The following is a 144179-nucleotide window of genomic DNA, read 5'->3' on the forward strand; positions in this document are numbered from 1 at the left end:
AACTGGGACTCAGTACCTACCTCTGCAACTGGCTACTGGACTTCCTCTGTCAGAGGCCCCAAGTAGTACGTGTTGGCAACAATACCTCAAGCAGCATCACACTGAGCACAGGGGCCCCCCAAGGCTGCGTGCTCAGTCCGCTGCTCTTCACCCTGCTGACGCATGACTGCACTGCAACCTACAGCAACAATCACATAGTGAAATTTGCTGACGACACAACTCTGGTGGGTCTCATCACCAAGGGCGACGAGACTCAATACAGGTTGGAGGTCGACCATCTGACCACGTGGTGCAGGGACAACAACCTCCTGCTGAACGTCAGCAAGACCAAAGAGATTGTTGTTGACTTCCGGAGAGGTCACACCCAACACCTGCCACTGACCATCGACGGTGCTGTGGTGGAGAGAGCGAGCAGCACCAAATTCCTGGGGGTGCACATCAGTGAAGACCTCTCCTGGACCACCAACACTGCATCACTGGCGAAGAGAGCTCAGCGCCGCCTGTACTTCCTGCGGAAACTCAGGCGAGCAAGTGCTCCACCAGCCATCATGACCACATTCTACCGAGGCACCATTGAGAGCATCCTCTCCAGCTGTATCGCTGTGTGGGGCGGAAGCTGCACTGAATACAACAGGAAAGCCCTGCAGCGCATAGTGAACACAGCTGGAAGGATCATTGGTGCTTCACTCCCCTCCCTGAAGGACATTTACACCACCCACCTCACCCGCAAGGCGACCAAAATTGTGAGTGATGCAAGTCACCCCGCTCACAATCTGTTTGATCTACTGCCCTCTGGGAAGAGGTACAGAAGCCTGCGCTCCCGCACTACCAGACTCACCAACAGCTTCATACACCAAGCTGTAAGGATGCTGAACTCTCTCCCTCCTCTCCCCCCTCCACCCTCAGCTACATAACATCCTGGACATTGGACCCACAATGGCCGCCTGCACTACTCCACTTGCACACTTGCACACTTGTACACTTTACAACTTGGTGTTGTTGTCCTGAAAACACAACACTTCTGCTGCTCTTACATAACTTGCACCACTATGCCACTTTCTTTATTACTTAGGTCAAACAGAACTACCCAAGCCTTTTATTGGCCTGACTTTGCACTAGTATTTTATTGACTGTCTATGCACAATTTCAACCAAATTTTGCTGCTCTTATTTTTTTCATTATTATATGTGCCCTCTTATTTACTTATTTACTTACTTTTTTGTTTACTTGAATGTTATGTTTGTCTGTGGACTTAAATTGGAAAAATATGTCTTGTCTTCACCGTGGGATAGTGAGAAACGTAATTTCGATCTCTTTGTATGTCTGGAACATGTGAAGAAATTGACAATAAAGCTGACATTGACTGACTTTGACTTTGACTTTGACTGTCTTAAAGCGACAGTGCACAATTTATACATTTGTTAAACAGCATAAAATTAGCAGTATTTTTAAGCAATTAATATTTTAAAACAAATACTTTTCATACTAAATTATAGGCTATAAAAAATGTATTTTTTTATGTGTGGGGGGGGGTTGTTGTGCGGTCCGCCGGCCAATTTTCGAAACCCAATGTGGCCCTTGAGCCAAAAAGTTTGCCCACCCCTGGGCTAGGTCAACAGGACATAGCCTGCCTCTGTCACGAACACTGTTAATTTCTGCAGAGTTAGCCTACTGCCTCCTCAAGTGTGTTGCCAAATCTTGTAAAAAATAAATAAAAGAAAGTCTAGCATTCCTTCAAGCCAGCTATCGTTTTAGGCATATCCCTTAAGCGTTTAGTCTGTGAACCCAATGCATGTATTGAGTATGATTAATGGTTGATTTATGTGAATCCATGTTGCAAAAAAGTCCAACGTAACTTCAAGCGGACTTGGCAACTAATTCCAGCATGGGACCCCCCGTCCGTTACACACCCATGCCACACCCCTCCCCCCACTACTGTACCTCTACGTACTGTACGTCAGGTTAGCAGCGGGAAATTTAAAATAAAACTAAAAACTAACTAAACTAATAAAAAATAAAAAAAAGTTAGTGTGTTTGCGTCTTTTGCAACTTTGCCATGTTCAAAAAGCATAAGTCGGGATCTCTTAAGCGTAAGGAGCAAGAGAAGAGAAAGAACTTGGTGGCTTCATGTGTTCCGCTGGGATGATGACGGATGATGATTGAGGATGATGACAATAATAATGGCATACCAGACTGTGAACTGATCGTCCAGGCACCCCCTCCCTCCTTCGACTCTCCCATAGTAGCGCTATCTGCTCAATGTCCGGAACCCTCGGTCTATGATGAGCCAACAGCTGGAAAGCCAACCGCTAGTTTATTCAGGCTTGACACTCAAGAGCAGTACTCTACAGATCCCTTCTTGTTTAAAGAGAAACCCCTCACAAATGAGATGATCAGAGCGTTGATAGAGTATGGTCCGTGCCAGCCAGGGCTAAAAGACAACTACAGCGCGTTCCCGTACGACGAGCACAAGAGGCGCTTCAGTCCCCAGTGGTATAAGCGCAGCATAGGCCAGTCATGCACGGTTGAGCGACAGTGGTTGATTTATTCCCCAAAATCGAATCCCTTACTTTGCTTTTGTTGCTGGATGTTCGGAAAATACGGAGAGAGCGCAGGACGTCAATGGGCAGACCCTAAACTCGGAGTCTCTAAGTTTAAAAAGGGGATAGAGAAAATTGAACAGCACGAAAAGTCCGCAGCGCATAGAGAGGCCGAGAAAACGTTTTTTATGACGAGGTTCCGTTTAGGCCAGGACAGCACTGTGGTCAACGAGCTCATGAGAGCTGAAAGAGAGAGGATTCAAAGAAACAGGAGGATTTTACATAGACTGATAGACACCACGCTGTTTTTGGCAAGACAGGGTTTGGCATTTCGTGGGCACCGGGAATATGCAGGGTTGGGTGCATCTTCTTCCAATGAGGGGAACTTCTTGGAGTTGTTAAAGCTACTGGCCCAATACGATTCTCTCCTTGAAGAACATATAAGAAACCCGACAGGGCGTGTGACCTATATGAGCCATCAGTCACAGAACGAGATAATCTCTGCCCTCGCCAGCGAGACACTGAGTTGCATTACAGCAGAAGTAAAAACAGCTAAGTTCTATTCTGTCATTGTCGATTCCACGATTGACATTACTAGAGTAGACCAATTCTCACTGTCCCTCAGATATGTTACAGAAAATGGCCACAGCATCGAACGTTTTATCCAATTCGAAAAGCTCCCGAGCAGTAACGCAGAGACATTTTACAATGTGCTTGTCAATGCTCTTAACGCATTAGGTCTGGATGTAGCACTGATCCGTGGCCAGGCATATGATGGGGCAAGAAACATGTCTGGCCACTTATCTGGCTTGCAGACAAGAGTGAAACAGCAGTGTTCTCAGAAAGCTTTCTACGTTCACTGCTGTGCGCACAACTTAAATCTCATCCTTCTAGATGCAGCATGCTCGTTGTGCAGCGCAAAACTTTTTTTTGGCACACTTTAAACGCTGTACTGCTTTCTGACCTCCAGCCTCCCGCGATTTAAGATTCTAGAGGAGGAACAGGCCAACATGCAACTGGAGGGAACTGTACTGACCCTAAAAAGTCTGTCAGACACCAGGTGGGCATCCAGGAAGCAGGCCACTGAAGCAGTGGTTCTAAGTCTACCTGCTATTATTGCAGCCTTGGAGAGGGTACGAGTACACAACCTCACGTCTCCAAAAGCAGCGTCTGAAGCGGACGGTCTTCTTCAGAAATTTGACTCGTTCGAATTCATATTAATGCTTTGTTTTTGGAACTCCATACTGCAGAAGACGTATGTGCTGTCAAACTATCTTCAAAAGGCGTCCCTGAATATATGCACCGCTGTCGAATTGATTGACTCCTGTGTAGCGCTGCTGAGGGAAATGCGCACCGATCAGTCTTTCGAGGACTTGGTCAAAACAGGGCAAGATATGGCAAAGAGATGCGGATCTGCCACTGACTTTGCTGGGGGGAGAGTTCGGAAACGAAAGCGCTTCCACGACGAAATGGCAGAGGATGAGTTGATAGACAACCCCAAAGTGCGATTCAGGGTGGAGTTATACTTCCACATATTGGACATTCTGCTCCAACAATTTGAGAGGCGTTTCGAGGATTTTCGCAAAATGGCAAAACTGTTCTCTGTGCTGAATCCCCAAAACTTCTACACAGATGAGGCATCAGACCATATCCTCAACCTAGCCAACTTTTATGCCGGAGACGTGTCCGCACCTGAAACGGTTTTGGATGAATTTATTTCATTTTGCGCTATGTGCAACGACCTGGACTTGCAATTTACCACCCCTGAGGCTGTTCTGCCGTTCATGGTCTGCAACGACATGGAGAGGGCATTCCCGAACATTGGCATTTTGTACCGAATATACAAAACACTCACTGTCAGCAGCGCAAATGCTGAACGCAGTGTCAGTCGCCTGAAGCTAATAAAAAGTTATCTCCGGGCATGCATGACGGAGGCCAGACTCTCAAGCCTCACCCTACTGTCAATTGAGAGGGATATTGACATAGATAAAGACAAAGTGGCTGACCGGTTTGCGCAAATGAGGGAGAGGAGAATGGACTTTTAAATTCTAGTCTTGAGTGATAATTTGGGCCGAGTTGCCAGTGTTGCTATTGTTGCCATTGCCAGTGTGCTATCTAGTTTACCTAATTCCCACAATTCGTTTGATGTTGTTTATCATCACGTTAATGATGTTTTATGTATATGTTTTTTTGTTTGAAAATTGCACACAACATGAATCATTCATTTACATTTTTACCGTCGTTGGTGTCCCGCTTGTTTTGTTTGCCTTTCTTTCTCTTTATCATCTATATGGTTTGAAGGAATTAAATGGGTAACAATTATGGGTAGGCTATTATTATTATTATTATTATTATTATTAGTATATAAAAATAGGGCCTACTTTAGGCCTGGAAGGTTCTGCCAAAATCAGCGCACTGTTTGTCAAACTGGCGCTGTCCATGGGAAGCTACAGCAGACTTGGTGGCATTGCGCACCGAGGCATATAATGCCGGAGTCATTATCAGAATAATGGGATTTAGTAGAATTGTGGGGTTTAGTAGGATTTAGACCCACGAGAGAACAAAAACAAACAAATAGCCTAAATAGGTAAAAGCGCAGCAGTGCCCTTTTGGGTGTGTTAATAGAGCTGTAGCATAGTTGCAGCAACTGACCAGGAGTGCGTTTCCCAAAAGCATCGTTGCTAACTACAGTAGCAACTAACATGGTTGCAACTATGTAAGTACGACACAACTGTTCCCCAAAACGATAGTGTGAACTATGGTGGTGGAACTTACATAGTACGATGCATCGTGACACTGCGTCAGTGTTTCCCAAAACCATAGTAGCAACTAACGTTCGCAACCACTATCGTAAAGTTGTGTAGTTACAGCTACACCTCTCGACCTGTAGTATGTAGTAAGAACCATAGTAGACGACGTAACCCTGATGACGGAACACGCAGAGGACAGATGGATGAGAGGTAGCCATTAAACGATCCCATAACATTGCTGTGGGATACCATACCATAGCATTGCTGGAAGCTACAATTGCACATTACTGGACAACGTTATGTGGTACAGTGGAAAGTGAAGTGTTGTGGAGTTAGCCCACAACAGAGCGGCCTGTGGTGAAGTGCTATGGTGACCGCAATCATCTGTGTTGTTATTATTCGTGAATTTACATGTAGCCTAATGCTAATGTGTCAGCACAGATTCTTTCGAACACCCGTTAAGTTAAGTTATCTGGTGATAAAGCTTTTGAATGCCAACGGTATTGTTATGTGAGGCTAGCATTGTAATTGTTATAAAAGGATAACGTTACATTGTAGTCGTATGTTAGTGTGTTTGGATGAAGCATCTGCTAATCATACACATAGCTAACGGTATATGGACTCTACAGCCCATTATGATGTGGTGAAGTGACTGTGCTGTGGCAGTGACTGTAGCGTGTGTGCTTTACATGAGAGAGGTCAGGGGTTCAAGACTGAGTCGATGGGTGTGAGGTGAGTATGCCTGTGGAGTGGGGTTTGTGTTGTATCTTATCTGATCACAAGCTATGTTTAGCGGGTGTATAAGTTAGGCTACTCTCAGTTATTATATGATCTTGATATTTGAACACATGAATTACGCTAAATTATGTTGGTACAATGACAGAATGCTGCTGTGAAGTTGAGTAGCCTCTCGCTTGGAGAACTTTAAGACCTCAGGCTCTGGGACTTAAGTGAGCATGCAGAGTGCTGTGGTCAGTGTCAAAATGTGACATGATTTTCACTGATTTAACTTGTCCTTCATGGCCCAGGTATGGGTAGGCCTGTCATGGGAGGCGGAAAAATGGTAAGTTGCCTTTGCTTTGTGACCTTTCAATCTGTGTATGTATTTTGATGTCATGGCTCATAGGGAACATGTGTGTGTGTGTGTGTGTGTGGGAGGGATCATGGGGAGAAAGTGATGGTGGGAAAGTGGCAGGGAATTGATTGTGGGGTTTGGGTGTTTAGGGGCCAAACATATGTGTAACTAATTCCCAGTGTGCTTCCAGGCCAGCAGGAAGGTGTGCAGCAGCCACTGGAATGACCTCTTCCACCTCCTCCACTAACAGCTCCTCATCAGCCGGCAGTGGGATGTGATCCTGAAGGGCCATGTTGCAGAAGCGCCGCCACTAAAACTACACTGCACGCCTTTGCAGGATGGAGCTTCAGGCCACCAGCGGATTTGCTCACACACCTTTCCACATGCCCAGGGCCCTCTCCAAAACAACGCGGGTCCGGCTATGGGCGTTGTTGTATCGCGCCTCTGCCTCGCTGTTGGGCTCCTAGATGGAGCAGTTGACATGCTTGTATTATCATAGGGGGTTGATGGAATAAAGTAGGTCTTGAAATGTCAGTGCACTCAGGGAATATAGACATGCATTTGAAAACAACAGTATAGACTTTGCTACTATCTCAGCAGCAGAAGGCAACAACATGAGCAGCACCTACAATAACACTGTGTGTGTGTGTTTGTGTGTGTGTGTTAGTACAGCTGGCGCAGATCCTTCAACCATTTGAGCATTGAAACATTTGTGCTATGTGAACTGTCATTTTGTGGTTGTGATTCAACACACAACTTCATAACTACAATGGATAAAAAGTAATGGTAAAAAAACTGTATCTGTGCATTTAAAATATCATGAAATACTTGTGTGTGGTAACAGTATTCAGTTTTCAGTGTCACAATGAAAACACATAACAAGGGCAACATTGGAAAAATGCTGCATAAAGGCATGACAAAATCGCATTGAAATGAAGGGCAATCATACAGTAAAGTATTCATTTATATAGCGCTTTTAGAGTGAAAGAGTGAAACCCAAAGTACTTACACAACAACATGTTGTTCAACATTGTTCATATTACATATCCATATTTATTCTGCTCTTACTGTAAGGTAACTGCTAAGATACTGCACATATTTATATTTCATTTATATTACTCTAAATCACCTTCTGCAAACCAACTGTATACTACTGTCTACACGGCACTATATGTCTTGTCCTGTCTATGCACCTGTCTATACTTTATATATCACATTGCACTTTTCTGCCTTTTTGGCACTTCTGGTTAGATGCAAACTGTATTTGGTTGTATTTGTACTTGTGCTCTGCACAATAACAATAAAGTTGAATCTAATCTAACCATGCCAATTTTCATACAACATAATATACATTTATCCTAAGCCTAGGCTAGTAAGCATATGGTCTCCAATCAGTAAAAGTTAAAAAACCTAGTTAAAACTAGGACTACAGGTTCTAAACGATCATAGGAATATTTAGTGATTGAGCCTATCCAAGATTCCAAAACCATTGTTATATGATCATTATCTAGGCTCGAACCTACGACTACAAGATCCGAAATGCAGAGGTCTATCCTTTCACGCCACCTCGTCACGCCACAACAAGCGAAAATCGGTGTGTTTCATTAAATGTGTAACTTATTTGTTCACATTTGCTCGGTTGGCGATTTATGCTTCACTGATTAGGCTAATTAGTAGGCTACGTTCAATAGACTGTGACGTTATTATTAAAATTATCATTATTATGTTATGCCTATTATTATTATTAATAGCCTAATATATATATTTTTTTAAAAGCATACATAGCCTATGGCCTATTGAAATTACTGCCTATTCTTGTAATAATTATTATTATTATTATTATTATTATTATTATTGATATTATAACTGCTGGGCCCAGGAAACGTCATGCAATGTCAAATTTCATTACTTTTACGTGACTTCATGCGTTCGGCTCTAACCGACAGAGCCCGACATTCTCCGAACACATCTGCAACCATTGTAGTCTGAACTATGTTGGTTGAAACCAACATGGTTCAAACTAACAAAGTACTATGTAAGTACGACGGTTTTGGGAAACAGTCGTAACTTACATGTTGGTTAGTTGAACGATGCATCGTACCACGTTAGTAAAAAGCTAACCTCCGTAGTTGTACGGGAAACGCACCCCAGGTTGCTTTTTCAAATCAAATGCGTTTGTTAGTATAGGCTAGCCGATTGTCAAAATAGGGAAATTAAACTGTGTGCCTATATATTTTTAACCAGTATAGCCTTGCCTACTTCAAAAAACAATCTTAAATTGACATGAAAGAAAACAATGCCTCAGCCTGATAAGCACAATATGTAGTGACTAAATATAAAAACATGATAGGATAAACACCGACAGTAGCTATATGGGGGTGGGGGTGGGGGGCCCACTACAGGTCGTCGCACCCCCTATAGTGAGCCATTAGCTCCGCCCCTGATCATGATGATTATCATTATCACAATTATTATTATGCTATATTGTTATACATGCACTTTCACTTCAAAGCAGTCAATGTTTAACCCTTAGAACCCGATTGACGCAAAGTGCGTCAAAAAACACACCCTTTCTTCTCTGTTACATTGCTCCGCGACTGTTCATCACAACGAGATAAAATCTTTATTTTATGACAGAAGAAGTGGGGCTTTCCAAAGAGACTACGCACTTGTCTGTACGACCAAGTATGAAAATTAAAAAAAATCATGAAATTAAATAAAATTGCATCATATTTACAGTCTATACTTCTCTGCTGCGCACCCATTACTTTCGTTTGAATTACTCGCGAAACCGTGATCACATAGATATGGCAAGCATATCAGATGAAAGAGGAGAAACAGGGCTATCCATTGGTATCATGGATATCGATCTTTCTGGCTTATAAAAACAGACGAAGTGACTGCAAAATATTAACGTCATGTACACAAACCAACGCTGCACACCCATTACTCTCGTTTGAATTACTCGCGGACCCGTGATCGGATAGATATGCCACGTATGTCAGATGAAAGAGGAGACACAGAGCTATCATTTGATGCCAAATACATCCTTCTGGGTTATAAAACAGACGAAGTGACAGCAAAATAATAACTTCATATAGCTGGACTTACCCCACGTTTTTGTCTGTTTTTGTGGCAAAGCATGTTTATAATCCAACGCTATCGTGCGTTTCTCTATGGCAAAACATGTTCATAATCCGGTTTTGAGATCCTAGCAAATTCCTGCATGGCATCCAATTCAAGGCTCACATTGCATCCCAATTTGTTCAACAAAGAAACACCTTTTTTGCCTTTACTTTGTTCATGGCAATGCAGTAAAAAGTTGAGAATCATCATGAGTGCATACACCATAGTCACACATGCTAACAGGCAAACTTGGGTCAAGTCAGGTCAGATCAGTTCGTGTCACAGATATGGAGCGCAGAATGGTCATTTTTCATCGCTAAATAAAAAATGGCATTTATTTCCGTAAATCACACACCACATATTTCTGTAAATTGCTCAGCCCCAGAGTATCCCTCCAACATGGCAATTATATTGCCCGTTTCAGGACAGTCTGCCCTACACACACATGAAATGCATGTAGAGCTATGAGCTTGCTGTGGTGAGATACAGGTCAAAATATAAGAATTTTTATAATATGATTTTTATATTTTAATTCTTTAAAAATCAAAATATAATCAATGCTAGTACTAATACATGAAATGATGGCAGATCTGGATAGCCTAGACTCTGCTGAAAAAAACTATATATAATATGTGTGTGGCACTTACAATGACCAGAATAAATCCTTATGAATAAAGGTAGTGAAAATGCCCTAAAAACAGCTTAGGGTTCTAAGGGTTAAAGTGCTAACATTGTTCACAAAACGTTTGTGAAAACATGCACATCAGAGGACTGCTAATGTAAGATATAATAATTATAATAGTTAAGTTAATTGCTTTTGCATGGTTGCATGATGCTAGCATGAGAAATACTTCTCAAAACAACAGCAACTATATGGGTGCTATTGTTTTGGAATGTTTTCCTCATGTAAGCAATGCATCATACACTGGTAGGCAAATAAAGAATATCTGGGTTCATTGAATTCAACATAGAATTTTAGAACCTTCAATGGTAAACGGCGGAGCAGATCTCTGGGGATCTTTAATAGGAAGACTAATAAGGCTACAATATCTTTTGGCCACGTCATATTCAAATTTGACTAGGCCTACTCAGTGCTAGACAGTGTATTATACAGTCTCTGCTCTGTTTATATGGAAATTGCAAGAATTGCAAGAATCCACTATTAATCCACTATTAAATGCCGGAAATTGCAAGAATCCACTATTAAATGCCGTTAAATAAATAAACAGCCTTCCGACAGGTTGAAGCGGAGCTTTGCTACCAACGTTATCGGGTAGTTTCGGTTTCTGTCGCGCGCACACATGCATTGAATGAACGCTCATACCAGTACTTAATTGTACGGCTCTATGTCTAATGACATCGAATTAGCAAGTATTTCCTCTTGAATGCAGAAACGTTTGTCTTCTTTTTCTGTTGGTCCGCGGTTCCTTGATCAATTGCGCAGCAAATTATCACACGAAGCACCGGGCCTAATTTCACGACTCTGCGGACCAGCTGTCTCCACGTTGCGGACCGGTGCCGGTCCGCGGCCCATAGTTTGAGAAACGCTGCTTTCAAGGTGGCGGATGGCTCCTCCAACCAGGCTCAGCTACCACGCCAGGTACAGCCCAGAGCAGCAGCAGTGGGGACCAGGCCATGCCACTGGACGAGATTGATGGACCAGACAACTCTGCCCAGACTACTCAGCAGCAGTGGGGGCTGGGCCATGTCATTGGACGAGACTGGACGAGACTCAGGATCCACAGGTCCAACGGAACCTGTGGCAGAACCAACTGCCATGACTCTGGAAGCAACAAAACTGGACTGACTGAAAGCAACGAAAGGGGGTGCCGAAAGCAGCCTCGCACTCCTGCATCATCAAAGACACTCATGGCACATTGTTCACTGCCCGCAATACATGTGGACATATTTGGACTGACACAAGGGTGCACGCCGCCTGCCATGCACACCCTTTGCACTCGCATACACTTACACTGAAACAATGCAGACACATTCAAGTTTCATAAGAGGACCCTTCTTCAACGGAAGAGAAATACAAGAATAGGTGTATGCTGAACGCTGCATTTTTTTCTTGTCACGCTATCCCTGCTCACGCACACACTTACATTGAGTATGGACTTTATAAAAAAAAAAATGTAAAATTGTTCAAGAATGCTCATGTTTATGGAATCTTATGTTAAAATTCAAGTCATTCAGACTTGAAAAGGGGGAATTGATAGCAATAATTAATAATAATTTAATTTCTAGACTATTTTCATTTGGCCATGTGGCCCTTCTTGGTTTAAAACAAAGACACCCTCCCCTCCCCCAATGAAATGCTAATGTACTGGTTGTAGGGGCTATCAGGTACACAGGACAAAGGATGTTACCTTGATATAATTTATCCATGTGTCATGAAATGTAAATGTATTCATGTTTGGTATCATTGTGATAGTCTCAGTACAAGGATTGTAATGATTTGCCCCACATCAAACAAATTAAAACATTTCTGAGGAAGGACCCCCAAACCCCCCTTCCACATGCGACAATTAGTGGGGGGCCCTTAATACATCTGGGCCCAGGGGCCCGAAAGTTCATAATCCGTCCATGCTCACCGCTAGGTGGAGGCCCAAGCAAAAGGATCCGAAGAGAGCCCTTACAGAGAATTAGCTTACAGAGGCCTTCAGTAGAAGCCGCGGGAGGAGACCAGCCGTCGCCTGGGCCTGGCTACGGGAGGAATGCTAAGCCTGAAGAGGATCTCCATGCAGTGGACACGGCGGAGAAGGGCTTCACGCGACCGGGAGAGCGGCCTTGGAAGATGAGGTGGTGACGCCGACCTGGGCGCTGACTTCACCGTGAGAAGACCTTGAGCCCCTGGCCCCACCAGGCAGCTTTAGGTCGGAGTTGGCGGTGGCCCTGTCTGCGGAGCAGAGCAGAGGTGGAGCGGCAAGGAGGATGGACGGTTAGCGGAGCCATTTGAGGCACGACGGTTGGGCAGCTCCGGCGGAAGGGCCCTCTGAAAAACGGAACTCTAAGCCTTTGGGTGCGTGTGGGAGGCACCATGCTGTGCGGGTGCCTGTTCTTGTTGGCCTGTTCGGCGGCGCTCTTTAGAAAAATAAGGGGAAAAAAAGTTTGTTGTGTGAAATCCGATGGCACGAGCCAGAGAGAAGGTCTAGGCCTTGGCGCAACCGTGGCAGAGTGGAGTGGCCGGGAGCAGCGGAGGACCGCTCTGCGACGAGGCAGCAGAGGAGGGACGCCAACTCCGGAAGCTGTAGCCCGATTGCGCAGCGTGGTCCGGCTACAATGGAGCTGGAGTCTGCTGCCTCGACTGGCGAGACGACGGAGCAGAGCGTTGGAGGTGCGGTGCCAGTTATGGTGTTCAGTGGTGGGGAGTCTGTGCCAGTGGAGGCTAGTGTCCAGGTGTTGGAGGAACGTTGTGGTGGTGCACACTGCGAAAGTGCGACCTGAGGGCGTTCTCTGAAGGGAGCTGGGGACGAGCGGCGACAGGCCAGGTGACTGCCAGCACTACCCGCATTGGGCTGCTGGTGGTTGTGGTTCCCCTGGGTGAGTAGGGCTCTTGCGGTGTGTGCACCCCACCTGCTGTGTGGCAGTGCCAGAGATTTTGCTGGACTGAATGTGCCGAGGACGGCAATGGCTTGTTGGGGGAGCTGTGTAACGTCAGCGTGCTGGACTGTGCTTGAGATTCCCACAATGTTTCGCGCTGGGGATTCTGGGAGAACTTTGGGGTTGTTATTATGTATGCTTGTGCCTGCGTCCAACCCTATGTGTGTAAGGTGCGAGTGTTCTTGACTTCCCTGGCGTGTGCTATGTTCTGTGCCGATGTCCCTGCTCCCGACCTTTAATAAAGCTTTTGATTAGACAACGCTGTCTCATCAATCATTACACTATAAAATCTGCTTAGCATCATTAGCATGCTGCACATATTTGTTAAAGCTCTTGCATTCAAGTTGAGTGATCATCTCAATACCAATGTTTCCCAAAAGGGCTTGTCCCTACGAGAAGAGTATTACCTTAAACACACATGAGAAAACTTAACAGTCCAATCAGTAGACTATGATAAGCTAGCCAACTATGCTTCTTTGTGTACAATATTTCCAGGCTTCAACCAGACAGCTGAATGTGGTAGAGTTGTAATAGAAATAGTAGGCCTAAGCTATAGGCTAATCTGCATAAAGTGTGCAGTCATAAATATCAGACATTCAGTATTCTCTCTTTTAATATCAGGATATAAAATAATACAGATATATTATATTGTAATCCTCTGGTGTTCTAAGGTAGGCTATTGAAATGTCTAGCCCGACCCCTCCAAAAAAATCGAGGTTCGTATCAAACCGTGGGTCAAAAATTGTGATACGAATCGAATTGTTAGGTTGGTGTATCGTTACAGCCCTACTGTATATCGCTACAGCCCTATCCTCCAAAAATCTGTCTAAATTGGACCAAAAAACTCAGCAAAATCAGCTTAATGAGAGTAAAAACGTGACCAAACCAAGTTAAAATAGTGATTTTGAATCTTGAAAATGTCAGATATGGACTCAGCATCTCCAGTAACCCCTAAAAACATACTAACATTGTCCATTTTGCCCAAGCAGCTCCTATAATATGATCAATATAGGTGATTATGCTAATTTATGCTAATTAGCTCAATTACACAAATTGCCCAACATATGCAAATTAGCATCCGACAGTTTCTGCATGCTGGGAACCCATACTGTATATTTCCATCATAAAACTTTGGTGTACTCAACATTTCCGGGTCCACAATGGGGCTCTATGGGCTGTCCACCGGACTATTACCAAGTCACTGAATGTTAATTAGCCTACCTTAAGTTAGAATCTTGGAAGTCACAATAAACATTGGATCTGGACATTTTTCGTTTCTATTCTGTTTATGTTATGTATTTCTGAGTGTAGCCTACACAATGCAGAGAAATAAAAGGGAGACCCAAATTTGTTTGAAGGACTGTCATTGCATTGTTATGATACATGCTGTAAAAACATGTTGGCAATGTGAATATGTTAACACAGTTGGTTATTCAAATATAATGAATCATTATTTGATGAATAATATCCAAATAACACTATCATATACAATATGGTAGGAGGGTTAAACCCGCTAGCCAAAGGATAGGCTACAAAATTAATGAACCACTTTGTATGCAGTAGGGCTGGGACAACGCGTCGACGCAATCGATGACGTCGACGCAAAATATGCGCGTCGATTCGTCAAGCATAACGTGTGCTGCTTAATATTTTTATCAAAACCGGCCAGCACACATTGATGTTGTACTATTTAAATTAAAGATAAGATAAAATAATTTCATTGAGCTGCACTTTTTACTCACACAGGCTTTCCTCGCCCCGCCCGCTCTCTCTCGTAACGAGCCCGCTGCTCCTCCTCTGCATGTGCATTTAACAAGATATTCACGATTGTTAAAGGATTGTTGTTGCCACATAGAAGCACTGCATAGAACACAGTGGGCTAAATTGCTATTAAATCCGCTTAGCATCGTGACCATGCAGCTCAAATTTGTTCAAAACTGCTGCATTAAAATTAAAGTAAACTCTGCTAAGGTCTTATCACAACATAGTACATTGAGGAGACTAAACTAAGTTAAGTTACAGTATGCAATCAAGCAGTATCAAAGCTAATGTTAGAATACTGTTTGGATGTCAAGTTTAGCATGCTTACTTACAGCTGCTTGTATTTCGTTACTCATGCAGGGCTCATTTTATTGACTCTGAATGTTTGCAAAATCCCGATGTAAATGGAAAGGTGTTTTCCAACACTCAAAAGTGCTTGGCCCAAGGAAGTACGAACCGTTATTTGAACTAACTAGGTTATGAATTGCATAAACACATCAGCAGCCTTTTAACTGTTAATGCTAATTGCAAGACGTCTTAAAGTGACAGGCACTCAATTAGACCTATACACTACTGAACTTTATTGAATGCTACCTCTTACTAAGAATGCATTACTTTGCACTTGTATAGTCTTTTATTTTGGAATCTTAAGAGCAATAAACATATATTGCAATGTTAAAGAATTCATGTTTAATTCATTCAGATATGTAAATAAACATGTATAAGTTGCTATTAGCCAATTAATGAGGAGATAATCGAATCGAATCGAAATCGAATCGGACTGAAAAAATGAATCGTTAGATTAATCGATGCATCGAAAAAATAATCGCTAGATTAATCGCTTAAAAAATAATCGTTTATCCCAGCCCTAGTATGCAGGAAAGACAGCATCAAACCACTACAGATGGATGGCAGGTTGAGGAAACAGCATCAGGTCTTCAGGTGAGGTTCTAATTATTAGCCTATGTCAAATTGTCAATTCAGTTGGAGTCAGCAGCATTGCTGTACAATATAATGAGATGGAGTAGATTCACTTCTGTATTGTGATATTCTGTATTGCCAACAGTCTGAAATAACAAAGGAAATCGCCATTAAGGCACTGGTATCTTACAGCAAAAGAATTCCAATTACAGTTAAGCATTAATAAAGAAATACAAATATAATTTAGAGTCGCATAAATTCATAGACATATTCAATCCTAAACTATGGTGCATTTCCATACTCAGTAACATAAATAAAGTACTATATAACTCTCTCTCTCTCTCTCTCTCTCTCTCTCTCTCTCTCTCTCTATATATATATATATATATATATATGTACAGTATACTGTATGTATATATAGAGAGAAGTATGAATACAGACATTGTATATATTATATGCATTATATTAATACTTATAATGATAATACATACAAAGAAGCTAGACGTCATTATGCTGCGTTCCTTTGTCTAAATACCACGCCAGTGAATTCATACAGAAATGAAGACGACATTTAGTTTAATAAACAAAAACATGTTATCTCTGGAAGCTCTATTGAAGCTAACTGTTGACTAGCAGGTAAGTTTGACTGTAATCCTTGAAGTAGCCACTTCATGAGTTTCAAGAGTAATGCCGTAAGTGCCGTAATAGCCTGCAGAATAAAATCTCAGTGTAAAAAGGCCTTGTGATTCATATACATAAGAATAGATTGTCTATTAGCCATTTGTGTAATGATGGGCCTACATGTATATCAATAGGCCAGAAGTCCAAATAGTTGCATGGAAGTTAATTGGTGAGATTGTGGAGCATTTTTGACAGTTATTTGTAAAGCTGCAACAAACAACAACTCAATAATAATATATGAAACAATATATTTTTTTGCTAATCAAGTAAGTGTAATACAAAGCATACAATTATTTGCTAGTGAAAAAAGTATTGGAACTTCTATGAGACATAAAATGTGCCTCTTGGAACAAATCCCAGATACACTCAGAGATAACGACTTAAGCCCTAACAGGTAGGCTATACCAGGCACATAACTGAAGCATTACATTCGCATAGCGTCTGCTGCGCTGCAACAATTAGCCTAAACTAGAATCAGTGGAATTATCGTGTCCCTGCCGAAGTGTACTGCTACTGCCTTGGTCAGGGCCATGCTGTAAAGACTCGTATAGACAGTTGTAATAAAATATCTTCAATTTTTAAACCGAGGGAAATGGTTTGGATGGAAATGGAAAATATCAGTTTCTGCTGCACCAACTGTCAGACCTGCCTCAATCTGAGAGGCATTCAACCAAGCAGATTTTCTAAATGCCTTGGGAGGGCATTTCATGTCTTGATATCTTTGTTTCAACAAACTTCATCTTTGAGTGCTTAACATTTGTATATCTGTTTTTGCATTTGCAACATTAGCAGTATTCCTCTGTGCGCTGTTCATTTTAATTTGTTTTCGACTTTTTTTTCGCCAGAATTTCCGGAAATTCTCTCCAACAAAAATGTACAGGAGTGGATCCAGACAGCTGTTTGCCGAGGCCAGACAGTGTGTGATGACTGCAGCTTTACGTGCTGCTACTATGTATCCACACGAGCCCCTGGTTCCATTTGTGCACAGATCCCGTTCTGCCTGCAAAAAGATGGACCGTGCCACATGGTAGGGCAGAAAACAGGCCAGGAAGATGACAAGCACAATGACGGCGAGGTAACATGACTTTTTGTATAGTTGCCTTTGAGTTTTCACAATGTTTTGCTTCAAGAGGCGTTGCACCACAAGTGTGTAACATACAAGGATGACCAAAAAGGGAATGAGGAAACCAAGCAACAATGCCCCATAGTTCATGATGATAATGGTGTTCAATAAGTCTACCACTGGTTCCACAAGCTCCAGGCATGTCACCTTCTCACCTTGATTTGTGCCACTAAAGAGGTTCGGAATGGATGCCAAGGACACCAACAGCCATATGGAGAGACACACTAGCCAGGTACAGCGATAATGCTGCTGGCGTACGTAGGTAAAGGGTTTGGTGATGGCAACATAGCGAATCACACTGAGAACCATGAGGAAGTAGATGCTTCCATACATGTTGACATAGAGGACATAGGACATGATGCGACAGGTGACATCACCAAAGACCCAGTTTGAGTCGTTGATGTAGTATGAGGCTCGAAAGGGCAGCGAGCAGATCAACATGAGGTCAGACACAGTGAGGTTCACCATGAACAGGTTGATCGATGAGAGAGTTTTCTCTGCTCTCCACATCTTAAGGAAGACACACAGTGATATTAAGTTAGCTATGAGTCCGATGATGAAGATGAGCAGGTATGCTGTTGGGTAAACATTGCGCTTGAAGTCGCTGATGGAACAGTTCTGTCCATCTCCAATGCAGGACTGGTTCATGGTTAACCTATTCAGAACAATGAGAAAAAAACATTACAACAAGGAAAACATACAGTAGAGGAAAGCATACTAAAGATCAAAATGAATCTGAATGCAGAGGGCTTGTGCATGGGTAAATTTGAGTCAGACGTCATATATTGTGAGATGTTTTGGAAATCATTTGAACTGCCAGTAATGCTGAGTAATGTCATGATATGATGCATCATTTATGACCGGTGTGTTGTTGTTGTAGTGTATAATTTGTCTTTGAAGAGATTTACAGAGGCTGATCCTTAGTACAGAACATTAAAAAATAGGTCAAGCACCTAACAGAAAAGACTGATCTTTTATTCTGAATATAACTAACATGTCCTCATACAGAGTGTTAGAGAGTTCAAAGATACAGCATGCACATCCAAAAAATACTGGGTGCTGGACAGATAAGCAGATGCAAAGATAAAAAATGCTAAGGAGCAGATTCTGGTGTGCGGACTCATCGTTCTTATCTCATACAGGGTGTTGAAAATCCCTTCACTCTGATCAGTAGGTTCACAGCAATCCAGAAATAATAGTTTCTTGCATTTCTTATCTTATCTCACCAGTTTGACAATGCACAACAAATTTCAGTTCTATTCTTCTCAGTCTAAATGTTAGCCTACTTAAAAGAGTCGCAGAAATGTGTCCAAACAACCCAAAGCCCAGCCCAAACAAGGTACGATTGAAAGTGAAATTCAGTAATCACAGGCTGTCACTGAGAAATCAACTCGACAACAGCATACAAAGCTATGAGCTATGCCAGGCATTTCAATGGAAATAGCTTTTGTTAAGTTAAGTCAAGTTTATCTGTATATGCATAAACAAAAGCAAACAGTAATAGCAAATAAAAGCATAGAAGGGCAACAGTCAAAAAGGTCAAAATACATGATCCACCTCACATTCAACATACAGCCAAGTCCCTATTTGACAATATCGAGGAAAGTGTACTCACCTTTAAAGAAGAGAAAACTGTGTAAATGTTATTGTCCAGTTCTTTTCAAAGGAAATCTCTTTTCAGAGTGTGAGAATGGGAACAAGAGTAAGAGTGTGTTCACCAGCGACAGACCAAATAGGAGGATGGTAGAATCATTGCTGTCTCGTGTGCTGAGGGGCGGACTTGATTGTTTTTATGGTGCTGTGTCCGTCCCACAGCCTGGCGGTTCCTCTTGTTACACAGCCTCATTCCTCTCATGTTAAATACGCATAAGCAACAACTAGACTTAAAACAGGTCAACACATGCCTTGATTTCATTGCGATGTCTTCCTAAACATTTAGAAGTGAAGGCTATAGCCAAATTGGCAGTTATCCCAGAAATTTCTAAATAAAGTCATGCCGCAACACATAAACAGCAAAAACAGACATAAACCACAACATAAACAGTCTGGCATGGTTAAGACCTCTAAACCTCTCCTAACTGGTATAAGGGTTCATTTGAGCATGTTGTACACAGCATCTGCTTAATATCTAGTGCTCAAATAAGCCATGCATATACAAACTAGGTTTGATTCTTAAGCATGCCAGACAGACCTACTGTAGGTAGGACGTGTACAGACACGTCTACTTCACTGGAATGAAACACAGAAGTGGGTTTGCCTACAGCAATGTAAGCGTAGCTTACCTTAAATGGACATTGTGATGTGTGTGGACAAACTCATGATAAGAGGGTCTAGATTTTCAGGTAGGACATGTACAACCCAAATTCTGAAAAAATTGGGACACTTTGTAAAATGTGAAAAAAAAGAATGCTATGATTTACAAATCATGTCAACCCTATATTTAAATGAGAATAGTTCAACACAACATATTACAAATTGGGACATGTGCATTTTTGCATCTGTTGCTTCACCTCTACATTATGACCGCTGCACAGGTTTAGTCAGAGTTTTTTTTTGTTCTGGATTTTTTTTCAGTACTTTTGTGTCAACGATTCCCGGGACACTGAAAGACCGGGATGCACGAAACTTGGTGGGCATGTAGCCCCACAAGGATGACACGTTGTTCCGTCGCCCCGAAAAGAGGGTAAGGCGGACACAGTTTTCTGTGAATGTCTCATGAACCGTAGGACCTAGGAGGACCACATGAACCGTAGGACCTAGGAGGGGCAGCCGTGGCCTACTGGTTAGCACTCTGGACTTGTAACCGGACGGGCAAGGCACCTAACCCCTCACTGCTCCCCGAGCGCCGCTGTTGTTGCAGGCAGCTCACTGCGCCGGGATTAGTGTGTGCTTCACCTCACTGTGTGTTCACTGTGTGCTGTGTGTGTTTCACTAATTCACGGATTGGGTTAAATGCAGAGACCAAATTTCCCTCACGGGACCAAAAGAGTATATATACTTATACTTACACATTTGTTTTGTATGTTAGTCTCAAGGGGCCATGTCAACCCATCCCATAACCACTCATTTGATGTATAGCGCCACCTAGTTAAAAATGAAAAAGCAGAAATGACGTGTTGTACTCGCAGGTATCTCTAGCTGCACGGTGGTGGTCAAAACTACACAGAATTGGAGGTGTAGGATCATTATGACACCCTCTGAATGCATGCCAAGTTTTGTGGAATTCAGTTCATGCAGGGCCACACAATAAATTCATTTATGTGTACATTTAGTTACACCAACTGGCCTGTAGATGGCCGGACACAGTTTTCTGTGAATATCTCGAGAACCGTAGGGCCTAGGATCATTTTTGTATGTTGGCCTGCAGTGGCCATGTCAACCCATCCCATATCCACTCATTTGATGTATAGCGCCACCTAGTTAAAAATTAAAAAGCTAAATCAAGGCATTGTAATCACAGGTATCTTTGGCTGACAAGTTCAAAACTGCACAGAATTTGAAGTGTAGGATCATTATGACAACCTCTGACTGCATGCCAAGTTTCATGGAATTCCATTCATGGGGGACCATAGAATTACAGTTTTTCTCCATTGGTTTGGCTCATTTCTTGAAACAGAAATTACATTCTCAAAATAACATGGACAAACCTCCAAACTACTTGGCAATTGTTCACAACAGAATTGAATTTCTCATTCATTTCATCAAATTGCAAATGTCTTGGTACATGTCTCAATGCCTCAGTATATCTTTGCAAATGATTAAGTACAGGTAGCCTCCATATAGCACAATTTCCAAGTGAATAGATCTTGTTGGTCTAAACTGATTGTTGATTCTCAGTCTAATGGTTGTTCTCTCCAAAACATGTCAGCATCATTTCATCACATGCACAGTCTGTTCAATTGTCAAAATTAGTCAAGAACATAATACCATGAATACCATATATACCTGTATATATTTCTTTTTTTACAGCACTGTAGGCTACATGTAATTTTCCTTGTTTTTTGTTTATGTGTTAATATTGCACTATATTTTCTTTTTACAGTTTTTCTCAGTCGCTTTGGTACATTTCTCAGATCAGAATTGAAATTCTCAAAACTACCTGTTCAATCTTGACATCATAGTGTCACTTGTGCACATCAAAAAAGCAGTTTCTCATTTCCCTACTCTTACCATAAAATCCTATTTTTTTCTTTTTCCGTTTTATACACAATTATATTCTGTTAGCTAGACAAAAAACAAGTACAGTAACAATTGTCATTGAAGGACTGGGCTAAGACTGAGAGGTGGACATGAGGGATATTTCAATGGTCCTCTGCCATAGTGACAAAACATCGAAACATTTTGACTTGCAGTGCTTACACAATGCCAAAGGGACGATGCATTTTGAGGGCAATGGCTATTTACAGTTTTTCTCAGTCGCTTTGGTGCTTTTCTCTATTCACTATCACTATTAACATTTGCACAGCAGTTAGTGCATTTCGCAAAACAATAAGTGCAAACTGCAAAACCTAGTGGATAACCTGCAAAAGCACGTCACTTGCTCAAAATGGATAGTACATTCCTCAAAAGCAAGTCTTCATGTCAATGAAACTGCCAGTGTCATCAAAATGAGAAGTCTTGACACCATCGTTTATGAACAAGATAGTCAAATGGCTTTGTCATGTTTTCATTATGACAGTTTATGCTCTCAGTGTTTTCCCATGCAAAAAAAGGTCAGAACTAGGTGACACTACCTGAAAATGCTCAAGACAGCACTATACAGTACTTGTACAGCCATTTGAAAACTACAGTAAAGTTACAAATTGCTGTAGTTAGGGGAGTAAGTGAGTACAAGACACTGAATATGTATGTTTCACATTTTTACTGTACTGTGTATGCTCTTTGCAATTCTACAGCATTGTGCAAAAGAAAAATACACCACAGTCACTTACATGTATTTAGAAGAAACACCCTTTTGGTAGAGCTGTGCACAAATGTGAATACAGTACAGTACAGTAATATGCTGTAACAGTACATATTGTAACTGAACATGTAAATCATTCTGGCACATCCAGACGTTCCTGTCTCTCTGGCCACATATTTTCATCTATATCACAACGGATATCATCCCTTGCAATGCAGCGAGGAAAGTATCTCCTGGAGTGGCGAATCCACCCTCTGCATGAATCTGCTGTGATGTCGTCACATGCTGCATCCATGGCTGCTATCAGGGCCATTTGCACATGTGGACGCCGGTCATAAACCTTCCACCTCCAGGCAGAGAAAAACTCCTCTATTGGATTGAGGAAGGGGGAGTAGGGAGGGAGATATTCGATCCTGTCATGTGCTGCAAACCACTGTCTGACCAGATGTGAGTGGTGAAAACGGACGTTGTCCCACACATACATGTTGAGTTGGCCTCCACCCCTCTAATTCTCAGGGATTATGTCCCTGTAAAGAGTGTCCAAAAAAGTCAGCAGATGTTGTGTATTATATGGACCAAGAAGGGGGATATGGGTGAGGACGCTGTGACGCCCCTCTGCTCCCCCCTACGGGCCATCTGCCTTTTTCCGTGGTGGCCACACGGGCAGGTTGCCGGCTTGCAGTGGGGAGACTTAATTAAGGGAGATTGGTCCTACCTGGCGCCGGTGTAGGCCTATATATATATATCATCGCCATCCCTTGTCTCTCTCTCTCCCATTGTTCAGACACATTTTTGACACACGCACTGCAAACCACTGCTACTCACTTACATATGAGTAACACGCATCCATACACTTAATTTTTCACCCCCTAGACATATCCATTCATTCTAGATCACTTTAAATAAATATAATTTATTAATTAATTGGAATCTGTTGTCAGCCTCTTTTGTGTTGTGCTATGAGCCTGGCGTAACACAAATTGGGAGCTCTCCGGAATATTTTTCTCACGTGCGTGGCTTCATTCATATATTTTTTTCTTTTTCTCGGCAACGTCAACCGCTGTGCACTCCAGGTAAGAAGCAGTTGCTCAGCTTGGTCAAGAGGCCTTTCCTTCGAGCACTGTTTTGTTGTTTTCCGGGTTTATTTATTTTCGTGTTTGCTTGTTTACTAGTTATCGTCGGAAACAATCCCGGGAGGGAGTTTGTTAAAACTCCTCTAAGGGGCACGTGAGAACGGCTGCACTCATTGGAGGGCAGTGAGCCTCAAGCCTGGCACGCTTCAGAAGCGACAGGTGTAGGACAGTAGTATTAACGACAGGTCTGGAGTGCACGATGGTCCATGCTGGGGTGAGTAGTTTTTTTCCCTCATACACTGACTTTTTTTGAACGAGAGAGAGAGCCAAGTGCGTGTGTGTGTTACTGGTTTCGTTCGTCAGATGGTTGATTGTAGCCCAAATAGCTATTTCGTAACGTTATTGCCAAACACTTAGAGGCCTGTAGCTGCTGGATTTCAGTTACGATTGGTGGTGGTAGCCTATGTAACGTTAATGTGAAATCGTTGTGAACAGCAGTAGTTTAGAGGGTAAGTTTGTCTTGCTTACCTTTGTTGTCGAGTAGCTTCTCAGTAAACAAAATAACGTCCCCTAAAGGTCCCCTGGCGAACGTCACCTCCTCGACATTGTGTAGGGTTCCCTTTACGTCCCGCGGACCTCTGTTCGGGAGGTCTAAAAGACGTCCACGAGACTTTGAGAGGACGTCCTGTAATGGTCACCGCGACGTTATGCGCGCGACAATTATATTTCTGCGATGGTAAAAAAAAACACGAACACGAAGCGATATGGTATTACATCCTGTAAGTCTCAGCGTTGCTAGGAGAGAGGTAGACAGAACATGAACAGCATTAATGACTTGTTCTACAACTGCACAATCAACTTCACTCACCTCCGAATGCATTACACTAATGATGAGTAGACATGGACATTTATACCGGGCTAGGATGTGCTGCTTTCACATCTACGGTGTAATTTTCTTAATAAACTAATACGACGTTTTAATGGGCATATCCCGTAGCGTATTGTTCAAAACATCATCAGAGTAGGCCTAGGCTAGCCTAAGATAAATTGTTCAAACCATATTGTTTCAAAACATTAAAAACTAATAGCCAAAAATACTAAATGAATCGCAATGCATGCTGGGAAGCAAAACTCAACATGAAATAAAGTACATGAAACATAACTAGAATGCATTGACGTTATATCCACTCGTTTTCTTGGACCTGTGATCAAACAGGGACAGCCTATAAATGTAAGCCTATCTTCCTGGAACATTGCAGATAAAGAAAAATTTAGGCTATCGTTTTCTCTAGGCTATGAATGCTCTTTGTAGCCAACTTTAAGATGAAATAAATAGATTCCAGATGTTTCTATTCTATATCATTGTTTTATTAATAAACGGTAAGGCTCTAGTGAGGCAGAGAGCTTCTGCTCCTTGTTAGAAATCTCATCGGATACCATAAAACTTCAAATAATCGCTGAGTCCCTAAGAGACGCCTGTCTCTTTTAAACGCCTGGCGTGGCTACAGGTTTGGGTTAAAGGCCGGTCTCCAGTAGAGGCCTGGTCTGTTTTTTAGTTTCGGGTTGTATTTAATCTTCTAAAACCCGTCAGATCGTCTGTTTAAAGATTCGCAATGACACGAAACCGTTACAGAAAGGAGGTTACAGCAGTGTGAATTAGATGTTGCACGTCGTTACAAGCCGTCGCAAAGCATTCACATGTCTAGTCACAGTTGCAAGGTTTTAGAATGTTGCATGAAGTTGCTGCTCATCTCGTTGCGAATCTTGGGTGTGATTTGGGCTTAAGTATGGCGCAGACTGCGCACGTTATGATTAGATGGCGTTAGAAATGCGGTGGGGAAAAGCTAGAGTTCCAAATTGTATAACTTTTTTTCCAATATGAACTATGCCTATATGTCCGACTTCATCATCGTTCAATTCATCCCTTGTGTTTAAAATTTACGGATAGGCCGATGGTAAGCTTGTTTTTATGCTGGCAACAAAACCAGAACGGTTCGCAAACGTTATTCTTTATTCTAAATGCCATGGCGATAAAGAAAAAGAAGTCAGAAAAGGAATTTACCTTAGACTAGGCTATATCAGAGCCCGTCTACGGACATTCTCTGGCTATATAACCTACTGAAATAGGTTAATGATGTAAAGTCAAGTGCGCTTCTATGGGACTGCTGTGTGCGCGCAGTTTTTATTGATGAGTTGGAGTGGCAAGTGCTGCGCATAGTTGCAGTGTAATGTGGCTGCCCAGGGCATTATAAAACTTCTCACTCTTAGACCTACTCATACGCGGCGGTGAAATGGCGTATTTAGCTGTCTAAATTCGAATCATATGCTGGGGGAGAAATCGTCGGACATCCATGATTATTTTGTTATTCAGCACCCCTGGTCAAAAATATGTTCCCGCGAGCCTGGAAGTAGGCTATGATTTGAATGTAGACTGTTGTCAAATTTGGCAAATACAAAACGGGAGAAACAATATGGTTCATGCTGTTTCATTCCTGCCGAAAAGGAGGGAGAATGAAACATTAAGCACGTTCCACTTTTGCATAAATAATTCCTGAACAGTTTTGGTCAGGGCTGATAATGCAACTGTATTTGACAAAGGACCGATATAGGCTATTTGCTAGTGACAACATATGAGCTTTCAGTGTGATACGATCTCTTTGTAGATTACGTTTAATTAAAACATCTGTTCTGGCTATCCCCGCTATTTGGGTCTTACTGTATCTCACTCAATGAACAACATCTCAACACTAAATGAATGATGATCCGTAATTGTCATCAGATAGCCTAGTCATATAGGTAGACATTCAGTGTGTTTGAAATAATTAATTAGATAATATTTTCCATCTTTGCAGAGGAAGAGTTTTGTGTAAAGGGAATTAAAGGCCTGTCTCATATAGATGCCTGTCTCTAATACTAGCCGGTGCAGTTTGGCGATTTGGGAAAATAAGAGCCCGGGCTATTATTTGGAGTTTTACGGTAGTTTACATTGAGGATTGACTATACAAGGTTGAAGCCATTTGTAATTTTTCCATCCCTTGTAATCGGCGTGAGTTGCGGCGATTCCTTGGGATGGTAGGGTACTATAGAGGGTTCTGCCAAAACTTTGCTACAGTTGTCACACTGTTGACGAACCTCCTGTGTGCCAAAGTTCCTTTCCTGTGGATTGAGGCCTCTCGGCAGGCCTTTGAGGCTGCTAAGGCTCTCCTCTCTAGCGCACTGATTCTGGCTGCTCCCAGATTTGGCGAGCCTTTTCAATTGGGTGTCAATGCCAGTGATTATGGGGTTGGTGCCGTCCTATTACAGACCAGCCCGAGTGGTGTTGAGCATCCAGCATGCTATTTTTCTAAAAAGTTCTTGCGCCACCAAATGGCTTATGCTACGGTGGAAGAGGAGGCACTTACACTCATCCTTGCTGTCCAGTTCTTCAAGGTTTATTTGAGCTCCGCTCCCAGTCCTATAATTGTTCACACTGACCATAACCCTTTGGTATTTATAGACAGGATGCAAAACTCAAATCAGCGGATTATGCGGTGGAGCTTAATCCTCTAGCCGTACCCCTTGCAGATCCAGCACATTAAGGGTGTTGAAAATGTAATTGCGGATGCTCTTTCTCGAGCATAAGCATGTTTGTTGCTTGTGACCTGTTCTCTTTTGTCTTCCTAGTGTCCAAGGGCCCGAGTGTTGGGACGACCCAGAGATGGAATGGGGTCACAGAGGGTTCTTTTTTTTTGTTTGTTTATTAATGTTGTTTGGTTATTGATATTGTGTCTTGATGTTTCCCTAGGTTTCCTGGGTGGAAACCTTTTTGGGAAAGGAGGTGTGACGCCCCTCTGCTCCCCCCTACGGGCCGTCTGCAGTTTTCCGTGGTGGCCACACGGGCAGGTTGCCGGCTTGCAGTGGGGAGACTTAATTAAGGGAGATTGGCCTCACCTGGCACTGGTGTAGGCCTATATATATATATATCATCGCCATCCCTTGTCTCTCTCTCTCTCTCTCTCCCATCGTTCATTTGACACACGCACTGCAAACCACTGCTACTCACTTACATATGACTAACACGCATCCATACACTTAATTTTTCACCCCCTAGACATATCCATTCATTCTAGATCACTTTGAATAAATATAATTTATTTATAATTGGAATCTGTTGTCAGCCTCTTTTGTGTTGTGCCATGAGCCGGGCGTAACAACGCCATTGTCTGAGATGGTTGCACACATTGTAATATTCTCTCCACGTTGGCCTGGAACATCAGTGGTTGCTCTCTGTCCAATGCGATTTCTTCCACGTCTTCTACCTTTGGCCAGATTGAAACCCGCCTCATCAACATATATGAATGTGTGCAGTGGTTCCCTGGCTTCCAGCTCCAGTACACGCTTTATGGAGAGCGAGAGAGAGAGGGAGAAATGTAACAACTTTTCCTGTGTAACATACTGTAATGCATTTTGGAAAACATATTGTACAGTATGTTCTGTGAATACATATACAGAATTGCTAGTGTACTGCATGAAACTAAGTTTACAGTGCTGAACATTACAGTATACATAGAAGACATGTTTTACCTGTACATACTGGTGACGGATCTCTTTCACTCTTTCACTGTTCCGTTCAAATGGCACCTTGTAAATTTGTTTCATGCGCATTTCATTTCTCTTGAGCACTCTGTCAATTGTTCCAATTGACACAGATTCAATATTGCGAAATACATTGTTATCCTCTATGACAGCGCTTTGAATTTCTCTCAACCTTATTGCATTGTTTGCAATCACCATTGCACAAATGGCTTCCTCTTGCTGTGGGGTAAAAAGGGACCCTCTTCCACCTCTGCGAGGTTGTCTTTCAATCCTATGTGGTGCAGAGTAAAATTACAGTAATGTACAGTAAACATGAGATACAGTATTACAGTATGAGATGTTGGATTACTGTCCAATACTATACATACCTATTCTCCCTACGAAATGTTTGGATGATTGAACTCACAGTGGTTCTTCCAACATTTGGTTGCACCCTCCGACCAGCCTCAGCCATTGTGAGGCCGTGATTGACAACATGGTCCACAAGAGTAGCCCTAATTTCATTAGGAATATGCCATTGTATTTGGCCTCTTCTCCCTCTTCCCCTGTTTTGTCCCCTTCCTCTCCCCCCCGCCCCCGCATTCTCACCCCTCTTCCACGATGCTGACCTTCCATATCTGTGTCACAGAATTGTAGGAATGGTACACACTATGTCCTGCTCAGTTCATACGTATATGCTTGCCAAGTGAGGGTTCATGGGATTCATCCCTGAGAGGTTATTGGTTACAACTAATACTTCACACACCTCCTTGTGAGTGGAAGCTGAGAGCAATTGTTCAATTTAGGAGATATTTCCAGGAAAAAATGATAAAGAAAGGTATACAATTTGCTTGGCAGATTTTGATAACTAGTTCACCAATTTTGTATGTAATGACTCAAGCTTTATTGTCAATAACTATTCAGCATCCATAAGTAAAGTTCATTTTCACTGACATGACAGAAGCAAATGATAATGTTATAAAACAGCAGAGAATTGTATGAAAGCAACAAATGCATGTCCAAAAGCATTTGCAATCTGTTCAGAGGAAGGAGAAATTGCTACTATGATGTGCACAAATGACTAAATGTTGTGGAGGTTGAACTAATAGTTATGAGAATTTTAATTCTGATCTGAGAAAAGCACCAAAGCAACTGAGAAAAACTGTATATGAGAAAGACATTTAGTGAACCATGACCTTGCGCTGAACCATCCAGGTTATTTTGGCTAAAGCACCAAGACAACATCCGGTCTGTTTCAAGAAATGAGCCAAAGCAATTGAGAAGGATCTTTGCAATTTCGTGGCACTGAGAAGCATGAGTGAAAGGTTTTGGGAGAGATATGAGATTTTGGAAGTGATCAGCTATGGTGTTGTGCTGAACTGTAAGACTGTTTTGCCAAATGATCTTAGTGTTTTGAGAATGTAATTTCTGTTCCAAAAAATGAGCCAAACCAATGGAGAAAAACTGTAATATATGTGTACATTTAGTGACTGTACACTACGCATGCGCACACACACACATACTCATGAATGGGATGGGCAGGAGGACAGGAGCCTGGTGGAGGACTTTGTGCCATGGTGCATACTCAACCACCTACAACTCAACACTTCTAAGACCAAGGAGATGGTGGTGGACTTCCGTAGGTCTAAGCGCGCTCTGCTGCCATGCTGTCTCCGTTGAGAGGGTCAATGTGGAGGTGGCAAACACTAACAAGTATTTGGAGATACACCTGGACAATAAACTGAACTGGTCAGCCAACACTGAAGCACTCTACAAGAAAGGGCAGAGCCGGCTGTACTTCCTGAGGAGGTTGCGGTCCTTTAATCACTGTAAAAAAAGAAATGGTTAGGACAACTCAAATTTTCTAGGCAACATGATGCAAGAGATTTTTGAGTTTTCTCAACTCAAGTTTACTACTGTTGACCTTACACAGGTTTTTGAGTTTAGCCAACTTAGTTTTTTTGTTGACCTTACAAAGGTTTTTGAGTTTATCCAACTTTAAGTTTTTTGTTGACCAAACCAGGTTATTCTTTTTACACTAACAAAGAAAGGTTTGTTTTATTAGCATGTAGTTCTACCTTCAACAGTTTATCTTTCTCAAGTTACCTGTACCCTAAAATTATGCAATGCTAGATATAATTGAAGTTAATTATACATTTAGGTACATCATAAATCTCAATACAAATTTCAAGTTATTGGCTGAAATTGCACTGTGCCTATTTACAAGGGCATTGTCCCCCCCTCTTTTGGGCCCCACCTGTTTAAAACAGTCAAAATAACTGTATGATGTACACACAGAGTTAGAGGCTAGAATATAGTTTTTTCTTTCTGCCAGATTACAAGCATCTCTGAACTGACCACATTTTAGCCCTCTAGTCTCTATTTTTGCATTTACTTTATTGGTTCAATGAGTGTGTATAGACCCTTTCAAGAGAGTTCCATTATCAGCATCATAGTTGGCCCCACAAGACTTCCTTTTTAACATTCCATATGTTATCTTAATGCAGAGGAAGTAGATTGGGACCCAAATAGAATGTTCAAGCATTGTTTTTGTTTTTATTGTTGAAAGGGTCTATAAGATAAACTATACATCTGTACAACTAATATTGGATAATAAAACATGAAGATTCAATTTCTATGGATTCTTGTGAATATTTCAGCACCCAATATGTTGCATCTATGGTGCTGCAGCTACACTGCAGCCAGAAGACAGGGTAGCACCAAAAGCGGAGGGGGGCATTTTGGATCAAATTTAATTGAGACATAATAAAATTAATCTGAAAATGTAAAGCACTATACAGATTGTACATGAAAAAAGTTGTCATTTTTGGATTCCCAAGAGCCAAAGCTTTGAAATGGTGTATAACATTACTATGCTACATAGCAATATGGTGCATACAATTGATTTAGAATGTTGGGGGGAGGTGGGTAACTGTCCCACCGGCGGGATATGAGGATTAAAGTGAGAATTATCACAAGTCTGTGTGTGCATGCTGTTATGTAAGTTGGTGCATAGAAGAACACGGCAACACAAGGGTATAAAGCTATCCACTTTACTGAACTCTTAACTCTCCAGTCTTACATTGTTCTCCGTAACTCTCCTGCGTCACACTTGACCCCCTGACCCTTTGCGTCAGTCACAAACTAATCCACACAACACATGCCATGTTTATTTCTCAGGAAACACGTAAAAACATTTGGCACTGAGCATATTTGCAATTCTTAAACTGGGAACTGCCTAAACAGACAAATGGAACTTCACTGGTATTGACCAGAGGGTAAAAGAGAAATGACTCAGTCTACAAACATTTACTGCAAAAGCTTTGTTTTGATAGACCTGATGCGCTGTGAGCATCGGGACCCAAGCTCAAAAAAGATGGTCTGAATTGCTTCAAAGGTATACTTCAGCAATTTTGGATATTCAATGTTTATGGCATACAAAAGGCCAAAGAGGTATGCAAAGGCAGTCTGGAGGTCAGATAAGTCATGCAGTATGATGCGTCCTTCCAACACAACAGCTACATCTCGCACAGTTGGTGATGTGGTGGCATCATCATCTTCATAGTCAGAATGCCAACAGACACACTTTGGCCCACAGCATCCACAGGGTCAGTATCCTAAGGAAATCAGAAACAATATTAAATACAAAGCAAAACAGTTACACTGATATCTACCATCATTATGCTACAGACTTTTCCATTCAACTCCAACTCCAAAAGCAACCCAGTAGAGTGTGGGAATTAAAGGTATTATCCGGAGTGAATCAACCCGTGGGCCTGTTGTTTCTGTTGCCGAGTGCTGCCGATAGGTATGAGAACGACAGAATTTCATGCAGGGTAGACCAAATAGCGAAACGGCAGCCAACTCTAACCGATGAGGGCATGCAAGTTTCGTGTCCTTATGCCCCCAACTTTTAGCGTTAGCTGGCAGTTCTCAAATTCGGTCAACGTTGTACTCATTGCTGTCGTTATGATAACCATCAACAGCATGGACTGACTGACTGACTCCCGAGTGTTCCTTTAATGTCACTGAAATTGGCATTGTGATATGTGTTTGGATAACATTCATGCAGAAAGCAAACACAGGGATGTGGGAATGGTGTAGAACTTTGTGCTTTAAGGACATGCAACCCTATGATAGATTTTGCTCTGTCACAATCTAAAAGGGACAGATGCTAGAGCATAAATACCATCACCCATTAGTATACCAGTTACCAGAAGTAGTTTAACATCAATCCTTGCAACACACATCTGGACTGATGAACCGCTCATGGAATGACAGAAAGTGCGTTTGAGCATCTGGGGATATGTTCCAAAGTTTATCATGTTCAAAATTATCAGAATACGCTTAGAAATCATATCATCAGTGGTAACACTACAGATACATTTTTAAAGTCTATTAAACAAAGAAATCACTTACCAAACACTTCAAGAAAAACGTTGACGTGTCCTCACGGATGAAGATGGGTAGTCCTCTCAGAGCTGTTGTCTTTCGTTGAGATGCAATGTCACTTGTCTAAAGATAATAACAACACACAAATACAAACACCATTCACATAGTGCAAAACTGAAGATAAACAGTGTAAATGAAATACAAATTAAACTGTAGATATTAAATGTAAAACTTGTTTGTTTAGCTGTTAACATTTCTACTGGGGAAGTATACTGTAAATTCACAATGCCAGTAAAAAAGCAATTAAAATGCTCTTCAGAAAATGAAAATTTGCCAGAGCACCTTGCTACAGGGAGAATGTTTTGTGGAATGGTAACAATGATCAATATGGCACTGAAAAATCAAACAAACAATCTGCTCCCTTTGTATGTGCAGTTGGTGGATCATGACTTATTTGATGCCTCACAGACAACCTCCATCAATAATAATTCCCAGGTTTATCAACATTTCAATAGTCTAATGACCTTAACCAGTTGTTACATTATCATTCTCAACACATCCTGGAAACATGGAAATAGTGTCATGGGAAAGATACCTCTTGTATACTGGGCAGGTTTGATTTAGTTATCAGTAGCCCAGGCTTGAGTGTAGGTTCAAACAGGATTAGTTCAAAAAGTTCACTTTTGCCACCAACATTATGTAAAGTATCAACATACTGAGTTTGGGATTTAGGTCACATGAGTGAGGCAGTGGCCATATTTGGGGACACCGAACATCACCGAATATAACATAAAGTGATTACTAATAGGAACATAATTGCTCACATGACTGTCCATTAGTTTTGTTCACCTCTGTGACAATTAATGCTACCATTAGTAATCGCTGTATATTGTTTTTGGCAATGTTCAGGGTCCCTAAATATGGCTGCCGCCACACTCATGTGATGTAAATCCCGAACTCAAGTGTGTTTATCTACACTAGTGACTTGGATGAGGCTCAAAACCAATAAATTCAGAAAACTAGGCAATTGCAAAGGAAAGAGTTCACATCCATAATCAGCTTCAGACACTTACTCACCTCTTCATGAAGCTTATCCAGGAAGTCTTCCATCTCTGGACCAAATGTTCCCTTCTTTGCCCGGTAAAGTTTTAATAGGCGAGGCACATATTTGTCAAGTGATGCACGGAAAGTGACCAGGAGGTTCTTGCTTGTGATCGGATAAAACTCTTCAGAAATCTAAAAACATTGATTGAACAAAACCATGTATTTGATGCCATACATCAATATAACAATGTCTAAAAGGATCTGTAGCATAAACCATCATGTTGCAGTTCATCTGTGGCCTAAACCTTGATTAAGTCAAACTTGTCATAAAACGCATGTGAAGAATAAGATCTAAAATTAAATTAAAATAATAAAAAACCCTTACCTTCTCCAGAGAAAACAGCGCAGGCCATCTCTCCTTGACCTCGAACACCATAGGCTGCATCTCTACAATTTCCCTACGTCTGAGGGAAAAGGTCAGCTCCATCTTCTGCCTTATCTCTGCCATGTTTCTTCTTCTTTTTTTGAATTTATCAACTAGAGCGACCCGCTCCTCTTCAAGTGTATTATCGTCATGGTGGTCTGGGTAGTCTGGGACATGGTTGACTTCTCCTCGTTTGGGCTTTTTGAGAGTGAATGGCACATCTTCCCCATCTTCCTCATCGTTTCCTGTTCACATCTACCTCATTGCAGCCTGCATCACGCAGTTTTGCCCGGAAGTTTCCAATCCTGTATCTGAGACTAGTTAGCCACGAATCACAGCCTGTTATGCTGTCTGTGTCCCTTAGGCATGGATACTTGGAACTAGAGCAGATGCAACTGATGCCACCTCATCTTTTGCAGGGTAGCCTCCTCTGAGATCAAAAATGGCCTGTGCAAGTTTATCCAAAATTGCTGTTTTTATATCTCTAGACACATCCAGAGTCTTCTTTGTCTTTGCATAAACATCGTTTCCCTTGCGCAATTTTAGCTCAACGTCATAAGCGAGCTTTGGGATGGGAAATGGAGAGGGCCACTTTATGTCCCATCTTAATGAGCTCTTGCCAGAATCACTAGAACTGCCCTGTTCTAGAGTCTGGAGAGAACTGCTAGGCCTGAAATCTTTAGAATGAACACTGGCTGTGTCCAAGGAGGAGATTGATACATTGATAGAATGGTCAGATAGGTTGCAAGGGGAAGAAGGGGTAGAGTGCCACATGAGGTGTAGGACAGCACGTCCTTCTGGCAATTCAGACATTGTAGTCAACTGGCACAAAGAATTTCCAAAATCAGGATCTTCAAATTGAAGTGTAAAATCTCTCGAGTTGGAGTCTTTCTTTAAGTACCTCGATTAGCTGGTCCACAGATTCTGGTTGTTCTTCCAGTTGGAGTCTTCTGGCTTCATTGGGGGAAATGACAATGCGAAGTCAAAAATGCTAGAAAGAGGGCAAAAGGCAAAAAGGATTTAGTATCACTACAACATTACAATGACAGTGACAATGACACTATAGGTATCGTGGTAACATACCATTTTCAGTTGCTTTAATGCTTTAATCCGTCAGCACATCTGGAACCAGGGCTACAATTTCAGAACAGTGGTGCTCAACAAGTTCATATGATCTGAAATGTTCAATGTACCACAAAGAGAGCCTTTTACAAATGAATGTCACTTCCTCTGTGTGGACAAGAAACAATCTTTTGGAATTCTGCCCTCTGCATACTGTGTACCATACAGGTGAACAGTTTTAGACAGAGACACAGTGTGAAGATTTGGGTACACCTCCTCAATTAGGCCCCTAAGTGATGCATCAAATTCTGAAACCCTGACCACTTTCACTTTTTCCACATATAGCTTTGCCTTGAAAAGGTTTTCACGTTCCAAATGGTGGGCAAACATCTGCTGGTGTTTAGAGGAAAGTGTGAGCAGCACATTTTTCCAGTTTCTTGTGTCATGGACCACCTGTTTAAAAAAAATGTTTAGCCTCAAATCTCATTGTCCAAAAATCCACCAAAGGTCCATAACATCGGATTAGAAGGGGGTAATGGTCAATAAAGTGTAGAGATGCACCGATTGCAATTTTCTGGGCCGATACCGATTTCCGATTTTTCATAGAGTTTGACCTGCCGATACTGATTTTAGCCGATTCCGATTTCATTTCTTCTAACCATTTTACAGCACACACACAAATAGTTATTTTCTATCTTTTCTTTGATAGAACATGTTAATATAGACGTTATCAATGATGAAATGGCTGTTAAAAAAAAATGGAACCGGTGAGCAGACAGATTATTTTTCAAGTCTAACTTCAGATGCAGTATCAAATGATGGATTAAGTTAAATTATGGAACACCCATTTTATGCTTCTCACATCCAATATCCAACTAAAGATTTAAGACCAATTTCCATGATACATTTGAACATACTACCATGTAACATATTTTCATATGCATTGATGAATTTATGGGAGGGCGAGGGAAAAGTGGTAGCAGCCTAGGCTATCACGCAAACACAGGGGAGAAGTGCTAATAGCGATTAGGTGCTCCACCATATGAAAACAGTGCACGTCTGTTTTGCGGTGAAAGATTTAAATCCAAATTCCGATTAAATGCATCAATTAGGCTATAGAAACTTTCAGAGACGACTGATTCAGTATTCAGAGCATCCGTTTTCTTCATTGTAGGCTACTATGTCAAAAGCAACTTTAACGTTTGTTTGCCTTTCTAATAGGCTATCGTTTGTTCACTTTCACGACATCCACTTCTCAATCTGCTAGACAGGGTATTTTAAGACATAGCCCTAGTCTACGTGCAGTAAATAGTTAGAGTATTTTTTTTTCAGGTGGAGTAGAACTACTAGGGCTACTGTATGTCGCTGCTTGTTGACATCTTTGATTATTTTTTAATGTCGCAGTCGTTTATCTCCGTTCAGCAGGCTTGTGGTTCAGTTGTGGGCACGCAATTAGCGGCAGTGACGGGCGGTGATGAGCGATGTTTACGTAGCCTAATGAAGTGACAGCTTAGTAAATTCCACGCAGTAGGCCAATGGTAAAGCACAGCGTTTGCTGCATAGAAAAACTCAGTAGCCTATTAGCGCTTTCTTTGTAGCCCTACATCCAGCCCTGAGTGTTGGCCTGGTTGCTAGCTTCTTCAAACTTTGCAAACTCAGCTGGGTGTTGTTACAATTGCGGCGCACGAGTGTATTTGACCGGCATAAAATCGGCATGTCTCAGACTGACCGGCCGGTCGCCAGTCATGGCCGATCACGTGAAAATCGGCCGATTCCGGTCACCAGCCGATCTATCGGTGCATCTCTAATAAAGTGGTGTTTTGGCTTAAGTCGGAACTCTGGGAAGGTACTGGTCAGCAAGTTGCGGTGATCCAGAAGTTTAGAGGACAAATAGCATAATGCTTCCTCTGAAAGTGTGTGTGAATTTCAACAATTTCAACAATTTCCTTAAGGTCCATTAAAATCTCCCAGGCAGGCTCATGTTGTGGTATCTTGAATCCAATAATAAAAGGAAGCAAGTGTAACAATGTCCAATTCTCATGTCCATTACCACTAACAGTTCCTTTTTCAAAGCTTGCTTTTGGAATTTTGTGTGGTTTGTTAACTTTGTCTGTGTAACTGTAGGGAAATGCCTTTATGGAGTCATTTAGTGAATCAAATGTAATTACTTAGACGCTTTCCTATGAGATTTTTCAAACACACACACAATTCCACAGGAATGACACCCTCAAAAAAATCATGCAAAATATCTGGAGGATATCCATTAACAGGATGAAAAAACATAAGATGCTTCCCCAGTACACACTCCCTTTTTACACCATTAATGCTTTGGAGGTTCTCATTCTGCCTAAGCTGCTCCAATAACTTGTTGTGTCCATCAATATCTCTCAGTTTAAAGTCTTGCACATTAGCTGTGGCAATTTGGTCTTTACTTAATAAACAAAATCGACAGAACTTCTCAACAATAAAACTTTCACTAAACCCTGCAAGACCATGCGCTCTAAGGTTAACAGCACACACACAGAATATAGTAGACTTAACAAATTTATCTAGTACTTCAACATATAATCCCTCTTGCTCTCAGCTTTATATCTTTAATTAATGGCTCAAGAAACTTTTCATTACCATATTGCTTTACATGAACACTTTTACCAAGGAGTGCAAGTTGAATTGAAGACAGACTGGACCGGAACTTGGCGGGTAAATTTAACACAATCCAATAAACTGCTGTCATCTTATGAAGCTTTCTAGATGTGCCAAGTCGATTACACACTTCAAACTCATCTGTATAAAAGTACCTTATTGACCGATACATAAACAAAAGCATCTTTATCAGCTGGGTTATAAAGATATTCTGTGGGTTGTATTACAGAAAAATGTTCATTGAAGTACAAATTCCTACGGTGACCTGTAGATAGACAACCTTTCTTAGATGTTGTTGATAAGAGTGTATTATTTTTAACTAAAACATCAGAAATGTCTTGCAAAAGCAAATCATTTACTTCAACTTTATGTTTTAAAAGGACCTCTTTAACACTTTTCACATCCTTAGCACTAGAAAAAGACTGAATATTATGCAAATCCTCTACAACAACCTGAGTTGAACTTCTAGGAACATGCAACACTGTTTGCATAGAAAGAAACAGAGCAGCCAATTTGTGTTTAAGTATCTCATTGTCCACATTTTCATCAAACTCTTGTACTTCATCTGCGCTAACATTATCCTGTGATCCTCCTACTTCAAAATTAACTTGTATTAACTCATCATCATCATTTGCATCATCTAAAGTGCTGCTTCTTTCTACAGTTCAATAGTCTTGAATTGAACCATTTCTATGATTTCGACTTTTATGGGGAGTAAAAGTGGGACGAATGTTTGTTTTAAAAGTACATCTACGTATGGGACATTGCACAGTTTCCTGATTCTGTAAGTGGTGTCCAAGATGCTTCCAAAAAATCTTTTCACTACAGGTCTCTCTAAAGTCACATAGTTCACACTGAAATATTGAACTTGGTGTATTTGCAGTCTCTCTGTGTGATCTCGAAAGGTGTGATCTAAGTGCACCGGGTGTTTTGAACACACAAACACACTCTGTGAAAATGCACGGCCAGTGATCACCTTTGTGACGGAGGCGACAATGTTTCAGTAGCAACTCTTCAGAAGAAGTCTCAAACTTACAGAATTTGCAATGCATGCAATCCACTTCTATAACACAGAAACATATGGAGTCAAAATAGGGTCTTTAATATTGAGAGCTTGTGAAAAGATGTTCACATGTGTAATAAAGTTTTGCAGCTGTGCAAAAGGAGTTCTGCATGTGAAAAGAAATTTCATACCTGTAGAAATATTTTGTACATGTGTGAAAAAATTATGTACCTGTAGAAATATTACGTACTTGTGTGAAAGAAATGTGTATCTGTAGAAATGTTTTGTACATATGCGGGGGGAAAATGCGGATCTGTAAAAATATTTTGTACACGTGTGGAAAAAATATGTACCTGCACAAATACTTTGTACGTGTGTGAATCTCCTACGCGATGCTTTCCTGTGCAACACTGAAAGTATGAGTGTGAAACTGAGATACAATGCTTACGGACTTTTGACCCTAATTTTACTGCCTTTCTGAAGAGCCAATCAACACATTGCTTACTGCCAACCAATCAGCGTTTCCCACCGACCACCGTTGTCAAAGTCCCACTACTAGCGGTAAAGTTACTGCACACTGGTAACGTTACTGCATGCAGACATTGCCAGTCACCCTAGCTAACTAACGTTACTATCATTTCTTCCACTTAGAAGATCGGTCTCCCCAATACCTTACTCCCCCATTAAAACGCATTTAACGGTTGTGCATAATTTAGAGTAGTCCTATGTAGCGTAATTGGGGGCGAAGCAGCAAAGCTGCGAGGACCTCATTGTGTTACTACGTTTTCCTATTATTATTATTATTATATGCAATGGGAGTCTATGGCAGCCCATAGAACCGTATGGTAAAAAGTTAGGAAATTTGGCACACTGATTGGGGACGGTCCCATGATTCATGTCACCAAATTTCATGTCAGCAACTCGAACCCTCTACCCCCAAATTTGACACAGATCATCTTCAGACCGAGCCTCACAAAAGTTATCACTTTTTGTCTTCGGAAGTATTACCGTTCGCCCGTAAAAGCCAATCAAAATTTGCGGCGAAGCCGCCAAACAAGAAGTGAGCTCATATCTCAGCAACCCTTGCATGTATCAAAACCAAACTTGGTACATTGACTCATGACCCCATCAGGAGGACCCTCAAGAAATGTGGTGACCTGTGACCTCTAGGGGGCGCTGTAATTCACAAACATGCCTTTTGGCCTGTAGCTGCTGCTGTGCTTAGAATTAAATTGCACTAGTGGTGTCTGGTAATACTGTGAAAGGTCCTTAGGTCAACTGAGGGCAACTTGTCACATCAATATAATTTATTCGGCCGCCATATTTGATTTGATCAAAAACACCAACAATTTTGCACAGGTCACAAATTTCATCTGAAAAAATTGGCACAGACCATCTTCAGACCATGCCTTGTCACTTCATTTATTTCTGTAACAATTGATAGAAGCGTTCGCCCATCACATCCAATCGAAATTTGTGGCGAAGCCGCCAAACAGGAAGTGAGCTCATATCTCAGCAATCGTTGCATGTATCAAAACCAAACTCATGACCCCATCAGGTGAATGCCGAAGAAATTTTGTGACCTTTGACCTCTAGGGTCACTGCAATTAGCAAAAATGCATTTTGCCTTGTAACTTTTGACGTGCTAGACGTGAAACTTGCTTTGACAGCTTATGGCCATACGTCTGATTGCAGCATTAAGCTAACAGCATTTCGTTGCCATGGTTACTCCGGCCTATCTGCTTGGCCCCCTCATTGCTGCTTGCAGCTATATTTATTTTAGAAATTCTACAAAGATGGCCAATGCATAAAACCCCATCTATAAATTCATCTTAACGTGATAAATCGCCGTTGTTAGGTAACGTGGCAAACGTGTCTAGCGAAGCTAAGGTTAACGTGTCTAGCGAAGCTAGGTTCTTGAATTTCCCCTGGGGATCAATAAAGTATCTATCTATCTATCTATCTATCCATCTATCTAACAACAACATTGACAATGCCAACTTTTCTAACATTCATCTGAGATGATAAACGTGCAAACTAAATGAATCTTTCACGCATTCAAGTACACAATGGTATTAACACGTCTTATATCAATATAAACACCACTTACCAAAAAAGACAAGGCTAAGTCCACCACAAGGTAATCAGCAAAATCCACAGGCATGAAAGGGCATGTCCACAGTTGAACTTGTCATAAGTAGGCCCCTGCTCAGAGGTACGGAAACCCCATTGAGTACTGCAACGCGCATGCCCGTGAAGCTGAAGTACTTGGGCAATTCCACGGAAAATGGACTTTTTGTCACATCCATAACGCCAGTGAAATGCCTTGGCATTTGTATGATGTGAATGTTACTATTCATTTTTTGTGCATTTTTTCTCATGTACATTCTTCAGCCAAAAATAGCAAATGCTCAAATTTCATGTAATCATTCACATCATACCATACCATCACATTTTATTGGCGTTATGGATGTTACAAAAAACATAATTTTCCATGGAATTGCCCACTTACAACTCAGAAATCTTTGATACTTTGATTTTAAAATTCTAGTGAGGTCATTTTGGAGACAAGTGTGTTGGGTAGACTTGGTTTTGTTCATTGTAAGTGGAAGCTATTGTTTCTAAGTCAAATAAATTCTAAAATCTATTTAAGAGCAACAATTGCCAGTATTTTTTATTACAGTGTGCAGCACAATCTCCTCGGGATGTTCTACCAGTCTGTTGTTGCCAGTGGCCTCTTCTATGCTGGGGAGGAAGCACTAAGAAGAGGGATGCTGGGCGACTGGACAGGCTGGTAAGAAGAGCTGACTCTGTCGGGGGAGCTGAACTGGAGTGCATCACTTCAATATCAGATAAAAGGACCCTGAACAAACTGATCAACATTTTGGACAATGACTGTCATCGACTCAACAGCGCTATCACAAAGCAGAGAGTCTGTCCATGCCTGATATAGAGCTCCTGGCCATGTCACTCTGTCCTTTTTATCTACCAAGAGAGTTTCCCCAACTATTTTTTATTCTTGTTTATATTCACCCCAAAGCCAATGCGAACACAACCTCTGATGCCATCATGAACACTGTGAATAGACTGGAGCTGATTTCACCTGACTCACCCAAATTTATTTTGGGAGATTTTAACCACTGCCCTATAGACAAATCATTGAAACAATTCCAGCAATACATCAGTTCTTGATAAGTGCTATGGTTCTATATCAGGGGCTTATAAATCTCTACCCCTCCCTCCTCTGGGAACTGCTGATCATAACTCTATCCTCCTTGCACCTGAATACCAGTCGTCAAGAGAAGAGAGAAAGTGGTTAAATCTATAAAACAGTGGACTGAGCAAAGTATTGATGAACTAAGAGCATGTTTTGAGTGTACATCTTGGGACATATTTTTACAACCTGATCTCACCCTAAATGAGCAGGCTGACAGTGTTTCATCATATATATATTTTTGTGTAGATAATATCATCCCCAACGAAAGAAATCACCATCTTTCCCAATAATAAACCCTGGGTCACTAAAGAACTTAAAGCTATCCTGAACAAAAAGAAACGACTGTTCTACACTGGAACTATGTTGGAGAAAAAAAAAGTCAACAGAGAGGTGAAGCAGGCCATCAAAAAAGCTAAAGCAGCGTATAAAAGCAAGATCGAAGAGAAATTCACTAAAGGTAATCTCCACGAGGCCTGGCAGGGTATTAAGACAATGGCAGCAGTCAACACTGTGCCTGACTTCAGACCTGTGTGTGTGGCTGGCAACAGTGATGAATCCCTCCCCAATGAGCTTAACTCTTTTTACACCAGGTTTGAGAAAGATCACCAGTCTCAGTTGGCGGATATCAGTAGCTTGACCCCGAGTGACCCCATCACCATCACTGTTGAGTCTGTGGTGGAATGTCTGAAGAGGACACAGATCAAGAAAGCTCCTGGTCCAGATCACATCTGCGGTTACACACTGAAATACTGTGCTGAGCAACTTGGAGGAGTTTTCCAGCAGATATTCCAGAGGTATCCATCTACTGCCAATGTCCCACAGTCATGGAAACACTCCACAATCATTCCCATTCCCAAGAAGAGCAGCCTTAAAGTCCTGAATGACCTAAGACCCATAGCCCTCACTTCCCTTGTTATGAAGGCCTTTAAGAGGATTGTGAAAGCTCACATTATCAGCGCCACAGCTTCAACGATGGATCCTCTTCAGTTTGCATATCGTGCCAAAAGAGGGGTGGATGATGCCAAAATCTACATGAATGCCATCCATGAACATACAAGCCCAAATTATTTTGCCCGGCTCCTATTTGCAGATTTCTCATCTGCCTTTAACACCATTCAACCTCACATGCTGGCTAAAAAACTTATGGACTATTTCAACCTGGATCATCAGCTAATTCTGTGGATTACAGACTTTCTGACCCAAAGAACACAGACGGTGCTGGTCAACAAGAGGTTCTCTGACATCAGATACACGTCCACTGGCTCACCCCAGGGTTGTGTCCTCTCACCACTACTTTTCATCTTGTACACAGATGACTGTAGAAGCCGCCATGCTGATCGTCACCTAGTAAAGTTTGCTGACGATACTGTTCTCCTTTCCCTGCTACATGGTTCTGTCCAAGATCACGGGCCTGTCCTCAGTGAGTTTGTGGAATGGTGTGATAGCTCATTTTTGGAGCTAAATGTTACAAAGACCAATTGACTTCACTAAGCGTGGAGGAAGCAGGACTGCAACTACAATTCATGGGGAACCAGTGGAAGTTGTACATGAATATAAATACCTGGGCACTGTAATTGATGACAAACTGCGTTTTGACTCTAATACAGAGGTGATTATGAAAAAATGTCAACAGAGGCAGTATTTCTTGAGGAAGCTTTACTCCTTTGGAGTGAACAGGAAGATTCTCAGCATTTTTTACACTTCCTTTATTGAAAGTATACTGACCTTTTCATCCATGTGCTGGTTTCACTTCCTCTCAGTCAAAAACAATAAACACCTCCAGAGCATTGTGAACACATGTTCTAAAATCATTGGCCACCCTCTTCAGTCTCTGACATCATTGCACGAGAAGGCAACATTAAGGAAAGCCAACTGCATCCTAGAAGACTCTACCAGCTCCTCAACTTTACCGATTAAAATCTAGTGGCCGTGCTGTCAACTAAAGCAGACATCCATAGACCGGACATAAGGCCATTCAATTTGTACTGTATGTAGATCGTTTCGATTGTAGATGCAATCTTTACAGTTAATAGCAACCTCCTCTCATTCTTATTTCTGATTTAAAATGCACAACAGTGCATTATATTAGGCTACAATTTAAATGGACATTTTGAACACTATTCCTCTCGTTTTCTACCTTTCTAACTCCCAAGTAAAGGCGCATTATTCAAGCCTCTTGTTCTGATATAACGACTACTGTATACAATATAATATACAACAATACAATATAACGACTTGAGTTATTTGCTATTTACATCGGAATTGACGTCCACAGTGTTATGGACCCATTTGCAACGTAGCCTACAACATTTTAATTTCCCCAAACTCTCGGACGCGCATTAAAACTTCTTTTCAGTAGTCATTTCCAACTTTTCACGCTGATGGTGCTCAAAATGCAGCACAACTGTGTTCAAAGCATGGTTGGGGAAGGCGTAGAAAAGTTGGAGAACCTGTGGCCTAAAACAATATTGGTGGTTGCAGGGTAGATTTGAAGTAAAATGGGTCGCGATGGTCTGTCATTTTTAAAAAGTGGGTCCCCAGAAAAAAAGTTTGGGAAACACTGGTTTACACTGTTTTCTGGCTATTAGCCCATATGCACAACCCTTCCCTTCTTCCCCCAGCCTGGACTGAGGCCTACCAGGGATGGATTACTGCACGGGCCTACCAGGCCCAGGGGCCCAAGGGGTCAGGGGGCCCTGAAGCCCAAGCCTTTGCATGGAATCATTGCCTCAATATCAACAAATCAGGATGTAGGCTATGAATCTGATTGAATTTAGTATTGGCCATCCCCAAAATGCACCAGAATACAGGAAATCACATCAAACAAATTAAAAATTGTCTGGGGGAGGACCCCCCCCCCCCCCCTCCCACATATACGACAATAAGTGGGGGGCCCTTAATACATCTGGGCCCAGGGGCCCGAAATTTCATAATCCGCCCATGAGGCCTACTTAATACTTAATACTTGATCAATGGCTGTAACCCTATTACTTCAAACCTATCCTTGCACTGCTATAGTTTTTATACTATGTCTACATTATTCTCTTATATTGTCCATATTTAATGCTGGTCTCTATCCTTGCACTGTTGGAGTTATTTGCAGTACGACAATGACACACAATCTCATAGAGCACCTTACCATGCATACTGAATATTAGATTTGTTATTTTATCATGCTGTTTATGTTGTAAGTGTATGTTGTGTGTGATGTCTTTAAGCTAATGGGACCTTGAATTTCTCCTTGAGGATTAATAAAGTATCTATCTATCTATCTATCTATCTATCTATCTATCTATCTGATGCATGCATGGACATGCACACACACACAGGCACACACGCACAGACTCACACACACACACACACACACAGGCATACACACAACCACACGCACGCATACACACACATAAACACAAACATGTACACGAACGCATGTACGTACATACCCACACGCAAACACACACCCCATTACCCCCACACACCCACTCACAAGCGAACACACACACACATGGAGGCAAGCAGACACACACACACACTCACAAGAAAAACACTCACACAGAGAAGCACACATATACAAAAGCAAATGCACACACTCATTTACATATACAAAAGTTGCAAGAGTAGGGGATGGAGTAGGAGATGTAGACAAATTGACAAGTGTGATTAATTTTTGCAGAGAGAATGTGCAGGACCGAGCAGTGGTAATATTGTGTACCGCTTTGCGGTACATCTAGTTTAACAACATTCTGTAAATGTTTAGGAACTGAGAAGACCAGTGGCTAGTTTTGAGAATAAAATGTGGTCCCATTCCTGCCCAATATGAAGATTTCAGCTGCTCAACAGTCTGGGGACTTCTTAATCGTATTTTTTATTCCATGATGCACCCACAGGTCTGAACTGCAGACAGGCCATTTTAGCACCAGGTCTTTTCCTCTATGGAGGAATGCAGTTTAAATATGTGCATTTTGCCATTGTTTTGCTGAAATATTAGAGGTCTTACCTGAAAAGACATTGTCTGTTGCTCAAATCCACATGCATAGGCACTAATGCACCTCCACAATGCTGGGTTTTGAACTGAGCGAATAACAAGTTGGATACGTTGGATAATTGAATAGTCCCTCTCTTTAGCGAAGAGGATTCCATAATTTCCAAAAAGAATTTCAAATTTTGATTGGTCTAACCACAGGACCTTTTTCCACTTAACATTAATCAATTTTAAATGAGCTCACACCCAAGACGGGGTACGATGGTAGCATTTCTGTATCATGTCTACATAACATTTCTGCTTTGCCTGGTGGAGTTTACACTGTAGTGAATGGAGCATTAAACTGTGCTGATAGACAATAGTTATCAGAAGTTTTCAGGAGGCCATACAATGATTTTCTTTACAGAAAAAGGTCTGGTTTTAATACGTTGCCAACTGAGGTCCAAAAGTTTTTTAGCCCTGTCCCTTGTTTTACTAACTAGTGAGTAAGTACATCCTCAACAGCATCTGCCCTAGTTGCGTAAATGCATCATTAGGTTATTTGTTACATTTCAGTTAGCGCAGATACTTTATTATGAGGACTCCTAGGAAGACTTTGGATAGACCTGTAGGTTGAATGAACACTAGGCCAATGCTTTAACCGTTGTGGGCATGCGCGCGACAGTGAAGTAAACATTTTTTTTCCACCACTAGCACTACCGGGGCGAAGTCGTACACAAACATTGTATCATTGATAACTTAATTCAGTTTCAGTCTCGAACCGTGGAGCTGATCGAGAGATTCGCCTGTCGTTTGTAAAATAACTGTAGTGTAAGGTAATTTTGCCTCACCACAGTAGTGCTACCCGCTAGTAATCAAGGATCTTTGCTAGTAGCAAACATTATCTGTCACAACTTACTCTGGTTAGGCTAGCTACTACTTTAGCGCTAGAAGCTAGCTGTTTAGCTGGCTAACTTCACGTTACCATGTCAGGACAGTGAAGTTATCTGTGGAAAGTAAAATGTTGCAAAGTCAAAGGAATCGCCGGCGAAAAGACTGGATGATGAAAGACAACAGCTCTAATTTTTAACACGGGTGAGTTTTGCTATTCGTTTTAGATGTCCTTTCACGCAAGAGCAATAGCAAACACAATTCAACTGCATCATTTAGGAAAACTCGTGCTTACGTTAATGTTAGCCAACGTTAAACCCAAGACTAGCACTAGCGTTGGTAACGTTACAGCCATCTGGCTAGCTATCATACGATGGATGGCGAAGGATAACCTTACGTTTAGTTTAAAATAACTGAAGTTATTAAACTTAAGGCAGTTCAAATCTACGCCCAGCTCTAATCAAGTTGATCATAATGTTAACTGACGTTAGTATCGATACAACTCGTTGAGTTATGTTACGTTGACTTTATCCTTTAGTATCTAGTTTTTCTGGTTAACGTTAACCTTAAGAGTGAATTTTGTAGAGAAAATGTATAACGTTATGCTTGCATATCTGATTTTAGCAGGTGTTAGCCTCGGCCAAGATATTTGTCACATTGCACTTTAGCATTAACTAACGTTAACTGTTAATGATGAAGATGTTGGTAGCTTGCTAAGTAACGTTAACGTTACTGACACCACTATTAACAAACACAAAACCAATTCAGACAGAGCCAGGTGGATAAGAAGCTAGCCAACTCTGATCTCACCTATTGCAATTCCCCTTGTGGGGAAGCCATCAGCAATATCATTAACGTTAACAGTTAACGTTGTTTGAAATAAGTCGTTCAGCTATCTATCTTAGCTACCGCTAGCTCAGCCGGACAGGTTTGGAATCATTATCCTGCTTAATTCTGACTGATTTTAATGGACAATTACAATTCACTGGGTATTAAATATCTTTATTGCATTTGTTTACAGCTGGTTAGTATGCTGGACGTGGGGAAGTGGCCGGTGTTTGCACTCTTGCCTCCCGAAGAACTACGGCTCATTCGCCAGGCGTGTGTCTTTGGTAGTGCGGCTAACGAGGCCCTTTATGTCACTGTCAACGATGAGGTAAGCTGCCAGCAGACAACCGCGACTGAAGTCAGTGTAGTCTAGTAAACATGGATAGAAAACGAAGTCGCCCGAGATGTGATATTAACGTATGCGCAGGAGTCAAGACACTGCCTGCTAGTGTTAATGTCCAGCCTCAGCGGCTCTGTCAGGCAGCAAGTGACAGATAGTTCCAGATATACGCTAAGCAGATAGAGTGAAGCTATATTTAGGTTTATAATGCTACTGCAAGCCTTGTTTTGATCCACTGGAGAGCTTTAGTTAATGTCTACGCCACAGCCTTTACCCTCTTTGCCTTGTTGTTTGTGCTGGGGCATAACAGTTTTCAATAGTTGACTAATAACTAGTCTTAAAGCCCTTAGTTATTGTACATTGCAAAATACAAATACCACATTCAACATCTTGCTCCCTCTCCCTTTCTGCTCAAACCACTGACGCAGCATTTGCCGTAGTGCACACATTCTGAGGAAATGTGGCTCTGTCCCTTTTCATCAGCAGTTTTAATTATGACTGAATGCCAAATCCTTGCTCATTTTTTCCTACTAGTCCAACCCCCCCCCCCCCCCCCCCCTGTTGAAATGGGATGCCCTTTTTCTTGTACAGGTGTTTGCCCTCGGCACCAACTGCAGTGGCTGCCTGGGTCTTGGGGACGTGCAAAGCACCATTGAGGCCCGGAGGATAGATGTCTTGTGCGGGAAGAAAATTGTGTCTCTCAGTTATGGCACAGGCCCACACGTGGTAATTGCTACAGCAGGTGAGTGATGATGTTGACTTACCCAAATGTTGCATAAGACTTGATTGTCCCCAACACCAGGGTCAGTGGCCCACTGTGAGGTATCTTCATCTTCCATGGTTGATGGTGGTTTGGTCTGCTACACACACAGTATGCAACACCGTATGAGCAGCGGTTCCCAAACTCCCCCCCCCCCCCCCCCCCCGAGTAGCACCACCTACCAGCAGACCCGAATACCACCACCACCACCAGACTCAGCTTGTGTACCACCACCATCTGACACATAAAAACGTAACGCATTTTATTGATGCATTCCAGGCATCATATTTAATTAGCCGTCCTACATGATAACAAATAACAAAATCACAATGTGCAACTAGTCTATGAGCTCACACTAACAGTGTGGAGAACAACATTATGAAACACAAAGAACAAAGAGAACATATTCATCTCACGTACCCCCTAGTGGAAGCTCGCGTACCACCGGTGGTACACGTACCACAGTTTTGGAATCCCTGCTGTAGAGCAAGGGTCGCCAACCCGTCGATCGTGATCAACCTGTAGATCTTTGGGACTTTCCCAGTAGATCCCGAGAATAACAGGAAAAATAAAAACAGTCACTAAATTCCTGCATGTTCACCAACATTTACAGGGCCTAAATTTCAGTGCGGGATTGCGGGTATAGTGCAGGATTTATTCAAGTCCCACAACTCTAACCATCATTATGCGAGAAATTCCCGCACACATTTTACAGCCCTTTCTGGTAACGCTAATCTAATAATGGAGCAGCATGAATGCGGGACTGGATGGACCAACTTCTGACTTGAATCGAACGGAACCCCATGCAGAGACACATGCGCGCACAGATCTACTTTGCAGGTGCTCTCTTTCTCTCCCCCTCTCTCTCTCTCTCTGTGTCTCGCAGCGGGACTTGTCACAAATTATGTCAGGTGTTTCTACATCAACTGCTAACTGACAAGAAAGGAAAACGAAAGTTTAGCGATCAGGAACTGTCAGGAATTAGTTCTCCATTTGAAGGGCGTAATCGATTGCGGACGTACACAGACAGCTACAGACACGGAGCGCATTGTGGACCTCGGTTACTTTCACTTTCTAGAGTGCACATTTATTACGTGAAATATGCTTCATACCAAAACAGCGATCAAATATCATAAAATGTATCATGACATTTGTTGTCATAAACACTTACTCCAATTAGAAATTCAAAACCAAAATAGTACAGAGACTGACCGGTCTGGTGGTAGGTGTTATGAGAGTAGCCTAGAGACTATTAAATACAGGATATGTTACGGGAAAATATTAAAACGGGAAGACAGAGGGGAAAAGGTTCAAATATGCGAGAAACCTGGAAGAAACGGAAGGGTTGAACGCTATGGTTTCCATCTCCATCCTCCTGTCACACAGGTAGCCTAATGTGGCAAGTTCATGCGATTGAAGTCATTTAACCAATGATGTGTTTGAAAAATAATTATTAATTAAATGTTCATTGAGCCTTCTCATGATATTTAAATTTTTTATTTTACATTTATTTTAACTGACCCGCCTGCAAAATATTTTTTTCTGACTTGTGACCACAGGTGTCCGAGAGCACCCACTCAATTTGGATCAGCCCACGCACCACTGTTGCTCATACAATTAACGCCAAACAGTTTGTGAATAGTCAGCGTTCTGCTCAAAGCAAAAGGTTGTATACAATTCTCATGTGCTCGTTAAGACTGGTATATGACTTTAACAGAAGACGCATCATGGGACATGCTCTGGGGATTGTCCTAGGTCTTTAGTGGAAATGGGCCATATCAGGCTGGTCAAGGGTTCTGAGAATTGATAGTATATTTTTACTACCATATTTCTCTTAAGACTCAATCAGGACGATGCAAGATCAGGATCCAGGCTTTATTCTTTTCAATGAGGGGCCAGTGGCCCTCAAGGGAGAGAAGTACGTGTTTGTTTCACCCCATCATGGATTACACCAGATTCTCAGTATTCTCTGACTTCTCTGAAACAGTGTACTAACTTTATGTTACAAACAAAAGAAGGAGTGACCACTAGGTCCAACCCAGTTTGAATATGCAATAGAAATGGAGGATGAGGATTAGGCCTTCATCAGGTCTGGTCAGCTTCTATTGTCTTTTAATTAAAACTACCCCCTTTCCTGGGAAGTTCCTCAGAGGCCTGGACACAAGCTGTTCTACAAACATTAACATTTCACACTTGGTGATAGGCAAAATTCTATAGACAGGCAAAAGAAAGGCTTTCATTGAATTCAAGGATAAACAAAGCATGCTTGCATACAGACCAAAGACACACACAGGGTACACATGGGTACAAAAATCACAGTACGCAGTATGTACATTTACAGAAATGAGGCTGATTCACAACACTTTCAGAATCCAAAGCACTGTTGACCTTCTGTATAGTTTTGTCAGAAAAAACATTGGGCACTGTATCATTTCTTGACATTTCAGGGTAAGATCAATCAACAGCGCACTGGATTCCTAGCATGCTTGACTATTTTTAACTCATACCTCCTGCCAACGGCCAAATTCACATCCCTGCTTTTTTGTTGATTTGGAACCTAAGCTTTTCAATGATATTAGCGGCTAAGTGGTGTGATAAACGGTTTGTGAGAAAATTAACGTTGAACTTACGTGAAATTTAATCATATTTACATTCTGCACTGGCTATACATACACATTACTCACGGTGAAATATCTCACAAACTACTCAACACATGGCAAACTGTACATCAAAATAATCAGCAGACTTTACAGAATATGAGGATATAAAGTATCTGTAACTTGTGAATGTGTCTCTTAAATCAGCAAACCAGACACTTCTAGCTAAGATGCATTGAAATCATTCAACAAGGGTATTTTGTCAGGTAATTATGACATTTAACCAAAATTTGAGATGTGAAACACTATTTGACTGAAATGGTAATCATAAATAATTTGTGTTCGTTTTATGTTTACTAGTTTTGTGTTCCCAGTCAAAAATGACCACTGGATTATAACTTGTTATAAATCCATAGTAACACACACATCATCTAATGTGATAGACCTTTGTATCAACTTTTGTTCTATTGAATATAACCAGTTGTACTTTTTTTTGTGCTATTTATGGCCTGCAGGCCTCACTGACCTGAGCTCATGCAAGTCAGAAAGGGAAAGATTCTATTGGGGAAAGGTTCCAGTGTTATTCCTCCTGTTATCTTAGCACCTATAATGGAATTGGGAAATATTTAACCATATCATCTGATATGTGTGTGTGTGTTTTAATGTACAGAAGCACATATACAGACCATCTGATCAATATGTATGTGCCTGGACTCAATTTTAAACACTGACCATTTTCTCACCCATTCATTTTTAATGACGGTCATTTTTGACCGGAAATACACATGGGTGTTCTAAAGTTAAATAAAACACTCAATTTTTTTTAAGAGAAAAGAATTGTCAATCGGTCACATTTGACCACAAATACAACAGGAGGGTTAAAAAAAGATTGAAATGTATTGAATAAAACTTGACTAAGACTAGACTTAAATGACAACTTTTAATCGACTAAAACTTGACTAATAAAGATGATATGTGAATGACTAAATATGACAAATGAATAAGCACATTTGACACAAGGCTAAGACTAAATAAATAAAAATAGGTGACAAAATTAACACTAGGTGGTAGGGGGTATAAATTCTGTATTGAGACACCTATGAAGTACATTTGGTAAAAAAAATATAAATGCGCTTTTGAATGGTAACAACAAGGTAAACGATGGTTGAACTAGGAAGCCGGCTTTGCAACAATGGAATCAACAATAACCAAGCTAACACCCCACTGTTATCACTGTCAGTAACCAAAGAAATTACAACAAACTGGACACGTTTCCTTGTGTGTTATAAATGCATGACTGTTGACTATATTCATGAGTGGCAACCAGGGATAAGTTGAATGACTGCCTTCAAGGTGTCCCAATATACGGAATGGTGGAGTTTTTGGCCTTTTTATTGTCCATTAATTCCATATATAAGGACACCTTAGTGGCCATTATCCCCCAATTGATGGCATCCTAGTGTGGGATATTCTGGTCTTTTTAATATATGCCTGTCGATTTCTGATATGGGATTATAAATCGAACTAAATCATCCAGGGTTCCCACTGGTCATCGAATTTCTGGAATATCATGCATTTTGAAAAGTTTATTCCAGGCATGGAAAGTCAAGGAATTTCATAATTTTGGGGGCAAAGTTATGGAATTTTGGAAAGTATATTCCAGACATGGAAAGTCAGGGAATTTTATTATTTTTGTGGCAAAGTCCTGGAATATCAGGGAAGTTTGTTGTAGCAGTTTAAAATTTACTTGCAAATATTTCCAGTCAGAACTGGTGTAGGCTATATCTGGTTATTAGATTTACTGCTTGCTTGAGTAGCCCACCTTGGTTTAATCAATGCCCATTTATTCATCTCCCACTCTAAAAAAGTACCATAAATTGTATCATTCATTATATTGTCATGTAAATTCAGTTTTTTTTTGTCAGGGATAAGTCATGGAATTTTGCATTTGACTTAGAGTGGAAACCCTGTTAAGCTTGCTTCAAAATGTGGATATTTATTTTGTTTTTCACAACCATTGACTCCTCTTTCTCCTTCAGATGGTGAGGTGTACGCCTGGGGTCACAACGGCTACAGCCAGCTGGGCAACGGCACAACCAACCACGGCCTGACTCCGGCTCTTGTCTCTACCAACCTACTCAACAAGACAGTGACCGAGGTGGCCTGTGGCTCCCACCACACCATCGCACTCACCACAGATGGAGAGGTACAAGCTCTTTAGCACCCAGCAGGAAAGGTCTGTTCTCATAGTGAAGGATTTCCTTCATTAAATAAGTACAACATGTGAATGTATCACTTCCAGAAAGTACAGGAATGCCACTTGCGCCAAATTTATAGGAGTCATTGCAGATGAAAAGACGTCTTAAAATTGCGAACAATGCGTACAAGGCCTTCGCGAACGACAGAGATACAGATATCGCCGAAAAAAGAGTGCATCATTGACCGCAGTTACATGCAGGGAGTAACCCGTTTTTCAACAGCAATATTCGTTTTGCTCTCGCGAGTTGTGTAAACTCATTCTGATGGCATCAATCAATTCAATCCGGTATTTGGCGCAAACCGAATATCGCTGCAACATTTAAAGCCCGAATATTCCCTGCATGTATAACTGTGGTCATTGTGTACAGTGAATTGAATGGACACATTTAGATCGAGCATGGCAAGTCATTGCAATAGCCTATAATAATAGGCCTACCATTTCGTTACTGCATTAACCATAGTGATGTTCTTATTGAAAATGTAAAAATACTAAAATTAAAAAGTAAATTGCATTGTGGGACTGTCAAATGATTATTATGACCGCCACGCAGCGAAGCGGCGGTCATATAGGTTTAGTCAGATTTTTTTTTTTTTTTTTTTTTTCCGCATGTCCAAATTTCCGTCAAGGATTCCCGGGATACTGAAAGACCGGGGTAGACGAAACTTGGTGGGCATGTAACCCCATATGGATAGCATGGAACCATCGTTTTTCGTTTTGATCTGTAGCCCCCCCGCTGAATTGGACCCCCCGAAAGGAGGGTAGGGCAGACACAGTTTTCTGTGAATATCTCGAAAACCGTAAGGTTTAGGAGGACCTTTTTTTTTTGTATGTTGATCTCAAGGGGCCATGTCAACCCATTCCATAACCATTTCATGTATAGCGCCACCTAGTTAAACACAAAAAAGTAAAAACGAGGTGTTGTAATCGCAGGTATCTGTGACCTAACATAGTCAAAACTGCACAAAATTGGAAGTGTAGGATCATTATGACACCCTCTGAATGCACTCCAAGTTTCGTGGAATTCTGTTCATGGGGGGCCACACAATAAATTAATTTATGTTACTATACACCAACTGGCCGGTAGGTGGCCGGAGACAGTTTTCTGTAAATATCTCGAGAACCGTAGGGCCTAGGAGGTCCACCTTTTTTTTGTATGTTGGTCTTAAGGGGGCATGTCAACCCATCCCATTACCCCTTATTTCATGTATAGCGCCACCTAGTTAAAAATTAAAAAGCAAAAAATTAGGTGTTTTCATCACAATATCTCTGGCTGACATGGTCAAAACTGCACGAAATTGAAAGTGTAGGATCATTATGACACCCTCCGAATGCATGCCAAGTTTTGTGAACTTTCGTTCATGGGGGGCCTTACAATAAAATAATTTATGTGTACATTTAGTGACCGTACACCAACAAGGATTCCCGGGACACTGAAAGACCGGGGTACACGAAACTTGGTGGGCATGTAACCCCACATGGATAGCATGGAACCATCGTTTTTCGTTTTGATCTGTAGCCCCCCCGAAAGGAGGGTAGGGCAGACACAGTTTTCTGTGAATATCTTGAGAACCGTAGGGCCTAGGATGACCAATTTTTTCCGTATGTTTGCCTCCAGGGGTCATGTTAACCCATTTCATGTGCACACATGTGCATAAACAGATACACACGCACACACATACATTCACAGTAATCATACGTATGACACATACTCACACAGTAGACATATGTACGCATGCATGCACATGCACAAACACACATACGCAGGCAAACACACAAGCACGCACACCCACACACATAAACATAAATGTGTACACGCACACATGCACACAATTCAAGAATTTCTCAGAATTATGAACAGGCAAGATGGGGGTGGGGTTGTATAAAATGAATTTTACATGTGAAATCTATGAACTAATAATGTTTTGGTACTTGTTGTCTAGCAGACACCAGTGAGAATTGAGTGTGGATAATGCAATTTAGTGAGACAGTTAGAATCATATAGGCCTTTCAGCGTGATTTATTTTTGTGGAAAAAATGTGCTGGACTGGGCGGCGGTCATATTTTGTACCGCTCTGCGGTACATCTAGTTGCAATCATCATTGTAAAATCACATACAAATCCCCCAGACTACTTGGAACATCTCTTTGTTTTGTGCTCAAATATATTTATATGGAAGACGCTAGCATGGCGAGCTGGTTTAGCCAAGGCCTAAAGATCATGAAGGATAGTATGTAAGACATTGAGCCATGAGATGTGCAGTTTGAAGCCCTTAAGATACTCAGTTAATTTACTCAGTTATTTTTATTTAGTTCATCTTGAGATGTTTTAAGTTTAAATTTCAGCTCAGTAAAGCACTTAAAGCACCAACACTTCATTAAGTTACTTTTCTTGTAGAATTGTAAATCATAAGTCATAGGACAACCTATATAGGACAGTAATTAAGGAAAAAAGGTGAACCTGCTGCGGTGTTAAATGTGATGTGGTTGAAAATTTGGGTGCACCTAACTTTTGTGCTGGTGCACCTAAGAAAAAAAAGTTAGGCGCACCAGTGCAACCAGTGCAAAAAGTTTGTCTGGAGCCCTGTGACCTATCGCAAGCCCCGCCCATCAAACGCGGATGAGCCAATGGCAGTCCAGCAGCTCCGCACATGTAGACAAAGTCCGACAGCTTCACCTTACGGCTCTATAGAAATGCATGGGAGTCGTGATTTTTTTCCGGTTTTATGGGATTGTATAGTGATGTATAGTGATGTAAATGGAAAAAGGGCGGCCAAACGACATGTGTGGGATTAACGCAACACCGATACACAGAATAATGGCTTTCAATCTTGATTATGCTTTTTTGTAATTATGTTAAATTAGATTAAATTCTCTCCTCCCAGCTCTCCCCTATTTTAAGCAAGGGGTTACTCCTTAGCAAACCACAATGAAACGGTGCTCCACTACATCTATTGATTAAGCCAAACAGTTTTTCTCAGTCGCTTTGGTGCTTTTCTCAGATCAGAATGAACATTTTCATAACTATTAGTTCAACCTCCACAACAAGTCATTTGTGCACATCATAGTAGCAATTTCTCCTTCCTGTGAACAAATTGCAAATGCTTTTGAACATGTATCAGTTGCTTTGTCATGTCAGTCAAAATAAACTATACTATGGCTGCTGAATAGTCGTTCCCAATTAAACGAATAGTCTTTATTTCATTGCTTGAGTCATTACATACAAAATTGGTGAACTAGTTATCAAATTCTGTCACAATGCTGTAGAATTGCTAAGAGCATATACAGTAAAACTGTGAAATGTACATATTCAGTGTCTTGTACTCACTTACTCCCCTAACTACAGCAATGTGTAACTTTACTGTAGTTTTCAAATGGCTGTACAAGTAGTGTATTAGTACTGTCTTGAGCATGTTCAGGTAGTGTCACCGAGTTCTGACCTCTTTTTTTGCATTGGAAAACACTGAGAGAATAAACTGTCATAATGAAAACATGACAAAGCCATTTGACTATCTTGTTCATAAACGATGGTGTGAAGACTTCTCATTTTGATGACACTGGCAGTTTCATTGACATAAATACTTGCTTTTGAGGAATGGACTATCCATTTTGACGTGCTTTTGCAGGTTATCCACTAGGTTTTGCAGTTTGCACTAATTGTTTTGAGAAATGCACTGCTGTGCAAATGTTAATAGTGATGTGAGAAAAGCAATAAAGCGACTGAGAAAAACTGTAACTCAATGTAAGTAAGATAAACAAGGTTGTTTATTGTTCTCAGCACTGCCAGCATTGTGTATGATATGATTGTCACTTAGAGGAGACTCGTAGACAACATAGTTAGCTAACCGCTGGTAACGTTCTAGCATTGCCTCGTCAGAAAAGCATGGTGCTGTGCACAGTAGTGTAACATTTATTCACCATAAATTAATAAAGTTGAAGTCGCTCTGCAATGTAGAGTATGTTTCAGTTTGTTTGCAGTACCATGTTCCCTTGCCCTTGTAATATGCATGCAAGATCTAGCACAGCTAGCTAGTAATATCAGTGAATTCCCCTCGCCCCCCGTCTAAGTTTGTCACCCAACAAACCAAGATATTAATTTTTATACATGCGTCTCCATGGCATACTGGAGTTGTTCAACGGATTCCAAATGAAATCAGGTCCGTGGCTCTGTAAAAGAGCCTCTTGAAGTTCTAGTCAACTCCGGTCTGAGCTGTCGGACTTAGCAACAGTAACTAAGGGGGGCGGGACTTAGCGAAAGGTCAATTATGCTGGAAAGATAAACATTCTGTTTACCCTGTGTGTCAGTGGTTTCGACATGGAGAATAGGCTGGTTTTCCATATACAATGTACACAAGGCCTTTACATTTAGACACCTGCTTATCCTTCCCCGGCTCATTATAAACCCATTGTCCGTGTCCAGGTGTACGCTTGGGGCTACAACAACTCTGGACAGGTGGGTTCCGGGTCCACGGCCAATCAGCCTACACCGAGACGGGTCAGCAGCTGCTTGCAGAACAAGGTTGTGGTGAACATCGCCTGCGGACAGCTCTGCTCCATGGCTGTGCTGGATAACGGGGAGGTAAGCCAGTGCCTCACAGATACATGGCCGTAACAGAGATTTGAACTCAGGGGGGTAAGAGCTCAACTCTGAGAGGTGTAAGAGAAGAAGAGTCTCCGGTACTGTGTAAAAGCTGATATAGGCTGAGAATTTGATGCCTTCAGCATTCTAAGCCTAAGTAGGAAGAATGTCTGAACTACACCCAGGGTTTCCTCTAGGCCCGCCGAGCATTTATTAGCTATCATAGATCCGCCCCCACCACACACTTTAATCCGGGCCTGCCGAGCATTTAATTAGGTTATCATAGGCCGCTCGCTATTTTTATCTAGCCATAGACGACGTTGTGAGTAACTTTAGGCTACTGCAAACTGCTTTACACTCTTCTTAGAGAGCGATTGCAGTGTCAATGTCAAAACAACTTGTTACATCAAGATACATAGTATATCCTTTGCAGCAGATCTAACTACGTTATGCTACTCAATTTAATTGGGAACGCATTTGAGCGTGCATGCAGGAGAGGGAGAGAGCGCGGCAGGTTCCAGCTGGCTTGTCATTGTTGATAATTGATATCTACTTTTTAAATAAGAAACTTTTAAGAGGAAATTTAAAAGGAAATCGCGATTGGCAACAGTAGTTCCCACTACTGACCACTTATAAACTGTGAGAGGGCACGAGCCATAGGCACAGCACTAGCCATAGGCTATTGAGTGGAGCTGGCAAAAGAGTCTTAAAGTGGCAGTGCACCATTTATAAATGAATTAAACAACATCAAATGAACATTTCTTAAGAAATTAATTTTCTACAACAAAATTACTTTGTCATTTAAATGATATAATATATATATATATATATATATATATATATATATATATATATATATATATATATATATATATATATACTTAAAAATATATATACACGCATTAAACACACATTATTTTCTGTTGTGTGTCCCGCCGGCCAATTTTCAAAACCCAATGTGGCCCTTAAGTCCAAAAGTTTGGACACCCCTGGACTAAACTGTCAATATCTAATCAGCATGCCAGCTATTTGAACACACACGGCATAACACCAGAGTTTAAAAGACATATTTCGAAAAAGCTAAAAAACTGCATGTTTTCCTTAAATGTCAATGAAGCCACCAACACGAACATGGACAAAGTCCTCAATGTCCTCGTTCGTTTTTTTGATGAGAGATGAGAATACAGTAAAAACGCCTGGCGAGCAGGAAAATGAATATAGCCAATGCCTCAGCACTTATGCTAGAATTAAAAGATGTCCTGCATTCCTATGGTTTGGGGCTGCCACAGGATGACCCACCACCCACGTACATAAAAAAAAAGTTTAGGCTCAGGATTTTTTTTTACTTTAATCCCTGTGCTAATCACACCATGTTTAACATGGTTAGAGAAGGACAGGATTTAGGAATAGGCTACTAAAGACAGGCCCATCTTCTGTCTGACTTTTGTCACGTTTCCCTATGCATTATTATGACCGCCGCGCAGCGAAGCGGCGGTCATATAGGTTTAGTCAGATTTTTATTTATTTTTTTCCTTTTTTTTATTTTTCGCATGCCCAAATTTCCGTCAATGATTCCCGGGACACTGAAAGACCGGGGTACACGAAACTTGGTGGGCATGTAACCCCACATGGATAGCATGGAACCATCGTTTTTCGTTTTGATCTGTAGCCCCCCTGCTGGACTGGACCCCCCGAAAGGAGGGTAGGGCAGACACAGTTTTCTGTGAATATCTCGAAAACCGTAGGGTTTAGGAGGACCATATTTTTTTGTATGTTGATCTCAAGGGGCCATGTCAACCCATTCCATAACCACTCATTTCATGTATAGCGCCACCTAGTTAAACACAAAAAAGTAAAAATGAGGTGTTGTAATTGAAGGTATCTGTGACCTAACATAGGCAAAACTGCACGAAATTGGAAGTGTAGGATCATTATGACACCCTCTGTATTTACGCCAAGTTTTGTGGAATTCCGTTCATGGGGGGCCACACAATAAATTAATTTGTTACTATACACCAACTGGCCTGTAGGTGGCCGGAGACAGTTTTCTGTGAATATCTCGAGAACCGTAGGGCCTAGGAGGTCCACCTTTTTTATGTATGTTGGTCTTAAGGGGGCATGTTAACCCATCCCATTACCACTTATTTCATGTATAGCGCCACCTAGTTAAAAATTAAAAAGCAAAAAATTAGGTGTTTTCATCACAATATCTCTGGCTGACAAGGTCAAAACTGCACGAAATTAAAAGTGTAGGATCATTATGACACCCTCCGAATGCATGCCAAGTTTTGTGTACTTTCGTTCATTGGGGGCCTTACAATAAAATAATTTATGTGTACATTTAGTGACGTACACCAACAAGGATTCCCGGGACACTGAAAGACCGGGGTACACAAAACTTGGTGGGCATGTACCCCCACATGGATAGCATGGAACCGTCATTTTTCGTTTTGATCTGTAGCCCCCCTGCTGGACTGGACCCCCCGAAAGGAGGGTAGGGCAGACACAGTTCTCTGTGAATATCTTGAGAACTGTAGGGCCTAGGATGACCAATTTTTTCCGTATGTTTGCCTCCAGGGGTCATGTTAACCCATTCCATGTGCACACATGTGCATAAACAGATACACACGCATACACATACATTTACAGTAATCATACGTATGACACATACTCACACAGTAGACATATGTACGCATGCATGCACATGCACAAACACACATACGCAGGCAAACACACAAGCACGCACATACACACACACACCCACACACCCACACACATAAACATAAACTTGTACACGCACACAATTCAAGAATTTTTCCCGTCATCTACTTCCTGAATTTTTGGTCATTGATACCCGGGACACCGAACCACCGGGGTATGTAGCCCCACTAGACTTTTACGCAAAAAATTCATTTCGTCCCCATCCCCCCGGTAAAAAATGAAAATGCAATATTATTCTGCTTTAATCGCCCCTAAGATGTTCAGAACTGCACCAAATTGTATGTGTATGATTGACCTGGCATTCTCTGGGGGTATGCCAAGTTTCGTAGAATTTCATCCATGGGGGGGTCTAAAAAATTAGGTTATGTGTACATTTAGTGACTGTACACTCATTGGCCTGTAAATGGCGGTGCGCACATATACACATGCACACACACAGGCACCCACATACTATCGGTATTAGAACGGCCGATACATAATTACAAATTCCGTAGGATTAAAAGAAAGCCAAAATAAATATTCATCATCATCATCATGGCTGCATTTTCAGTATTGGCGATAAGTAGTCGTTTGTCCACTAGATGGCGCATCGTTGCAGTGAGACGTAATTTTGTTGGAAGTTAAAAGTGGGTTGGAAAAACAATGGACGCTTCCTACAAGGACTGTAATTTACCGCAGCGAACATCTAATAAGGATAGGACAATGTTCACATGAAGTGTAATTCCCATTTCTTCTTGAAGCCGAAATAAATCTGAGGATGTTTATCGGACATGCTTGGTTTTTACTGCAGGTACGTTAATCTTGTAATATCAGTAAGGACCTAGGTAATGTTACTGTTAGCGTTGGTTGAGTGATGGAGGCCCATTTGATTGATTGCATTTGTAGAAAACTATAAATGCGGTTATACCAAGCAATTTGATAGCAGCACTGTTTGTATCTTTCGACTGTTATTTATTGCACGTGCTACAAAATCATTCTGTGCAATGGAAGATTTACCAACGTTACATCTGTCTGATACAGTTTTGCCTATACATGCGTGAGACTGAGACGCCTGTTTATTTTGTTTTAAGTGCGTGCAGGGTGTGAGAGGGGAATCGATGTGCTTTGATTCCAGCTTGGCAGTTGTAGTCTGTGAAATTAAAAAGCACGTGTGTGTGAAGTATCCAAACAATGACACCTTCATTTCATTATGGCTGCTTTAGCAACACACCTTAAGCTACTGTGTAGTGGGTCCCATTTAGAAGTGGCTACTTCATTCGCGCTTTCCTTGACTCATGGAGCTGCGTGAATGTTACAACATTCGCCACGATATGGCAGTTTAAGTCCGCTTGATACTGTAAGGCGTAAGCCATTGGTTTCCAAAGGAGATTTTATTTGTGTCGCCAGCATAGCCTATTGACAATTTATGTTGTAAATAGGCCTACCTTATAATCCTACCTGTAGCTTAGGGAAGCTAACAGCTTTCTATTAGGATCTAGTTTGTTAGTTACCGTTTTGTCATAACTCCCTGATGCATTTTTGCATTTAGAATAGCCAGAGCGTGTATATCTCAATCGGAAAATTAAACAATATCAGGTGCCTATGGACTAGGCTGGGTGAACCCAGCCTGATCTGCCCGCTATTTATTTTTTGATTTCTTAAAAGATTGAGCTTGGTCTGATGAAAGCCAGACTAGCCATGGACCTCAGTTACACAATGCAAGGGAACATGAATCAGCCTATATTTGCACAAACAATAACGGACAATAGCTCTTCAACTTTGGCCCGTTAAAATGTGTATGAACAGTTTAGCGACGCATTTCATCAAGGCCCATTTGGACATGTCAGTTATTTGCACCACTGGTTAGATGTAAAACAGCATTTCGTTTCAGACTACTGTTACTTAATTTGTGCATTGACAATAAAGTATTACATGAACTAAAGATGACTAAAATCTTATGTAGAAGAAGAAACATCCATCCATCCAAAAATGACCTTTGTTTTTGATAGCTGTTGAAAACGGCATGGAACTGACAGAGATGTTTTTGTTTATAAATACATAAAAAATAAATAAATAAATAACATTATGCTGATACCTTTTGCTTTTCCCAAATACAATGTAGCCTACAGGTGTAAGTGACCTTTCATCAATCCAGTTGCAATGGATGAACTGTGATGAACTGCCCTACTTGTGATTGTTTAGAGATTTTAAAGGTTTTATAACAATGCTACATCTTCTTTGGCTATTCTACAATCTATTCACCTTTTCAGCACCAGTAGGCTACTTTCTGTGCAGTCGCACACACACACTCAGTCATGCCAAACAAGCATACACAAAAGTTTCAAGAGTGGGGGATGAAGTAAAATATGGAGACAAATTGAAGTGTGATTTATTTTCGCGGAACGGATGTCCAGGACTGAGCGGCGGTCATATTTTGTACCGCTATGCGGTACATCTAGTTAAACTACATGTCACTGCTTGAGTAAATGAAAAACATTCATTCTGGTCTGACGAGGACAGCGGCGGGTGGGGGGGGGGGGGGGGTTTGTGAGAAATACTACAGACTCTGTACTACATTTAACAATTGTTTATAAAATTATTCATAACATAATTTAGCAAAATAACAGTTGCAATGTGCAATTTTAACAAACACCATACAACACTATACAAACATTTACAAATATTTGTGTTAAAAACATAACTGAAACAAGAACAGTGAATTAATGTGTGCAATTTTAACAAACACTATACAAACTATACAGTACAGGGGCCGTATTCACAAATCCTTTTATCTTACCACTAGGAGTACTCCTAAATTGCACTAAAAGATTTTAGCTAGGAGTTTTCTCTTAAAAGTTATTCACAAAGCCTTTCAGACCTACTCTTAGTAAGGAAAAATGACAACTCCTAAACTAAGAGTGAGTCTTTGTTGCTATGGATGACGTCATTACTCATGCACGAGCTTGACTGAAGTGACCACCTTGATTGGCTGATGATTGTAACGCGGGAATCCTTACGATGATGAGTGAAAGGTTACAGGTCTGGGAAATGCATGCGCTACACAAGTAGTGCGAAGGACGGAAGATGATGAATAAACTGAACTGAATAAAAAGGCCTAGGTGAATAAAGAGTAAGGCAAAACAAATAGCCTAGTAGCCTAATGAAACATACGGATTGATGCAGTATCTTTGCAACATTATTAAATGAATCACCATATGCCTATGCCTATGTTTGCAAAGAGGAGAACATTTTAATTTGATTCACAATGAGACATTACATTTAATTAACATGTTGACAATGAGCAGTTTTGGTTGTTGGTGGTGTTATTGCATCCCTTAGTTATGCCTACAATGCAAAATTGTTCCCTCGCGATTGGAAGCTCTTGTAGCCGCATAGGATTTCAAAACATTGCGACGCGAAATGCCACAAAAAGCGGTTTGTGAATAGGTCTTAGTGAGTTAGGAGTCCTTTCGACTTTTAAGCGGTCCCAGACTTAGGTGCTACTTTTAGGTCTAAAATGCTTCATGAATTACTTTTAGTGAAAAAAATTAGAGGTCCTAAAGTTAGGAGTGACATGCCCATTATTTTTAGGAGTTGCTCCTAAATTCGCTAGTTAGGAGCTACTTTTAGCCTTTCTTTGTGTTCTTTTCTTTGTGAATACGGCCCCTGAAGTGCAAAAGAAAGTGCAAACAACATTTTCAAAATGTGCAAAGGTGATCAGTCACTGCTTATGGCAGAGCTGACCTCTTGCATCGCTACAGGCTATCCTCCTTGGTTTTAAAAAGAACAATTCAAGGGCCCTTTGGTCCACTCTTTTACAAGTGCGGAACATTTATGCTTATTTTCATGCAGGCTGTGACCTTCAACCACCAGATGCCGCTGTTCGGACGTATCACACGATTCGGAGGCATATCACATATACCCATAAATCCTCAAATTATAGCCGGAATTTCTATTTAGCATATAGCCGGGCCTCAGATAATAGCCGGGAGTGTGGTCGATTCGGACAGGCTGGCCTCAAAATACAAGTCGGGGTAATAATTGCCGCAATTACTTGTGTTTCCATTGTACCGAGCATAAAATAGTATGGTACCTAAAGGGTGGAGCTAGACCAGGCTAGATCCACTGCAGTCCGTTGATGTTAGCTTTGTGTTCTGTTAGTAAAGTAATTGTCTCATTAGTATCTAAAAATGGTTGTTAAATAGTAACTTGGCAACACCTAGTTGTGAAATCAGTATCCAAAGCTCTCAGAAACCCATTGTTTACTAGCTGAGGCAACTATCGGTATTCGTTGATTAAGTAAGAATACCGTTGGCAGTCGAAACTCAAGCCAGGTCAGGGTTTACCATTCCGTACTATACTGTACCAAACTGAACCGTACCACTCAATGGAAACAAACCATTACTGTGAGGAAATGATGACCATGAATCTGTATATGTTGACCCTGGCTTTTTACCCAGTATAACTCCTTTGCAAATCTTTGTATGTGAGCTTTCATTGCTCCAGTGGGCATACTTGACTTTATGTCAGTATCTGATGCACTGTGTTTTTATATGCTGGTTGCATAAGTGAAACAGTTGGATTGATTTTTGCATGCCCCACAATGCCTGAAGAGCTTGTCACTGTTCACATCATGGACCAACCAAATGGATTCTGAGATGATACCATCTTATATAATTGGTTGTTGTGATTTGTGCTGGCCATAAAGACTCTCACAAATGTTTTTACGCTTGAAACTGTGAAGGCTTGTCTAGTCTTGTCAAGCATTGTGAAACTAAACAATCAAGTCTATTTTTTTTAATGTGCTTTACATAAGCAAAAGTAAAGAACAATGGTAAGTATAAGCATACAAGTACAAGAGTTATTAAAAAAATACATAAAATAATTTAAAAATAATAAAAAAAAAGGCATAAATAAAATAGAAATAAAAGACAGATTCAAAATGTCTTACTCAGTGTTAACAGGATGTGAAGTTGATCAAATTTTTCATCAATGTTTGTCTCCTGCTATCTCTGCTTATTGTGTAATGAGATGAAACAATACTGCTGGAATCCCTGTATCAAGCCGAGTTCAATGCAGCCTATTCCACTGCCTGCTCCCGTCGGTGAACCGCACCTGAGCTAGCACGCTGTGCAGTTCCTCTCAATACATACTAGTTATGTAATGAGATGAAACAACCGATCGCTATCAACAAGGTCCTTATAATAACATTTATTCAAGAGTCATTGGTCCCTGCTGAAAATATCACAGTTCTTCTAAATGTTGTTATCCTGTGATGGGGTTATGGTAGATTTCTAGTGCTTGTGTAGCTTTAAACCCTTTTTTCATAACTTGCCAAAGTCATATAGTTTACTCACTGTAAATGGCCTTTTTTAAATTCAGTTCACTGATCAGTTGGATCAGCGTAATATGAGTGATTCCATAGTCATGTATAGCTCAGGCTAATTATTTTTATTTCTGTGTTACTCTGTGCAGGTCTATGGCTGGGGCTACAACTGCAATGGGCAGCTTGGCCTGGGCAACAATGGCAATCAGCAGACACCGTGTAGAATTGCTGCCCTTCAAGGCATAACCATTGTGCAGGTAAGAGTTTGCAGGATGGGAAAACTACCTCTGTTTCCCCTATGGGTTTTGTTCAAGTCAACATGCAGGAACACAGGTATTCAGTCTTTAGACAACATGAGAAATGTCTTTTGATTCATCTCATTGCTCTTTCATGGTTTGTGTCTTGTGTCGACTTGATATATTCCTTCTGGTGAAAAGGGGTATTCCTAACGTTGTTGTTCTTCCTGCTCAGGTGGCTTGCGGTTATGCTCATACCTTGGCACTCACAGATGAAGGATTTATTTATGCTTGGGGTGCCAACTCCTATGGGCAACTTGGCACAGGAAACAAGAGCAACCAAGCAGTGCCCACACTTATCAACATGGATAAGGAGAGGTGAGTGCCACATTCAATGAGCAAAGTGTGATTTTTATTCATATGTCCATTTTATCATATGTTCATTCACGCTAACAGAAATTGTATCAGCCATCTATCTATTAATTCCAGGAACCATAAATTGTATTACCCATCTATCTGTTAATTCAAGATCCTGTGTGTGTGTGTGTCTAGTCTTTACATATCTTTACATATTGACTAGCCTCTCGACAGGTGTCTTGCTAAGGGAACAAATGAGTGCAGTGTCTAGTTTGATATATGTTCTTTTGGGCCGCTAACGTCGACTTCAAGGCAGCGCTGCCTGGAAGGCGCTAGCGTTACACTATGTCCTAACAGGATCCGGGCGACCTACTATATGCCCTACTATTGTGTCATATTTCTGATTCAAAATGGCAGAGCAACGAGAGCGACAGAAAAAGCATAGAAACGCGGCGTCCGACAAGCGTTCTCTCAAAACGTTGCGTTGCATCGCACTGCTCATGTTGTCGGGACACTCCAATTGAAAACAATGGAATTAAACAGATTTAATCGCTAATGTTCGCTCACATCGCATCCTGTTAGGACATGGTGTTGGGGTCAGAATTAGGCAAGGTAGCGTTACCTTGAAGTCGCCGGTGGCAGCACTGCCTTGAAGACGGTGGGTGCTCAAAACGCCATCAAGCTTCTAGATTGACGTTGTTTGGATAAGAAATGCAAAAATATTTTGAAAAGAACTGTTTATGTACCTGCCACTCCCCTCCCACGCTCCATTACCCCCTTCACATAGCACTAAATGCACACCTGCAGAAAGTAGCACAGGTGAGTGCATCAAGCGGCCTCACTGATCATGCGGGGGATACTCTGACACCCCGAATTGAAGAGCGGTTTCAGGTCGTCATCTTTCTGCAGACATTCATAGGCTACTATGGGCACTGAAGCTGAAGAGACAGAGTGGCCGTGTGTGACATCACTTGGTGTTATGGCACAGCAACATTCCATTTCAGCTCCGCAGCTGACATGGCATTGCGCTATGGGCTTGCTACAGGAATAGGCATGGTTTGATACAGGCACAACACTAGTGTTTATGATTTCTACAGTGACTGGGCTCTAGTGCCAGATGGATGGCTCTGGTTTTGATTATAGGGTTCTGTTCCATTATCTCCTACAAAACAGGGTCCCTGCAGATCCTTAAAGCATCATCATTTTTTTTTTTTTGGCCTACAAATGGAATTGTAGGATGCCATTAAATTTGATCTGGAGCAGAGTGACGGATGTTTTGATCAGATTATGGTTTTATTTTACCTGCTCGTCCTAAAACAATGACCATTTATGCGCTGGCACAGCTGCTGTTATCAGTCATCAGACTGCAATCAGCTCACACCACACATCCTGATCCAACATGTTCATGCTAGTAAAGAACTAAATGCTCATGATGGCACATTGATTGGGATATCATGCTTTTTTCACATAATGGCAGTCGGCCTCAATGACCAATCTGATTGGTGGAGTGCTAGCCCTTGACTAAACATTAGCCCTATCTCGGATTAGTATGACCATTAGCCCTACATTTAAGCGATCTAAGTAAGTGAACCCATTTAGATAAATTGTCCTAACATATTTTTGCTAGAACTAGTAGACTACCACAAAGTTGCTGAACGTATGTTATTTCAAGTAAGTTTGCAACAATATACGGTACAAGTTTAACCAAAATCATTACCCCTGTCATGACTACCAGATCACAGTAGCAATGACCGGGGAACACCACACTGTTTGTACAGTTAAATCAAGATAATTTATTAAATCATAAATATACGATAAAAACATCATTTAAATCAATAAGTAGATTTCAAGTCAGTAAATGGGAAGCAAGAAAAGGCTAATCAAATGTGTAGTGCAGATCAGTGAAGTGTAGGCTATGTCTAATAGCCTGACGAGCCAGACCCACATTAAAATGTAGGGTCTGGGCACTCACCGTTCACAGTGCTCAGTCCGAGGGGCGGGATAATCAGTTGTCTTTCAAATTCCCTCTGCACGCAATAGGACAGCGGCAGCGCGATGAGTCCCATGCGTTTCCCACCAGCGGAGCTAGTTGGCTAGTTCAAACGTTTGCCAACTTAATAAAAGCTTAACTCGTGTCACACTGTTCGCCAACAGCAACATCCATCTTATTTGTTTTCAAGTAGCAGGGAATTCAAGCCAAACCGTTGCAACTCTTCTATCAATCATTATGTTAAGCCCACCTAACGACTCTATACACGATTTCATTGGCCTGATTGAGTTTCGATTTCTGGAGCTCACAAGCCAACGGAGAGTTGCTAGACTAGCCCTGGCAGCAAATGTAATTTGCTGCCACTAGGGGCGCGTCTAGATTTCTAGGCTACATGTCTAATGCAAAAAGGCCAAAAGGAGAAAGATGGTGCTGCCGCCAGTAAAGAGGCCAGAGCAGAGCCGAGCATGGCAGAGAGAGAACAACTGGCACGAGATGTTTTTAAACAGTCCCGTCAATCAGCTGCTGTTTAGCCCAGATGGACCAAAAACAGACAGCTCCCCCTCCAGACTGGGGGTAGAGAGACTGCCCAAACGTATTCTGTTGAAGGTGGAATGAGCCTCGCCTAGCATGGCAAAGCCGGACGTGACAACCCCCAACTTAACTTTGGGACTGTGCCCCAGTGCATAATGCTAAATCAGTGTTATGGAACCAAACCATTTTTTTTTGCAGGAGATTCTCATAGCTTTAACAAAAAAGGGCATAATTAATTGACCGCAGATATGTCTCATTTCAAAGTTTTGGCAGCTAACCATGGTTGCTGTTAGAACATGCTGCTGCCTGACAGTAACTTGCCATTGTAAGTATATGGCGGGTATCAGAATGATGTCCCAGCATGCTGTTTTCCCAGTTGAAAACGGCAAAACATGAGAATATTACTGTGGGAAAAGACATTAGCTACAGTATGTTTAAAACAGTGTTGACTATTTATTCTTCCACTATTAGAGCTACTTGACATTTAAGAAAGAGAATTAGTTTATAAAGAGGTCACAAAGATTGTACTAAATTGTACTAAATCTATACATATAATTCAAGTTAAATTATAGGGCTGTATTATCACCTCCACAATAATTGTCAGTATTTCATTTCATTTGGTAATGGCCTGCATTCAATTTATTTGACAGTTAAAGTAAGTTTACTTAAGCCAAGTTAAAGTAAAACTGTAGCTCTCATTTTCTTTTTTTTTGGAATCCTGAGCATTTTAATAACCTCAAGGCAAGCTACGGTGAAACTCCTTTTTAGTATTGGAGCAGTGCCGAGATGCTGATGCAGATTCCACCTCCACACCCTCCATTGTAACCCTGTACGTTATCCCCTCCTCACTTTCCTTGGTGCTCCGTCCGTGCTCTGTGCTCAGGATGGTGGAGGTGGCCGCCTGTCACACCAGCCACACGTCTGCTGCCAAGACGCAGAGCGGCCAGGTGTACATGTGGGGCCAGTGCCGTGTCCAGGCCGTGGCATGCCCGCATCTCGCCCACTTCTCCACCACCGACGACGTGTTTGCCTGCTTCGCTACGCCTGCCGTAACGTGGCGCCTCCTCACCGTGGGTAAGCATCGTGTGTGGGGGCGATGGCCATCTAACATGATGACTCATTAAAATCACTTATTTTAGATTCATGACTGAAATATGGTGCTGATCCTATTTTAGAACAGAATGCCTCCGGAATGTTGAATTACTGCCCTCTGCTTTATAGTAGTGATATGCTTACTGATACTGACTGGTAATGAAAGAATAGCAAGGAAAATATTCCTATTTATATATGACTTTGCACATGGAAAAAAAATACATTCGCACCCATGTATTTAAATTGTAGTTACTCTCAACAACAGACAAACAACCTTAACAGCATCCTTGGTCTCCTAGATGGGGATGACTACTTGACGGTTGCTCAGTCACTCAAGAGGGAGTTTGACAGCCCGGAGATCTCAGACCTCAAGTTCCTGGTGGATGGGAAGTTTATCCACGTCCACAAGGCCCTTCTGAAAATAAGGTAAATGTGTGTGTGTGACCCCTGCCTAAACCAGGCTTAGGCTCTACATTTTACATAATTTTAAGTGTATCAAAATAAACTACAAAATACGGAAGTCACGCCATGTATCAAAATAAAATACTCTAATTTTGTATTTGGAATATACTAAAAATGCTCTTTTAAGGGAGCATGAAATCACTTTGCTTCGATATCTGTCTATTTTAATCTATGCCTTCATCACTACACTGATTGTGTAGATTAAGTAGACAGTGTTTGAGAGCAACAGCTTTTCTCTGCCTATCTATGGAAATCTCATAGATCTATCAACAGATCAACTATGTCAACAGTTAACAGATCAACTATGTTGACCTGCCTGTTACACCTCATAACATAAATACTGTATCAGAGATGTATTCAAAAAGTCACAACTGAACTTATCAAATGGTACAAACTAACCACCGAACCTATTGAGAGCCACATAATGGGGGCTTAAAATAACCCAAGGCAGTTCTATTACCCGAAAGGTTGTATCAGCGATTGCAGGCCCAAAAAAGACCCAAACATAAATGGTCACATTCATCTAATCTTTCCTAACGATCCACTAGCTGCCCGCCCCATAAGTAGGCCATCAAATAAACACGTCTCTGTAGGCAGCCTAGGCTCTGAGGTCTGCACACAAAAACAATTGCTACCAACAAGTGTTGCCAACCACTCAAAGGCAAAATGAAGTGTTCCAACCAATAACAGACGAGATGCACGTTCAGGAGAATTTCAATTGCACAGGAGGGAGGGGGAGGGAGTGGCGAGCTAGCTCTCTGTTTTGTTTGATAGGCAACAGAAGTGATGTTACCCCGCCATCGCTGATACAACCTTTAAAATAACAGCTTCAAACTGATGGTACACTGACATATAATATGGAGAATGAAGTCTCTGACATTGTCAATACATACCCAGAATGCTTGATATTGCACTGTTTATCAGGTACGATCATGACCCTTTTAGTTGTTTTTTAACACACTGGGTACAATCTAAGCACTAAATGGTGTTCTATTGACCATAACGGGCATAAAATCATTACCGCGGTGGTCAGTTTTTTTTTCTTCAGGATATTTTTCTTTTCTTTTTTGTTCTTCAATAATTTTGTGTCAACGATTCCCGGAACACTGAAAGACCGGGGTGCAAGAAACTTGGTGGGCTTGTAGCCCCTCAAGGATGACAACCATTGTTTTTCGTTTTGATCCGTCGTTCCCCCGGCGGACTGGACCCCCCCGAAAGGAGGGTAGGGCGGACACAGTTTTGTGTAAATATCTCGAGAACCGTAGGGCCTAGGAGGACCATTTTTTTTGTTGTTGTATGTTTGCTTCTAGGGGCCATGTCAACCCATCCCACATCCACTCATTTGATGTATAGCGCCACCTAGTTAAAATTTCGTGGAGTTCTGTTCATGGGGGACCAAACAATAAATTATACGTGTACATTTAGTGACTCTACACTATGCATGCGCACACACGCACTCATGAACACATTCAAACAGACACATAAAGATACATGCACGCGCAGGCACACACACACACTCATAAACACATGCACACATAAACGTGCTCTCACACACACACGCACACACACACACACACACACACACACACATAAACGCGCGCACACACACACAAGCACCCACACGCATAAACACACACATAAAGACACATACACACAAAGTAGACATGCAGGCATATGCACGCACAGGCAAGCACACACAGACCCACACGCGCGCACACACACACATAAACACAATCACGTACAAGCACAAACACACTCCCACACGCGCGCGCACACACACACACACACACACACACACACACACGCACGGACACATAAAACACACACACAGACCAGAGTAAACCAGAGACGTTGCAAACCACATGTGTTTAGATCCCGCTATTGCCAATGACCCATTCATTAGAACTCTCATGATCTGGGATGCATTAGATTAGATTAGATTAAATGAACTTTATTGTCCCAGAAGGGAAATTTGTCTTGGGCATACAGTGCTACATACAGCTGCTTACAATACAAAACACACACAAGTTCAACGCCCCATACCACATAAAAGATAACAGGAATAAAATAGAGTAAGCACAGCAGACATAGGAACCTCAATCTCTAAGCAGAAAAACACACCCTTAATATTTCGCATAGCCTGCAACTACAGTAAAATAGTATTGCACATTTCCTAATTGTGTTTTCCACTTACACCAGTGAATATCACTGTTGTTAGAACACAATAAGCGTTTACACCAGGGTTTCTCAAACATTTTGGTTCCTTGGACCTCTCGTAGGGGAAAGAATTTTCCCAGGACCGCTCATAATTGTAGCAATTAAGCATATGCCATCTGTATTCTCTGAAGTTGTGGCCAGGTTCATTATCCCATGTTTTCTGGCAGCGGTTTACCACTGGTTTAACTCATTAAATGCCAAGCTGTTTTCGGAAGCTTTGTCCTAGAGTGCCAGCAATCTAGACCATTGTTGATGATTTTTGTACAGCCACAGCATATTCTGTGTTATAGCTATGAACACACACAATGGCTCGTTTGAAAGGTGAGACTTTAAGCTCTCAGTGGGTGCAAACCGTGTATTTCTACACACTTCTGTTCCTGAGAAATCGCAAGCTAAACAGTGGCTAGTTTTCATCAAAATCGCTGTTTTTTTTTTTTTTCTTTCTAGAAATGGAGATATAACGCCTTTTAATGAAATATGAAGTGTTGCCTGTAAAGTTCCGGGAAGTGACCTAGCGAGACTGCCACCTAGTTATAGACCCACGAAAATGGCCTGGTTTTGAGCTGACGTGCATGCGTCACTGATTGACCCAAAGCGGCAACCGAGTTATGATAAAATGTCCAGATTTTTCATGAGTTTTCGATCGTCATATATTTCATTTCCATTCATCACAGAGTTCCCAAAATCACATATAAGGTGTGTTAGAGTGTCTAGTTTCGTAATTTAAAAAAAAAAGCTAAAAACGTAATATTACGTTTTTGGCACTCAACGCATGGGAAGGAAAAACGTAATATTACGTTTTTGGCACTCAATGAGTTAATAGAGGGGAACTGCTTTGATAAAATTAGAGTTGCCAAGACTCTGGGATCCTTCAGTGGATGGTCTTTTGTGTACCTTCCCTCTATATAGAACTGTCTCAGTCCCCCTATTCAGTGCGTCAGCTCATGTGTGGGGGCCATACTGTGCCATCCTGTTTACATGAGGAGGAAGCCACCACAGGAAAACATTTCACAGGGTTCCCCCTTCCGTTGTTTTCCAGGAACACACACACACAACAACAACGATAACAACCACCTCAATCTACACAGGATGGGATGCATGTGTAATGCTGCAGATATGGGAATCATTATGTCTTCAGATAGAGAACCAAGCAAGGCCATACTTACCCTGGGCAGATGGAGTGTTATGAGATTCGGACGGGATGCTGAAGCGTTACTCTTGGTGTTTTACAGGGAATTTTCTGTAACAGGCATCTCATCGGTCTAACCAAAGTGCAGTACTGCAGAATTCGTTCACTCAGACATGATACTCTTGTGATTTGTAGCTTCCTTCAATGGAATGTCCCTTATGCAGGTTTGGAAGCATGAAGGGATTTTTTTTCTTTTCATCCTCCATTACTTCTCTTCTGGCAGGTGTGAGCATTTCCGGGCTCTGCTGAACGAGACCGACGAGGATTCCATCGAGGTCCATCAGTTCTCCTACCTGGTATACCGCGCCTTTCTGGAGTACCTGTACACAGATACCATCAACCTGCCACCTGAAGATGCCATAGGTATCCATGCCTTTCTTCTCAAGAATACACGTCAGTGCCGGGCAAAACGATGACAACATGGTTGCCTTAATTAGCATTTAATAAGTTCTGTTTAAGCGAGCAGGGTTTCCTTGTTGATGTATTGCATGTACGGTATGAGACACTAGCTATGTTTCCTCAAAGCAATCCTCAGGTTGTCATCACCTAACTGTTTTGCGATATTAATAGAAGTTCCCAATGGAATGATGCGTCAGACATTCAGATCATGTATCGAGAGGTTGGTTTTATCAATTTAAGTTGAGAGAATTGTTGATATTTTGAGAGAATTGAGAATTGTCGTGGGTCTGAGCTCATCGCAGTAATCACCGCAAAAAAAAAAAGTGAAATATTGGCCTGCACATAGTATGTAATGTCATGATTTTTAATGTGAGGAACCATCTTATGACATGGATTCAAGATGAAGCAAAGCAGACCTTTCGCGTTTGTGTTGGGGAGCGCAATGTTCCAACATTCCATTTGTTTGCTATACGAGAGTAGGGGAGAACTGGCACAATCCTAACACTTTTCTATCCTCTCCTTTCAAACACGATTTACACTAAGGTGTTAGACTAGAAAGCTGTGAAATTTGGCCAGAAAGGACATGCATGCATACATACATGTTTACTCTCCATGGAAGTTGAAACAGAATTAAAAAAATATGTTCTAGTTTGTTAAGAATTTAACTAAACAGGGACATGTAGCGTACTTTTTTTACAACTTGACGCAGCCATTAAAAAGTACGGTAACCTACCGTTGTAACAGCATAAGCATCATGAATGTCACAGTTCTAAAACCTTTAGAACCCCCTCTGCTCACAATCTAAGAATAAGAAATACTTTATTCATCCCAAAGGAATTTTGACTGTCACAGCTAATAAGTACATGTTGCCTGTGGCAACAGTCTGATAATTCTATTCAGCTACTATTCATCAAGTGCACCACAGAGCCGTGTGATAAATGTCTGTTAAACCATTGTTGTTAAGCAATACCTCAGAGCCAACATCTTTGCTTCATTCTTCCCTTACAAAGTAGCTGCTACAGTATCAGTCTGAACCGTACAGTCACAACCTGGTTACAACACAACCCGGCTAAGGGCGCAACAAGAAACCTAACATGCGGGGGGCGCTGTGGCGCAACAGGCTACAGTGCCCATACCATGTACGGATCCAAGTGCCCACGGGGACCCAGGTTCGAGTCCGGCCTGCGGTCATGTCCCGATCCTACCCCATCTCTCTCCCATTCCTTCCTGTTTATCTTCACTGTCCTGTCCGAATAAAGGCAAAAAGTCCAAAAAATATACTTTAAAAAAAAAAAAAACCTAACATGCATTGCATATACTCAGTCTTGCCTGGTTTATGTTTGTGTTATATTTATAGCTCTAAAGCAACTTAACATCAATAAACATTACATTAACATTAAAATCGGAAGTTTAAAGTATTTAGCCTAAAAAGTTATAACAATAGTCAGTTATAACAATAACCTAAACATACAAACCGCGACTCTGTAAGGAGAATCAAATATAACAGATGAGTCTTTTGACACTTTTATTATTAATTATTTGTTAATCTTTCCTATGAACAGAGATCCAGTTCAGACCAGATTAGATATATAATAATTCAAAGACTTTTGATCATTTTATTTTAGCATTCAGACTGTCGTGGTGCATCGTGCTCATATAATTTTTGTCAGCAATCACAGGGACCAAAATTACAACCCTTCATGTGATTTTGTTCTGTGTGGTCTTGCTCATCCTAGTTAACCAAATGTCTGCCCAGATCTCCCAAATTATAACTTGAAAAATAGAGCTTAGAGACTATAGGTTTGTTTTTCTGGACATACAGCCATATAAAGTATTCTGTCTTTATCCTTAAACATTGAAGGTAATAAAATGTTGCGTGAATAGGTTTTGTCAGCAGTTGGCACTTGGCAAACACCAAAGTGCACCTATGGATAATTTTATTTAACATAAAGACTAGCCATTAAATGAATATGATGATCGTAGTTAGTAGGACTCCAAAGCACAACAAAAAGTCGGCCGATTAAGACTAAAGGGCTCAACATGCTTCTGCGTCAACTCCACGGCATGGCTACGCCGGCACTCCTACGGCGTTGTGACTATTTTATGGTTCTGCGTCAGGTTGCTTTGCATCGTGGTGCATTTTACCACCATAACGCTCGGTGTCGCCTGTGTCTGCGTCGCTCACCGCCGAAACAAGACTGTATGACCGAAACGGTACTCAGAATGGCAAACACCATAGACTGTCGTGCCAAAATATTGATCTTATTTGTTTGGCCTTTTCTTGCTTCGATTTTGTACAACGTATCGAGAAATAGACACAGTAAACCAGCAAATAAGTCTGAGGTTATTTGCGAGGTGTCTGCCAGCCAGTTTAAGTTATGTTAACAGGCAAACTTTAGCACAACTGCCCACAAAGTACTGCCTGCTGGCGAGGTGCTAATTTCAAAACGTTAGTGACATATAAACACTTTACAAAAAGATAACCCCGTCATTGTAACCTAAATATGTTAGTTGCAAAGCTTATGCCAGTGAACTAGCATGTTGCTAATCCCCACAGTAGGCTGCTTGAAACAGACTATCTTGACACAGGACAAGTTGACCAATCACAGTCCTTGCGGTCTACGTCGTACTTGACGCGAAGGTGCACATCGAGCTATGGCGGAGGGGTCATTGAGGGGTTCGCGGCGACACAGAGGTGTCTGCGGGGGTACGCCGTCGATTCGACGCAGAAGCATAAAATAGGCTAAAGCTGGATACTTCTCCTCAAGACAGATTTTTACCATGACGAGAAATATTATGACATTTTTCTATCGCCAGATCTCGTGGCACAAGATCTCGTCACACCCCTATTCACTGGATTCTGGTACTTTTCCAGACTTTATTGCCTGGTCTCACTCCTCCCATTTCTTTCTAAGGCTATCGAAAGGGTGGCTTCCAAACACGTCACAGAATTCTTCTCACAGAATGACCTTGATCCTAATCAGACTGGCGTTAAAAGTGGCTACTCCAGTCAGACCGCTCTGTTTTCTATGACTGAAGCCTCTTGAGGCTCTGGTAGCCTCGGCCAGAGCAACAGCTCGGTCCTCGGTGCTCATCTTGCTCGACTTATCAGCTGCTTTTCACCCAGTTAAACCACCACATCCTACTATCTATACTCTCAAGCGTCATGGAGAGCAGTGTTTCGGTATGCATGTATGGTATGAGACACTAGCTACGTTTCCTCAAAGCAATCCTCAAGTTGTCATCACCTGACTGCTTTGTGATATTAATAAAAGTACCCAATGGAATTATACGTGAGACGGTCAGATGATGGACAATGGTTCAGTGTGTCATGGCTAGGTCAAACGTCCACATCTCATGTCCACGTCTCACCACAGGGGTGCTCCTGCCCCATAGCTAGATGCTGCTACCTGGGTCCGATTATCCACTCATGTGGCTTCTCGTATCACTGCTACGCAGACGATACTCACCTATATCTGTTTTTCCCGCCTAATGAAACCACAGACTGGGATCTTGGTCTTCTTTGTCTTCTCTGGTCTCAGTGTCAATCTCAGTCTTAGGAAATACTATGCATCTACAGAACATGGGTGTGCAAACAGCCGCATGTTTTAGTTTAAATAATGTTCATTTCCTCATGTGTTATCAGCCTTGCCTTAATAACCTGGTGATGTTTAATCCTTTGTGTGTGTGTTGTGTTTTTGTTTGTTTGCGGTCAGGACTGCTGGATCTGGCCACCTACTACAGAGAGACTCGGCTGAAGCGGCTTTGCCAGGAGACAATAAAGAGGGGCATCTCCGAGGACAACGCCATCACACTGCTGTCGGCCGCCGTCAAGTATGAGGCCCGGGTAAGATTGCATGTTTGACCCTCACCGCATAAGCATGGACATGCGCGCGCATGTACACACCACACCACATTCAAGCACCTTACACGTTACCTTCATGCTATGCCTCGATGCTGTACACAAATCCGTTTCGCATGCACATGCATATATCTCTCTCTCACACACACACACACACACACACACACACACACACACACACACACACACACACACACACACACTTTTCTGATTACAATTATGGGAATGCTCATACAAACACACAGACACTGTTGCCTAGTCAGGACGTGAGTGTCATCATGGCTTCCTGTCCCCTTCCCTTGGTTTTATACCTTCTCCAGCTCTGACCTTTTGGGTTTGCAGGACCTGGAGGAGTTCTGCTTCAAGTTCTGCGTCAATCACCTGACGGCCGTCACTCAAACCCAGGCCTTCAACGACATGGACCACGACCTGCTCAAGAACTTCATCAGCAAAGCCAGCCGCTACGGGGCCTTCAAAAACTAGAAACCCTTCCGGAGCCTGAGAGACCATGGAGAACGGGGACAGACTGGGGGGAGAGGGAGAAAATGGAAGCCTGGAGGGGTAGATGGCTGGTGAGGCTGGTGGCTGGAGCCCCAGTGGTCGGATGCCAGCCAGGCATGACTGCACTTTCTGCTGCAGGCCTGTGAGCACATGGAAAGCCAAGGCAGGAGAGGAGGGCCAACGCCAAAACCACTGATGGCCCAGTCAGCGCAGCCTTAGGGGAAAGGGTTCACCACACCAAACCTGCTCACACCGATCATTCGAAAGGGACATGGATATGGATTGACTATTATATATGTATATTTTTTAACTGTAGTCGAAGCACCAGTGTAGCTGTTCAAAAGCTGAAACGGCTCATTAAAGGGAGTTCTCGAGAGGAAATGTCCTCAGAAACACACACACTCACTCACTCGCTCTCTCTCTCTCTAATTCTGTCACTCACACACACACACACTCCCCCCCTCATTCCTCCTTTTTTTGTGATTTATATAATTGGACAAAATTGGAGTACTATATATAGCGTCTATACATGTAAGTCGCAAGACTTACTAATGCATAAATTGCATTAGACTGGGTTCCTGGTCGCTTTGCCTCTCTCACTAGTGCCCCCTGGATTCTCTCTGAGAACATGCTTCCAAAAAAAACCTTCATTTTGTTGGTGGTAGATTTAAAAAAGGCAATTCTCCCATGTGAACCATGTGCATAGAACGAGGTGTGCTGTGTTTGGGGTGTTTTCTGTGACACATTGTTGATGATTGTTTTCTGTTTTTGAGAAAACAAGCCTTTCCACTGAGAGGTCAACAGCAAAATGAGTGCTTAGGCTAGGTCTTCAAAAAACGCGTTTGGATCCTCCCAAAATGTGGCTGTACAAGAAAGCACAGCTCTTTGTTAATAAATATATATTTTTGTTTTATTAAACCACAATTTATTAAAAAACAGAAAATCCAACAAATATATGAAATAATTCACTTCTGTTACCTGTGGCAAAGTATCCATATTTGTGCTTTTTGTTCCATGTTATTGTTTTGCACATCAAAAACATCCAATTACTGATTCATGTCCAATTTATGACCTGCAAGGCGATGTGACACATGTCATAGTATTATTGTATTACATATTTGTGCTTTATTGAAATATTCATTGAATGTACTACTTTGTCTTTAGCAAAGGTTTAGCAGTGGTGGTGTTGACACCGAGTGGGGGGGCTAAGACCTTAAACAACCTTGCTCTGTCAAACATTAACTTTCTGTGCCCAGCTGAAAGCACTGTCCTGACTCCAGTTGACCATGTTGTAGACGTTTTAGCAGGATGTCCAGGCAGTTGAGCTTTATAACCAACATGCCAATGAATCTCAGCTTTTCCCAACACCTTAGTCTCTCCAAATCACAGCTAGCCATCGTAGGTTTACTTTAGCCATTAAATTCATAAGCTGCTGATTTCTTTTATAACTGGGAAATGACAATGGGAGAAACTGCTAATTTGCTTGCTTATTGTTTACAAATGTATGTTGTTTTTGTTTGTTTGTTTGTGGTTTTTTAAGTAAGGGGATGAGGGTTTTTTTTGCAAATTTGCGCATTCATCCCCCCCCATCCCTTATAGACCAATGGCAAGTAGCTGCAATGGTTTGCTTTGTCTGGTGGCCAGTCCAGTGTAATGCTGCCTATGCACCAAAACGGCTTCGGAGGGAGCCCTCACTTTTTTCCCTCTTCTTGATTTTGTTCAACTGAGAATTTGCAATGTTCCAGTGGTGTTGCCACACCACTCAAATAAATGGACTTCTAAAAGAGGTGACAAAACTACTTGGCAATGTGCAACCAGGTCTAATGTATTTTCAGTGTGTAAATAAATGTCAGTGAGAACACGGCCTCCAGGCAGTGCTGATTTATGTGTCTGTGGAAGAGGAAACCGTAAAGACACTTGCATTTTCTGTGTTGACAGGGCCGGGGTAGTGTGTTTGTCTTTGTGTGGTGTTTGGAGAATATTTACACAGCCACCTCCGCAGTACTTGCATCCATCACTGTGAAGAAAACATTAAGCAGTAATCGAATATTGAGTCAACACGGCTGTGTTTACATTGATATATTACCCTTGTTTCCAGTTGGATGGAGGTTATTGAAATCAAACCCATCTATCTGTGTGTGTTCCTGTTTGTCTGTCCGCTGACATAAGAATTACCGACTTTGGTACTGGTACGATGTACTTCAACTTCTGATACAAAGGAGTGGCCATATCTCGCTCCCCTCTATGTGATCAGGATGCAGTAATTTTGATTTCACTTGTATTACTGACAGAACAGGGCAAGGGCTTGCAGTCACCTGGCGGCTCTTGTATTCTGAATAGCTTTTCCATCTATTTAAAAATGCTCTTGGCTGGCACACCTTCGGATCCCGTGAAGTGTGTGATACGTCATTTGGCCTGAAGAGGGCAGTGTCTAATTTGATCACAGCTCTGTAGCAGTAAGGCCTGTCTCATTGCTAAGAAGCAGACTGGTGGTAGGGGGACGATCAGTCCGCTCTCTGAATAGCCTCTCCCTGAAGTAAGTTGAGAGAGGCTCTCCTCCACACTTCCACATTTCTTCTTGTGAGCGTAGTGATTCTGTGCTGCTTAAATAACTTTAATCAGTGTTTGGTTGCAAAAATACTGCATGATCAGACAAGGAAGGTTCGTTTGCTTTCCCAAATCACATCTTGAAAATGTCTTGTTAATGCCTCTGGCTACTGTAAGTGTGCTGTATGTGAGTGAAACCCCTTGCAAATGTACTTTGGAATTTTAAATCCATTTTAAAGGAGGGGAATTTGCTGGGGCTCAGTATAAAACAAGCATTCCTCACTTTAATTTGATCACAGCTCTAGCAATAAGCTTGAATGCTCTGTGTAGCTTTGTGAGCTGCACTTTGAAGTCTACAGAGACTTCACCCGTGTCATATAGAACACTTCACACTTGCGTTCTCCCTTTAGGCATATTCGTCTTCACTGCAGAAGTTCACATAAGATGGCAAACATTGCATGAATATTGCAACAGCCAGTTCTGGCCTGTGTGGTGTGAAACCATTTCCTGATCATTCAGCATTTGATCATAAGCCCTATAAAGTGGTTTGCTTTGGAAAGCAACCGAGCTTGTCTTTTCCCTTTCTTAATCCACTTTCCCTGGCAGACAAACGTCCATTTTTATTTTCACAGCAAGTGACGTTACCAGTAACGGTCAAGCTGTAGAAATAGTTTCAAAACACCCTGTAGCAATAAGAAAAAAAAATTAAATCCTGCATAATCCTATAAACTGTCACCAATCTGCTTTGCCTGGTGTTGTGGAATTAAAGCAGGAGGGCAGTGGCCGGTCAGTCTTGATGAGATTGACAGAAGTGGTCACCTAAGAAAGTGATTAAAAAAATAGAAGACCATCGTTTACCATTATTTACACATAGGTTGTACTGTTTGTACTATTACAAGTGGCACTGAAGAAACTGGCCTTTAATGTTATCTTGCTGAAGATTATTTGATGTCAGTTGTGTATGTAGCCTTATTAACTAAAACATTTAAAGTTTCATGGTTGTATAGTGAATGTGTTGCAAGTTCAAAGTTAAAACCTCTTTGGGTAAAATAAATTCTCAGTGACCTCCAGACACCCCAGGCCCTAAGAGACACACAAAAAAATTATGTTAGATAAACAAGGACCACAATAATCTTTTCACACCAACTTCCTCTCCCTGGACGACTTCATGGATGTGCACTCTTTCAGCACAGTTGGCCCCCAAAATAGCGTTTTGGCAGTCCCATTGTGAGTTGGCATGAGGAAGCCTTTGACATGAAAGACAGCGGTGGCGCCAAACCAGGAATCTCGATGGCCACTGCGAAACGACATCCCTCAAAAGAACACAAAGGACACTTGGAACACACACACAGTCCCTCTTGGTTTGTGTGATGCTTCCTAGCTTTCCTCTTTGCCAGGAATGGATGTCATTTCTGTTTGTTCCTCGCCTTGAGTGGTTTCTCCCAAGGCCACAACCCCTGTTGTACAATAACTCCACCACCAAGCACTTCAAGGCTAAAAACATTAGATAGCAATACAAGGCAACTGACACCGAGAATACTTTATGCAGCAATGAATAACCAGCAATGTCAGCAATGAATAACCCAAGAATGCCATATATAGGCCTATTGTGTTGTCTTACCATCTTATTGGGGGCCTAGCAGCGAAGCTGCATTGAGTTACTAGTTTTTCCTATTATTATTATTATTATTATTATAAAACTTCTGCCATTGGAGTCTATGGCAGCCCATAGAAAGCCTGGCTAAAAAGTTCAGATTTTTTGGCAGAAAGTTTCTGGACACTCCACTCACCACTCACACTCATTTACAGACCTCTAAACCCAGCCATCTAGCGCCACCAACAGGTCAAAATCTGGCCGAAAATTGAACCGCTGGGTCTAAAGTTATGAAATGGTGCAGTGGTATGCTGGGGAGGAAGCACAAAGAAGAAGGATGCTGGGCGACTTGACAGGTTGGTAAGGAAGGCTGGCTCTGTAGTGGGAGCTGAACTGGATTGCATCACTTCAATATCTGACAAAAGGTCCCTGAACAAACTGATCAACATCTTGGACAATGAATGTCATCCACTCTACAGCACTATTAAAGGGACACCAGGCAAGCCTGATGCTTTTTCTATACGAAACTCCTCCTCGCTCGGTCTGAAGCTCTTTTCCTTTTCTTTGCGTCTTCCGTCAAGGGTTTTCTATGCTTCTTCGCTGGCTCTGCCATTATACACACGTTTGCAACAATCTCTAGCGTTTCGTTAGCCTGCCTCTGTGCTGTAAACTGATCCTGCTTCGGTCGGCGGGTAGGATACACCGAACTTGCAAGTGGGATATTCTTCCTACAGGCAGTAGGGGCGGGCGAGAGAGCCTTCATTCGCCCTGTAATGAGTCATTTAACCATATACCGACTTACGAAGATGATTAATTAACACGAAAACGTTGCCTGGTGTCCCTTTAAAAAGCAAAAGAGCTTGATCAGCTGGAGACTTTGCTCACTGCCATGCAGAACTGAAAGGCTGAGGAAGTCATTTGTCCCCAGGGCCATTGAATTGTTCAATACCTCACTAAAGGGAAGAGGAGAGATATACTTCTCTGCTTAGTCTGTCTGCCTCTCCATGTTTGAGTACTGACTGCCCACTACTGCTTTACTACTGTTTTACTAATGTCCACAGCCTAATGTTTTCACTACTGTTTTACTGCTACACTGTTTTTCATGCTATATTAGCACACATGATCAATGGCTGCAGTCAGGCTTCTGCTACAATACTGAATGGCTTTAACCCTATTACCTCAACCTGTTCTTGCACTGACATCGTTTTTTATATCACCTTGTCTACATTATACTTTACTCTCCTATTTGTCCATATTATTTATGCTGGTCTCTAGACCTTATTAATGCACTGTTGGACTAATGTTGGACTACTTTTTGCACCTTCACCATGACACTCACTCTCTTGAGCACCTTACCATGTACACATAACTAAAGGACTATGGTTGGACTACTTTTTGCACCTTCACTATGACACTCACTTTCTTGAGCACCTTACCAGTCCCAGCCCTGTCACTACAAGCGTCTTATGCTTGATCACCCTCAAGCACATTGGACTTTTTTTAATTTAATTTATATAGTATATTTAGTATATATATTAGCGCTCTGCTAGGCCCCCCCATTGCTGCTTGCAGCTATATTTACTATTGTGATACATCCCAGTGCATCAAAATTACTGTAACAGTTTGATCACAGCCATGTAAAAGTTGTCTTTGCACCATAACCGTAAAATGCCATTGGTGTTTGTTTGATGCGGTGTCTCAATTTTCTCTTTTTTCTTACACACTGAGTAGCACAGGAGCTCGGTGGTTTCCCCATGTTACCCAACCTGTCATCACAACAGCGTTGCTCACAGCTGAGCTCTCTGGACAGCGCTGAGCCGAGTGCACCCACTGCTGTCTCTCATCAAGATGGAATGAGCTGAGGGGGGGGGGCTGCTGCTGCTCCATTGCCCCAGTGGAAGAGCCTTCGCCTGGAGGAGAGAGGCCACCCCATGTGCTTGTGTCCTCCAGGGCCTCTGTGATCTAACAACACACTGTCCATCAGCATGCTGGTTAGCAAGAATGAGATGCAGCGAAGGGAACTTTTTGATAACACCACAGCTGCAGCTTCATACTGAACACCTCAGAGTTTTGTTTTCCTTTTCTACAATGCACAAAAACTAGACTTTCACCATCTGCACAAAGACTATCACCATCAGCTATAATATGAAACATATTGCAATAATTTTTCAAATTCGTCTAGTTATTTGCTGAACCGATCAATCCAGTCCAAATGCCACAGAAGAAAAGTATTAATCATGAGAGGTTGGTGATTATGTTGGCTGAAGACAGGATGATGACTGTAAGTGCACCAGAGGAAATGTAAATCATGCAAACACAGAAATGTGAGAGGAGGAAGGAAACACTCTCAACACCTGCAACGGTTTAAAGGAAGGCATAAAAAAGTGACAGATCAATCTACAGATGATGGGGAAAGAATCTATTTTTATCTCTCTCTCTCTTTGTAAATTGCTGCATCATTCGTTACTCCAGTCAACATCATTCATGTGGATTTGAGAGAAAAACAAGGCCCTCATATTGCCCAACTTACCTCTGAAGTCAATGAAGTACAAATTTGTCACAGGAAACCTATCGTGAAGAAACATGAAATGATTGGAGTTGTGAAACCTTTACCTACATGTGTTCCTTCATTCCCAGTTTAGTTTTCATTGTGAAAATCCTTTGGCAACTTTAGCTATGGCAATCACACTGCTAGCAGTGTTAGCAGTAGAAATAAAACATTGTGTTATTGTGACTCATTATTAGATGAACACTTTAGCACTGGGAGACATCTGGGCACATGTGGAGTCTAAAAGCGGTGTGTAGGAGTGTCTGTCACTGTGGAGGGAACAGTTGAGGAACCACACCTGTTGTTTCCTTGCAGCTGTCACTGTATTCTTGCAGGTTTCCTTTTTACAAGCGTGCTGGAATCAAACAGCATACACATACTCAGCCTCCATTAGCCATCTCTGTTTCACATCAGTGTTATCCAAGAGCTGTGTGTTCTCCCCCACTATTTCTCCCTCTGCTGAACACACTCTCTCACACACATTCAAAAACAACACAAACAGGAATATGCTTGAAAACTCCCTTTTGGGTAATAGTGTTTTTTCCTTAAAAAAAAAAAAAAGAATAGTGCCAGAGGAAGGCAGAGGGGCTGTAAAAAATGGTGCCTTTAAAATTCCTCACATTCTATGTTTGTCGGCGGTACCAGTGGACTGCCTGACCCTGGATGTTCCGGCCTTGATGAGAAACGTAAACAGATCCTTAAAAACTTGAGTGAAGCAACTCGGTCTGGAGACGATGGCGCGGGTGGTGCCGACACACGTCAGGAAGTGTTGATCTCATCCCTCCTGCCCCTGCACATCCCACCCCCTGCCCCTGTTGCACTGCATACACTTTGAAGATGGTTAAGAGGGGACAGAGTCAGCAGAGAATTCTCCCTCCCCTCAGTGCCGATGTCTCATATTTTCCCTTTGGTGGTTGAGTAAAGGTGTGGTCAGACTGTGTTGAAGCCAAGTGTGTTACCAAGGTGATGTGTTCCTTCGTTAAGGATAATGTGCTATCACAGTTGTACTTCCCGAAGTACCTGTCAGATAGGTATTCCTATGGGTGCTTTCCTCTGAAAAACCCACGGATGACAATAGATGAACCACATTATTTTAAGCCAACGGGTTGAGTGTAACTGTCATCATCAGTCATCACCAGCCATTAAGCATTCAGTCTACAAAATGGGCTAAGTGCTTGACTTTCTGCTTTTGGAATACACTTAAAAGGTAACCTTTTGCACCGAAACGCTGTTGTGATAAGGAGAATGCCCTAGCAGTGTGTGGTTTCTAACTGTGTCATGTAACAGGGAGAGATGTGTGTTGGCCTACTCGGCTGGAGAGCAACTGTCTTGGCCTTGGTGTTTTGACAGCTTCCTGGAATTGTAGGAAACTTCAGCAGTCCTGGGACATGAAAACCACATGTTTTTATTTAGTGGCCTATGTGAGACGCCTTTTTTCATGTGTTCAGTGGAACATTTGCACTTGCTCGCGTGCAGAGGACAATGCTATACACTTTTTGGTGTTTTTGTGCGACAGACAATAAAAAAAGTTTTTTCCTTGACCTTGATGCTGTTTATCTTAAGGGAAAATGAACAAGAGGAGAAACAATGGGAGAGGAGAAGCTGGCCTGGGGCTTTGACCGTGTCTGTTGGATCACGTGAGCTGACCTTAGCCTTTGACTGTGTCTGTTTGATCACGTGATGTATTTGTTCATCAACGGACTCACTCCTGTGGTTTTTACGTCAAGGTATTAAAAAAGGAAAAAGGTAACACCCAGTGATGACAAATGACAATTAGTCATGAAAACAAGACACCAAAAAACAACCAAAGACCACAGCTATTTTCACCCAGCCTGAATACGCTAATCTGGAACTGTTTAGACTAAGTTTAGCCTATAGGTTTTGGTGTGAGTCCTCAGTCCTTCAATTACGTAGTGGTGTCCACTGTTTATAGTTTACAAACATTTCAGCAACAAAACATTGCAAAGCGGGCATGCAAAATGTGAAAGGAATGGTGTTTGCATGACTGTAGGCTAGCCCTTGGTGAAACAGGAACAATGCATTTTGAACAAATTAAGAGATATTGGAAGTGAACTCAAATTAAAGTATCAATCTCATCACGCTGGTATCGATACGATACCAATACCAATGTTGGTATCGATACTATCGATATTTGGATCAATGTGCCGACCCCTATCAGTTACCACTGTTTGCAACAGACAATTCTGTAGAGATGTGTCATGGTGTCAAACAGCCCTGGGGCAAATCAAGAGCCATACCCGTTAAACTCACTACAGTCACTTGGTTAGAGAGGGTTAGTCACTGATGAAACATTACAGATGACTCAGTAAAGGCTGAGGCGATGTTGCCACCCTATCCAACAAAATTTTGCGTGACAGTGTTGTGCAGGAAACCCATTGTGCAAATTCTAAAGATTATGTGAAGAGTTCCTCTTTTTTTTATTTGCAGAGAATTAAAGTGTGTGTGTGCGCATGTGTGCCAAAAGAGAGATAGAGGTAAAAGTTGTTGAAAGTAATGTTAGAATGGCAACAGTGGGAGAACAGAAAGAAATCAACAAAGGCATGCTGTGACTTGTAGTCTCCAACTAGTGTGCCTCACTTCCTGTAGGTTCTTTGCATCTTCAAGCTAGGCTGGGTGGGGATTCAGGGTGGAGACCGAGGTGGGAATCCAAGCGGGGAGGAGGATTGTCTGGGTGGCTCTTTGTACTTTGCTTTCATTTAGGCAGAAACAACACCGATGGAGCCTCCACTTGTTACATGCCATTAATCCCCAAGCCAGGGCGACTCCACTTGAAAGCTGGAGGATTATCCATCAGAGTGAAGCCCTCTATTTTCACAGCTAACCCTGCCAAATATCTCAAACGTCTGCTGGATCCATTTAAAGAGAGATTTTCTATCCTTGTCTCTCTCTCTCTGTGTATGTGTGTGAGGAGAATGTGTCAAGAGTGCTGGAGAGAGGTAATGATGTGTTACCCTGTATCCCTGCTTTCCCTGGCTAAGCTCATTCATAACAATTGGCCTAATGTCTTTAAGAGCCTTTACACCAGTGTGGGTTCCTTAGGATGAGGGTGCTGGCTATAAAGATGAGGAGCTGGCTGTAACACGTTTTTTTTAGGCGTGTGTGCCAGCTCACAGGGCAATTTGAACAACTCCCCATTAGGTGGTGTTTATGGGCTTATGGTGTAAAATACTGTTTTTGTTGACTTTACTGGTTGAGTCAGACCTAGGGTTGCCACCTGTGTCTTACAAAAATCCTGGACATTTTGACCATCCAATCGACCTTTTTGTTTGTAGCCACATAGCGTACTTCTCCTGTTTAACCCAATCACTGTTAAAACTCTTTTGTTTTTTCTTAACTGGCCTACATCACCTCCTGTTGCACCCTCGTCGTCATCCATCTCTCCACCCATTACTCACAATGTAACTTCACTGTTTTTCACTGGATACTTTCCTTTCTCGGTCTCTCCTTGTCCCACACACTCTCCGTCTCCATCTTACCATTTCTAATGAACCTCCATGGTGCGTGCCCCCACCACCACCACCCATGTTATGCTACGTCATTTTTGTAGAGCCAATAAGGCTGTGCATACGTTTATGGACGTAGGCACGCTTCAATTAAACTGAAATACACATTTTGCGCATCATGTACAAAAATCCGGGACATTCAGTGTCCAGGATTTTTATTTTTATCTTCTGGACAGACCATGAAAATCTGGGACAATCAGGAAAATCCTGGACAGGTGGCAACCCTAGTCAGACCTACAGCAGATAGCATGCACACACGCACACACAAATAGAGAGAGAGAGAGAACAGAATATAACTTGTAATGTTCTCATACTTTACCAGGCTGAAGGAGGAGACTCTTTAAGGGGGTAGAAAGACTCACTCCTTGCAATGCTGACCACATGTTCCTTAACATTCAGTGTGTGCAAACAAAAAAGAGAGGAGGGCATATAAAGCTTTGGGGAGGGGCTAGGCCGGCTTTTGAAAACACTAGCAGTTCTTAAACACTCTTCTGACCAAAGGCAAAGCCTAGGATGTGAGGCAGTCCTCCCGTTCTCTTACCACTTGGCGTCTCTTAAAATGTGCGAACACACACAATGCCCCTGAGGCTTCGGAGACAGGCGGAGAACGAGAGACAGAGCAGGGCGACGGAACGAGAGAGGGGAGGGCGACCAGGAAGCGGACTGAAGAGAAAGCAGAACGCGAGGGAGAGAGACGCTCACTCAAGACTGTCACGCTCGGGACGGCGTAGGAGAGGTTTTGTCTCTCTCGATCGCAAGTGCACTAGCACAACGGTGCTTTTAAACAAAGAATCGTTTAAACCGCAGGTGCTACCAGCCACCAACGGATTTCCCATGCAACAACGGGATTTTTTTCACAAACAAAAGGACACATCTGTGACACTTGGATAAGTAGCCTACAGAAAACGTCAGACAAAGAGCGCCCGCGAAGGTAAAGAAACTTACTGGAAAAAGTTTGTAGGCTATTTTTTCTGTTCACCGTTACAGGCGATATTTTTAAAGTGGAGTTTTAATTTGTATAACTTACGCTTAAACGCTTTACTGTCTTGTGGATATATCCATCGGGAAGACCGCATTGCCTGGCGCTGGCGTGATTTCCTCTGGCTCTTAAGTCTCAGGAGCGAGTAGAGCTTTGATTTCTTTAGGCTCAGGGGCGTCTGGTGGGGAGTCTGACTGCCGGCTAAAGCAGAGGAGGATAGAAGTTGAAGAAGCTGGAGACAGAGGCTGCAAACTCTTGGGAGGAGTTTTTTCACCATGACTTAAAGCAACTCCCCGCAAGATGCATACATACACAACCCTGTGAAGCTTTGGCTGAACAGCAAAGAATGTACCATCCAGCATTTTGATTGTAGGCTATGTAATCAGCTTATAGACCCCACCCCACCTCAAGACATCAAAAAGAACTAATCAAAGACACTTCACAGGAGATATTTTGTAAATAAGTCGTTTGAAGGAGCCACTTCTGTTTGTTGACTTTTTTTTATACTTAACTGACCATTCATGGTGGACCAGGGGTTGAGAGACCAGGGGTTCATTGAGTAGCTGTTACATAACGGTCAACCCTCATCGCTGGTCCTCCTGTTTCTTTGAGACATGTACAACAGCACCCAGCTGATAGATAACATCACCCAGTCATGGGCCTACGGCAACGGCAGCACCATGCCACCGGCATTGGACACGCCGTGCCCCAAGAACGACAGCTTCAAGTACCCACTGTACAGCACAGTGTTCAGCATTGTGTTCGTGGTGGGCCTCATCACCAACGTGGTGGCCATGTACATCTTCCTGTGCTCACTGAAGCTGCGCAACGAGACCACGACGTACATGATGAACCTGGTGGTGTCGGACCTGCTGTTCGTGCTCACACTCCCGCTGCGGGTTTTCTACTTCATCCAGAGGGACTGGCCGTTTGGCGGGACACTCTGCCAGCTGTCCGTCTCGCTCTTCTATACCAACATGTACGGCAGCATTTTCTTTCTCACCTGCATTAGCGTTGACCGCTTCCTGGCTATCGTGTACCCGTTCCGCTCACGGGCGCTGCGCACCAAGCGCAACGCCCGGATTGTGTGCGCGGGCGTGTGGGTGTCAGTGCTGGCCGCAAGCCTGCCGACGGGATTCCTGCTGGATCCCACGACCCGAAAGAACAACACAAGCAGCGGTGGCGGCGGTGGCCAGTTCTGCTTCGAGAACTTCTCGTCCACGCAGTGGAAGTCGCACCTGTCCAAGGTGGTCATCTTCATCGAGACAGTGGGCTTCCTCATCCCACTGCTGCTGAACGTCTTCTGCTCGGTCATAGTTCTCCGGACGCTCCGGAAGCCCCAGGCACTGGGCCGCGGCGGCAAGCTCAACAAGACCAAGATTTTGCGCATGATCTTTGTGCACCTCTGCATCTTCTGCTTCTGCTTCATCCCCTACAACGTCAACCTGGTCTTTTACTCACTGGTGCGCACAAAGACTCTGCAGGGCTGCCAGGTGGAGTCAGTGGTGAGGACCATCTACCCGGTGGCACTCTGCATCGCCGTCTCCAACTGCTGCTTCGACCCCATCGTCTACTACTTCACGTCGGAGACCATCCAGAACTCGATGAAGCGCAAGTCTCAGGTGGGCCGTGGCTACGACGTCAAGTTCTCCGAGGCCATGCAGTCGGAGACCTCCACCAGCCTTCGTTTCAATCTGCAGACACTCAAAGCAAAAGTCTTCAACAATGAGTCCAATGTATAAGAGGCTTTTAATGTTGGGGTGGGGTGGGTCCCGATGGGAATATGGGGAGTGATCGTTTGTGGAGAAGGACAGGGGATGTGCAAGTGAGCTCTCAGAGACCCCGAAGGCCCTGAGAGACCTATCAAACAGGTGCTTGGGTCCGGATATGTGGAGAGGAGAGTTTCAAAGTTCTCAGTTCGGACAGACAAAGAAACCACATGATGCATGATACTTGTACACATTCATGGATGTGCCATTCGACCCTTACACTCTCCACTTTTCAGATGTGAGAAAGGGGCAAATGGAATGAATGCTTATACTCCTCTCAACTGGAACTTAAACTGAACACTGGAGACTATATATATATATATATATATATATATATATATATATATATATATGTGTGTGTATATATACAAAAAATGTGTGTGTAGAAATGTATTTGAGTCGGTCTTGTGAAAGTGAAAGCTAACATACATTATTTAATTTCACATTAAACCATATAATTCATTGCTCAATGCTGTTTCTGGCTACTGATCCTTTCCTGTAGGTCACTAATGGCAGAGAGGTATGTAGCTTAAGCACCATGCTACTGTAACCATTAAACCAGAGCTATTAAGGGCACTTAATGTTAGAATTCACATTATATTGCACTGACATTTAATGTCTATGACCAATGCCACTCTGTATTTTTTCAAGAGGTCGTTAACCGGCCAAATAAAGCATAATGTGTCATAAAGGCACTTTCTAACATTTTTTGCTATGTGGCATGTTTTGGCACAGACAGTTTTGAAATGTTTGAAATTGTTTCTTCTCTCAGAGAGCAGCTCTGATCCCCAGCTGGTCTTTTCTTTATTTAAGACTTTGTGACTTCGCAGCAGCACAAACCATGCACAGTTGTCTGACACAAACATTTCAGGGGGAAAGGTTAGCAAGGTGGTGCGAAAGGAGAGTGCAGATTCCTCTTCATTTCACTCTGGGGAGTGTCTGTCTCCTGGCTTCAGAGGCGATCCCTTCCACCCAGCAGTGTAATCCACTTCCAGTTCCTTCGAGTACCAGGGACAGGAAATAGTTGAAAGACTGAGAGGATGTCACTTATTTTTAAAGTATTTCAAATAGAAGCAGTGGTATGTGACATTTTTGCTGACTAGTCTGACTAACAGGAAACGGGTGTCTTGGCCATGTTTACGGCCAGTTATTTGGCTTCATCAGCTACATTACCAAGACAAGCTAACGTAGCTAGGGGAGTTTGCTTAGAGCAAACCTAATTAGTGAGCACAGTGAGTCTGGTGAAATGTCATATGGGGAGGACGTCAGAGCCCAAGCACGTGAGTGAAGAGTACCACAGAGAGCAATGGGCACACATTCAAGGGGAGAACTTGAGAGTTGTCTGCGGTGTGGTTCATTCGTCTGATTCATGACATCCACTGGCCTGCACCAGTGAATGAGAACCCTCCACCCCCTGCAGGGGGGCCAGACTTGAGTGAGTTGAGGCCCGGCATCAGACCAAAGACATTCTGCACTAAAAATACCCCGCGAAAAACACACCGGGTCGGTTTGTGTCAGACGCCTGGGCGCTCAGTGAACAGTCATTTCGAAAAAAAAGTCTGTGAATCCAGTTTCACCCTTCCAATTCCAATCTTTTATTCTCAGTTCCTCAGTGCATGTGTGTTTGTGTGTGTCTGCTTGTGTGAGAGGAAATGTGTGTGAGTCGTTTATGCACGTTTCTTAAAGACTTCCACCTATGTTGCAACAAGTAGCAGCTCACCATTTGCCAAGACCACTCAAGCCTGGCACATTTTTGATCAACAAAGGATTAAAGGACTAAGCACCAGATTACGCTCATGTTAAAAAAAGAAATATTTGCAGAGTTCAGTGGAGTGATTTTTCCACTGTTTTGCCCCCCCTGCGTTTTGACCTGGCATAAGAGACGGGGCCAAACATCAAAGCTCTGGCCTCAGAAGCAGGCGTGTGTTTTGTTCCTCGTCACTACTGAGAAAGCCTTGAACCTCAGACAACAATCTATCATGTTCTGAATTTACCACCAAATAATGGTAAGCGTTTACTTGTTGCAATATTGTTCTTTGTAATATTGTTGTTTGTTTATCTTTGGTCTATGGGGAGGGATTGAGAGCAGATACAGTACAGACAAACAAAGGTCTCAGTGACTGGGAGTGGACGTGTGGACTACCTTTGAAGCAGCTTTCAGAGACAACACCACCATTTTCAAAGTGGAGGAAGTTCCAGAGGAACACAGAAGACAAAGAAATCAGGGGCTGTGCAGTTTGTGTGCGACTGTTGGAGAAATGAGACCTTGCGTGCGTCTGTGGAGTTGGAGATAGAAGCGGGGGGGGGGGGGTGGGAGCCTGGGAGGTGGAGGCGTATGTGTATTGACACATACGCGCAGCACAAGACACAGCAGCAGCTGTGCAAGCATGCAGAAATATGGGGAAGGTATTGATAGAAGCCTCAAGGCAGAGAGGATAAGGTTACTCCCTCACCCCTGACCTGCTTTCGTCAGCCACGTGACAGGGCCGCCTCGAGTCAGGAGCGGAGCCTGCTGGGCCGGCAACAAACAAACACTGGACCGGGAGGGTGGTGGTGGGGAGGGAGGGAGTGAGCCCCTCAGGCCTTGAAGCCCATCCAGCACAAACTCCTTGGGTAAACACGGAGGAGTTTTATGCGATATTGTGATAACAGCAAATCTGACTCAATTTCAGTCCACGAAAGAGCAAAAGCTCTGAAAACAAAACGAGAGGAGAGTAGGAAGAAAAATATCTTGCCATTTGTTTTTCCAACCATTTTTGTTTTATGCCCTTGTTTACTTGGGTTGGGAGCCCCAAGGGGACACTTTAAACCCCAGTATGTCGGTAAATACAAACACTTAAAAACTTGTAAAACTGGTGTGAAGACGGCAGGGGGACTGTGGTGTGTGTGTGTGTGTGTGTGTGTGTGGGGGGGGGGGGGGGGGGGGGTGATGGACAAACCCCCTCACTTGTGTTTTAGTTCAGATTCCCCTGAGTTTAACGTGAGCCTTTTAACCCTGGGGCTCGGCTCAGACAGACAATGAGCAGGTTGTGATGTGGGCCGTGGCCAGGGGGTCCTTATCTGTCCATCAGGTGCAGGGAGCGGGAGAGACTCAGGCCGCATGCCTGAGAGAGAGCATGTGAGGTCGAAGGTCATCTGAGCCGTAGCGACCTACATGAAGCTCACCATGCTCCCTTATCTGAGACAGATGAGTTATGGGGTGGAAAAAAAGGATCCCCCATCTGAATGTTGGCCTGCCTGTGTCTCCCAGTGTATAAATCTGTCTGTGTGTTTATGTACATGAATATATCGTCGTGTGGTAGACACATTTAGCCAAAGCAACTCCCTGAGAGGGAGAGGAGCAATGCAAACAAGTCAACTTCAAATCCTCCTTTCAAGTGTCACGAAAAGTATGTTTCATTTTCAGTAGTGGCAGATAAGGAGAAGAAGAACTCGGAGAGCTTCACATGCATGAGAACTCGGTGAAGAATTGTCTTCAGCTGCTGTTTTGAATATTGAGGCTGTATGGAAGCTCATTCCCTCACTGTGTAAGTCCAGTGTATCTGCAGTGTGTGTGTGTCTGTATCGGTGTGTATCTGTTTATCTCTCTGTTTCTGTGTGTGTTCTGTCTGTGTATGTCTGCCTGTATATCTCTATCTGTCTGTTTTCTCCCATGCCCACATCCACGGCTGAAGTGCCCTTGAGCAAGGCACCTAACCCCTCACTGCTCCCCGAGCGCCACTGTAGCAAGGCAGCTCACTGCTCCGGGTTAGTGTTTTCTTCACCTCACTGTGTGTTCATTGTGTGCTCTGTGTGTTTCACTAATTCACAGATGGGATAAATGCAGAGGCCAAATTCCTTGTATACGCAAGTATACTTGGCCTATAAACCTGATTTAGGATTTAGATTATATACCTGTCTATCTGAATTCTGCACAGTTTTGTAAGGAGCTGCTGTGGGAATCCTGAGTGAGAGTGCTCCTCCATAGCACTTGGTCTATAGAGAAGAACCAGAAGTTATGGGGTGAAAAATACTCCTTTGTTGTGCAGCACTAATTCTTCTATAATCTCTCTATCTGTGTGTCCACAGATCTTTATAGCTATCGCAGACAGATACCATAACCATCCAGATCCCCCAGGCCTGGGAACACTGAAACTGCGTGTGTGTGTGTGTGTGTGAGTGTGAGTGTGAGTGTGAGTGTGAGTGTGAGTGTGAGTGTGTGCACGTGCGAGTGCGTGCGTGTGTGTGTGTAGAGGTGATTCAGCAGTACTGATCCCCTCTGGCTACACAGAGAAGCCTGCCACTGAGGCCCAGCCCCTATGATGGACGAGCTGCTTGCTAATTGGAGAAAAGACTCCTGCAACTGCCACTGCTTACATTAGTCACGTGTGTGTGTGTGTGTCAGTGTGTGTGAAAACCGTTGCGCACCAGTGATATGATTTTGTGTTTATACTGTACATGTGTGTGAGTGTGTTTCTGTGAGTAAATGCATACAGTATTCACGTTTCTGTGTGCACATGTGTCTGTCTGTGTCTGTATCTGTGTGTCTGTAGGAGTCTCTCTTGATGTTCTCTCTGTCTTGGTTGCATAAATGGCCTTTCATGAGACCACAGCACACCTCAGAATAAACAACGCTCTTATCTTATCCTCCTAACCTAAGAGTGTGTGTGATGAGAATACCCAGAGCTCATCTGCCACACACACACACACACCACATGTTTGTGTTTTTGTGCGTCTGAATGTGTCTATATGTATACAAAAGCTGCCAGCATTACCGAGCTGTCCAAATATTTACAGAACAGTAAATGCACACACATAACTCAAACTAACCAGTGAGTAGGTGTATAAAGGTGGTCAGACAAGGCGGAAGGGCCGCAGTGTCCGCGGTTCAGTGGCTATGGTCAAACAGTCATATACTGTAGTTGCCGAACTTCTCATACTCTAGCCATTGAGTACCATGTCCACTACACATTTTTGACTGTTTTCTGACTAGATTCGTTGAAGTTGCTCCTCCAAGCTCCAGTGTGTTTGTGTGTGTCTGTATGTGTGTGCATGTGTGTGTGTCTGTGTGAGTGTATGTGTGGACACACATGTTCTCCTCTCCCACGTGTGTGCGTAATGGTTCGCCCCAGAGGAGACTTTACAGTGCCCACAGGAAAAAGTGGTGCAGGAAACGGTCATTATTACACTGATAGTGGGGGAAATTACCCTCAGTCTGGCCAGTCAATGCCATCTGACTCACCAACACCAGTCTAAGTATTATGATGATTTTAGTTTGAATAGATGGGGCTCTCAACCACTTTCCTTTCCCCACACATATATGCGCTGCGGAAAGAATATGCTAATGTTTGGGAAATATGTGTGTATCTATCAAGTGTATGTATGTGTGATTCTTAATGATCTATGGTGTTGTACTAGCAAACCATTTCCATGGGTTGCAATTCTCTGGAAGATCAATATCCTGGATGCAGTTAAATGGAAGCCATTAATATACAGTGCATACGGAACGTTTTCACAGTGCTTCACTTTTTCCACATTTTGTTATGTTTCAGACTCATCTTAAAATGGATTCAATTCATTTGTTTCTCATCAATCTACACACAATACTCCAACACTCCACAAAAAACAGGTGTTTGGAATGTTTTGTACATGTATAGAAAATAAAAGACTAAAATATTCCATTTACATAAGTATTCAGATATTCAGAACCTTTGTTATGATGCTTGTCATTAAGCTCTGGTGCATCCTACTTCTATCACTGGTCCTTGATTGGAGTCCACCTGTGCCTAAATTAATTCACTGGACATTATTAGGAAAGGCACACATCTCTTTATATAAGGTCTCACAGCTGATGGTGTATGTCTGAGTGAAAACCAAGCCATAAGGTCGAGAGAATTGTCTGTAGACCTGTGAGACAAGGTTGTGTGAAGACACAGATCTGGGCAGCATTGAAAGTGTCCAAGAGCACAGTAGCCTCCATCATTCTCAAATGGAAAAGGACAAACATCAGTGCAGCTCAGTGCCTGGTTTCCTCCACACACACCGTTCACTGTTCACTGTTCAGTCTTCGTTTCATCAGACCAGATTATTTTACTTCTCATGGTCTGAGAGTCGTTCAGGTGTTTTTTTGGAAACTCCCGGCAAAAAATGGCTTCCATCTGTCTGTCTATTCTACCATAAAAGCCTGATTGGTGGAGTGATGCACTGATGTTTGTCCTTCTTTACACTTCTCTCATCCTCTCAAAGGAACCCTGGATCTCATTCATAGTGACCATTGGGTCCTTGGTTACTGCCCTACATGCACCGATCAGTATGCTCTCAGTGTCTCCATGGTCACCTAATATGGGTATAGCACAGCATCCTTTCATGGGATGGAACATTCTAGCATACCTCTGACAAATAGTGAGATAAAAAGTATTTTATGGGGACTAGGTCTCCATGTCTGTGATCCAAAGAGTAGGCATGGGCTGACCGACCGACCGAATTAAGCCAGGCCAGCCAGAGGATGGGTAGACGGTGAGAGGAGAAAGCGAAACAAAACGAAACAACGGTTGGACTATTTAGGCCATAAACGAGTGTTATCATTGAGGCTGGAGGCAGGTGTGTGACAGCTCAGCAGTGCGTTGCATAACCGGATAACCCTCGCCTTGGAGCAGAGCACACACTCATACGCAGAGGGCACAGGACGCTGATAAGACTACTCTCCCCCGTGACTGTAAAGGTTCCACCCATGTCCTCCCCTGCTTATCGAAAATAATGACAGCAGAGCAGACCCACACATATACATACTTTCTTTTTCTATCCCTCTCTTTCACCCTTCCCTCACAAACACACATGTCCTCCGTGGCATGTACACATATTGTATGCAGGTACACATGCTCATACTGTCCTCCATAATACACATACAATGCACATGTTCAGACATGCATGTGGTCCTATGTCAATCCAGCAGCCCAGCTCTCTCTCTCTCTCTGTCAGTCATTAAGAGAAGGTATGTGTAGATAACTACACATGTGAGTGTACAATTTGCAACTACAACAAGGTCTATCTGAATATTTAGATTGCTTTTTTTTTGCTATAAACATATTATGGTTCTATGACTCATATTATGGTTCTATGATTCTAGACTCTGAATCAGGTTGGATCTTGTTGATATCCCCCCCCCCCGGTTCCCGTAAAACTGTTATCCTGTAGATTGGGGCGGCCACAATCTGAAGTCTGATCAGACTCCGAGAAGCTGTGGCGTGACACATAAAATGACATCACCATACTTGGCTATACAGTAGTAATTCACCATGTGTGAATATGTGAGTGTGTGTGAGTGTGATGGGGGTGGGGGGTCGAAGGTGTGTCTGAATGTATACGGAACCTACTGGGATTGGGAATGTACAGCAAGGGTCACATCGAGTTCAGATGAAAGTTAGAATATATAAACTACATACTTTAGATCCCTGTGGAAATCCATACAGTATACGGTACCACTGGTCAAATGAATAGCAGCCATTGAATATAAAACACAGATGTCATTTGAAAATGAAGTAACTGAAACATTCAAATCCAACAGACTCCTTTTCCACATCCTTTGGGGGAACACCCAGTTCCTTTTCCTCTGAAACTGTGCTATAGCCGCAGTTGTCCAGTTCATTCCAGCTGGGACATTGACGAGTCCCTTATCACTGCTGCTTTGGAGCCTGAGTAAGGGCCCTAGCTTGTTCTAACCTGCCCCTGAGGAGGGAAGTCAAACAGGACAGACTGACTCTCTTAATCAGCAGTTCCGTGTCAGTCTTCAGCTGAGGCTCCTTCCCGGCAGTCGTTCCAAGAGGAGCCTCCCTAACTTTGGAGTGGACATTTTGCGGTCATTCCAGAGAACGTGTGCATAATTCTCGCCCGCCCTTTTAATTGACAGCATCTTGATTTGGCTTGCGAATTCTCGGGTCAGAAGTTCAGCTGACGAGATGTATCAAGTTGCTTCCAGTGTTGGGAAACGCGTTCTCAGTGATTCCAGAAATCCTTCCAAGTGATTGATGTAAGCTATCCAGCTGTGTTATAAAAAAAATGAAACCTACTCTGACAGCATAGATGGAAACTCAACAAGATGTTTAGGTTCCACACAGAGCTAATTAGTCCTGGAAATGAATTATTTCTTTCAGTATTATCTATGCCAATGACATTTATCCAAAGAACATCACATTCCCAAAAGGTTCAAGCCATGCTGAGTTTCTTTCCCCTATGCAAGTAAGAATGCACTCTGAGAGAGACTTACAAAAACATAATATTTACAATGATGATCCCTTCGGTGACAAATGAGTAAACAGTTTAGAAAAGGAGTCCTGATAACATTGTGCCTTTTTATCTGTTAAATTCTGTTTACAAGAGTCTCTCGTTACAACTTTGATATGGTATCACAGTAGCAACTATAAACATAACATTCAAGGTTTATGGGAACAGACAGGAATTCTCTCTCTTTCTCTTTCTTTCTTTGTGTGTGTGTGTGTGTGTGTGTGTGTGTGTGTGTGTGAGAGGCCTCTCCCTATAGGAAAGTACCTTAGGTGTGAAACATTAATGAATGACCTGTCTCTCTGTCAATAAAACAGAAGCAGGTATGTTTGTACAGTATGTACAATAGTTTATATTGTCTCTCTCTGTGTGTGTGTGTGTGTGTGTGAGTGTGTGTTTATTTATACCCTTGTGTTTACAGCCTCAGGGCGAGAGCTGGAAAGCACATGTAGTGCTGTCAGACGCCTCTCCACCCACCCATCACTAGGGAGGAGAACGCCCCTGTCCAAATTACCGACCCTCCAACCCCACCGCCCTCCCTGCTCCCCCCTCTCCCCCTTCTCCCCTCTCCTCTCCAGGCCGGCGTGACTAGCAAGCCTCACGTGAAGGCCGTAAAACAGATGACACTCTGGGCCCGTTCCCCTCCATGGTCAGATGGAAGGCCTCAGAGAGAGCGGACACTCTCAGGTCACCGTCACAGAGGGTAACGCTGGTGTCACTGACACAAATTCCTCACATGCTTTGAATAGAAAAAAAAAAGAAGAAAAAGAAACAGCGTAGCAACCCGCTGTCCCACAAACTGCGGTCGACACCTGGCCCTATTTCATCCGCTGTCCAAAACACAAGACGAGGCTGTCTGAACAGAATATATCTCCACACAACGCACAACGTGTTTTGCCACTCTCCTGCCGACGTCTGTTCCGACTCTCTAGTACCCTGTCGGGGTTGCGCTCAGCGAAAAGGACGCCTTCCGAGATGTGCGATGTAATTTCACGGATTGAAAAATGGCCGTGTCTGTCAGCCAGGCGCTCCAGTGTGCTCGGCGGTGTGATCTGTGGTGACAGCTCGCACATCATGGCTGTCTGCTTGAGAAGGCCCCTATTGTGTGTAGGGATTCCTGAAGACGACGCGATGTTCCAGCTCATTTCACCCATCATCGTGGGGTAGATTGCTGAGTGAGAGAAACATATGTAAACACTGAATGCTGTGTGTCTCTCTCACTTTCCCTCTCTTTCTGTGTGTGGGTGTTGGTGTGTGTATGTGTCTGTGTGTGTGTGTTTGAGTGAGTGAGTGAGTGAGTGAGTGAGAGAGAGAGAGAGAGAGAGAGAGAGAGAGAGAGAGAGAGACAGAGAGAGAGAAAGAGGGTATGGGAGATTGTGTGGGTTATCAGTGCACAAGCTCATGAGTGAAGTGTACTGTAAGCCTGAGTTGCCAAGGGTAGCAATTGAAAAGATTGAGTGTTTTCACCAGGCTTATCTCCTCACGACACCAGAACAATCAGATCGGTGTGTCTTAGCTCAGAGATCGCAGCATCCATTCTATACTATCAACTTACTATTTACTTATTATTACTTATTTTTTGGAAAAGCTGTTGTCAAAAGTGCGTGCAAATCCGCCACCAAACCCCTGGGCCCACGGCCTTGAAGTCTTGAATTTAGAACGTTGGAATTTCTTGAAAAGGCTGCAACAGTGATTCTTCACAAAAATCCATTTCCCGGCTATTTGAAAAAAAGGGCATTTTTTTCTTGTTGATTCAGAGTATACTGATCATTTTAAAGATTGCAGGACTTGAGTGGGCGAGTAGATCTGTGGGGGACTAAGAGCCAAAGTGCATCCCACACTTGAAAGGTTATCTCACCAACAAATGGAAACAAACTACCCAATTACCATGAAGCAAAACACAATCACCAAACACAATCATCAAACAGACACCCACACTTGGCACCATGGAAAAGAGAACGATGAGGATCATTCGACTCTGGCCATCTAAATTCTACAGAGGGGATTTGTTTTCTATTACTTTCACTTTGAAGCCTTTCATGGGGACATTCAAATAACCATAGCTGTGACTGGCAAACCCCAACCACAAGATGTATCCTACGATATGCATACAATGTTGATGGCTCAATCTCCTCAAGTGTAATACAGATCACCAAAGGAAAAGCTGATGTGTATCAATAAGATGGAAAGACTGTTATTTGTGTGATTTGGCAGGTATGACGAATGAACGATGAAAACCCCAGTTTGAGGTCAAGATGGGTTGCGTGGAACAACTGCATGAAGGTCAGGAAAAAAATGCACCGCTTCCTCAGTGAAACCGAGACACAAAAGACAGGTGATTTGTGAGAAAATACTCCTCTAGAGTTAGCTCTTCTTTATCATACTTTATCATTTAATTACCTTTTTTCGTATTTTATCATTCGATCCTCATTCAGTCAGTGCCAACGACATACAAATTGCTCATGCATTTATTTCCAACATCAATATACTTCTGGTCAGTGAAACTACGGAATTTTATCTTAGTTTCTATACAGTATATGTGTATTTGTGCAACATTCTGAGGAGTTGCTTGATAAATATGTTTAAATTATGATGAATGTTACCTGTGTTCATTTATGAGATACATTAATGAAACTTTGACCTCTGCACACTTAAAAACGTTCACGATCCCTGACTTCCCTGTTTCTCACACTGACTGACAGGCCCGTACCCTACTGAGGTTTCACAAGAGGAAAAGAGATCCGCACACCATTTAACTCCCATTCAAAATCATTTTGACTTTTCAAGCTCTTGGCTCTTCCTTAGTAAGTCTAAGTCTAATAATAATAATAATAAAAAGATTTTGAATGGAAACTAAATGGTGTGCAGATTTTCCTCTTGTGATACTTTCATGCTGGATCCTGCACCCGTCCAAATTTGGCCTGGGATGTGCGCATGGCCTTACACTTCTACCCTACTGAGGTTTTCCATCCTTTCTGTCTCTTATTCACTGACCATATGATTACTTCTCTTCCGGAAAGAGACACAGAGGGTCAACAGTTGAAGAAGAAAGTCAGTGGAGACAAGATGTGCGTAGAAGGAAAGAAAGAAGGGCAGAGAGGAAGAGAGCGAGTGAGACAGAGGTGGATACAGGGGACACACAGAGAGGACACAGCGCTGGCTGGAGTCTGGTGATGTCCAGCTCCATTCCGTGACTCGGCGCTGCATGGGCGCATCCGGAGCTGCGGAGCGGAGGCCAGGCCGATAAGCGGCAGCATTCCTCCTGGCCGCGCGCCAAAGCACACAAATTATGGAAAGATAGATGGGGGCAGACGAAGAAGTCTCTCTTGCTCTCTCTCCCTCTCTCTATTTCTCTCTCTATCTCTGTCTCTCTTGCTCTCTCCACAAAAACAGGCCACATGCTCGGCAGCCTTTCATTGTCCTCCTAATAGGGTCCGGGAGGCTCGGCTTAACATGATGTACAGTAGGCCTACACGGAGATGAAGGATCAACAGCAACGTGTGTGTATGTGTGTGTGTGTGTGGTCCTGAGTTCCCAAAATGTTCACTACAACAAAGCTATCCTTCAGACAAGGAAATCTCTCTCTCTCTCTCTCCACACACACACACACAAAACACACACACACACACACACACACACACATATAAGTTGCCAAGGATACACATTTTGCATGTAAAACTTGTATGCAATACATCCAATTTTTGTGTACACTATATTCCTGTGGAATAAAGAAAAGTACAGTCACCATTTAGAGCCCTGTAATCCCAAGACTTGGAAATTGCCAGTGTGTCTGAGACAAACAGTTTCTCATAATTGCCTGTGACACATCAATCACACCAGAATGAAACCAGGAATCTTGGTTTGCCCTGAAGCATGTCAAGACGCGAGGTTGAGTTCCATGGAAGAGAATAATACTAAACCTTACCATATAAGAGTCGGGAAAAAGTGAGTGTGTGTGTGTGTGTGTGTGTATGTTTGTGTGTTTCTCTTCTTCTGTTAGGCTTGTTTATCTGTGTCTGTGTGTTGGTGGGGAGGAATGTTAGTAACAAAATGCTCACCTTCAGGAAGCAAATGAAAACATTTAATGATGATGATTTCCCTAACCCTGATTTTCCTCATGAGTTATATGGTATCGTTTAAACGGGCTCCATAAAACACACCACAAATCACAAGTGTGGATAAAGTCCTGGTGAAAAAGCTCTCCCACACAGGAAGGCTGTGTTTCGGGAGGTCACCAAAATAGCATAACAACTGTTCTGATCCAGAACTGATTTGTTGCACTGCGTACTCAGGAGGTTATGAGCTGGAGGATATGACTGTTTCATAAAAAGACGTAGACTGGGTTTTTTTTCATGATGTTATGAGAAACACTGGGTGCTCTTGGGAGAGGAGGTGGGGGTGGTAGTGTGACGGTTGGGGGGAGTCTGGAATTTCCAAACCAACAGGCAAGTATTTACTAGCATAGTAAGAATATTTTGCATACGGTGTGAACACTGGGAAAAACAAGCCAAAGGAATGATGCTGGCACTTCCTGACTGGAAACAGCTGAATGCATCTCATATCTCTGTACTGGGGTATCAGACATAGAAAAAAAGGACATTCAAATGCCAAGCCATAATGCACAAATAAACATGCAATACTTTGTACTACGGTACAGTATAAAGGAAGTACAGTGAGCAATTATGAATGAAAAGTGATGGGCGATCATTCAGATAATGCTGTTTGGGGGGGGGGGGGGGGGGGCACACAGTAGTAGTGATATCTAGGAGTAGTAATATTTTAAATCTGTCTCAGAACAAACCAATAAAATGGAACTAGGCCAAGTGAAAAGGAATATAAAAGAATATAATAAGATTTTTTTTAAATCTGAGTTTTTGAAAGGAATGAATAAACATATGACTATAAAACAATCCATATGGCCTATATAAAAACAACTGATTAAATGTACACTATGCAGGTTTCAGATGAAAATCTTGCATAGTGTACTTTTAATCAACGGCAGCAGAAAACAAGAGCAGAACTAATCTCCATGGGGAGGTTTCTAATGGTGGCAATGCTGACACCTAGGCTATATTGAGCAACATTTCACAAATAATGGAAATAAGTAATAAATCTCAGAATTAGCTGAAAGACTGAATTAACAATATAGTCAATAGGTGTTTTCTGGTAGAAGTGAGGTTTTTTCTTGCCTCAATGGCATTATGCTTTTTCTAGGGGATTCAAGCCCTGGGTTCTGTGAAGCATAATTGCCCGTTACACACAGTGGAACATTACAGTTGCTCTGCTCGTGTCTTTCCCCGCTGACATCAGAAAGGGACTTTCTAAGAGCCCTCAGCAGTCCAGCGGTCTATTCCAGACCCCAGGAAGGAAGCCAAGGGGATGGATCCACCCTCCCACTGACCCCACCATGGTAAGTGTTGTCAGAAAAGCCCTGGGTGGGGGCTCTAGTGTGTGCATAATGTATTATGTGTTCTCTCTCTCTCTCTGTGTTTGTGTGTGTGTGTGTGTGTGTGTTGAACAATGGTCATGTCCAAGCCCTGGTCTAATTTGCATGGCTCTCCTGCCCCACTTCTTCAAGCATGTTTTCTCTATTTAACTACAAGTGACCTTTTACCCAGCCACTCCAGATAAATTACAGCCCACACACACACACACACACACTCGAGCTGGCTATGGTGGTTTCTATTGTTCTACACAACCCAACACTGTAGCGGGAATACAGTGGGGTAAAACTGTCTGAAAATAACACTAACAGTGACTGCATTACAGGGCTATATTAATCGCTCCAAGGATGCTTTCAGGCCACAGAACTTGGTGTGGTTTGCTTTGTTGAAGGGAGGGAGGAGATGTTCCCTTGAATTTTGCAAAGTGCTGTAGAACTAAAATTGGTGAGTCATGGTGTGATTTTAAGCAATTCTGACATCTCTTGAATACGTTTTCGAGAAGTTTCCAGTATAGATGTTGAAGTTAACTGCAAGTAATGACATTGGAAAGATGTTGGAAACAAGAATGACTATAAAACAACAGACAGCTGAATGCTATAAGTAAGGGTTAATGTATAGAACGCCGTTCATTATTGGGAAAATAAGTTCCGACAGGGCGAACCGGACCCCGATGTGCAGCGGAGGGGTCTTGTTCCGCCCTGTAAGGACTTATTTTCCCAATAATGACCGGCGTTCTATACATTATCCTGCTTATTACACGGCTACTTGCCAAAACGAAATAATAAACTCCTCACGATATGACTTTAGCCTACATAGCCTAGCCTATTTGTTACTGTTCATTGTGGCATTTGCTGAGAAACAAATAGTTCGCAACAACACACGCTGAACTTGAATCAAACATTTTTTAGAACACAGCTGATCAACCGTCTGCTTTCACTTTTGAATGAAGTTACAGTTCTTGCGTAGTGATATGAAAGACCTGAATTTGAAGCACAAACTCCGTTGCCATTGACAGCGGTCTTTATTTTTTTCAGAGGTCCTTTCCCAAGAAATAATGACCGCTAGAACTTTGGGAAATCCCATTCAAGTCAATGGAGCATTCTACTTGCCTTGTGAAGAGCCGTGTAATAATGGACAATCAGCGCACACCTTCTCCACAGCCTCCTGTATATAGTATATATACTCTTTTGATCCCATGAGGGAAATTTGGTCTCTGCATTTATCCCAATCCGTGAATTAGTGAAACACACTCAGCACACAGTAAACACACAGTGAGGTGAAGCACACACTAATCCCGACGCAGTGAGCTGCCTGCAACAACAGCGGCGCTCGGGGAGCAGTGAGGGTTTAGGTGCCTTGCTCAAGGCCACTTCAGCCGTTCCTACTGGTCGGGGTTCGATCCGGCAACCCTCCAGTAACAAGTCCGAAGCGCTAACCAATAGGCCACGGCTGCCCAAATAACTGGAACAACAGAGGAGCAGCTGCAGCAGTCAGCATTTCAGGAGATCCTTCGTCCCCACCCCCAGAGGTGGAAAGTAATGCATTACATTTACTCACGTTACTGTATTGAGTTAGCCTAGAAATCTAGACGCACCCTAGCGGCAGCAAATGTAATTTGCAGCCAGGGTAGTCTAGCAACTCTCCGTTGGCTTGCGAGCTGAAAAATTCAACTTCGATCAAGCCAATCACATCGTGTATAGAGTTGGTGGGCAGGCTTAACATAATAACGGAAGAGTGGCGACGGTTCTGCACGAATTCCCTGCTACTTGAAAACAAAGAAGATGGGTGCTGCTGCTGGCGAATAGCGCGACTGGAGTTAAGCTTTTCTTAAGTTGGCAAAAGTTTGATCAGCTAGCCAACTAGCTCCGCTGGTGGGAAAACACATGGGACATGGGAAACATGAGTTGTCCTATCGCATGCAGAGGGAATTTGAAAGACAACCGTTTATCCCGCCCCTCGGATTGAGCACTGCCAATGGTGAGTTCCCAGACCCTACATCTTGATAAGTCAAGCAGAATGAGTACTGATGACCATGTGGTCGCCCTGGCTTCCTTTAAGGCTTCTGTTACAGACAGCAGAGCTGTTTCAGTTGAGTGGCCACTGTTGAACCCAGATTGGTTTGTATCAAGAAGGTTGTTCTGTGAAAGGAATTCAGAGACTGCTCGTTCGATACCTTTGGATAGGAAAGGTAGGAGTGAGACAAGACGATAGTTCTCAACTTGAGCAGGGTTGAGAAAAGTTTTCTTAAGTAGCGGTGTTACCCTGGCCATTTTGAATGCTGTTGGAAACGTGCCAGAGGATAATGAAGCATTGATCACATGTGTGATAGCTGGTGTGATGGTCGGGCTGATGGACTGAAGTAGACTAGGTATCGGGTCCAACGAGCATGTGGTAGGACGGCTACATCTCAGAAGTCTTGATACCTCACTCTCAGAGAGAGGCGCGAATGCAGAAAAAGATGTGCCAGCAACCACCAGAGGTTGTAGGAGTGCAATATCTGATTCTGTCACATCCTGTTGACATGTAGAGAATTGACTCTTTGTTTGTAAAAAATGAGGCAAGGTTATCAGCAGTAAGGCTGGACGCAGGGGCGGGACGCGTTGGTCCGCTCAACGCACGCGGACCAACGCACCTTTTGGGCCGATAAAATAGGTTATATTCGTTTGGGCGAGGAGATGTAAGCAAGCATACAGGGCTGAGGGACAGAGCAGGTGGTTGAGAGCCTAGTTGAGGCTACATGATAACAAGAACTCAGTGATGGAGCAGGTAGACTAGGTGTGACATGCCATGCTGATGATGACTTATTAATTGCGATAATGTAATGACGTGGTAATGATAACATAGTAAGGCTGTGCTCTGATCATAATAACAAAAAGCGCAACTTAAGTATAATAATATGCATTTTCCAAATGGGGTCTTAGAAGCCATCTGTCTCCTTTTAGCCACAGCGGTTTTTGCAAACATAATCAACCTAAGCGTGCTCAGATGACGTGATAGACGAGGTGCACCCAGGCTAGGTTCTCTTGGTAAAGAGGGGCTAAAAGACTAGACTGATGGAAATGTAGGCTACAAAGCATCAAGTCATATTCAAGCCAACTAAGCTGTATATAACCTACGATAGGCTACTGAAAGACATTAAAGGGAATTAGTTCTTGTAGCTGTACAGTTCTAAAATGTACCAGCAATGTATTGTAGGTGTAGCCTACGGGAATAAAATATTTCAACCAACAGGTAACAAAGTTGCCCTGTTTATTTTGTGTTGTTTCAGTTGTCCTATAGTGATAACTGGTATACATTACAATAAGGTTTACCACAGTCTAGGTCATTTAGTTCTTTACACATAAACTTCAGTAATGTTTTGGTAATGCTATCAATTGAGCATTGTATAGTTTAAATGTAGCCTATTGAATAATTCAAAATGATACTTTGAATTCAAGCAGAAACTCTTCTTTCTTAATAGCTTGTGAATATGGAGATCATGTGCTCCATGGCTACCTCAGATCAGTCAGACTGATAGTGTAGTGAATATTCAAAAAGGCCTGTATGTACTACTGAGCAGACAGAGCCATTGTGAAATAGACACTGAGCATGGTGTGTTAAGGTTGGTAAGTTCTAAGAACATTTGAATGAGTTTAATTCTAACCTGTCATGAAAATGTTTCTTAATTAGTTTTAAGAAGCTTAGCTTAAAACTAGACTGCATTTCCGGCGGGAACTGCGAAAGTGTGCTTGCCCTGGTCCGGTCACCAACGTGAGCAGACAGTGGCATACGCTATGCTGAACCTGGCTTGATCCAGGCATTGTAACAGTGCCTTTCAGTGTTGGAGCAGTGGCAATATCTCAAAAGCTCTAGGAAAGGGCTATTCAACTATTAGCTTGCGGGTTGAATGCGGTTCGTTGGATTTTACCTGTGGCCTGCCTTCGAATTTAGCTTCTATGACTGAGATCAAATCAATAAAATAAAATGACAGCAGTGATTGGCTGCAAAAATAAATAATGTCACACGTCTTGCGCCTCTCAAACTGGGCTATCAGGTAACCTACAGAGGAATTGAAATTATGAAACATGACCAAGGCATTAAAAGCTGCTTGTTTGTCAGGATACTTTTTCACTGATTTATTAAAAAAAATATGAGCTATGAGTGTGAATGTTATATATTCCATCCCACAAATTATGTTTTACTGGTTTATTTGACAAAATAATCTATATGGATTTGCTCTATAAAGACCTTATGTCTGTTTGCTCATTGTGGCAGTAGCCCAGGCTTCACTAAGCTATGGGCTGCACCCTACTAAGCTACAGTACGACATAATGAGAAAATACCCCTAGAGTCAGCGAGAGCAGGGGCGGAAGATGACTCACTTGTGATAGACATGGTTACTGACCCTGGAACGAATTTGATTACGAGTAAGGAAAACATGTTTGTGGAAGCCACTAGTTCAGAGAAAACTGAGAAAAAGCTGCAGATGTGTGTGTGTGGTTGGCAGAAGGTTACAAGTCTAAAGGGCCTGAAAATTCATCAAGGAAAAAAGAAGTGCTTGGTAGAGGGAACACAGGGTCCCCGCATTGATAGCTATTTCTTAAGAAGTGCATCAAGTCAGTCGGTTGAAGTTCAGCGACAGGAAGAAACCCACAGTTCGCAGGACATCAGTACCCCTGTTGTTGAGGAAAGTTCTAGCACTGAGGCAGAAAGAGAGGCCAGTCAGCCAAGGAGGGAGAAGATTAATGGTCATAGGCCTGGGGTTAGATGGCCAGGCGCAGCAGAATGTAGAATGTGGGAAGATGTTAATAGTGATTTGGTCAGTATCCTGGGTCAGCTCAAGGGGACGGCTGAAAGCAAATTAGAGAAAATATTTATAGCTATGGTAAGGAAAGATTTGGGACTATTGAGAGAAGGACAAAACGGCAACATGAGGTAGTTAAATCTAGGCGCCAGCAGGAGATAGATAAACTTATCAAGGAGAGGAGGCAGCTTAAGAAGCAGTGGAGAAAGGCTACAGATGATGAGAAGGAAGGTATTGACTGTCTACAGGCAGATGTGAGGGAGCGGTTGGTAGTGCTAAGAAGAGCTGAAAATATTAGGAAAAATAGGAAGAAGAAATCACGAGCTCGACTAGCATTCTATAAAGACCCATTTAAGTTTGTTAAGTCTTTATTCGTAATGCAGAAGAGTGGTAGTCTTTTGGAACCTAAGCAGAAGCTTGAGGAGTATTTAGAGGGAGTGCACAAAGATGGGGAGAGGTTCAGAGAGATGGTACTTCCTGCTGATATCCCACCTATTGGTGAATTAAGTAGCCAATGTGACGATAGTCCACCAAGGTGGAAAGAGGTGCAAGAAGTAATAAAACGTGCAAGGGCCTCTTCAGCCCCGGGACCTAATGGAGTGCCCTACCGGTTGTATAAGAATGCACCAGATGTTTTAAGATTTTTATGGCAATTAATGAAGATAGTTTGGAAAAAGCAGAGTATTCCCAAGGCTTGGCGGAGGGCTGGGGGAATATTTATTCCCAAAGAAAAGGACGCAGTGGAGATTAATCAATTTAGGCCAATTAGTCTACTGAATGTTGAAGGGAAGGTTTTCTTCAGTGTGGTGGCACGGAGACTGACAAATTACCTTGAGAGGAATAAACTAATTGATACCACGGTGCAAAAAGCTGGAATTCCTGGCTTCTCCGGGTGCTTAGAGCATACCAGCATGATTTGGCACCAAATTCAATTAGCAAAGCGTGAGAAGAGAGACCTGCACGTTGTGTTCTTGGATTTGGCTAATGCTTTTGGGTCTGTTCCGCATAGTCTGTTGTGGGAGGCCTTTGATTATTTCAGAATCCCAGGTAGCATTAAAAGCCTAGTAAAAGCATACTTTCTGGATATTCAATTATGTTTTACTACAGCTGATTACACCACAGGGTGGCAACAACTTGAGATAGGAATCATGGCAGGATGTACCATCTCCCCACTTGCTTTTACAATGGCAATGGAGGTCATCATTAGGGCGTCAAAATGGGTAGTGGGTGGGGAGAAGTTGCAGGGAGGGCCACGCCTCCCCCCGATTCGGGCTTTCATGGACGACATGACAACCTTGACGACAACCGTTCCATGCACCAACAGGTTGCTGGGTAAGTTAAATAGTAATCTGCAATGGGCCAGAATGAAGGTGAAACCAAGTAAGTCGAGGAGTCTCTCAATTGTTAAAGGGAAGGTAACAGATAAGAAGTTTGCTATAAATGAGGAGGTGATTCCCACAGTTCTGGAGAAACCAGTGAAGAGTCTGGGAAGGTGGTATGATGCAAGCCTTAGTGATAAATCACAGGTTGAAGACTTGAGACAGGTCAAGGCAAGGTATTGCAAAAATTGACAAGTCGGGGCTGCCAGGTAAGCTCAAGCTGTGGTGTTTGCAGTTTGGTTTGTTGCCTCGGCTAATGTGGCCATTGACAGTTTATGAAGTTCCTCTGTCAAAGGTAGAGAGGTTGGAAAAAATGATCAACTCCTTTGTCAGAAAATGGCTCGGAGTCCCACGCTGCTTAAGCAGTGTAGCCTTGTATGGGAAGGGTATTGTAGAGTTGCCAATATCTAGTCTGACAGAGGAATTTAAGTGTGCTAAGGCTAGATTGGAATTGACTCTTACTCAGTCCAAGGACCCAGTGGTGAGGAAAGTTGCACCCATAGTTAATTCAGGGAGGAAGTGGAACCCAGAGCAGGCAGTTAAGCAAGCTCAATCAGCATTGAAGCATAGGGATATAATGGGCCATGTGCAGCACGGGCGGGAGGGTCTAGGGGTGGGTGCAAGTAAACCCTTGTGGAGTAAGGCTTCTGCAGGAGAAAAGAGGAAAATGGTAGTGGAGGAAATGCATAGACAGGAGGAGGCTGTAAGATGTACTAAGGCAGTGTCGCAGGCAAAACAAGGGCAGTGGGTGAACTGGGAAGGGGTGGAAAAAAGACGGATTAAATGGAAAGATCTATGGGGCATGGAAGCTGGTAAGATCAAATTTATGTTAGGTGCTACATATGATGTGCTCCCATCTCCCAAGAATTTAAGTCAATGGTTTGGTGAGGATGATAAATGCATACTTTGCTCATGTGTGGGCAGTCTCCACCATATCCTATCAGGATGCAAGGTAAGTCTCACCCAGGGGCGGTATACGTGGCGTCATAACCAGGTATTGAAATGTGTGGCAGCAGCAATAGAGGATAAAAGGAGAGAAGTCAATTCATTAGCAGCTAGTAAAGGGGTAAGGCAAATTAACTTTGTACGTCAGGGGGATAAACCTTGTTCTGCGAAGGCCAGGTGTAAAACCGGCCAGTTGAAAAATGGGGCGGGCTGGGAAATGAAGGTTGATCTTGGCCAGCAGATGGCGGTACCTCCACATATAGTGAGTACTAAGCTACGACCCGACGTGATTCTATGGTCGGATTCAGAGAAGATAGTTTACTTCATTGAACTCACTGTTCCTTGGGAAGACAGAGTGGAAGTGGCCAATGAGCTGAAGAGAGCTAAATACACTGAGATAGCAGAGGAGGCAACTAAGCGAGGTTGGAGTGCACGATTAAGGCCTATTGAAATCGGTGCACGTGGGTTTGTGGCCAGATCTGCTATTGGCTTGCTGTCTGAATTGGGCATTTGTGGTCGAAGTCTAAGGCAGGTGGTTAGTAACATGTCTTTAGCAGCAGAACGGGCAAGCGAATGGTTGTGGGTAAGGAGAAGTTACCCTTCCTGGGGCGCAAGCTAAGGTAAGCTAACTGGCTCATTTGACTTGGTTGCGGGTAAGGAGAAGTTACCCTTCCTGAGGCGCAAGCTAAGGTAAGCTAACTGCTTAACCTTTAACTTAACGAAACAGGTTTTTGGCAGCATGGGGCGTAAGCTAACTGGCTAATTTGTTTTGTGTTTGGGATGGGGCCTAAGCTAACGGGCTAAGCTAACTGGCTAATTTGTTTTGTGTTGGGCTGTGCCTAGGTTGATGGTTGGTTGGCCAAGGTTTTTTATGGTTATGGTTTAGTCCACATCAACGGGACAGACCAACCTAGCCAACTTAGACCATGCCTCGGTTGGTTAAGGGTATTTGGATGTTTGTTGTGGTAATATGGTGGCAGCATGGGGCGTAAGCTAACTGGCTAATTTGTTTTGTGTTTGGGATGGGGCCTAAGCTAACGGGCCAAGCTAACTGGCTAATTTGTTTTGTGTTTGTGATGGGCTGTGCCTAGGTTGATGGTTGGTTGGCCAAGGTTTTTTATGGTTATGGTTCAGTCCACATCAACGGGACGGACCAACCTAGCCAACCTTGACCATGCCTGGGCTGGTTAAGAGTATTTTGGGTATTGGATATTTCAATGTGGTAATATGGTGGCAGCATGGAGGGGAGTGTCTCCAGGATGCTGGTTTCACTGTTAAGCCTTCATGAGGTGTCGTGGGCCTAACTTAACGAAACATCGGTGAATGAGGGTGCCCACTTGATAACCCCAATGACATGCCGCATACTATATAGGCTACTGCTGTTGGATGGGCCATTTGTATTGTGCTTGTGACCATTTGTTGGCGGATTTGTGGGTAGTGTGCTTTTTAAAGTTAAACTTGAGCAGGGGCTTCTGAATGTGTTTTTACCTTGGATTTTGGCACAAGGGATTTTAACATCTAATCCTGTGTATTAATGTAATCGGATTGTTTTGTGAGCCTGGTTGTTTTGAGAGCCTATTGATGTAGCCTATCTCAGATGTATCTCAGAATAAAGGAATACTTCATATTACTCTAAACCACCGTCTGTAAATCAACTGTATACTACTGTCTACATTGCACTATATTTCTTGACCTGTCTCTGTATATTTCATCACCTTTCTATACTTCACATTGCAACACAGCTCAGATCTTTGGTTGCTATGGAGGCCAATCGTTCTAAATGGATGGTTGCTATGGCCAAAGGCCAGTTGTATCTCTGCCGTTGTCAAGCGGGCATATCGTAGAATTCTGATTAACCTTATCTTATTTGAAACATCTCTATTTTACTTAGCCCACTTCCATACAGTGGGTCCCATTAAGAAGTGGCCACTTCATTCGCGCTTACCGTGATTCACACAGCAGCATTATTAAATTAATCTGTCACCATATGCCTACGTTTGCAAAGAAAACATTTGAATTTGATTCACATGAAACTTTACATTTAATGTACATGTTGACAATGAGTAGGCTAGTTTTGGTTGTTGGTGGGGTTATTGCATCCCTTAGTTATGCCTACAATGCAAGTTCCCTCGCGATTGGAAGCTCCTGTAGACAATAGTAGATGCATTTCAAAACATTGCGTTAGGAGTCCTCGCCACTTCTTTTAAGCTGTCACAGACTAAGGGTGCTACTTTTAGGGATAAAGTGCTAAATAACAGTCCTAAAGTTACAAGTGATGAAGTTACGAGTGCAAGCATCTCATATCAAATGACCATGGCATTACACTAAACAACATAAATCCCTATTAGCAACATACATCTCCTCCCTATAGCTAGCCACACAAGAAATTAATGATACTAAATCTCTGCTTAGCATGCTTCTCCGCTTAGCATTCTAATAACAGAAGGGGCACATTTATGTTGACCACTACAACATGACTCATTATGTCTGTAACTCTATAAAACACTTACTTTCATAAAGGACGCACAACATCCAGCACATACACATGGAAACCGATATTTTAGGTAGGCTACATGGCCACAAACTCAAAAAGTGTCTCCCTGAAGCTCTGTTCTAGAATCTTTGCTCTGAAGGCTGCATTGCTAGGCAACATCAAATAAACGAAATGAGTCTTTTCAAGGTATTAAAAAGTCTGCCAGCTGAAGAATATAGCAGTTGCGGACAGTTATTGGGGTGTGACCATTTTTGGTTAACAAGAAAACTAAGCAAAGTAAGAGCAAAAGGTTATCTGAGGATAGAAAAGTTTCCATGACAACACCCAAAAACGCTTTGTAAGGTGGATTGATGTCATATTGGTTTGCCAAGACGTCAGTCATCTACTGAGAAATTCTGATTGGATTGTTGCATAGGGAATAGGAGGACCTTCGACCCCTCTGTGAGGAAAAAGGATGGAGCACAGCTACTCCAGCTTCAAATTTTGCGCAGATCTTAAATTGGGTTGAAAATTCTGCAGAACAGGGACGGACTGGGACTAAAAAAAGGCCCTGGACTTTCTTCCAAATAGGCCCACTACCATACACAGTACATGCGCACACACCCTTGTCCCTTGCCGTCTCACATACTTTGTGATTCAAAAATTAAATAGGTTGTCACAATGTACAAAAATACTTTTGGGTCTGCCAAATGCTAGTGGGGTTCGGGGGCTCCCCCGTGACGAAAGTATTGAAAAATAACCCCTTAAATGATGACTTCTGGTGAATTTTGTGGAAACTAACTGATAAATTGACTTAAAATATATTATATGCATTAAAAGCATAATATGGTCTAAAAACCTACACAGGTTGTTATATTCAACTCATTTTAAGCAAGTCTATTGGGACTTTGATCTCATCATATAGGCTACTACATCAAGGTAAAGGTCACATCTGTTAAACTCACCTTAACATGACATTTACTGAGAGTAGGGAAATATCTTAGCCCGGTAGAAATAGCCTTAACAAAGCAACACTGTCACGCCTATGTTTTACCTCTAGTCTGTAGGAAAAGCAGGGATAGCTCACTGCAAATAACCCTTTAGGCCTATAACATGTAAATTATCTGGTTACATGTTGGGCTATATTCTTTATGGGGACTTTTAATTTGAAAAGGCACTATTGTGAGACGTATGTATAGTGCTGAGTGTGTTTCACTAATTCACAGATTGGGATAAATGCAGAGACCAAATTTCCCTCACAGGATCAAAAGAGTATTTATACTTAGCCAATGAGACCTTTTTTGTCCATTTTGCTCCACGACACTTAGTTGTAAATATGCATCAGGGGCATGCAGAGACCTTTGAAGGGGCAGGGGCTCAAATTTAAAAAAGGGCACAGGGAACAACATTTTCAGAAAACGTGTTAACTTTATTTAAAACTTAATTTTGATTACAACCCAATAGAGAATACATTAGGCTACATGCAAATTATATCAAAATAAAACATCTTCCATCTTATTGATTAAATTCAAAGCTAATTTTAATAGCCTAGAAATCTAGACGCACCCTAGCGGCAGCACATATGTTATTGCCTAGCCTGGCTTGTCAGGCTATAATTTTAATGTTTATCACAGTGAACTACCACCATTAGCAAGCTGGTGTCTTGCAGATTCACGTGCTGTGTGTGTGGCCACTGAGTGAAATGACGCGTAATGTAGCCTACTGTAAACAGAGAACGACATGTGGAATTGGGTTAGTTAAAGGAGAATTCCGGTGTGATATTGACCTAAAGTGTATTGAAACATGATACCGAGTGTGAACATATGTCTCATAGCCCATCTCGGCTTGTCCCCTGCACTCCAAAATCTGGCGCTAGTTAGCCGATGCTACCAACAGCTTTTTCAATAGTGGTGCTTCGGCATCGGGCTAGCCATGCAAATAAATCACTGTTTTACACACCCATTTACGAGGCTCAATGTATCTCCACACTTCATTGGTAGACTTCCGAGGGCCCTGACATTTAAAACGAGAAATTGAGAACTTTGAAAAAGCACTGGTAGTTTACTTACAAGACGATTTATACAGACAGTATCTTCACGAAGTTTAGCGTTTGCAGCCATCTTGAATTTAGTCACGATAAGTCGAGCAATGAGTAAGAATGAACAGGTATGATAAGGGATCAGATTCCAAAAATAATTCAGTGGAAATGCATGGATTCCAGTTTCTTCCAGTAGCAGCAACTGGAATCCATGCATTTCCACTGAATTATTTTTGGAATCTGATCCCTTATCATACCTGTTCATTCTTACTCGTCGCTCGACTTATCGTGACTAAATTCAAGATGGCTGCAAACGCTAAACTTCGTGAAGATACTGTCTGTATAAATCATCTTGTAAGTAAACTACTAGTGCTTTTTCAAAGTTCTCAATGTCTCGTTTTAAATGTCAGGGCCCTCGGAAGTCTACCAATGAAGTGTGGAGATACATTGAGCCTCGTAAATGGGTGTAAAACAGTGATTTATTTGCATGGCTAGCCCGATGCCGAAGCACCACTATTGAAAAAGCTGTTGGTAGCATCGGCTAACTAGCGCCGTATTTTGGAGTGCAGGGGACAAGCCGAGATGGGCTATGAGACATACGTTCACACTCGGTATCATGTTTCAATACACTTTAGGTCAATATCACACCGGAATTCTCCTTTAAACAACTACAGTAGCCTATGTCGTCGGCTTATGACGATTTAGAAAAGGTTTGCTTACTCTGTTTTATGAACTAGGTCTACTAACCTAAGCTACTATAACATAGTAACCTAAACAGAATATGTTATGAACGTTCAGCCTTAGATTTTCGAAGCTGCCAGGTTATTGAAATGGATGGACCAAGACATGGTTAAAACGGGTTTGATAGCCTACTTCATTAAACATGAAACAAGTAGTAAGAGGGCACAGTTCGTCCAGACATGAGCTCAGTGTGGAGCAGAGCAAGTCTGTGGCATCATTAACCTCCAGAGTGGAGAAAGTGCTGAGTAGAGGTAGACCGGAGGCGACCACAGAGGAGAAGTGGGTTGGAGACAGATTGCGGATGTTGCGACGGAACGTGTAGAGTGCACATTGATAATGATCAGCATGTAGCCTACATGAATCTAGCTGGCACCAAGTCTTTCTGAAAAAGATGGTGATGGAGGCGGAGATAGCTCAGATTACCATAGAAATTATAGGAACGTGTAATTTCCGCTCTTTCAATGGGTTGTCTCAGTCGGTTTTTAGCACTAACAACAGTGACTTTCTATTGAGGAGAAGCAGCACTCAAAAAATGCTACATAGAAATGCATGGGGTTAGTTTGTAAAGCCAATATGGCAGTTGTCTACACATATCCAGCCCCTTCCGCGGCAAAAAAATTGATGTGAATACATTGTGCCAATCATGTGGTGTGTTGAATACATCGTGCCAATGATGTGTTGTGATCTCACCACTGGAGCAAGGTTGGTGTTGTGAAGCCTTGCGCACGTGCATGTCTGCCAAAATAGATGCCCTATAAGTGCCCAAAAAGCGTTACAATATGGTCGCCGAGTGAAGGGACTTGCCTAAAAGGACTTTGCTATTAATTGCAGAGATATTCAAGCAGTTTAACACCATGGGATCTCGTGTTTTAATATTTGTGCTACCTTTCTTCGGAAAAAAGTTTGTTTCCCCTCATTTTGATCGCTTTCTTTTTCCTGTTTTTGCCTTTGTATTTTGGTAACTCGACTTGGCTTCCTTGGAGAAAGACATTGTACCAGCAGCGCAACAATTACAAAAATATGATCCCTGCGATATGAATCGTTGTGCAGACGGACTTAACCATTTTGCACTTTAGCCAGGGAGAGTGAGAGTGACCTTAGAACAGAGGTTCTCAACCTTTTTGGGGCTAAGGCACACCAAAGATAAAACCAAACCGCCAAGGCACACTGGCTTATGGTTAATGATTGTAAAGTATGTCACACACATTATTATCTAGGTAATAACAAGAGTGTTCATTCTCATGCCCATACATTTCTCTATACAGTGTGTTCATCAGATGAGACCTCAGTGATAGGCATGCTCATGGTGTTGATTGAGCTTTTTAATCAAGAAGCCATTTATGTATTTAAAATAGCCCTCTAGCCTAATCCATGAGTCTGTATAAATGTATTGGGTTCCTCAGAATTCCCCGGCACACCTCACTTTGCCTCATGGCACACCAGTGTGCTTCAGCACACCGATTGAGAACCACTGCCTTAGACAGTCTTCACTATTCTTTGTATATGAAATTTACATTTAGTGTGACATTCATTTTTACATTTAATTAGGAAATGAAAATATAAAAAAATAAATAATATATATATATATATTCCAGACTTTTCAAGGCCCTATTGGGGCCCTATAGTAATCAGTCCCACTTTTCCCCCCGAGTCCGACGCCCTCTCTCTGACACTCTGCCTCTGAGTGACTTCAGTTGTGCTGGATTTTTCACATAGATCTCCGTTTCTCAAGGTCACGAGTACTCCCAGTACGAAAAACCCCCCAAAACAAACAGTTTTACCTAGCTCGAGTTGCTGCAGCTAGTAGCTAAGGTACAGCGCTGGCTGGGGCGCTCAGAGTGTACAGAGTGCAGAGGGTGGCTGCTTTAGCTGCTAGAAGAACGTTGAGTCTGCACACCAGAATCTGCTCCTTAGCATTTTTTTATTGGTAGGCTATATCATATATGGGGCGCCAAATGTAACATGCCTTATTTCGTGGACAGAATGACTTTCGTGTGACGAAATACATATATTCATTACGAAACCATGTTACATCGTAACGCCTTTTGTCCACGGAATGCACAAATTGGTTTGCATTGTGTCCACGAAACAATGAAGAGAGCACATCATTTCGTGGACGAAATTGACTGGTGGCCTTTTCCTTTCGTGGACATAATGCTGAATGCAGTATTCACTGTCGTAAACAAAATGTTTGGTCAAAAGTAATTCTGTCTACGTAAATACGGAATGCACCTACACGCATCATTCTGTGCATCCTATTTCAATTTCGTCCACAGAATTATTGTGTTGTGTTACAGAAGGCAGTCCACGCAACAGTAACTTAACAACTTACGAAATGCATTCAGTGACATATGCTTTCATTCTGTGGACGAAATGCATAAAAGAATCACGAAATCAGTTTTGTGACCTGCTACAATACATTTCGTGAGTCAGCAGTTTACGGAATTAATTATGCGTCACGGTCAGGCTTGGAATTTCACCATTCTGGGGGCAAGGCCACTTGGCCTTCAGTTGGGCATATTTGGTGGGGGGCACAAAGGCCACATGTCAGGGCACCAAGGCCAAAGTTAACTATACAGTAGTAGGCTATAACAATGATCAAAGTTTAGCCTATTCACTGCAGTAGACCTGCATCACTGTATGAAACATTACAAAAACATGAAATGAAAACATGACATATTACATAGAACTGTAAATCATCTGACTATCTAGGCTATATATAACATTTATTTTATATTTGGCCTGTTATGAAATCATGTATTGAACAATTTAATCACAGCTCAGCTTTAAGAAACTCAAATAGCCTAGATGCATGCTTAGCATTTTGTGATCATTAAGGCTACTTTCACAAATTCTTAGTCAGCTGTACTCTGATTTACCAATATCTAGGCGATATTTGTAACATTTATTTTGTATTTGGCCCGTTATGAAATCATGTGGAACAATTTAAACACATTGTAAAACTTAAAGCCCAAATTTGGAGACATCCATGTATGTTGAACTTTACTGCAAATTCAAAACTGGATTACTCTGGAACGGCTAACTGTACAGGGGACTGCTTTACACCTTTGTGTTCGGTAAGGTCTCCTGTTTATTCTGATATATGGTTTGTCATGTGTTAAAAGAAGGGTTCGTAAAGTATTCCACCGAGATGAATGGGTAGGGAGATCATGGGACGCAAAACCTTCAGTAGAATGTATGATTAAATTGAATTATATTATTTACTTTTCTCGCGAACCGTTCAACACAGCAATTATCGGCTAACATAGTTTAAAAGCTGAGAAAAAGCTCTTTCATGTGAATAGGCTACTTTGCGAGTAGTTCAACTGAGAATGGGTGAATTTGGACGCAATTTCTTTCTTGCGCTGTTACTTTCTCCACTGCGTAAAAGACTAAATAAATTTGCGCTGTGAATGCTAAGATTATTTTGACAGGCCACAGGCTAAACAAAATTGCTATTAGTAGGACGCAAAGCAGAATATTGAAAGAAGGGGGCACCAAGGCCACCGTGGCCTGTAAACCTCTGATTTTCAAAGGGGCCTCACGGCCAACGCAAGGGGCTACGACGGCCATGGCCGTCGTGGCCGCCGTGAAATTCCTACCCTGGTCACGGTCATTCCATTACATGGACAAAATGCATAACAGAATCACGAAATCAGTTTTGTGCCCTGCTACAATACATTTCGTGAGTCAGCAGTTTACGAAATGAATTATGTGTCAGGATAATTTCAGTACGTGGACGAAATGCATAACAGAATCACGAAATCAGCTTTGTGACCTGCTACAATTCATTTCGTGAGTCAGCAGTTTACGGAATGAATTATGTGTCACGATAATTTTATTACGTGGACGAATTGCATAAGAGAATCACAAAATCAGTTTTGTATCCTGCTAAAATACATTTCGTGAGTCAGCAGTTTGCGGAATGAATTAGCCAGTGGGTCCGATTTAGAAGTGGCACTCGCGCCTCCCGTTATTCACAGAGCTGCGTGAAATGTATTGCAACTTTTCGCCACGAGGTGGCAGCTTAAATCCGCTGTAGCATTGCCGGTAAATGGGACAGCTGGCTGCATTCGGAGGCTTTGCAACGGCAGTGTGATTGGCAATCCGCGAACCGGTGCCAGGCCGTGCTGGACCTAGCCTAGGTCCGCGAAAAGCAACTGCATAAGCTTTCTCTGAATTATCTATGGTGTATGATCTTCAAACTATGAGCCTCTTCGACGAGTAGATTGCTGGTCCACTGAACCACGAATTAAGGCTAGATTAGGTCTATGCCCGGTGCTTCTGTCTGTTAATTTTGCGGCACAACTGCTGGAACCGTGGACCGAAAGAAAAAGAAACTAAATGTTTCCCTGATCAATGCATAGGCCTACTTCTTAATTCATCAAATATAGAGGCATAACATTAGCCTAGGTGGTAGTGGTAGGCTTTGAGTACTCATTCAAAGTCTATGCGTGTCTGTGCAAGTGAAACTGACAAACTCGTGGGCTAAGCAACGATATTTAAAACAATGAATGAAGTGGATTCCTGTAATGTTCATGAAAACAGTATAGCGATTGGATAGCCTAATAAATCGCGACTTGTTGTAGGCCTAACAGTAGGCCTAGTTTATATCGTCTCGCTGGAGTGCGTGCATATAGGCCTAATCGCTATACCTACTTGCCCGTCCAAATAAAGGGCTTTCCTTTGTTTCACGGAGCTCTGACTAACGGGAGGCGCGATTGAAGTGGCCACTTCTAAATGGTAGCCTAGCTACCCACTGGCTAATTCATTCCACAAACTGCTGACTCACAAAATGTATTTTAGCAGGTCACAAAACTGATTTTGTGATTCTATTATGCATTTCGTCCATGTAGCCTAATGAAATTATCGTGACACATCATTCATTCCGTAAACTGCTGACTCATGAAATGTATTGTAGCAGGTCACAAAACTGATTTTGTGATTCTGTTATGCATTTCGTCCACATAATGGAATTATCATGACACATAATTCATTCCGTAAACTGCTGACTCATGAAATGTATTGCAGCAGGTCACAAAACGAATTTCGTGATTCTGTTATGCATTTCGGACACATAATTCATTTCGTAAACTGCTGACTCACGAAATGTATTGTACGTGATTCTATTATGCATTTCGTCCACAGAATGAAAGCATATGTCACTGAATGCATTTCATAAGTTGTTAAGTTACTATTGCGTGGACGGAATGCCTTCTGTAACACAACACAATACTTCTGTGGACAAAATTGAAATAGGAATCACAGAATGCGTGTAGGTGCATTCCGTATTTACGTAGACAGAATTACTTTTGACCAAACACGTCCACGAAATGATGTGCTCTCTTCAGTGTTTCGTGGACACAATGCAAACCAATTTGTGCATTCCGTGGACAAAAGGCGTTACGATGTAACATGGTTTGGTAATGAATATATGTATCTCGTCACACGAAAGTCATTCTGTCCACGAAATAAGGCATGTTACTGTACATTTGGCGCCCCATAATATCACCACGTGTCGTTTCAGGCCCCAGCCCTTCATCAGACATGAAACAAGTGGGGAGACACACCTCCATATATAGCCTACATTCATGATTGATCACATGACCTATCACGTTAAAGTGCAATTCCATCATGAAAGTACAGATATACATGTAAATATCAAAATGTATGTATATTCAAACATTTACAAAAATATTTCAATCAGGTAGGAAAGGACAAGCCTGCAATGCCTTAAGCCTAGTTTGAAATGTTTAAAAAGGCGCCTCAACCACTATATAATAGATGAAAAACAAGACATAAAAGAAAAAATATAAATGAAAACACCAATAAAGAAATAGAGAGATAGTAAAGAATACCACTAAGGTGTGTTACAACAGTTCAGGACAATTTTGTGAGAATCAATCCCACAGCAGTGGAGAAGTACACTGGGAACATGACATAACACATCATATGAAGTCAGCAAAACATTACCATAGTATCTACAATATTTACACATTATTTATACAATTATTTACAAGAATGGCCTCAGATCAAAGTCTTCATTCAACCCTTTTGGAGCGAAAGTGTCCAGGGTGTAAATCCAGTATGCTTCTCTCTTAAGTTTGGATGTGCGTGCTGCACCCTTGAACTCTCATCCTTTAGCTGCTGCCTGCATCAACTCAAGCTAGGTACAACTATTGTCTTTCTTTTTTGTAACCCCCCCCTAACCCCCTATTCAACACTGAATTTCAGTCACACATACACCCACATACACATCACATCTTCCACAACTTACAGATTTTCTCGATCATTTTGATGCTTGTGTCAAAACAGTTAACACCCATGTCTGAACAAAAACACTGTAAAAGGCTGTTACTCTCTCAAAACACTTAAAACATGCACATCCTGTATTCTTGTATTCTTTCCTCCCAAGATGTAACTGTCATTGACATGTAAGATCTACAGTAAGACAAATTTCATTGAACTACAACTTGTCATTGATATGGCATCTCTTATGGATAATGAAAGATTGCTGATTGAAGAAATGTGCAAAGGAGTTTCACACAGGTGTATCAGAGATTCAGACTTATACAAGGAATCTCTACCCCCTGGGAAAAGATTTCACAGGACCTAAAATGCTCTCTCCACATTGACACTATCCAGAAAAAGGCCCAGCAGAAGTTCAAATTATACTTCCTGAGACAGCTAAGAAAGTTTAATCTGCCTAAGGAGCTGCTGACCACTTTCTAATCAGCCATCATTCAGTCTGTCATCATCTGCACCTCCATCACTGTCTGGTTTGGGTCAGCCACCGGGGCCAGACTGTAACGGACAATTAGGGCTGCAGAGAGCATCATTGGAGCTGACCTTCCCCCCCATCCAGGACCTGTACCGGTCCAGGATCAGGAAAAGGGCAGCAAAAATCTCTACAGATCCCTCACATCCTGGTCACAAACTGTTCAACCTCCTTCCCTCTGGTAGACGATACAAGGCACTGTTTGCCAAAACCAGCCGACACAAAGACAGCTTCTTCCCCCAAGCAGTCACTCTTTTGAACACTCAGAAACAGCCCCCACCCTTACACTGAACAAAATCAATCAACACTGTTCTGCTCATCTACCTTGTGGGTGATTTGTGGGGAACAAATGAGTTAACTAGAAAATATTGCCAGAAGTTTGCAAATGAAAATATGACCTTGCCCTAATTTTTTTTTTTGTGCAGCAGCAACTGTTGTGAAATATGTGAACTCAATAAAAATGTGTGAACACATTTGCAAGAGATGACTTCTGCTGTGCAAAGATGTTCATGAAGACCAAGTGGATCCCAGAGAAGCAGATGAAAGCAATCAAGAAAAACTGTAATTGGTCTTCACTGTGAAATTAATGATTTTATATTAATATCTATTTAGGCACTTAACCTTCTATGTTTATTTTAATACCACTGTTTGTCTGACTGATGATGAGTAGATGTGCGGTTGTTTTTAAGCTGCTGGACAGTTCAGATCTATCTATCTATTGATCTAACAAGAAATATGTCTTGGGCTTGGTCAGAAGGATGATTAAAATCATGCAACGATTTGGAAAGTGATGGCTTATTAGAAGAGAAACCTTACATGCATATACAGTAGCTTTCACTTTCACTAAAAGACACACACACACACACACACACACTTTATTTATCTCTCTCTCAAACACGCACACACACACAATGCATACACACATTCACAGGCACACAAAAAACTAGGCACTAAAACATAGTACGTATAAACAAGTATGATGATTCATTGGGTTTCCAAATAATCCAACCCTCTCACGCAATATCAATCATGTATAACATATAGAGCAAAATTGCCCTCTGTCCTCTGGTGGCAGGCTGGTGTGGTGGGGAGGTTGCCCCGGCTCATGCTCTCTGTCTTGCAGACAATGGCTTGTGATAATGTGTCTGTGCGGAACACCGTATACAGTAAATGAAGTGAGCCGAAGCAGATTTGGCAGAGAGATCAGTGGGTCATCCTCCATCTGTACGGTTCTTCCTGACACTGTCAGGCACACACACACACACACAAGAGAAAACGCAGCGAGATGGAGACAGGCATGGATGAGAGAAAGGGAGAAGGTGTGGTGGGTGGGACATCAGAAAGTCCCAGCAATTGAATCAGAGGAACAAGACAGATAGATGAAGACAAAGACAAAGAGGGAGGGAGAGATGAGGACATGAAAAAAATAAATACCAAAAGGTGAGACCCTGGTGACAGCTGGTGCTAATGTGGGATATCAAATGAGGAAACGGGAAGCGGGTGTCTGTACCCCTCCCCCCCAACCAAACCAAACCAGCCAATGGAAATACTTCCTCTTGGACTGATAAGAGGGCAACAAGAGCTGTTCAGACACTTGATAGGGACTCCAAAGAACAATTAAAATAGATAAAGCGAATCACAGGGGGCTTCTGGCCTGCTCTTTGTCACCACAAACAAAAACAATGTTGGTGACATTGCCATGGTTGCGAGGCTATACACTCCAGCAGAGAGAGCATCAATAATGATGGGGACATGGAGGGAAAGTGAGCTTGGCGTAAAGATTTGCACCGTTGCAGCACTGCGTGCGTATGTGTGTGTGAGTGGGGGTTGCGGATATCCTCCGCTGAGCGCGTGGCTACACTCAGTCCAAGCACGGCTAAAAGGCGACAACAACAGTTCCTGTTTGTGGCACGACAAGAGTGATGACTGCAGAAGCAGCTAAAGTAGCAGGAGCTTTTTGCTGCGATTATGCATGCACCAATAGATGTTTGACTTTTTCCTCACCCTAGCACACACACACACACACACACACACACACACACACTTGTGGTGACAGGTTTCGGTTGAACTGACACTTCAGGTAGGAACGGTGCCTTTTTCTGAGCTGCACACACTAAGGCAAGTGGGGGTCCAGAGAGCAAACAAAGCGACAAGCGACGCGCGACGCTCTGCGAGGCTCCAGTTTGAGTGGAATGCTTCATTGTTGTGGCCCAATGTGTGGCCATTGTGCTGCTGAAACAATCATCACAATGTGACATGTTCTCCCACTTTGTTTATTATTCAGGAGACAGCCAGAGCAGACATTACTTCATGGTTCTTTCCTGTACATGTGTATGTGGAGGAGGGGGTGGGCTGTGTTCTAGTTTCACTGTGTCTGTGTATGTGCGTGTGTATGAGCATGAGCACTTCTCGTAAACAGTGATCAGTATGATAATAAGACAGAAACATGTTCATACATATGTGGTGTAATGTAATAATGTCTGTAATGTAATATGTATGTAATGTAATGTTTTCTCATTACAGTTTCCCCTACTCTCACATGACTCCACCAGGGTCTACAGTAGTTGTCCATAATGGGTGTTCAACTAAGTTAACTTTTTTTGTCAGTACTGATATTCAGCACAGGGGGAGATACTGACAGGTCTGTTTATCATCAGGAGAAAACTATGTCTAAGATTCAACAGATAATGTGCACGGTGTCTGGCTTGTCATTTCCGTATTGCAAAAGGCCAAATCAAATGATCGAAGCGCTAGACATGCACTTCAAATCCCTAACTTTGTTAGGACTGGGATCTCGCTACACTTTGAATTAGGGCTCATGGCTGATCACTACCAGACCCTTGCCAGCAGTGTCTGATGTAATAACAGGGACTTTCACTTCCCTCTTCCTCAAAATTCAGAGTCTGCTAATACAAATATGAGAAAGAAGCTGCCAAGGAAGGAGTCGTTTGGCCCAACCCCCCCTCACACACACACACAATCAGACACACTAAACCATCATTAGAACAGCCGTATTTTGTGATACGTTTTTTTTATGTTTATCTTTGACCCTCACAAGACAATGGGCTTCAGCTGAGGTAGGAGAAGGAGATGGAAAAGCAGGGGGTGCCAAGTAAGGGTCCCTGGGGGACCCTGTGTGTCTTAAAGATAAGGCCACGAACTACAGTCCAGCATTTCCTCAGTAACACAGCCATGGGGTCTTATCAGTGGCCAGTGAAGTCCTCCTGTTACCCCACAATGGGTCTTCCACAGCTACAGTATGAAGAAAAGAAATAACCAATTCCCTGTTTAGTCTGTAAATACTGTTCTATTTTGCAAATGTATTTGGGGAAATATACGCAGATCAGACATTGAGAGAAACACATAGAGGAGAGAGGCTAAGTTTATTGTAAAAGGGAAACAACAAAGTGAAACAGACATTTAGACACAGTGGATGTCACTAGAAGTTCTCAGATTTCACTTTGACTCAGTTCAACAAGCAATTGCAGTTGTCTTATTCTGACAGTGACACTCATATCAACAACACATCACAGAGGTACAACCACAAACCCCAAATGACTGCAGACAAGACTAATAGAAAGTGATGTGACACAATGACTGCATGTGCACCTCAAGTGTGGTAATGGCCACAGGATTTTGTTCTCACCATAACATCATAGCCTATAAGTTCTCAATACGTTGGTTCAACCACAACAAAGAGTGAGAGAAAGAGCTCACACATTCTTATCTAAAACATTTTCATACCAATGTGGCAAAAGTATAGTCAAGTTACTTTTTAGTTCTATAAAATCTCAATCTGGGGGCTGATGTAAGAATGTTTATATCTAATGCCAGAGAGAGAAGGCGTCGGCTGTTCCTTTAAGTTTATATGACCTGTTTTTGGAAACTGACATAAATAACTATGTTCATCGCCATCTTTTTCCTCGAACAAGTAAACAAACATTTTAAAAAGTTGTTTTCTTCTTAGTGTTGTCTCCTGTAAGACAAGCTCAGCTTGTGTGTGTTTGTGCAGAGATCTGACCCCTTAGGCATGCCGTAGCAGCCGAAGCAATCGCTCCTGTGTCCCTCAGGGGAGCCCACCCTACGCACTGAAGCCAACCTCCGTCGGTCGAGATGATCCTGACCCCACCTAGTGGACGACAGTCTCAGCGCAGCACAGGGGTCCCCAACAGAGAAGGGAGGTGTGGGTGACGGGATTGAAAATCTTTCATGGTCAAGTTTCACAATTCGTTGTAATGGCTTTAAGATGTGTTAACACATCTTGGAGGAACCACGTGAGAAAGGCTTATATTAAAAAAAAAGAGAGGGATGAGGAAAAGAGAGAAAAAAGGAAACACTGTGAAGGGACAGAGCACCTGTTTATGTATATTGAGAAGGAAATGAGGATAGATGAACTGTGACCCAGGAGAGCCCAGCTGTTCTCTTGTGTGTATTATTCCACATTCTCTCTGCTTCCCAGGTTCAGCCATCACCGTCTGGTTTCGATAGAGCTGGAAAACACGGCAGATAATCAATCCCATACTTCACCGTGGCCTTGCGGATTGGGCCACAGAGATGGACCATTTCAAGAGAGACGATTCTCCTGATTCATTAAAGGCCGGATGTTGACAGTAACATTCCTGATGTTTAACATTCCACATGAATAGCTGACGGCAAAAAAAACCCTCACAAGTCACAGTGGAATGCTGAAAATTGGAAAATCTTTTCAATACCAGACGCAACAACAGTTTTTCAATATAGATTTCTGGCAGTATAACCAAACGAATGAAATGCCTACCACAAGGATGAGATGACACGAAACAGCTGACAGCTGAGCAAGCATGTAACACAGGGACTTTTCTTGGAATTAAAATATGCAAGTCACCACACAGGGGCTTAGACCTCAGGCATCAACTTAACGCCTCTACAGTGGTGCAGTGCAGTGGCGCCGGCAGGTGTAATCCTGTACGCACTGTGCGTACAATTTTTTCACGGCTTTATTTGTGAAATCATTCAATATTAGTCTACAAAAAAAAAACTTATATTTATTGACTATAGCCTATATTTATTGACTCATGTGCAATCTGAATATTGCCATTATTCCGAATAAAACCGGAATATGGTGTGCATGCATGGAAAACATAGACTATAAAATATGTAGCATTGTCATGACATGATAATGATTGACCTGTGGCGGTTTTCGGGCGTGGCTTTGGAGTGGGTCAATTCTGGCGCTTAAAAACACAACGTTCCATTCATTCATAATAGCCTAAATCAGTGTTTCCCAAACTTTTTTTCTGGGGACCCACTTTTTAAAAATGACAGACCACCATCGCGACCCATTCACTTTAGAGCAAACAATCATCCACCAATATTGTTAAACTTTTCTATGCCCCCCCCCACCCCCAAACAATTCTACAGTGCCATATCTGGATACGTAATAGCGCCTACTAGGTCTGGCCTACTACCACTGGTGCCACTGGTACCACTGGTGATCCACTGACTCTTCAGTTTCCCACAATTCTGCAATCTCAATTACACATCGAACGATGTTAAATACTTTCAAAGCTGTAAAAAGTTTTGTACAAACACACAACCTCAGCTTTTTCTCATCCTGCTTTGAGCACAGTTGTGTTGCATTTTGAGCATCATTAGCGTGAAAAGTTGGAAATGACTACCGAAAAGATACGCCTGTCACGGTATGTTGTGACAGGCTATGTTGTAAGAATGGAACAAGAGGCTTTTGCGCAATAGCCAAAAGATAATGTGCCTTTATTGTAGGCTAGCCTAGTAGAGTTCACAAGGTGGAAAACGAGAGGAAATGATAGCGTTTAAAATGTCCATTTAAATTGTAGCCTAATTAAGGGTGTGAATCTCTCATGTAAAAGACGATACGATTCACATCTAGATACATGGGCACGATTCGATACAAGAAACGATACATGTTCATAAAAAACGATTCAGTATGATTCGATGCGATTCGATTCTATGCAATTCGGTGCAGTTCAAGAATGAAAAGCATTCTGAAAGATTTTGCCATTAATACCTGAGCGCCCCCCCCCCCCCCCCCCCTCTGCACCTCATCCCCCCAACACTGTCCGAACGCTCCAGTTGAGAAACCCTAATCTATAGTTATGGGTTAGGAGATGTCAAATCAATCAATAGCCTAATGAAATAAACAATGAAAATGAAGGAAAATAGCAATAATTAACAATAATGTCCATCAATCAATAATGTAATAACAGTAACAACAGCATGGTCAGACTACATTAAAGAGAATATCAATAAAAACAACATCAATCAACAGCCTAATGAAAATAAACAATACGATATAAACCATAACACATAAGAAGCGCTTAATGAACTACAGTAAGTACTGAACAGATATACCTTTAGACCCCTCTTGAAAGACCCAAAACTATCACAGGAATGGAGAGTGTGGGTACCTGATCTGCATGGGTTACCATATCTGCATGATATGTCACAAAATACATTCTGATTGGTCTATTAGCCATTGCACTTCCAGAATTTAATTGGTCAGAATGAGAGCACTGGGCAACTCATTCCACTAACATGGAACCGCTGCGTTAAAGATTTACCATTTGTCCCAGGTGTCTGCCAGGCTTGTGCAAAATTCCAGAATTGAATTGAAACTGGCTCTTAATTCCAATTAAATTCTTGAATTTCACTTGCATTTCAATTGAGGTAGCAAACAGGAAGCAGAATTGCAATTCGAATTGTGCACAACCCTGGTTTCTGCAAGGAATCTCAGGGGTTCAGAGGTGTCTTTCTGGCAAATAATACATAGAGCCCAGTTCAGCTCCATATTGAAGTCTCAGAAACGAATGTTATGTATAAAAGAACAAATGAATCAAGACATTCTGACCTGCAACATGTCTACAATAGTCAATAAGAAACCAAAATAACTGAAAGTACATCTGTACTGTCACACACAAATAGGATTTAATGTGATGCAGCCTAACATAAAACTAATGACCAAACAGTGAACTCAATAGTATAAGTATAAGTACTTTTTTGATCCCGTGAGGGAAATTTGGTCTCAGCATTTATCCCAATCCGTGAATTAGTGAAACACACACAGCACACAGTGTACACACAGTGAGGTGAAGCACACACTAATCCTGGCGCAGTGAGCTGCCTGCATCAACAGCGGCGCTCGGGGAGCAGTGAGGGGTTAGGTGCCTTGCTCAGGGGCACTTCTGTTGCGCCTACTGGTCGGGGTTCGAACCGGCAACCCTCCGGTTACAGGTCCGAAGTGCTAACCAGTAGGCCACGGCTGCCCCTAAAGATAGATATAGATAGCTATATGAAAGACCTACTGTAGTTGAATTGAAAAATAAAAGAGGAAACCAAAATCTCATAACATTTTTGCTGCTTTTTAATAATTCCGCCTATATTATACAGGGCTTTTTGAGTTTTTTTTTAGGTATACAGTAAGGTGTTTTGGAACTCTATTTTACACTAATAATTTGGAAGATCTAGTGGCCTGAGCACAAATTAACAAAAGGAAGCTCATTCAGTGGTCTTAAAAGGCCATTAGCCTGAAAGTTTTACTTGAGAGGAAAAAAACAAAAACGTTTTTCATGAATATTGTTTTTTAAGTGATGTGACACTAAATTTCAATATTTCAGCTGGGCTCCTAGGCTGAAATCATTCAGGAGGTCCTAAAGAAGCTTCATGTAAAATTTGTTTTTTTTTTATCACCTCGGTAACGGTATGACTTAATATGTGCACTTCCCAACTGGACTAAAAACTGTGGTACACAGACTTGATGTCTTTACAGTAATCCTGTGCTGCAGATCTCTCAGTATAGTATCTGGAGCACATTGACCACAAACACAGTTTCTAAGAAATAGCTCAGCGCACAAAAATAGAGTCAACAGGTTACATTTTGGCCCTGTATCTTCACATGACTGGCCTACACCGAGACCAAATTCGATCATGATCAGCATAACATAGATCATCCACGTTTTGGGCCAGTCTGAATGTCGTGAGCTTAAAGATTGTTTCTGAAGTTCATTTGTTGCGCCCTCGTGGCACTTCAGCAGCCAGTGTGGTCACAGCCCCTTGCAGTTCCCCAAATATTAACAAGGTAGCACTCACAAAAACTGTTCACTAATGTTAGCAATGTTTTAATTGACTTAAACACGGATTTAACATTACCTAGCGCCAGTGGCGGTTCTAGGATTTTTCTGAGACAGGGGCCATAAAGGGGCCACATCATACACTGAGGGGCCAAGAACCGGTCAACATCCATACACAGAAAATCCCTTGTTCAGTAAGGCAGAGGCACGTTGTCTACGTGATATGCAGGACTATACACGGTATACCCAAAGTCCTTTTAGGTAAGTCCCTCCACTCGACGGCCATATTGCAATGCTTTTTGGTCACTCATCGGGCATCCTATTCGGCAGAAATATGCGTGCGCAAGGCTTCACAACACCAATCTTGCTCCAGCGGCGAGTTCACAACACATGATTGGCACGATGTCTTCACAACACACCATATGATTGGCTCAATGTATTCACATCACACCACATGATTGGCTCAATGTATTCACATGTTGACGTTTTGCCGAGGAAGGGGTGGGATATGTGAAGACAACGGCCATATTGGCGTTACAAACTAGCCCCATGCATTTCTATGGAGGATTTTTTGAGTGCTGTGTCTCCTCATTAGAAAGTCTCTGGTATACCCACTTTAAAAGCATCACCATCACCAGTCTTACCTTGTTCAAATACTTGAATGCTAAATGCTAAAAAACAAAAAAGCCAAAACAATTCTTAACAATTTTCCCATTTATTTCTAATGTGCATTGAAAACACAATATAAAACTAAAATATAATAGACACTTCAGTGGAAATACATTGATATTTTAAACAGAAATCATACATCATCATACACACATTTTTCGTTCAATTAAACAAGTTTTACTTTAACTGTTTCCCCTTTTGTTGATAAGAGAGACCACTTTCACTGCCAGTTTGCACACACACACACACACACACACACACACACACAGCATGTGAGCAACAACTACATCATATTTACACAATTTTTTCAACAACTATTTTTACAATGGTCTTATTTCGAATGGTCTTTGAAGCCACCTTCTTGCTTCCAGTTAGAAAAGCCTGATTCTGATTTGAAGACTGGCGATGGGTCATTTGAAAGCGAAAATTACGGAAGGGGTAGCAAAACACTAAAGATGGAATATTCCTACCATTTTAAGTCTTTGTATCAGAAGTCACTGAGTGGCCTCTTCCTATTTCCGTGCTGCATCTTGCGGAATACCAGTTTAGGAGAGGTTGCACAGAACCATCTGCTCTAGAATGGGAAATGTCTGAAGAGAAGAAAATGAAACAAGTTTGAGTAACTTGATTGTTATTAACTTTCATAACCCACTGTCAACCCGGCGTTTCTAAAATGAATGACAAAATATGCTCACTGTAGTGGCAATAGGAAATAGCATCATACCATTAGGAGCAGCTATGCTTGGTGACAGGTGGTTCTGAAGACTGTGGGTTGAAGTCACCAGCTCCTGCGCCATCCCAGTCTGTAGGTGAAACACAAATGCGTGTTTCACAAAATCCATGCTTGTATTCAGCATGTCGTCTGGCAACTGTAAAACATTCATTTCATGTGAAGCCCATGAATCAAATAAACTCAGAATAGTGGTTAATAACTTTGCAATGATAGCTCACATTAACTACAAAAACGTAGCATTAACTATTAGGCATGTATTCTCATGTTCATGTTAGCAGCTGCCAAACTTTTTCCCTCAAGCAAAAAAAAAAATCGAACGTTATTTACATTTGGTAAGGCGCACTAGCGCATGTTATTAATTTCGGACCCCAAACAAACAGGATATCCATTTCTATGCATTTCATATAACACCATTTCAAACACTTCATACATTACCTTTCCATACATGAAAACTATCAGCATGCTAACAAACAATCAAACCTCAACTCAAGTAACCTAACGTTAATTTAATGTTTACAGTTCACTGACAAAGTCAGTTAACAGTTCACTGCAAGCTTGCTGCTGCTTCGTAATTTAATTGATAAACTTAACATATTGTGACCGCAACAAATAAACAAACGTCCCTTTCACATAATGATGAAAACCAACATAGATTTGTGACTCACCAAGAAACCTCTGTGGAGGATGAAACGCTGCCATCGGTTCTTCACGTTAGAATTCTAGCTGATACTTTCGTTAGCCAAAGTTTGACACTTATTGATGATTGACGGTACAGGGGCCAGTCAGGGGCCAATGTGATTTCAGATGGGCCCCTGTGGCCCCGCCCCTGCCTAGCGCCGCTGTGATCAAAACGAGAAGGCTTTCGCAAGTGTTTTGAGCTGTGTGTAAGCTATTTGTGTGCGTGTGTATGTATGCGTGCTGTGAGGAGGTAGCAATGGAAACCTGAGAATGAGATGGAGTTTGAAAGTAATTGTGGTGAGTAATTACTTAATATTAACTTAGACCGGCAAACTTCAGGAAAACTTAGGAATCAGGTTTATTCTGTTACAAGCAGAGAGGGTAAAAAAATGGTCTATATGGTCTTAGGCCATGGCCAGAGGCTAACCTCTCTCTCTCTCTTCTTCAGTTCTAGTTCTCGTTCTAACAAACAATGCAAGTTAGTCACTTTTGTATGAGTTAAACAAAGAAAGAATTTGGCGGCAAAACAAGCCCACGTGGTTGGTTCTCCAGATGGCATCAGAAACACCTACTCACACCTACCCATTCTTATCTGATCAGCATGAGGAGAGATATCCTATAAATCAGAAATATCACTTATAGAACGTTCCAAACATTCTTACAATTAAATCATTACAATCCTTGTACTGCGACTATTACAATGATACCAAACATGAATACATTTAAATTTCATGACATGGATACAGTATAGCAAGGTAACATCCTTTGTCTTGTGGATCTGATTGCCCTTGGAACCAGTACATTAGCATTTCATTGGGGGAGGGGAGGGTATCTTTGTTTCATGCCAAGAGGGGCCACATGGCTAACTAAAACTAGTCTTGAAACTCCAAAATTATTGCCATCAAGTTTCATTATAGCATTTGTAATCAAGTGGAATGGATTTGACATGGACGTTGGAGATATTACTATAACAGTTTTAAAACAGCACTGATATTTTGCATTGCAAAAGTGTGTGGGGGGGTTCCAAACTAACAATTATAAAAAGTCGTATAATGGCTCCGACACCCATGAGATCAGCGTTAGCATTTGTGGAAAATGGTGATAAAATGTTAGTGTTCAGTAGTCAGTTTTTCCAGTCCATCCAGCAGGTCAAAATGAGTCTCTTCCTCAAAGTCCCTGCAGGTAACAAACAAAAACAAAACACATGGACCTGAGTGAAAGTGATACTTTTATGTTTATGTTTATAGTTCTTAGCAGATGCTTTTGTCCAAAGCAGCTTTAACATCAACAAACATTACATTAACAGTAATTAACAGCTACAAGTAAAGTCATATAGCCTAAATAAAAATAAAACAATAATAGACTTAATAGAATTCAACATTTAACATGTAAAAAACAGTGACTGTCTACAAGGAATCGAGGAATCATAGAACAACAAGCGTTTTCACTGTGATATCTTAGTGTTGAGGGATGACCAACATTGTAGATGGTCATCAGAGGACTGCAGTGGGAAAGAGTGGACAGGGAGAGGGGAGACATGGGTCATGGAATTAAGATAGCAAGGTGCAGATCCAGTAAGTGTCCTGTAGGCCAGAAGGGAGGGATTTGAGTTTAAAGGGAAACTCCGGTGATTTTCACAAAGATCTCTATTTCTCGAGGTCTGCAGTAAAAGGCTGCAGTAAAACTGAGGCTTTAGCTACTTTCAATGTTTCAGTCACAGATAAAATAGCAGTTTTGATAGAATGACAAACCAGAAACCAGACTGTTTAGGGACTAGTAAGTAGAATGGTGCAGCATAATATTTGTTCACAAAAAAAAAAAAAGACTAAAATATGAATATTAATTCATTGGTCATTAAGTGAAACTAACTGCAATTAGGTAACTCTCAAACTTTTTATGGGTATTTTAGGGGGTCACAATGCTAATTTTGCAGGTCGCTGAGTACTTAAGCCATTCATGGGGTATTTTTATTCACAGGGTAGTTTTATGGAGATGTCACACTCACGTATCCTCATCATCGGACCGGGGGTCCAGCCTGCTCTCATCAATGAGGTCATCCTCAGGGCCATCAACAGCATCATCCTGTCTATCAGCCAAGGGGCCAAGAGGAGGGCCTTCACCTGGGAGGCGGAGCCAACATCAGATACATCTTACAGCTGCTTTGGGAGTCAGAAGCCCTTTCACTGGAATTCAGAACTAGCTTCATTGGGAATCGGAATCAGCATGGGTAGTCACATTTACGTGGACACTTTTAATCTGATTAGAAACAGAATAACGGCTAAATCGGAATAAAAATTCTCATAAACACCTCAATCGGAATAAAATTCCTGATCCGATCAGAATTTTAATCGGAATGAAAGAGGTGGTGTAGTCCATTCCTATTCCAATTGAACCGCCATGTATACGGTCAATCGGATTGCCTGCTGTATCTTCTCAAGGAAAAGTAGGCAACAACGGCTATTCCGATCAAAAATTCTAAAGCGCTTGAGAGTACCTGATCGGAATAGAACATACCCCATGTAAACAAACGGCACATTTTTTTAAATCGGAATGACAAAAAAACTGTCCATGTAAACGTGGCTACTGGGATTCAGAATCAGAATGGAAATAAAAATCAGGTTTACTGGAAGTAATAAAACAAATTATCTCCCTCTCCCATTTGTCAGATTAAAGGCATAAAAGCCATCAAAAAAGGGTGGTATGTTTAATGTGTTTAATATAGACTGAGGAAGCAGGTGCCAAGATGACTCACAACAAAATTACTTTTTTCACACTAATTAAAGTTTCCACCCTTTTACAAGGCGGCAACTGTCATCAAAGAAACATATTCACACTGTTGAAAGTATGAATCATCAGTGCAAGGTCACCAAGGCAGTTAGTATTCATTTAAAACACCCAGCACTTTACAAAGCAATGATGAGCTTTTCTCAAAGTGAGAGAAGAAAAAAATAAAATAGTTTTTGCACTTAATAGGAGACATTCTCAGTTATTAGCCGTTCTAGCTTCCAGCTAAAGCATATTACAGCTATGAATAGACGTTAATTTCATTTTAAAACACTGAGGGCTCTATTTTGGCGATCTAAAACTAAGCGCAAAGCATATTTTTATCATGACTCAAATCGTATTCCTATGTTACACTCAGATTTTTAGCCATGCGCGTCTCTTTTATTGAACAATGCGCCAGGGGTGTGGCAATTAACAACCTAAGGTGTGGTCTTGGCGCATTTATAGAATAAACCTGGTCTATTGCAAAAGGCGCATATGAAGCACAGCTGAAGACGCACTGTCAATGAGCTGTAAGCAGCAGCTCCTCTACAGGATAAATGACCTTAGGTTTTTTTATTCAGTCATTCGAATATTATTGGGGTAAGTGTTGCTTTTTTCAAGCTATGTTTTCGATGGTAACCCATTGTCAGTCAATAGTGAAAGTAATTAACTGTGTATAACTGTTTGGCGTTGACTATGACACCACGGTGAAGTTAGTTAGACTAGTACAGATGTGTATAGGCTATACTCTGCTAGGTTAGTATAGCATGGTTTAGTGGAATACCTGTTCCATACGGTCTCGCGTGCAAGCAGATTCCTTCAAATGCGCCGCTGACTATCAAAATACTGATACGCTGTTTGAAGTTACGCTGGTGGTTGTTAAAGATAATGACAGATGTCATTTTCATTGGTTTAAAGGTGCCCTGCCACACAAAACCGTTTTAACTTGTATTTTTAAAAATATGTTAGGTCCATATGTGTTTGTGTTATGTTGTGAATGTGAAAATGAACTGCTACCTCTTCTGTCAGCTCTAGCCACTGAAAAGAAATAAGCGGAGAAATCAGGCCAATTACAAAAGCTGGTCCATCTGACATGGTGTTGACTAAGCTCATTACTATTCATGAGCTTGCCCAGTTAAGACCGCACCCACAGAATTCGTCTAGCTCAGTGACAGTTTTCGTATAAAAGGATGGCTGTATGTCAATGGGCTTGTGCGCTATGCACGAATAGAACTTCAACAATGCACATGCTGCCCAAGAACCCAGAGTTGAGGATCAAATGGCTTTAGTTTATTTTTTGGAACAATATATACAATATAGCCACAACACTATAATTCGAAATTAGTTCTCTGTTCATCACATTTTGAAGAGAGTGACTTCCATCAACTTTGGTGAGTTCAGCAGAGGCTTCGCAAAAAGGTTGAAGCCTGGAGCAGCACCATCGCAGCGGTCTACGACTAGTGCCCAGCCCGTAAGTAAAATGCTATTGTCAACTCAAGAAAGTGCTATGTTATACAGGTTTAATGCACTTACTAGCCTAGTAGGTTTTATGTCCATTTGGGCAATGCTAGCACTCGCTACTAGCCAAGCTAAGTTCATGCCATGAAGCTAAAATTAGTTAATTAACTATAGCTAAGTTATAACAGCTGTCGAAACTGACTAGCTGTTAGCCAATCAGAGCCAAGCAGCTTAGCTCGTTGAATATTAATGAGAACTGGCGCAAATCGAGCTGAGTCTTCATGCAGGCTTTCTATACCACGCTAGAATGGCTTGAAACAAGGTAACCAAGGTGTTTTTTCTACAAAAAATGTTACAGAGTCCATGATAGAACTTCAGACATTACCACAAAGTAATGAAATACGTGTGGCAGGGGACCTTTAAAGGATTTTACGCCCAAAACACACCCATGAGTGATTAAGAAACATAAGACCAACCTTTTTGCGCCAGGCGCTGACATTTGATAACAAAACTACCCCCAATGTGGACTGGACAAACCCCGAAATTTGTTTCAGCTATTTTCCAGTGACCGTGTGTTTTAGATCACCAAGATATAGCCCTGATACACTCTCTTGATGAAATATTTCACAGTTAAGAGATGTTCAGAGTCCAGTATATACTACTGTATGCATGCCATTAAATCCATGAGGATCAGATTCACTGTGTCTGAGAGGTTCATGATGAGGACAGGTGGTGATGGAGGATAAACTGTACTGCAGACATAACTTCATCTGGGGGGAAGGCTACAGTCACTGTCACCTCATTTCACTGCTCTGACAGTTCAGACAGTGGAAGTGAGCAGGCAAATAAGACGCACATAGTTAGTGAAGAAACTTTACAGAGAACTCGGAGAAACTCTGGAGGAGACTGAGCCGGGAAAAATCTAACTTCCCTTCCCTTCTCCATCACCATCGATGACATCTAGTTTTTTGAGGAGCATTTTTGAATTACAAAGCTTGGGGAAAAGAAGTCCCAGGCATATACAAATGTGTAGAGACAGATAGACAGACAGACACACACACACATATTCTCTCTCTCTCTCTCACACACACACAGCCACACACACACACAGCCTCTCACACATACACACACACACACACACACACACACCTTTTCGGTGTATAGTGTAGGTTTTGAAAGCCGTGCTGAGGCTGGCTTTCTCCAGCAGGCTCAGGAGACGCTGCGGAGGCTCCCGGTCCCACCGTCTCCTCTCTCTCTTCTGCGGCGCCTCAGAGGCTAAAGACTCTACAGACCAGAGATGAAAACGTCTTGCTCATCTCGTTTCTTTTTAAATACATCACAGCTTCAATGATAATTCAAGGACGTCCCATTTTATAGGCACTATTCAATCCTTTCAAATTATCTTCATGAAATACTGTCAGAGGCTCAGGACATCACAATCTGACAAGACTGAATCATTAAATTATTTTAGTGCACTGGGTGTACACCGTGGTATAGGATATAATTGCCTTGCCATACTTTGGCCAGCAGTCAAGCAGCAGGATATGGTTAGTATGTGAAGAATGGGTTACTGAACAATCTGAAGAATGTTCCTGGTTAAGAGTATGTGACTGCATGAGAGCTGTGCTTTATGTCGGAGACAATTACCTGAACATGCCTCGAGGTCACCGATAGGCATGCTGTCCGAGGAAATTACATCAGCATTTTTGAGGACCTCCAGGACCGTCTCGGAGGGGCCTGCAGCCCACCTCCGGCGAGGCCTCAATTCTCCTTCGTGACTCTCCCCAAAAGTGCCTGATCAAAAACACACACACACAAGCTGCACATCCAACAAACCCTGAGGCAGCAGAATTTCTTATTTTCCTCCTAACTCCCATGTCATTTGAAAAGTTGGGGCTCTTCATTAATATTTTCCACGAGAGTTAGATGGTGAAAAACAGCTTGTAGGACAGTCATAATAAAATACTGGGCATAAATGGAAGACTTAATGCATAGTAGTGGTGTAAAGGTACACATATTCATACGGAACCGTTTAGGTACTGGACATTAGGTTCAATACAGAAGTTTACCGAATGTACCATCTTTAACAGTAATCAGCAGTAGGCTTTTTTGCTTGCAGACCATGTTTCACATTTGGGTTCCCACCCAAACATTAAGTATCGGACCATATGTCAAAAACAGCACTTTATGAGGCTTTTTATGAGGTGTTAAAGACACACAAACTTTCAGTGTACATACTCTCTACTGTCGAGGCGGTGAGAAGTGTCTTCTGACCAAGTAGTTTGGCCACCGCTTTACCATCCTCTCTCCTCCAACGCTGAACACGCTCGGTCTGTGGTTTCTAAATATAAAAAACATTTTAACCACCACGAACAACACACTTCACGTGATGTATTGCAAAATGAGAGCGAGCCAACAAACAACAGGATGTGTGAATGCACACGGGGTAAAAGTGTGGGCAAGAGCTCATCTTTGCAGGGAAATTCCGCAAAAGCATCTGACTGCCACTATACTGTCAGGTGATCATACTGTTTTATGGGTAGACAGTAGGGCTGCATGATTATTGCAATCACAATTGGAACCAAAGCAATTACAGCATAGTGCTTTTAGGCAAGTCCCTCCACTCGGCGGCCACATTGCAACGCTTTTTGGGCACTCATCGGGCATCTATTTCGGCAGAAATGCACGTGCACAAGGCTTCATGACACCAATCTTGCTCCAGCGGTGAGATCACAACACATGATTGGCTCAATGTATTTACAACACACCACATGATTGGCTCTATGTATTCACATGTCAACATTTTGCCGCGGAAGGGGTGGGATGTGTGTAGGCAACTACCATATTGGCATTACAAACGAACCCCATGCATTTCAATGGAGGATGTTTTGAGTGCTGTGTCTCCTCATTAAAAAGTCTCTGATTACAGTACCTAATCGCAAAAGCTACAAATAATCATGCACGTCACATTTTTTATTTTTATATTCATTTCATCCTCCTTGACTATGCCCCTTCTGCTTGGTGGGTGTGCGTAGTGCGTGAGGGGCACAGAAATTGGTAATTGGTGAGCTTCTTGTGCACCGGGCGTGTTCACCAATCAGGGGTAGCACAAGTTAAAGAGAATATTAAACTGAATCAATTAATTGACATTCATAAATCATATCTCAAATTTCAATAAAAAATCGCAATTAGATATTTTGCCCTAGTAGACAGATGTCAACATAAGCACACATGAATATCAATGAGATAAAAAAAAAGCGTAAAGACCTCATGTCCTACAAGACCATGGGAAACCACTAACTGTGCTGAGCTGGCTCTGATTTCGCTTCGCTCATCATTTCATCACTCATGATCTCAGTGTTGTGTCTCTAGTCAGCGTGGGAAGCGAGTGTTGGAAGCTCTGTAACATAACCCTGTATAGTGTCACTCCTGGACTAGATGCTTTTCATTACCAACAGGAAGTGGCTGGTGAGCACTAAGGCTCTACTACACATACTGATGACACTCGGGGCCAGATGTACGTACATTTGCGAACGTAGCGGTATCAGCGTCATGGACACGCCGCAGACTGCGAACGCTGTCAGACCCAAGTTTCCGTCGTATTTATCAATAGTTCAATCCTTAGTGTAAACTGCGCCTTTCTCTGCCTTTCTCCGCCCATAAACGCAATTTACGAACATCCACAACTGAATGGCAGCGCCTATACAAGCCCAGTTGAATGAAGTAAACTGATGACAACATTAAAAAGAATCAAACGTTTAGCGATCATGAAATAATATTATACATGATAAGATGTAAACAAGCAGGGAGATAATGAAGATCAGTAGTTCTACTCAAACTACGTGTGCACGTAGGCTATGGAAGATTGGTCAAATCTAGCAAGTAGGAAAGTTTAAGTGAATGACGTGAAAGTGAAAGTAAGACATTCGAAAGGCCAACGAAAGTTAAGGTTGCCTTTGGTAATACAAATACTTTCACCACAAAAAACTGTTGCTCTAAATAGTGATTCTGTTGTCTTTGAAAGGTTCTCTTATTGACGCATTGAACTGCAATTTGGATTAACACCTGCTTTTACAAGGCGGAAGTATTTAGGCGCAGAATAGACGTGCGCTTTCAGGAGCAGTCTTTGTACATACTGCGGAATACATAACTAGGCGCTATTTACTCTTCCCCTCCCATCTTTTTACGCTAAACTCCCACTTTCCCCTGGATCCTCCCAAGAATGCATATGCATGACATGACAAACGCAATCTGCCACTCTCAGCTCCTGCGACAGGCAGTTTGCACTTTTACATCATTGCGGCCTGTTTGTACATAGCTCGCAATGATTTTACACGCACATTGCGAAACAAATACGCCTGAAGTGGGCGCAAAAGCGTTAGTACATCTGGCCCTCGGAGCGCACCAGGAAGATGAGCTCCAGATGCTGGCGGATGTACCTCGGGAGTCTGCAGATGTTTCTGCAGCAACCTGGAGATGCGGTGCGAGGTCAGGATGGTCTGGACGGAGGGCCGGTCCCTGGGGTTGGTCTTAAACATGTGCTTGATCAGGTAATGGAGCTCGTACGGGAGGTGCTTGGGCAAAGGGTCGTAGGCACCTCGACATACTTTCAGGATCAGGCTCTTCCAGCTGCAGGCCTGGAACTAAAAACAAGGACCAGAGATCGAGGAGAGTAGGGGGGAGGACAGGAGAGGGGGAGACAATTCAGAAGGAGATGACAAGGACATTTAAATGTAGGACAACTGCCTGGATTCAGACAACTGATATCCCAATATATTTTTTCTATATTTATGTACATGAAATTTAACTAGGGAGAGATAATACATTACCGGGTGCTTAAGAGTGCAGAGCTCGTATAGCACACAGCCCAGTGACCACACATCACTGCAACACACAAACAGAGAATAATGTTTTTGACCAGCGTCTGAACAGCTCTTCGATTAAACAGTAAACCTATCCAACCCCCATTACAGAAAAAGCATTCAGTTACACAAACGGACAAAAGCACACAAGGTCAGACAAGG

The 144179-nt window shown here is 42.2% G+C and overlaps 4 protein-coding genes and 4 long non-coding RNA genes across 9 annotated transcripts in view; 4 read left to right on the top strand and 4 right to left on the bottom strand.

Annotated features, from left to right (window-relative positions):
• The window catches only part of LOC121683293, a 12374-nt gene extending 3198 nt beyond the window's left edge, over window positions 1-9176 (bottom strand). The window contains exons 1-2 of the long non-coding RNA XR_006022731.1: window positions 9167-9176; window positions 1948-1950 (exon numbers count right to left, since the gene is read on the bottom strand). This is a non-coding gene — a long non-coding RNA (uncharacterized LOC121683293). The remainder of the gene's footprint in view (window positions 1-1947; window positions 1951-9166) is intronic.
• Window positions 9177-17174: 7998 nt separating this feature from the next.
• On the bottom strand, window positions 17175-20118 carry cysltr2b (cysteinyl leukotriene receptor 2b). The gene is given in 3 exon segments (XM_042062865.1): window positions 17175-17351; window positions 17353-18237; window positions 19197-20118. Coding segments are annotated over 2 exon segments (960 nt in total). The 5' UTR covers window positions 18229-18237; window positions 19197-20118; the 3' UTR covers window positions 17175-17267.
• Window positions 20119-23447: 3329 nt separating this feature from the next.
• On the top strand, window positions 23448-27571 carry LOC121683296. The gene is made up of 3 exons (XR_006022733.1): window positions 23448-23556; window positions 23656-23830; window positions 27341-27571. It is a non-coding gene; the product is annotated as an uncharacterized LOC121683296 (long non-coding RNA).
• Window positions 27572-45058: 17487 nt separating this feature from the next.
• Window positions 45059-63271, bottom strand: LOC121683297. The gene is made up of 3 exons (XR_006022734.1): window positions 63261-63271; window positions 57069-57070; window positions 45059-45191 (listed from the first exon to the last, which is right to left on the bottom strand). It is a non-coding gene; the product is annotated as an uncharacterized LOC121683297 (long non-coding RNA).
• rcbtb2 (regulator of chromosome condensation (RCC1) and BTB (POZ) domain containing protein 2) lies at window positions 46542-80832 on the top strand. The gene is made up of 12 exons (XM_042062864.1): window positions 46542-46951; window positions 47769-47903; window positions 48507-48657; window positions 53312-53478; window positions 57949-58107; window positions 66283-66390; window positions 66605-66747; window positions 70131-70321; window positions 70639-70765; window positions 74431-74570; window positions 78323-78453; window positions 78811-80832. Exons 2-12 carry the CDS (start codon window positions 47778-47780, stop codon window positions 78949-78951), a joined length of 1584 nt encoding a protein of 527 aa, XP_041918798.1. The 5' UTR covers window positions 46542-46951; window positions 47769-47777; the 3' UTR covers window positions 78952-80832.
• An 8812-nt stretch (window positions 80833-89644) lies between these two features.
• Window positions 89645-92635, top strand: lpar6a (lysophosphatidic acid receptor 6a). The gene has a single exon (XM_042064081.1). It carries the CDS (start codon window positions 90776-90778, stop codon window positions 91901-91903), a length of 1128 nt encoding a protein of 375 aa, XP_041920015.1. The 5' UTR covers window positions 89645-90775; the 3' UTR covers window positions 91904-92635.
• Window positions 92636-95640: 3005 nt separating this feature from the next.
• Window positions 95641-96423, top strand: LOC121684136. The gene is made up of 2 exons (XR_006023047.1): window positions 95641-95677; window positions 95999-96423. It is a non-coding gene; the product is annotated as an uncharacterized LOC121684136 (long non-coding RNA).
• Window positions 96424-135271: 38848 nt separating this feature from the next.
• nek3 (NIMA related kinase 3) overlaps window positions 135272-144179 on the bottom strand; it is an 11683-nt gene continuing 2775 nt past the window's right edge. The window contains exons 7-13 of one of the 2 annotated variants that reach the window (XM_042064462.1): window positions 143985-144039; window positions 143595-143798; window positions 141394-141496; window positions 140803-140949; window positions 140305-140439; window positions 136937-137051; window positions 135272-136107 (exon numbers count right to left, since the gene is read on the bottom strand). In XM_042064462.1, the coding sequence (XP_041920396.1) occupies window positions 136041-136107; window positions 136937-137051; window positions 140305-140439; window positions 140803-140949; window positions 141394-141496; window positions 143595-143798; window positions 143985-144039 (826 nt within the window). In that variant the 3' untranslated portion in view covers window positions 135272-136040. The remainder of the gene's footprint in view (window positions 136108-136936; window positions 137052-140304; window positions 140440-140802; window positions 140950-141393; window positions 141497-143594; window positions 143799-143984; window positions 144040-144179) is intronic. The other variant, XM_042064463.1, reaches the window with a different exon arrangement.

Source organism: Alosa sapidissima, chromosome 15, assembly GCF_018492685.1.
Source record: "Alosa sapidissima isolate fAloSap1 chromosome 15, fAloSap1.pri, whole genome shotgun sequence".
NCBI classification, from domain to species: Eukaryota; Metazoa; Chordata; class Actinopteri; order Clupeiformes; family Clupeidae; genus Alosa; species Alosa sapidissima.

Bases quoted from the DNA above. Each gene is read 5' to 3' on its own strand.
- lpar6a (XM_042064081.1), top strand. From the start codon at position 90,776: ATGTACAACAGCACCCAGCTGATAGATAACATCACCCAGTCATGGGCC.
- rcbtb2 (XM_042062864.1), top strand. From the start codon at position 47,778: ATGCTGGACGTGGGGAAGTGGCCGGTGTTTGCACTCTTGCCTCCCGAA. The intron at 66,748-70,130 runs GTGAGTGCCACA...CTCTGTGCTCAG, and splicing joins ATCAACATGGATAAGGAGAG to GATGGTGGAGGTGGCCGCCT. The intron at 70,322-70,638 runs GTAAGCATCGTG...TTGGTCTCCTAG, and splicing joins GTGGCGCCTCCTCACCGTGG to ATGGGGATGACTACTTGACG.